The 135,720-nt window shown below is 57.4% G+C and overlaps 6 protein-coding genes and 9 gene segments (V, D, J or C); 9 read left to right on the forward strand and 6 right to left on the reverse strand.

Moving 5' to 3' along the window:
- Nucleotides 1-7,784: 7,784 nt before the first annotated feature.
- Nucleotides 7,785-9,093, forward strand: LOC141476518 (immunoglobulin heavy variable 3-23-like). The segment is given in 4 exon segments: nucleotides 7,785-7,802; nucleotides 8,293-8,350; nucleotides 8,468-8,806; nucleotides 9,068-9,093. Coding segments are annotated over 4 exon segments (441 nt in total).
- Nucleotides 9,094-9,220: 127 nt separating this feature from the next.
- LOC141476519 (uncharacterized) lies at nucleotides 9,221-22,545 on the reverse strand. Its single transcript, XM_074165209.1, has 6 exons — nucleotides 22,459-22,545; nucleotides 20,418-20,475; nucleotides 19,941-20,300; nucleotides 18,855-18,923; nucleotides 9,862-10,173; nucleotides 9,221-9,327 (listed from the first exon to the last, which is right to left on the reverse strand). The coding sequence occupies exons 1-6, from the start codon at nucleotides 22,543-22,545 to the stop codon at nucleotides 9,221-9,223; spliced, it is 993 nt and encodes a 330-aa protein (XP_074021310.1).
- On the forward strand, nucleotides 10,594-18,553 carry LOC141476534 (uncharacterized). Its single transcript, XM_074165215.1, has 7 exons — nucleotides 10,594-10,683; nucleotides 12,280-12,424; nucleotides 13,222-13,290; nucleotides 13,408-13,719; nucleotides 14,911-14,952; nucleotides 15,069-15,471; nucleotides 18,490-18,553. The coding sequence occupies exons 1-7, from the start codon at nucleotides 10,594-10,596 to the stop codon at nucleotides 18,551-18,553; spliced, it is 1,125 nt and encodes a 374-aa protein (XP_074021316.1).
- Nucleotides 22,546-25,075: 2,530 nt separating the features above from the next.
- LOC141476521 (immunoglobulin heavy variable 3-23-like) lies at nucleotides 25,076-31,422 on the forward strand. The segment is given in 4 exon segments: nucleotides 25,076-25,158; nucleotides 29,975-30,027; nucleotides 30,145-30,453; nucleotides 31,412-31,422. Coding segments are annotated over 4 exon segments (456 nt in total).
- Nucleotides 31,423-32,071: 649 nt separating this feature from the next.
- LOC141476522 (uncharacterized) lies at nucleotides 32,072-36,852 on the reverse strand. The gene is made up of 7 exons (XM_074165210.1): nucleotides 36,818-36,852; nucleotides 36,666-36,724; nucleotides 36,227-36,544; nucleotides 34,356-34,565; nucleotides 32,984-33,064; nucleotides 32,558-32,866; nucleotides 32,072-32,172 (listed from the first exon to the last, which is right to left on the reverse strand). The coding sequence occupies exons 1-7, from the start codon at nucleotides 36,850-36,852 to the stop codon at nucleotides 32,072-32,074; spliced, it is 1,113 nt and encodes a 370-aa protein (XP_074021311.1).
- A 403-nt stretch (nucleotides 36,853-37,255) lies between these two features.
- Nucleotides 37,256-47,585, forward strand: LOC141476523 (uncharacterized). The gene is made up of 6 exons (XM_074165211.1): nucleotides 37,256-37,341; nucleotides 38,116-38,174; nucleotides 40,823-41,131; nucleotides 42,577-42,630; nucleotides 46,769-47,074; nucleotides 47,425-47,585. Exons 1-6 carry the CDS (start codon nucleotides 37,256-37,258, stop codon nucleotides 47,583-47,585), a joined length of 975 nt encoding a protein of 324 aa, XP_074021312.1.
- LOC141476517 (immunoglobulin heavy variable 3-23-like) lies at nucleotides 45,364-46,475 on the reverse strand. The segment is given in 4 exon segments: nucleotides 45,364-45,419; nucleotides 45,859-46,170; nucleotides 46,288-46,346; nucleotides 46,441-46,475. Coding segments are annotated over 4 exon segments (462 nt in total).
- Nucleotides 47,586-48,947: 1,362 nt separating the features above from the next.
- On the forward strand, nucleotides 48,948-51,153 carry LOC141476524 (immunoglobulin heavy variable 3-23-like). The segment is given in 4 exon segments: nucleotides 48,948-49,037; nucleotides 50,564-50,621; nucleotides 50,739-51,105; nucleotides 51,150-51,153. Coding segments are annotated over 4 exon segments (519 nt in total).
- A 103-nt stretch (nucleotides 51,154-51,256) lies between these two features.
- LOC141476525 (immunoglobulin heavy variable 3-23-like) lies at nucleotides 51,257-56,450 on the reverse strand. The segment is given in 3 exon segments: nucleotides 51,257-51,330; nucleotides 51,520-51,831; nucleotides 56,282-56,450. Coding segments are annotated over 3 exon segments (555 nt in total).
- A 409-nt stretch (nucleotides 56,451-56,859) lies between these two features.
- LOC141476526 (uncharacterized) lies at nucleotides 56,860-67,089 on the forward strand. The gene is made up of 6 exons (XM_074165213.1): nucleotides 56,860-56,919; nucleotides 57,395-57,479; nucleotides 63,120-63,530; nucleotides 64,598-64,708; nucleotides 66,428-66,508; nucleotides 66,626-67,089. Exons 1-6 carry the CDS (start codon nucleotides 56,860-56,862, stop codon nucleotides 67,087-67,089), a joined length of 1,212 nt encoding a protein of 403 aa, XP_074021314.1.
- Nucleotides 67,090-68,673: 1,584 nt separating this feature from the next.
- Nucleotides 68,674-71,998, forward strand: LOC141476527 (immunoglobulin heavy variable 3-21-like). The segment is given in 3 exon segments: nucleotides 68,674-68,698; nucleotides 69,267-69,347; nucleotides 71,598-71,998. Coding segments are annotated over 3 exon segments (507 nt in total).
- Nucleotides 71,999-72,169: 171 nt separating this feature from the next.
- LOC141476528 (Ig heavy chain V region 914-like) lies at nucleotides 72,170-73,766 on the reverse strand. The segment is given in 4 exon segments: nucleotides 72,170-72,270; nucleotides 72,656-72,964; nucleotides 73,082-73,143; nucleotides 73,699-73,766. Coding segments are annotated over 4 exon segments (540 nt in total).
- Nucleotides 73,767-78,179: 4,413 nt separating this feature from the next.
- Nucleotides 78,180-83,445, reverse strand: LOC141476529 (immunoglobulin heavy variable 3-23-like). The segment is given in 3 exon segments: nucleotides 78,180-78,643; nucleotides 80,761-80,807; nucleotides 83,369-83,445. Coding segments are annotated over 3 exon segments (588 nt in total).
- Nucleotides 83,446-85,737: 2,292 nt separating this feature from the next.
- LOC141476530 (uncharacterized) lies at nucleotides 85,738-92,804 on the forward strand. Its single transcript, XM_074165214.1, has 6 exons — nucleotides 85,738-85,865; nucleotides 86,634-86,692; nucleotides 86,810-87,212; nucleotides 92,080-92,126; nucleotides 92,244-92,558; nucleotides 92,791-92,804. Exons 1-6 carry the CDS (start codon nucleotides 85,738-85,740, stop codon nucleotides 92,802-92,804), a joined length of 966 nt encoding a protein of 321 aa, XP_074021315.1.
- Nucleotides 92,805-94,187: 1,383 nt separating this feature from the next.
- Nucleotides 94,188-135,720, forward strand: part of LOC141476533 (Ig mu chain C region-like) — a gene marked incomplete at its 3' end in the record, with an annotated part of 63,027 nt that continues 21,494 nt past the window's right edge. The window contains 4 exon segments of the C gene segment in view: nucleotides 94,188-94,270; nucleotides 99,052-99,116; nucleotides 101,919-101,945; nucleotides 102,063-102,375. Of these exon segments, the coding sequence occupies nucleotides 94,188-94,270; nucleotides 99,052-99,116; nucleotides 101,919-101,945; nucleotides 102,063-102,375 (488 nt within the window).

Below are 135,720 nucleotides of genomic sequence, written 5' to 3' on the forward strand. Positions count from 1 at the left end.
ATCTTACCCCCCTTCTTCTTTCCTCTGCCTGACACTGTTTTTTTTTGGGCCAAAATCAGGCGGTTTCGGTGAAGCGCAGCTGCCACAGCCCCCGCAGGCAAATGAGGCTTTTTTTGGGGCGAAAACAAGTGGTTTTGGTTCAAAATAGCGCTGAAAATCCCATGCAGGTGGCAGCTGCGTTTCGGGTCGATTTCCTTCATTTGAATTAAATCCGGGCAAAATAAAGGGGGGGGGGAGGGGGGAGAAAAACAAGGGGTTTCACAACCTCCAAAATGGGGGATTTTGGTAAATAAAGGGGATCGAAACCTGATATTTTTAATCGGAATTAATTTTATTGATTTGGGTTGGGTTTAATCTGGAGTTTTATTGACTTTATTTTGATTTTATTTTTAATTAATTGATTAATATGCGTGCGATCAATCTATTTAATTTGCTTTTATTTAATTTCTCTTTATTTCATGAATTTATTTTCTTTCTTTTATTTCATTTTCTCTCTATCTTCCGTAATTTATTTTTAGACATTTATTTCCTGATTTGGTTCCATTTATTTCATTTATTTTTAGATCTTTCCTTCCTTTTTATTCTTTTTATTTCACTTATTTCTCTTTCTTTTATTTCATTTATTTTTAGACACTTATTTCCTTGATTTTATTCCATTTATTCACTTGATTTTTAATTATTTTCTTTCCTTTAATTTTATTTCTTTAACTTATTTCTCTACCTTTGATTTAATTTTTTTTTTAATGCATTTATTTAATTTATTTTTTGGCATTTTTTTCATTTATTTTGATGCATTTAATTTATTTTTATTTCTTTTATTTCTTCTGTTTATTTTTGTCATTTTTCTGTCTTTGGTTCTTTTATTTCTTTTATTTCCTTTATTTCTTTTATTTCCTTTAATTCAGCTCAGCCATTTATTTTTCTTTATTTCAGTTATTTTAACATATTTTTATTGTTACTTTATTTCTATTTAATTAACTTATTTTTACGTATTTTTATTTCATTCTTTCATTGATTTCGCGTATTTTTACCTATTTTTATGTTTATTTCCATTTCTTTATTTCTCCTTTTTCCATTTTTTTTATTCCATTTAATTTCTTTTATGCCTTTTATTCAATTTATTTTAATGCCATTTATTCCCTTTATTTTTTAAATTCCTTTGAATTTCATCGACACCTTTTATTCAATTGATTTTCTTTATTCTATTTATTTATTCCTTTTATTTTCTTTTATACCCTTTGTTTTCTTTAGTTCCATTTATTTATTTCCTTTTATTTTGTTCCATTTATTTCCTTTTATTTTGTTCCATTTATTTTAATTCCATTTATTTTCTTTTTCTTCCCCTTATTCATTTTCTTTGATTCCATTTATTTATTCCCTTTATTTTCTTTAATTCCCTTTATTTTCTTTAATTCCCTTTATTTTCTTTAATTCCCTTTATTTTCTTTAATTCCCTTTATTTTCTTTAATTCCCTTTATTTTCTTTAATTCCCTTTATTTTCTTTAATTCCCTTTATTTTCTTTTACTCTCTTGATTTTCTTTTTATTCCCTTTATTTTCTTTTACTCTCTTGATTTTCTTTTTATTCCCTTTATTTTCTTTTACTCTCTTGATTTTCTTTTTATTCCCTTTATTTTCTTTTACTCTCTTGATTTTCTTTTTATTCCCTTTATTTTCTTTTACTCTCTTGATTTTCTTTTTATTCCCTTTATTCCATTTATTTATTCCATTTATCTTCTTTTATTTTCTTTTATTTTCATTTATTCCCTTGATTTTCTTTATTCCGCTGCTCTGCAACACCGAGAAAAGAAATAACAATTAATAAAATAAAGATGAAAATAAAGAAAATCATCGTGCGTCTTTCTACTAAAAAATAAAAATAATAATAATAAAAAGAAAATAGCCTATGTTTTCACTAATAATAAAAAGAAATTTGGGCATTTAGAATAATAAATACGGATAATCAGGAAAAAATATAATAATTTAATTGTGTGATTAAATCACAATATAAATTATTTGTCTACAAATAAAGTAAGAAAAATAAAAATTAAAAATATAATAAGTATAGTTAATATTAATACCAATAATAATAAATATCATATCACATGTATTTCTACTAAAAATACTAATAAAACCCATTTTGGGGCTCAAAAATTACAATTATTTCTAATAAAATCATGCCGGGAATAGGAATAAAAATGCTGCGAGGATTTCTGCTGGGAGTAATAAAAATCAAGTAGTAATAATAATAATAAATAATAATAAAGCACGTGATTCTACTAAAATAAAAATTAAAGCATTTCTAATAATAATAAATAAAGTAGCTCATATTTCTGCAAAGTAATAATAATAATATAGCAAGTTCTATTAATAATAATAAAAAACAAAGTAGGCATGTTTTTAATAAAAATAATAAAAATTAGAAGAATAATAAAAGTAATAAAAATAAGAATAATAATAAAAATTAAAAAATAAAGTCAAACTATTCCTGCGAGGAATAATAACAATATTAATAAATAAAGTAGCGCATATTCCTGCGAATAAAGAATAAAAAACTCTATTATTAACAATAATATTAAAAAATAAAGTAGAAGTTATTGGTGCAAATAGTATTAGTTAATTAAAATAAAATAGCGTGGTTTTCTGCTAATAAAAATAAAGATAGAAAATAAAGTAGAAGCTTTTAGGGCTAATAATGAGAAGAAAAGAAAATAAAGGATACATGGTTGATAATAATAATAATTGATTATATTGGTTGATTATAATAATAATTATAATAAAAAATTAAAGTAGCACGTAATAATAATACTGTAAATATTCATATTATTAATAATAATATTATTTTTTACGAAGGTAGTAATAATAAGAATAAAATAGCAAGAGTTTCCCATAAGATAATAATAAAAATTAAATAGAAAATTAAATAAGAACAAGAATAATAGAAAATAATGCACTTTAAAAATTAATAAAATTCACGAAATTACTGAAACCTACCAAATTAAGACCCGACTTTACCGAGAAATCTCTGTATTTTGGGGTCGGCAGCTGCTGGCGCCGGGGGCAGCCCCTTTTTCTCTGCTAAACCCGCCCGGTTTGGGACTTTCCCACGCAGCTGCTGCTGCCAAAAATAGCCATTAATGGACCTGAAACCTTAAAAAGGGCCTTTTTCCCCCTCCCCTAGATTTAGTCCCTTTTCTCGTTTTCGGCGTTTTAATTACAGCTGCTGCTCTCGGCACCTGAATTTCGGGGTGTAATTAAATTTATCCCACAGCTCCCTCCCCGTTAGGGCTAAAAAGGTCTATTAGGGCTAATAACTAAGTCTGTTCAGGCTAATAATTCAGTTTATTTGGCCTTACAATTAAATTTATCCCCCCACCCCCATAAATTAGGGCTTATAATTAAATCTATTAGGCCTTATAATTAAATATATTCCCCAGCCGCCCTAAACTACGGCTAATAATTAAGTCTATTTGGGCTAATAATTGAATTTATTCCCCATCCCTCCTAAATTATGGCTAATTTGGTCATTATGGCTAATAATTAGGGGTATTAGGGCTAATAATTAAGTTTATCCCCCATCCCCTTCTAATTAAGGCTAATAATTAAGTCCGTTAGGGCCAGGGTATGATACCCAGCAGGGATCCAGGCTCGGGGCATTGGGAGTGTGCTGGGAACGGTCGTGGTTTGGGGCAAAAGATTGAGATTTGGGACAAAATAGGCCGAGGTTTGGGCCCCAAAAAAGGCCGAGGTTTTGGGGCCCGGAAAACTGGCCAAGGTTTTGGGCCCCAAAAAAGGCCGAGGGTTTGGGCCAAAAAAGGCCGAGGTTTGGGCCGAAAAACTGGCCGAGGTTTGGGGCCCCAAAAAAGGCCGAGGTTTTGGGCCCCAAAAAAGGCTGAGGTTTGGGCCAAAAGAGGCTGAGGTTTTGGCCGAAAAACTGGCCGAGGTTTTGGGCCCCAAAAAAGGCCGAGGTTTGGGCCAAAAAAGGACGAGGTTTGGGCCGAAAAACTGGCCGAGGTTTTGGGCCCCAAAAAAGGCCGAGGTTTGGGCCAAAAAAGGCCGAGGGTTTGGGCCAAAAAAGGCCGAGGTTTGGGCCGAAAAACTGGCCGAGGGTTTGGGCCCCAAAAAAGGCCGAGGTTTGGGCCGAAAAACTGGCCGAGGTTTTGGGCCCCGAAAAATCGGCCGAGGTTTTGGGCCCCGAAAAATCGGCCGAGGTTTTGGGCCCCGAAAAATCGGCCGAGGTTTTGGGCCCCGAAAAATCGGCCGAGGTTTTGGGTCCCAAAAACTGGCCGAGGTTTTGGGCCCCAAAAAAGGCCAAGGTTTGGGCCAAAAGAGGCTGAGGTTTTGGCCGAAAAACTGGCCGAGGTTTGGGCCAAAAAAGGCCGAGGTTTGGGCCGAAAAACTGGCCGAGGTTTTGGGCCCCAAAAGAGGCTGAGGTTTTGGGGCCAAAAAACTGGCCGAGGTTTTGGGTCCCAAAAACTGGCCGAGGTTTTGGGCCCCAAAAAAGGCCGAGGTTTTGGGCCCCAAAAAAGGCCGAGGGTTTGGGCCCCAAAAAAGGCCGAGGTTTGGGGCCGAAAAAAGGCCGAGGTTTGGGCCGAAAAACTGGCCAAGGTTTTGGGCCTCAAAAAAGGCCGAGGGTTTGGGCCAAAAAAGGCCGAGGTTTGGGCCCCGGAAAATCAGGCCGAGGTTTTGGGCCGAAAACTGGCCGAGGTTTGGGCCAAAAAAGGCCGAGGTTTGGGCCCCGGAAAATCAGGCCGAGGTTTTGGGCCCCGAAAAATCGGCCGAGGTTTTGGGCCCCGAAAAATCGGCCGAGGTTTTGGGCCCCAAAAAAGGCCGAGGTTTTGGCCAAAAAAGGCCGAGGTATGGGCTGAAAAACTGGCCGAGGTTTTGGGCCCCAAAAAAGGCCGAGGTTTGGGCCAAAAAAGGCCGAGGTTTGGGCCGAAAAACTGGCCGAGGGTTTGGGCCCCAAAAAAGGCCGAGGGTTTGGGCCCCAAAAAAGGCCGAGGGTTTGGGGCCCGAAAAATCGGCCGAGGTTTGGGCCGAAAAACTGGCCGAGGTTTTGGGCCCCAAAAAAGGCTGAGATTTGGGCCAAAAAAGGCCGAGGTTTGGGCCGAAAAACTGGCTGAGGTTTTGGGCCCCAAAAAAGGCCGAGGGTTTGGGCCCCGAAAAATCGGCCGAGGGTTTGGGCCCCGAAAAATCGGCTGAGGTTTTGGGCCCCGAAAAATCGGCCGAGGTTTTGGGCCCCGAAAAATCGGCCGAGGTTTTGGGCCCCGAAAAATCGGCCGAGGTTTTGGGCCCCGAAAACTGGCCGAGGTTTTGGGCCCCGAAAACTGGCCGAGGTTTTGGGCCCCAAAAACTGGCCGAGGTTTTGGGCCCCAAAAAAGGCCAAGGTTTGGGCCAAAAGAGGCTGAGGTTTTGGCCGAAAAACTGGCCGAGGTTTGGGCCGAAAAACTGGCCGAGGTTTTGGGCCCCAAAAGAGGCTGAGGTTTTGGGTCCCAAAAACTGGCCGAGGTTTTGGGTCCCAAAAACTGGCCGAGGTTTTGGGCCCCAAAAAAGGCCGAGGGTTTGGGCCCCAAAAAAGGCCGAGGGTTTGGGCCCCAAAAAAGGCCGAGGGTTTGGGCCCCAAAAAAGGCCGAGGTTTGGGGCCGAAAAAAGGCCGAGGTTTGGGCCGAAAAACTGGCCAAGGTTTTGGGCCTCAAAAAAGGCCGAGGTTTGGGCCAAAAAAGGCCGAGGTTTGGGCCCCGGAAAATCAGGCCGAGGTTTTGGGCCCCGAAAAATCGGCCGAGGTTTTGGGCCCCGAAAAATCGGCCGAGGTTTTGGGCCCCAAAAAAGGCCGAGGTTTTGGGCAAAAAAGGCCGAGGTATGGGCTGAAAAACTGGCCGAGGTTTTGACCGAAAAACTGGCCGAGGTTTTGACCGAAAAACTGGCCGAGGTTTTGGGCCCCAAAAACTGGCCGAGGTTTTGGGCCCCAAAAAAGGCCGAGGTTTGGGCCAAAAAAGGCCGAGGTTTTGGGCCCCAAAAAAGGCCGAGGTTTGGGGCCGAAAAAAGGCCGAGGTTTGGGCCGAAAAACTGGCCGAGGTTTGGGCCCAGAAAAATCGGCCGAGGTTTTGGGCCGGAAAATCAGCCGAGGGTTTGGGCCAAAAAAGGCCGAGGTTTGGGCCCCGGAAAATCAGGCCGAGGTTAGGGCCTGGAAAATCGGCCGAGGTTTTGGGCCCAGAAAAATCGGCCGAGGTTTTGGGCCGAAAAATCAGCCGAGGGTTTGGGCCAAAAAAGGCCGAGGTTTGGGCCCCGGAAAATCAGGCCGAGGTTTGGGGCCTGGAAAATCGGCCGAGGTTTGGGGCCTGGAAAATCGGCCGAGGTTTTGGGCCAAAAAAGGCTGAGGTTTTGGCCAAAAAAGGCTGAGGTTTTGGCCAAAAAAGGCTGAGGTTTGGGCCAAAAAAGGCTGAGGTTTGGGCCAAAAAAGGCTGAGGTTTGGGCCGAAAAACTGGCCGAGGTTTTGGGCCCCAAAAAAGGCTGAGGGTTTGGGCCCCGGAAAATCAGGCCGAGGTTTTGGGCCCCAAAAACTGGCCGAGGTTTTGGGCCCCAAAAACTGGCCGAGGTTTGGGGCCGAAAAAAGGCCGAGGTTTGGGGCCCCAAAAAAGGCCGAGGGTTTGGGGCCTGAAAAACTGGCCGAGGTTTGGGGCCCCAAAATCGGCTGAGGTTTGGGCCGAAAATCGGCCGAGGTTTTGGGGCCCGGAAAATCAGCCGAGGTTTGGGGCCCCAAAAAAAGGCCAAGGTTTGGGTCCCAAAAAAGGCCGAGGTTTTGGGGCCCCAAAAAAAGGCCGAGGTTTTGGGGCCCCAAAAAAAGGCCGAGGTTTTGGGCCCCAAAAAAGGCCGAGGTTTTGGGCCCCAAAAAAGGCCGAGGTTTTGGGCCCCAAAAACTGGCCGAGGTTTTGGGCCGAAAAAAGGCCGAGGTTTTGGGCCAAAAAAGGCCGAGGTATGGGCCGAAAAACTGGCCGAGGTTTTGGGCCCCAAAAAAGGCCGAGGGTTTGGGGCCTGAAAAACTGGCCGAGGTTTGGGGCCCCAAAAAAGGCCGAGGTTTGGGGCCCCAAAATCGGCTGAGGTTTGGGCCGAAAATCGGCCGAGGTTTTGGGGCCCGGAAAATCAGCCGAGGTTTGGGGCCCCAAAAAAAGGCCGAGGTTTGGGGCCCCAAAAAAAGGCCGAGGTTTGGGGCCCCAAAAAAAGGCCGAGGTTTGGGGCCCCAAAAAAGGCCGAGGTTTGGGCCGAAAACTGGCCGAGGGTTTTGGGGCTCAAAAACTGGCCGAGGGTTTTGGGCCCCAAAAAAGGCCGAGGGTTTTGGGCCTGGAAAAACCGGCCGAGGTTTCAGTCAAATGTTGAGATTTTGGACAGAAATGGTTGAATTTGGAGCAAATGGTAGAGACTTGAGGCAAAACCAAGTAGTAGAGGTTGGGGGCAAAGGGTCGAAGCTCATGGCGAGGACCTGGGTTGGGCGAAGGGTTTGATGAAGATGTGGGGACCCAGCGCAGGGATGTGGGGACACGGGGCCGGGGTCGGGGCCACCACCATCATAAGCAGCACCATCACCATTAGCACGTTTGGCGCAGTAGTAGGTGGCCGTGTCCTCGGCCTTGAGGCTGTTCATCTGCAGCGTGAGCGTGCTCTGGGAGTTGTCCCTGGAGATGGTGAAGCGCCCCTTGACCGACGGCGCGTATTCTGTGTAACTACCACTGTAGCTAATAGCTGCGACGTATTCGAGCCCCTTCCCGGGCGCCTGTCGGGCCCAAACCATGCCGTTGCTGCTGAAGGTGAATCCGGAGGCCTTGCAGCGGAGGGTGAGGGACCCCCCGGGTGTCTGGAGGCCCCCTCCGGACTCCACCAGCTCCACGGCCGCCCGCAGCCCTGGGGAGGGAGAAAGGAAGGAGAGAATTGAGTCACCCCCAAGGTCCCGCCATCGCTCGCTCCCCCATCTCCGTCTCTGAGATCTTTATCCACGAGCTGGAGGAGGGGACCGAGGGCTCCCTCCGTGAGTCCCACCCAAGTCGGTGGGATGTGGATCTGCTGGAGGTGGGAAGGCTCCACAGAGGGCTCTGGACAGGCCGCATCCATGGGTCCAGCCAACGGTGGGAGGTTCAACAAGGGCCAGGGCCGGGTCCTGCCCTTGGCTCACCCCAAGCCCATGGACGCTCCAGGCTGGGGGAAGAGTGGCTGGAAAAGGACCTGGGGGTGTTGGGCGACAGGGGCTGAACGTGAGCCAGCAGCGACCCCCCTGCAGGACCCCCATGTGCCCCCCCAAAGGACCCATCCCGTCTCAGCCCCTCCACCCTCCTTCTCCTCCTCTTGGCCACCCTCCCAGGTAGGACCCCAACTCCTTGCCATTGACACCCCCCTCCCCGGGCGAGGAGATGGGGGAGCGAGCGATGGCGGGACCTTGGGGGTGACTCAATTCTCTCCTTCCTTTCTCCCTCCCCAGGGCTGCGGGCGGCCGTGGAGCTGGTGGAGTCCGGAGGGGGCCTCCAGACACCCGGGGGGTCCCTCACCCTCCGCTGCAAGGCCTCCGGATTCACCTTCAGCAGCTACGGCATGAACTGGGTGCGACAGGCGCCCGGGAAGGGGCTGGAGTTTGTCGCGGGTATTACCAGCAGTGGTAGTAGCACAGGCTACGCATCGTCGGTCAAGGGGCGCTTCACCATCTCCAGGGACAACTCCCAGAGCACGGTCACGCTGCAGATGAACAGCCTCAGGGCCGAGGACACGGCCACCTACTACTGCGCCAAAGCTGATGGTAGCGGCAGTGCTGGTGATGCTTATGGTGGTTGTGGCACCAGCCTTGGCACCGTGTCCCCACACTCTGCTCCACAAGGGCACGTTTCTGGCTCTGGAGGTGACCCCGGGTGTTGGGGTTCTGCACCGGGCAGGGGTTGGGGCACCATTGGGGTGTCCAGGCTTTGGGGTTCCTCACTGGGTGGGAGAAGAATGGTCTTGGGGACAATGGCCGAGGCTCAGGACAAGGACCTGGGTTGGGTGCAGGGGTCTGGGCTGGGGGAAGGGTCCAGGCTGGGGTTTTCGGGAGGTGCTGAGAATTGGGGGAAGAGCTGAGGGATGTTGGGGCTCAGTGACGTTGTGGCTGACGTGTCCTTTCTTCCTGTCCTTCCTGGGCTGAGGACTCCAGAGCTGGACGAAGGGCTCCAGGTGGGCTCTCCCCAGAGCAGAGCAGAGAGTTGGGTCACGGTGCCGGGGTCGGGGCCACCACCACAACCACTATCAGCACTTTTGGCGCAGTAGTTGGTGGCCGTGTCATCAAATGACGGTGTGGGGCCGTGACCCCAAATCCTGCACGGGGCCAAAATCCCCGGTCCTCACCCCAAACGCTGCACCCAGCCTTTCTGCATGGTTCCTGGGTCCCAGCCCCGTGCCCGAGTCCCTGCCCCAACCTCTCCCAACTCCCCGAGCCCCGATCCTGCCCCGATCCCAAACGTCCCCGCTCTGCCTTCCAGCAGCTCAGCATCTCGCTGAAACCATTTGGCTTGAGTCTGCACATCCCTCAGCTGTTCCCCAATTCCCAGCATCTTCCCCAAAAGCCCCAGCCCCCCGGCCTGGACCCTTCCCCCCAGCGCAGACCCCTGCACCCAACCCAGGTCCTTGCCTTGAGCCTCGGCCATTGTCCCCAAGACCATTCTTCTCCCACCCAGTGAGGACCCCCAAAGCCTGGACGCCCCACGGTGCCCCAACCCCTGCCCGGTGCAGAACCCCAACACCCGGGGTCACCTCCAGAGCCAGAAACGTGCCCTTGTGGAGCAGAGTGTGGGGACACGGTGCCGGGGCAGGTGCCACAATAACCATAAGCATCACCAGCACTGCCGCTACCAGCATTTTTGGCGCAGTAGTAGGTGGCCGTGTCCTCGGCCCTGAGGCTGTTCATCTGCAGCGTGAGCGTGCTCTGGGAGTTGTCCCTGGAGATGGTGAAGCGCCCCTTGACCGACGGCGCGTAGCTTGTGTAACTACCACTGCTGGTAATACCCGCAACGTATTCGAGCCCCTTCCCGGGCGCCTGTCGCACCCATCCCATTTGGAAGCTGCTGAAGGTGAATCCGGAGGCCTTGCAGCGGAGGGTGAGGGACCCCCCGGGTGTCTGGAGGCCCCCTCCGGACTCCACCAGCTCCACGGCCGCCCGCAGCCCTGGGGAGGGAGAAAGGAAGGAGAGAATTGAGTCACCCCCCAGGTCCCGCCATCGCTCGCTCCCCCATCTCCGCTCCCATTCCCCAACATCCCTGGGCTGTGTCCCCACATCTCAGCATCTTCCCAAAACCCTTCCCCTGAGCCTGGACCTTTTCATCAAGCCCAGACCCCTCACCTCAGCCCACACGTCCCCTCGCTGGGTCCCAGCATCTCCCCAAAATCCCTGCCCCGTGATCCCAGACCCCATCCCTGCCCCCTGCCCGCTCCATCCCAGGGACCCCAAACCCCTGCCTGGTGCCAAACACACTCGCCCTGAGCCTCAACTCCCCTGAAACCAGCCCAAAATCCTGCTGGCTGCCCAAATTCCTGCCCGGAGCCGTGTCCTGCCCAGGGTCCACCTTCACCTTCAGCAGCTTCGCCATGCTCTGGGTGCGACAGGCGCCCGGGAAGGGGCTGGAATACGACGCGCATATTAGCTACGATGGTAGTGACACAAGCTACGCGCCGTCGGTCAAGGGGCGCTTCACCATCTCCAGGGACAACTCCCAGAGCACGCTCACGCTGCAGATGAACAGCCTCAGGGCCGAGGACACGGCCACCTACTACTGCGCCAAAAATGCTGGTAGTGGTAGTGCTGGTGATGCTTATGGTGGTTGTGGCCCCAACCCCGGCACCGTGTCCCCACACTCTGCTCCACAAGGGCACGTTTCTGGCTCTGGAGGTGACCCCGGGTGTTGGGGTTCTGCACCGGGCAGGGGTTGGGGCACCGTGGGGCATCCAGGCTTTGGGGGTCCTCACTGGGTGGGAGAAGAATGGTCTTGGGGACAATGGCCGAGGCTCAGGACAAGGACCTGGGTTGGGTGCAGGGGTCTGGGCTGGGGGGAAGGGTCCAGGTCGGGGGCTGGGGTTTTCGGGAAGATGCTGGGAATTGGGGACCCAGTGCAGGGATGTTGGGGACACGGTGCTGGGGTCGGTGCCGCCACCATCACCGTAATCTTTGGCGCAGTGTCACTGAATCACAGAATCCTCATGGTTGGAAGGGACCTTTGAGATCACCGAGTCCAACCACAAAAAAAAAAGAAAAAAGAAAAAGAAACCCACACAAACAAACCACAAAGAGACACAACCCAACAGTCTCGGGCACTAGAGCATGCCCTGAAGTGCCACCTCTACACGGTCCTTAAATCCCTCCAGGGATGGTGACTCCACCACCTCCCCGGGCAGGCTGTTCCAGGGCCTGACCACCCTCTCAGGAAAGGAATTCTTCCTCATATCTGATCCAAACCTCCCCTGCCCCAACTTCAGACCATTCCCTCTGCTCCTGTACTTATTCCCTTGGGAGAAGAGGCCAACACCCACCTCTCTACACCCTCCTTTCAGGGAGTTGCAGAGGGCAATGAGGTCCCCCCTCAGCCTCCTCTTCTCCAAACTAACCATGCCCAGTTCCCTCAGCCTCTCCTCGTGTGACTTGTTCTCCAGACCCCTCACCAGCTTGGTGGCTCTCCTCTGGACACGCTCCAGCAGCTCAATGTCCTTCCTGGAGTGAGGGGCCCAGAACGGAACGGGTAGTTGGCCGTGTCGTATCCTGTGGTACCACCACTTTCAATATCCGCAATGAACTCCAGCCCCTTCCCGGGCGCCTGTCGCACCCATTCCATGGCGTAGCTGCTGAAGGTGAATCCGGAGGCCTTGCAGCGGAGGGTGAGGGACCCCCCGGGTGTCTGGAGGCCCCCTCCGGACTCCACCAGCTCCACGGCCGCCCGCAGCCCTGGGGAGGGAGAAAGGAAGGAGAGAATTGAGTCACCCCCAAGGTCCCGCCATCGCTCGCTCCCCCATCTCCGCTCCCGTTCCCCAACATCCCTGGGCTGTGTCCCCACATCTCAGCATCTTCCCAAAACCCTTCCCCTCAGCCTGGACCTTTTCATCAAGCCCAGACCCCTCACCTCAGCCCACACGTCCCCTCGCTGGGTCCCAGCTTCTCCCCAAAATCCCTGCCCCGTGATCCCAGACCCCATCCCTGCCCCCTGCCCGCTCCATCCCAGGGACCCCAAACCCCTGCCTGGTGCCAAACACACTCGCCCTGAGCCTCAACTCCCCTGAAACCAGCCCAAAATCCTGCTGGCTGCCAAATTCATGCACGGAGCCGTGTCCTGCCCGGGCTCCACCTTCACCTTCAGCAGCTACGACATGCACTGGGTGCGACAGGCGCCCGGGAAGGGGCTGGAGTTCGTTGCGAGTATTAACAATGATGGTAGTACCACAAATTACGCACCGTCGGTCAAGGGGCGCTTCACCATCTCCAGGGACAACTCCCAGAGCACGCTCACGCTGCAGATGAACAGCCTCAGGGCCGAGGACACGGCCACCTACTACTGCGCCAAAGCTGCTGATGGTGATGGTGCTGCTTATGATGGTGGTGGCCCCGACCCCGTCACCGTGTCCCCACATCCCTGCACGGGGTCCCCACATCTTCCTCAAACCCTTCACCCAACCCAAGTCTTTGCTCTGAGCTTGAACCCTTTGCCCCCAACCTTGTCTCATTTGGCCCTAAATCCCAGTGATTCGTACCAAATCTCAACCATTTGTGCCGCGACTCGACCAGTTTTTCCCCATTCTTGACTCTTTGCTCTGTGTCAACCATTTGCCCCAAATTCAACCATTTTTGTACCAAATCTCAACCATTTGCCCCAATCCTCAACCCATTTCAGCCCAAATCTTGACTGTTCACCCTCCCCCTTGACCATCTTTGGCCCAAATCTCCACTCATTGCAGCCAGTCTGAAATGCTTTTCTTCCCAAACCCCCTTTGCTGTGAGTCCCGGACCCCGACACAGAGCCCAGACCCTTCCTGTGCCCCGACTTACACCTTCCTGACCCCTTTGCCCCAACGCTGGACCCTGTCCTGAACCCCAACCCTTTGCCCCCACCCCGGATCCCCGCTCCCAGCCCCGTCTCTCACCCCCAGCCCTGCACCCTGGCACCTTCCTTTGGTTCCACCATCCCCCCGACCAGCTCCAGCCCCACGGGGCAGACAGGACCGCCCCATAAGGTCCCATCAGGACCCATCCCAGCTCAGCCCCCTCCACCCTTCTCCTCCTCCTCCTGGCCGCCCTCCCAGGTAGGACCCCAACTCCCCGCCATTGACACCCCCCTTCCCGGGCGCGGAGATGGGGGAGCGAGCGATGGCGGGACCTTGGGGGTGACTCAATTCTCTCCTTCCTTTCTCCCTCCCCAGGGCTGCGGGCGGCCGTGGAGCTGGTGGAGTCCGGAGGGGGCCTCCAGACACCCGGGGGGTCCCTCACCCTCCGCTGCAAGGCCTCCGGATTCACCTTCAGCAGCAACGCCATGGGATGGATGCGACAGGCGCCCGGGAAGGGGCTGGAGTTCGTCGCGAGTATTGGCAGCAGTGGTAGTAGCACCTACTACGCGTCGTCGGTCAAGGGGCGCTTCACCATCTCCAGGGACAACTCCCAGAGCACGCTCACGCTGCAGATGAACAGCCTCAGGGCCGAGGACACGGCCACCTACTACTGCGCCAAAAGTGCTGGTAGTGGTTGTGGTGGTGGCCCCGACCCCGGCACCGTGACCCAACTCTCTGCTCTGCTCTGGGGAGAGCCCACCTGGAGCCCTTCGTCCAGCTCTGGAGTCCTCAGCCCAGGAAGGACAGGAAGAAAGGACACGTCAGCCACAACGTCACTGAGCCCCAACATCCCTCAGCTCTTCCCCCAATTCTCAGCACCTCCCGAAAACCCCAGCCTGGACCCTTCCCCCAGCCCAGAGCCCTGCACCCAACCCAGGTCCTTGTCCTGAGCCTCGACCATTGTCCCCAAGACCATTCTTCTCCCAGCCAGTGAGGACCTCCAAAGCCTGGACACCCCAATGGTGCCCCAACCCCTGCCCGGTGCAGAACCCCAACACCCGGGGTCACCTCCAGAGCCAGAAACGTGCCCTTGTGGAGTAGAGTGTGGGGACACAGCATGGGTCCAGGGCCACCAGCTGCACCACCATCACCATTAGCATCTTTGGCGCAGTAGTAGGTGGCCGTGTCCTCGGCCTTGAGGCTGTTCATCTGCAGCGTGACCGTGCTCTGGGAGTTGTCCCTGGAGAGGGTGAAGCGCCCCTTGACCGACGGCGCGTAGCCTGTCCAACTACCGTCAGGGTTAATAGCTGCGACGTATTCCAGCCCCTTCCCGCCTTCCCATTTGGACGCTGCTGAAGGTGAATCCGGAGGCCTTGCAGCGGAGGGTGAGGGACCCCCCGGGTGTCTGGAGGCCCCCTCCGGACTCCACCAGCTCCACAGCCGCCCGCAGCCCTGGGGAGGGAGAAAGGAAGGAGACAAGCCAAAGCATCCTCACTCCAAGTCTCAGCACCTCTGTCCTGGGCCCCGACGTCCCTGCCCCGCATCCCAAAATCCCAGCATCTTCCCCCAAATCCCACTACCTTCCCCAGTCCTTGGCCTGAGCATCCCCCGCGCCGTGATATTGCAGCATCTTCCCCAATCCCTGCATTTTCCCCAACATCCCAGAATCTTCCCCCAAATCCTTGCCCCCACCCCGGACCCCCACTCCCAGCCCCGTCTCTCACCCCCAGCCCGGACCCTGCACGATGATCAGACCTTTTGCCCCCAACCCTGGACCCTGGCACCCCCCTTTGGTTCCACCATCCCCCGACCAGCTCCAGCCCCACGGGGCAGACAGGACCGCCCCATAAGGTCCCATCAGAACCCATCCCAGCTCAGACCCCTCCACTCTTCTCCTCCTCCTACTGACCGCCCTCCCAGGTAGGACCCCAACTCCCCGCCATTGACACCCCCCTCCCCCGCGCGGAGATGGGGGAGCGAGCGATGGCGGGACCTTGGGGGTGACTCAATTCTCTCCTTCCTTTCTCCCTCCCCAGGGCTGCGGGCGGCCGTGGAGCTGGTGGAGTCCGGAGGGGGCCTCCAGACACCCGGGGGGTCCCTCACCCTCCGCTGCAAGGCCTCCGGATTCACCTTCAGCAGCTTCCCCATGGGATGGATGCGACAGGCGCCTGGGAAGGGGCTGGAGTGGGTCGCGACTATTAGCAGCAGTGGTAGTTACATCTACTACGCGCCGTCGGTCAAGGGGCGCTTCACCATCTCCAGGGACAACTCCCAGAGCACGGTCACGCTGCAGATGAACAGCCTCAGGGCCGAGGACACGGCCACCTACTACTGCGCCAAAGCTGCTGATGGTTATGGTGGTGAGGGCACCGACCCCATCACCGTGTCCCCACATCCCTGCGATGGTTCCCCAGTTCCCAGCACCTCCCAAAAACTCCTGTACCCATCACGGCTCCTTCTCCCAAACATGGACCCTCTGGATTCAGCCTTTGCTCTAAGACTCTCTCCCACCAACGACTCTGGACCCTTCCTGTGCCCAGACCCCCAGGACCCACCCTGGGCCCCTTCCCTGAACCCTTGGCCACAGCCTGGACCATTTCCCCAACCCGGGACCCTTTGCCAGGAGCGCAGACCCCTGCCCGGTGCCCAAAACCCTGGATCTTGTGCCCAAATTCCCCCCCTGACCCGCCCCTGCCCGGGCTCCGGTGTCACCTCCAGCAGCTTCCAAATGGACTGGGGGCAACAGACACCCGGGATCTTCCCAAAATCCTCACTCCAAGTCTCAGCACCCCTGTCCTGGGCCCCAACGACCCTGCCCCGCATCCCAAAATCCCAGCATCTTCCCCAAAACCTTTGTTCCCAGCCTTGACTTCTGGCTCAGGGGTCTGGGGTGGGCTCGGGGCCAATGGTGAAGACTCAGGACAAGGACCCGGGTTGGGATCAGGGCCCATGTTTAGTGGAAGGGGCCAGGCTGGGTGTGGAGTGGGGGGAAGGTCAGAGATGTGGGGACCCAGAGCAGGGATGTGGGGACACGGTGACGCTTTGGTGCCACCAACAGCACCACCATAACCATAACCACCAAATCTCGACCATTTTCCCAATCCACAACACATTTTGGCCCAAATCTTGACTGTTTGCCCCCGCCCTTGACCAGCTTTGGCCCAAATCTCGCCTCCTTGCAGCCAGTCTGAAATGCTTTTCTTCCCAAACCCCCTTTGCTGTGAGTCCCGGACCCCGACACAGAGCCCAGACCCTTCCTGTGCCCCGACTTACACCTTCCTGACCCCTTTGCCCCAACGCTGGACCCTGTCCTGAACCGCAACCCTTTGCCCCCACCCCGGATCCCCGCTCCCAGCCCCGTCTCTCACCCCCAGAACAGAGCCTGCACGATGCTCAGACCTTTTGCCCCCAGCCCTGGACCCTGGCACCCTCCTTTGGTTCCACCATCCCCCCGACCAGCTCCAGCCCCACGGGGCAGACAGGACCTCCCGTATCATCCACGGGACCCAGCTCAGGGATGTGGGGACACGGAGCCAGGGTCGGGGCCACCAGCAACATAAGGAGCACCACCACCATCACCATTAGCACCTCTGGCGCAGTAGTAGGCGGCCGTGTCCTCGGCCCTGAGGCTGTTCATCTGCAGCGTGACTGTGCTCTGGGAGTTGTCCCTGGAGATGGTGAAGCGCCCCTTGACCGACGACGCGTAGGCTGTGCCACTACCACTGCTGCTAATTAGTGCGACGAACTCCAGCCCCTTCCCGGGCGCCTGTCGGGCCCAAACCATGGCGTAGCTGCTGAAGGTGAATCCGGAGGCCTTGCAGCGGAGGGTGAGGGACCCCCCGGGTGTCTGGAGGCCCCCTCCGGACTCCACCAGCTCCACGGCCGCCCGCAGCCCTGGGGAGGGAGAAAGGAAGGAGAGAATTGAGTCACCCCCAAGGTCCCGCCATCGCTCGCTCCCCCATCTCCGCTCCTGTTCCCCAACATCCCTGGGCTGTGTCCCCACATCTCAGCATCTTCCCAAAACCCTTCCCCTGAGCCTGGAGCTTTTCATCAAGCCCAGACCCTTCACCTCAGCCCACACGTCCCCTCGCTGGGTCCCAGCATCTCCCCAAAATCCCTGCCCCGTCATCCCAGACCCCATCCCTGCCCCCTGCCCGCTCCATCCCAGGGACCCCAAACCCCTGCCTGGTGCCAAACACACTCGCCCTGAGCCTCAACTCCCCTGAAACCAGCCCAAAATCCTGCTGGCTGCCCAAATTCCTGCCCGGAGCTGTGTCCTGCCCGGGCTCCACCTTCACCTTGAGCAGCTACGACATGCAATGGGTGCGACAGGCGCCCGGGAAGGGGCTCGAATACGTCGCAGCTATTAACCCCAGTGGTAGTACCACAAATTACGCGCCGTCGGTCAAGGGGCGCTTCACCATCTCCAGGGACAACTCCCAGAGCACGCTCACGCTGCAGATGAACAGCCTCAGGGCTGAGGACACGGCCACCTACTACTGCGCCAAAGAAGCTGATTGTGGTAGTGCTGGTGATGCTTATGTTGGTGGCACCGTGTCCCCACATCCCTGCGCTGGGTCCCCACATCTTCCTCAAACCCTTCACCCAACCCAGGTCCTTGCCTCAAGCCTCAACCCTTTGCCCCCAGCCTTGACTGTTTTTGCCCCAAGTCTCCACTCTTTCCTCCAAATTCAACCATTTTTTCCAAAGTCTCAACATTTTGATGGAAACCTCGACCGTTTTAGTTCCCAAACCTTGACTGTTTTTACCCCAAACCTCAATTGTCCCCCTGTACTGGGCACTGGTGAGTCCCCACCTCGAGTGCTGGGTCCAGTTTTGGAGGAGGTCCATCTCCTGCCAAGAGGAAAGACCTGGAGGGGCTGGAGCGGGTCCAGGGAAGGGCAACGGAGCTGGTGAGGGGTCTGGAGCACAAGTCTTGTGAGGAGCGGCTGGGGGTGTTCATCCTGGAGAGAAGGAGGCTGAGGACAGACCTTCTCGCTCTCTACCACCCCCTGAAAGGAGGGTGTAGCCAGGGGGGGGGTCGGTCTCTTCTCCCAAGGAACAGGCGATGGGAGAAGAGGAAAGGGCCTCAAGTTGCCCCAGGGGAGGTTCAGGATGGAAATGGGGGGAAATTTCTTCACGGAAAGGGAGGTCCAACCTTGGAAGAGGCTGCCCAGGGACGTGGTGGAGTCGCCATCCCTGGGGGTATCCAAAAGGCGGGCAGACGTGGTGCTGGGTCAGTGGTGGGTTTGGTCAGAGTTGGGTCGATGGTGGGACTGGCTGAGCTTAAAGGTCCCTTAAAGCTGGACGGTTCTGATTCGGTGACCCAGGGCAGGGATGTGGGGACACGGTGCCGCGGTCGGTGCCACCATCACCACAAGCACCACCACCACTATCAGCATGTTTGGTGCAGTAGTAGGTGGCCGTGTCCTCGGCCCTGAGGCTGTTCATCTGCAGCGTGACCGTGCTCCGGGAGTCGTCCCTGGAGATGGTGAAGCGCCCCTTGACCGACGGCGCGTAGTAGGTGCTACCATCACTTTGAATACCCGCGACCCACTCCAGCCCCTTCCCGGGCGCCTGTCGCACCCAGAACATGTAGAAGCTGCTGAAGGTGAATCCGGAGGCCTTGCAGCGGAGGGTGAGGGACCCCCCGGGTGTCTGGAGGCCCCCTCCGGACTCCACCAGCTCCACGGCCGCCCGCAGCCCTGGGGAGGGAGAAAGGAAGGAGAGAATTGAGTCACCCCCGAGGTCCCGCCATCGCTCGCTCCCCCATCTCCGCGCCCGGGGAGGGGGGTGTCAATGGCGGGGATTTGGGGTCCTACCTGGGAGGGCGGCCAGGAGGAGGAGGAGGAGGGTGGAAGGGGCTGAGCTGGGATGGGCCCTGATGGGACCTTATGGGGCGGTCCTGTCTGTTCCGTTGGGCTGGAGCTGGTCAGGGGGGTGCCAGGGTCCAGGGTTGGGGGCAAAAGGTCTGATCATCGTGCAGGGTCCGGGCTGGGGGCAAGAGACGGGGCTGGGAGTGGGGGTCCGGGGTGGGGGCAAGGATGTGGGGGAAGATGCTGGGATGTTGGGATGCGGGGCAGGGACATCGGGGCCCAGGACAGGGGTGCTGAGACTTGGAGTGAGGATGCTTTGGCTTGTCTCCTTCCTTTCTCCCTCCCTAGGGCTGCGGGCGGCCGTGGAGCTGGTGGAGTCCGGAGGGGGCCTCCAGACACCCGGGGGGTCCCTCACCCTCCGCTGCAAGGCCTGCGGATTCACCTTCAGCAGCTACGCCATGGTTTGGGCCCGACAGGCGCCCGGGAAGGGGCTGGAGTTCGTCGCGAGTATTTACAATGATGGTAGTACCACAAGATACGCGCCGTCGGTCAAGGGGCGCTTCACCCTCTCCAGGGACAACTCCCAGAGCACGGTCACGCTGCAGATGAACAGCCTCAGGGCCGAGGACACGGCCACCTACTACTGCGCCAAAAGTGCTGATAGTGGTTGTGGTGGTGGCCCCGACCCCGGCACCGTGACCCAACTCTCTGCTCTGCTCTGGGGAGAGCCCACCTGGAGCCCTTCGTCCAGCTCTGGAGTCCTCAGCCCAGGAAGGACAGGAAGAAAGGACACGTCAGCCACAACGTCACTGAGCCCCAACATCCCTCAGCTCTTCCCCCAATTCTCAGCACCTCCCGAAAACCCCAGCCTGGACCCTTCCCCCAGCCCAGACCCCTGCACCCAACCCAGGTCCTTGTCCTGAGCCTCGGCCATTGTCCCCAAGACCATTCTTCTCCCACCCAGTGAGGACCCCCAAAGCCTCGACACCCCAACGGTGCCCCAACCCCTGCCCGGTGCAGAACCCCAACACCCGGGGTCACCTCCAGAGCCAGAAACGTGCCCTTGTGGAGCAGAGTGTGGGGACACAGTGCCTGGATCAGTGCCACAACCACCATAAGCATCACCAGCACTGCCACTACCATAAGCTTTGGCGCAGTAGTAGGTGGCCGTGTCCTCGGCCCTGAGGCTGTTCATCTGCAGCGTGACCGTGCTCTGGGAGTTGTCCCTGGAGATGGTGAAGCGCCCCTTGACCGACGATGCGTAGCCTGTGCTACTACCACTGCTGGTAATACCCGCGACAAACTCCAGCCCCTTCCCGGGCGCCTGTCGCACCCAGTTCATGCCGTAGCTGCTGAAGGTGAATCCGGAGGCCTTGCAGCAGAGGGTGAGGGACCCCCCGGGTGTCTGGAGGCCCCCTCCGGACTCCACCAGCTCCACGGCCGCCCGCAGCCCTGGGGAGGGAGAAAGGAAGGAGAGAATTGAGTCACCCCCGAGGTCCCGCCATCGCTCGCTCCCCCATCTCCGCACCCGGGGAGGGGGGTGTCAATGGCGGGGAGTTGGGGTCCTACCTGGGAGGGCGGCCAGGAGGAGGAGGAGGAGGGTGGAGGGGCTTAGACGGGATGGGTCCTTTGGGGGGGCACATGGGGGTCCTGCAGGGGGGTCGCTGCTGGGTCACATTCAGCCCCTGTCGCCCAACACCCCCAGGTCCTTTTCCAGCCACTCTTCCCCCAGCCTGGAGCGTCCATGGGCTTGGGGTGAGCCAAGGGCAGGACCCGGCCCTGGCCCTTGTTGAACCTCCCACCGTTGGCTGGACCCATGGATGCGGCCTGTCCAGAGCCCTCTGTGGAGCCTTCCCACCTCCAGCAGATCCACATCCCACCGACTTGGGTGGGACTCACCGAGGGAGCCCTCGGTCCCCTCCTCCAGCTCATGGATAAAGATCTCCGAGACGGAGATGGGGGAGCGAGCGATGGCGGGACCTTGGGGGTGACTCAATTCTCTCCTTCCTTTCTCCCTCCCCAGGGCTGCGGGCGGCCGTGGAGCTGGTGGAGTCCGGAGGGGGCCTCCAGACACCCGGGGGGTCCCTCACCCTCCGCTGCAAGGCCTCCGGATTCGATTTCAGCAACACCGGCATGGGATGGATGCGACAGGTGCCCGGGAAGGGGCTGGAATACGTCGCAGCTATTAGAAGCGATGGTAGTAGCACCTACTACGCGCCGTCGGTCAAGGGGCGCTTCACCATCTCCAGGGACAACTCCCAGAGCACGGTCACGCTGCAGATGAACAGCCTCAAGGCCGAGGACACGGCCACCTACTACTGCGCCAAAGCTACTGGTGGTGGTAGTCCTGGTGCTGATGGTGGCCCCAACCCTGGCTCCGTGTCCCCACATCCCTGAGCTGGGTCCCATGGATGATACGGGAGGTCCTGTCTGCCCCGTGGGGCTGGAGCTGGACGGGGGGATGGTGGAACCAAAGGAGGGTGCCAGGGTCCAGGGCTGGGGGTGAGAGACGGGGCTGGAAGCGGGGATCCGGGGTGGGGGCAAAGGGTTGGGGTTCAGGACAGGGTCCAGCGTTGGGGCAAAGGGGTCAGGAAGGTGTAAGTCGGGGCACAGGAAGGGTCTGGGCTCTGTGTCGGGGTCCGGGACTCACAGCAAAGGGGGTTTGCGAACAAAAGCATTTCAGACTGGCTGCAAAGAGTGGAGATTTGGGCCAAAGCTGGTCAAGGGTGGGGGCAAACAGTCAACATTTGGGCCAAAATGTGTTGTGGATTGGGAAAATGGTCGAGATTTGGTGGTTATGGTTATGGTGGTGCTGTTGGTGGCACCAAAGCCTCACCGTGTCCCCACATCCCTGCTCTGGGTCCCCACATCTCTGACCTTCCCCCCACTCCACACCCAGCCTGGCCCCTTCCATTAAACATGGGCCCTGATCCCAACCCGGGTCCTTGTCCTGAGTCTTCACCATTGGCCCCGTACCCACCCCAGAACCCTGAGCCAGAAGTCAAGGCTGGGAACAAAGGTTTTGGGGAAGATGCTGGGATTTTGGGATGCGGGGCAGGGATGTTGGGGCCCAGGACAGGGGTGCTGAGACTTGGAGTGAGGATTTTGGGAAGATCCCGGGTGTCTGTTGCCCCCACTCCATATAGAAGCTGCTGGAGGTGATGCCGGAGCCCCGGCAGGGGAGGGTCAGGGCGGGAATTTGGGCACAGGACCCAGGGATCTGGGCACGAGGGAAAGGTCCAGGCGCATGTAAAGGGTCCAGGCTTGGGGCAGAATGTGGGGAGATGCTGGGAAGAGGGGGAACACGGCCAGGATGTTGGGGCTCAGGACGAGGGTGGGGGTTCAGGGTGAAGGACGCCGGTGGCTGCAAGAGCCTGGGCTTGGGCAGGGTCTGGGCTGGGAGCAAGGATTTTGGGGAAGATGGTGGGATGTGGGAACATGAGTCAGGAGTGACGGAGTCAGGGCCACCACCAACATAAGCAGCACCACCACCACCAGCGTCACGTTTGGCGCAGTAGTAGGTGGCCGTGTCCTCGGCCTTGAGGCTGTTCATCTGCAGCGTGAGCGTGCTCTGGGAGTTGTCCCTGGAGAGGGTGAAGCGCCCCTTGACCGACGGCGCATAGTAGGTGCTACCATCGCTGTCAATACTCACGACCCACTCCAGCCCCTTCCCGGGCGCCTGTCGCACCCAGTGCATGTCGTAGCTGCTGAAGGTGAAGGTGGAGCCCGGGCAGGACACGGCTCTGGGCATGAATTTGGGCAGCCAGCAGGATTTTGGGCTGGTTTCAGGGGAGTTGAGGCTCAGGGCGAGTGTGTTTTGGCACCAGGCAGGAGTTTGGGGTCCCTGGGGTGGAGCAGTGTGTGAGGAAGGGATGGGGTCTGGGATCACGGGGCAGGGATTTTGGGGAGATGCTGGGACCCAGCCAGGGGACGTGTGGGCTGAGGTGAGGGGTCTGGGCTTGATGAAAAGGTCCAGGCTGAGGGGAAGGGTTTTGGGAAGATGCTGAGATGTGGGGACACAGCCCAGGGATGTTGGGGAACGGGAGCGGAGATGGGGGAGCGAGCGATGGCGGGACCTTGGGGGTGACTCAATTCTCTCCTTCCTTTCTCCCTCCCCAGGGCTGCGGGCGGCCGTGGAGCTGGTGGAGTCCGGAGGGGGCCTCCAGACACCCGGGGGGTCCCTCACCCTCTGCTGCAAGGGCTCTGGATTCACCTTCAGCAGCTACGCCATGCAATGGGTGCGACAGGCGCCTGGGAAGGGGCTGGAGTTTGTTGCGAGTATTTGGAGCGATGGTAGCACCTGGTACGCGCCGTCGGTCAAGGGGCGCTTCACCATCTCCAGGGACAACTCCCAGAGCACGGTCACGCTGCAGATGAACAGCCTCAAGGCCGAGGACACGGCCACCTACTACTGCGCCAAAAGTGCTGGTATCACAGTGCTGGTGATGCTTATGGTTATTGTGGCTCTGATCCAGGCACCGTGTCCCCACACTCTGCATCACAAGGGCACGTTTCTGGCTCTGGAGGTGACCCCGGGTGTTGGGGTTCTGCACCGGGCAGGGGTTGGGGCATCGTGGGGTGTCCAGGCTTTGGGGGTCCTCACTGGGTGGGAGAAGAATGGTCTTGGGAACAATGGCCAAGGCTCAGGACAAGGACCTGGGTTGGGTGCAGGGGTCTGCGCTGGGGGGAAGGGTCCAGGCTGGGGGGCTGGGGCTTTTGGGGAAGATGCTGGGAATTGGGGAACAGCTGAGGGATGTGCAGACTCAGGCCAAATGGTTTCAGCGAGATGCTGAGCTGCCGGAAGGCAGAGCGGGGACGTTTGGGATCGGGGCAGGATCGGGGCTCGGGGAGTTGGGAGAGGTTGGGGCAGGGACTCGGGCACGGGGCTGGGACCCAGGAACCATGCAGAAAGGCTGGGTGCAGCGTTTGGGGTGAGGACCGGGGATTTTGGCCCCGTGCAGGATTTGGGGTCACGGCCCCACACCGTCATTTGATGACACGGCCACCAACTACTGCGCCAAAAGTGCTGATAGTGGTTGTGGTGGTGGCCCCGACCCCGGCACCGTGACCCAACTCTCTGCTCTGCTCTGGGGAGAGCCCACCTGGAGCCCTTCGTCCAGCTCTGGAGTCCTCAGCCCAGGAAGGACAGGAAGAAAGGACACGTCAGCCACAACGTCACTGAGCCCCAACATCCCTCAGCTCTTCCCCCAATTCTCAGCACCTCCCGAAAACCCCAGCCTGGACCCTTCCCCCAGCCCAGAGCCCTGCACCCAACCCAGGTCCTTGTCCTGAGCCTCGGCCATTGTCCCCAAGTGAGGGGAGTGAGGACCCCCGAAGCCTGGACACCCCAATGGTGCCCCAACCCCTGCCCGGTGCAGAACCCCAACACCCGGGGTCACCTCCAGAGCCAGAAACGTGCCCTTGTGATGCAGAGTGTGGGGACACGGTGCCTGGATCAGAGCCACCACCACAATAAGCATCACCAGCACTGCCACTACCATAAGCTTTGGCGCAGTAGTAGGTGGCTGTGTCCTCGGCCTTGAGGCTGTTCATCTGCAGCGTGACCGTGCTCTGGGAGTTGTCCCTGGAGATGGTGAAGCGCCCCTTGACCGACGGCGCGTAGCTTGTGCTACCATCGCTCCAAATACTCGCAACAAACTCCAGCCCCTTCCCGGGCGCCTGTCGCATCCATCCCATGCCGAAGCTGCTGAAGGTGAATCCGGAGGCCTTGCAGCGGAGGGTGAGGGACCCCCCGGGTGTCTGGAGGCCCCCTCCGGACTCCACCAGCTCCACGGCCGCCCGCAGCCCTGGGGAGGGAGAAAGGAAGGAGAGAATTGAGTCACCCCCAAGGTCCCGCCATCGCTCGCTCCCCCATCTCTGCTCCCGTTCCCCAACATCCCTGGGCTGTGTCCCCACATCTCAGCATCTTCCCAAAACCCTTCCCCTCAGCCTGGACCTTTTCATCAAGCCCAGACCCCTCACCTCAGCCCACACGTCCCCTGGCTGGGTCCCAGCATCTCCCCAAAATCCCTGCCCCGTGATCCCAGACCCCATCCCTGCCCCCTGCCCGCTCCATCCCAGGGACCCCAAACCCCTGCCTGGTGCCAAACACACTCGCCCTGAGCCTCAACTCCCCTGAAACCAGCCCAAAATCCTGCTGGCTGCCCAAATTCATGCCCAGAGCCGTGTCCTGCCCGGGCTCCACCTTCACCTTCAGCAGCTACGACATGCTCTGGGTGCGACAGGCGCCCGGGAAGGGGCTGGAGTGGGTCGTGAGTATTGACAGCGATGGTAGCACCTACTATGCGCCGTCGGTCAAGGGGCGCTTCACCCTCTCCAGGGACAACTCCCAGAGCACGCTCACGCTGCAGATGAACAGCCTCAAGGCCGAGGACACGGCCACCTACTACTGCGCCAAACGTGACGCTGGTGGTGGTGGTGCTGCTTATGTTGGTGGTGGCCCTGACTCCGTCACTCCTGACTCATGTTCCCACATCCCACCATCTTCCCCAAAATCCTTGCTCCCAGCCCAGACCCTGCCCCAACCCCGGGCTCGTGCAGCCACCGGCGTCCTTTACCCTGAACCCCCACCCTCGTCTTGAGCCCCAACATCCTGGTGCTGTTCCCCCACTTCCCAGCATCTCCCCACATCCTGCCCCAAGCCTGGACCCTTTACATGAGTCTGGACCCCTTGCAAAGACCCTGGAGCTTTCCCTCGTCCCCAAATCCCTGGGTCTTGTGCCCAAATTCCACCCCTGACCCTCCCCTGCCTGGGCTCCGCCAGCACCTCCAGCAGCTTCCAAATAGAGTGGTGGCAACGGACACCCGGGATCTTCCCAAAATGCTTGCTCCAAGCCCAGGGCCCTTTCCCGAGCCCAGTCATCCCTACCCCACGTCCCAAAACCCCAGTATCTTTCCCCAAATCCATGTCTTCACTCCAGATCCCCAATCCCAGCCCCATCTCTCACCCCCAGCCCGGACCCTGCACGATGCTCAGACCTTTTCCCCCCAGCCCTGGACCCTGGCACCCTCCTTTGGTTCCACCATCCCCCCGACCAGCTCCAGCCCCACGGGGCAGACAGGACCTCCTGTATCATCCACGGGACCCAGCGCAGGGATGTGGGGACACGGAGCCAGGGTCGGGGCCACCATCAGCACCAGGACTACCACCACCAGTAGCTTTGGCGCAGTAGTAGGTGGCCGTGTCCTCGGCCTTGAGGCTGTTCATCTGCAGCGTGAGCGTGCTCTGGGAGTTGTCCCTGGAGATGGTGAAGCGCCCCTTGACCGACGGTACGTACCAGGTGTAACCACCATTGAAGTTAATCCCCGCAACGGCCTCGAGCCCCTTCCCGGGCGCCTGTCGCATCCATCCCATGCCGGTGTTGCTGAAATCGAATCCGGAGGCCTTGCAGCGGAGGGTGAGGGACCCCCCGGGTGTCTGGAGGCCCCCTCCGGACTCCACCAGCTCCACGGCCGCCCGCAGCCCTGGGGAGGGAGAAAGGAAGGAGAGAATTGAGTCACCCCCAATGTCCCGCCATCGCTCGCTCCCCCATCTCCGCTCCCGTTCCCCAACATCCCTGGGCTGTGTCCCCACATCTCAGCATCTTCCCAAAACCCTTCCCCTCAGCCTGGACCTTTTCATCAAGCCCAGACCCCTCACCTCAGCCCACACGTCCCCTCGCTGGGTCCCAGCATCTCCCCAAAATCCCTGCCCCGTGATCCCAGACCCCATCCCTGCCCCCTGCCCGCTCCATCCCAGGGACCCCAAACCCCTGCCTGGTGCCAAACACACTTGCCCTGAGCCTCAACTCCCCTGAAACCAGCCCAAAATCCTGCTGGCTGCCCAAATTCCTGCCCAGAGCCGTGTCCTGCCCGGGCTCCACCTTCACCTTCAGCAGCTCCTGCATGACTTGGGTGCGACAGGCTCCCGGGAAGGGGCTGGAATACGTCGCGCATATTAGCTACGATGGTAGTGACACAAGCTACGCGTCGTCGGTCAAGGGGCGCTTCACCATCTCCAGGGACAACTCCCAGAGCACGCTCACGCTGCAGATGAACAGCCTCAGGGCCGAGGACACGGCCACCTACTACTGCGCCAAAGATGGTTGGGCTGGTGCTGCTGGAGGCACCGACCCCGTCACTGTGTCCCACATCCCTGCGCTGGGTCCCCACATCTGAGCACCTTCCCCCCACCCAACACCAACCTGGCCCCTTCCACCAAACGTGGACCATTCTCCCAACTTGGGTCCTTGTCCTGAGTCTTCACCATTGGCCCCCAGCCCACCCCAGACCCCTCTCCTGAACCCTGAGCCAGAAGTCAAGACTGGGAACAAAGGTTTTGGGGAAGATGCTGGGATTTTGGGATGCGGGGCAGGGACGTTGGGGCTCAGGACAGGGTGCTGAGACTTGGAGTGAGGATTTTGGGAAGATCCCGGGTGTCTGTTGCCCCCAGTCCATTTGGAAGCTGCTGGAGGTGACACCGGAGCCCGGGCAGGGGAGGGTCAGTGGGGGAATTTGGGCACAAGATCCAGGGTTTTGGGCACCGGGCAGGGGTCTGTGCACCTGGCAAAGGGTCCCGGGTTGGGGAAATGGTCCAGGCTGTGGCCAAGGGTTCAGGGAAGGGGCCCAGGGTGGGTCCTGGGGGTCTGGGCACAGGAAGGGTCCAGAGTCGTTGGTGGGAGAGAGTCTTAGAGCAAAGGCTGAATCCAGAGGGTCCATGTTTGGGAGAAGGAGCCGTGATGGGTACAGGAGTTTTTGGGAGGTGCTGGGAACTGGGGAACCATCGCAGGGATGCGGGGACACGGTGATGGTGTCAGTGCCCTCACCACCATCACCACCAGCATGTTTGGCACAGTAGTAGGTGGCCGTGTCCTCGGCCTTGAGGCTGTTCATCTGCAGCGTGAGCGTGCTCTGGGAGTTGTCCCTGGAGATGGTGAAGCGCCCCTTGACCGACGGCGCGTAGCTTGTGCTACTACCAGTAGGGCTGATACCCTCCAGCAGATCCACATCCCACCGACGTGGGTGGGACTCACCGAGGGAGCCCTCGGTCCCCTCCTCCAGCTCATGGATAAAGATCTCAGAGACGGAGATGGGGGAGCGAGCGATGGCGGGACCTTGGGGGTGACTCAATTCTCTCCTTCCTTTCTCCCTCCCCAGGGCTGCGGGCGGCCGTGGAGCTGGTGGAGTCCGGAGGGGGCCTCCAGACACCCGGGGGGTCCCTCACCCTCCGCTGCAAGGCCTCCGGATTCACCTTCAGCAGCAACGCCATGCAATGGGTGCGACAGGCGCCCGGGAAGGGGCTCGAATACATCGCGGGTATTAGCAGTGATGGTAGCACAGGATACCATCCGTCGGTCTGGGGGCGCTTCACCATCTCCAGGGACAACTCCCAGAGCACGGTCACGCTGCAGATGAACAGCCTCAGGGCCGAGGACACGGCCACCTACTACTGCGCCAAAAGTGCTGGTATCACAGTGCTGGTGATGCTTATGGTTATTGTGGCACCGACCCCGGCACCGTGTCCCCACACTCTGCTCCACAAGGGCACGTTTCTGGCTCTGGAGGTGACCCTGGGTGTTGGGGTTCTGCACCGGGCAGGGGTTGGGGCCCCATGGGGGCGTCCAGGCTTTGGGGGTTCCTCACTGGGTGGGAGAAGAATGGTCTTGGGGACAATGGCCGAGGCTCAAGGCAAGGACCTGGGTTGGGTGCAGGGGTCTGCGCTGGGGGGAAGGGTCCAGGCCGGGGGGCTGGGGCTTTTGGGGCAGATGCTGGGAATTGGGGAACAGGTGAGGGATGTGCAGACTCAGGCCAAATGGTTTCAGCGAGATGCTGAGCTGCTGGAAGGCAGAGTGGGGACGTTTGGGATCGGGGCAGGATCAGGGAGTTGGGAGAGGTTGGGGCAGGGACTCGGGCACGGGGCTGGGACCCAGGAACCATGCAGAAAGGCTGGGTGCAGCGTTTGGGGTGAGGACCGGGGATTTTGGCCCCGTGCAGGATTTGGGGTCCCTGGGATGGGGCAGGGATGGGGGGTCTGGGGACACAGTGGAAAGGCTGGGCAGGCGGTGCAGGGACTGGGCAGGGGTTTGGGGTTGGTTCAAGGGTGTGGGCACCCTGCGTGGGTCTGTGCTGGGTGCAGGGGTGTGGGGAAGGAGCTGGGGTGTTGGGGTGCAGGGCAGGGGGTGCGAGGCTTGGGGCAGAGAGTTTGACCCAGGTACTGGAAGACCCTGGCACAGGGTCTGAATCCAGAGGGTCCAGGTTTGGGGGAAGGGGAAGGCTGGGTTCAGGGGTTTTGGGGAGGTGCTGGGAACTTTGGGGAGCCAGCGCAGGGATGTGGGGACACGGTGACGGGGTCGGGGCCACCGACGGCATAAGCAGCACCATAACCACCACTGTAAGCACGTTTGGCGCAGTAGTAGGTGGCCGTGTCCTCGGCCCTGAGGCTGTTCATCTGCAGCGTGAGCGTGCTCTGGGAGTTGTCCCTGGAGATGGTGAAGCGCCCCTTGACCGACGGTACGTACCAGGTGTAACCACCATTGAAGTTAATCCCCGCAACGGCCTCGAGCCCCTTCCCGGGCGCCTGTCGCATCCATCCCATGCCGGTGTTGCTGAAATCGAAGCCGGAGCCCTTGCAGCGGAGGGTGAGGGACCCCCCGGGTGTCTGGAGGCCCCCTCCGGACTCCACCAGCTCCACGGCCGCCCGCAGCCCTGGGGAGGGAGAAAGGAAGGAGACAAGCCAAAGCATCCTCACTCCAAGTCTCAGCACCCCTGTCCTGGGCCCCGACGTCCCTGCCCCGCATCCCAAAATCCCAGCATCTTCACCCAAATCCCACTACCTTCCCCAGTCCTTGGCCTGAGCATCCCCCACGCCGTGATATCACAGCATCTTCCCCAATCCCTGCATTTTCCCCAACATCCCAGCACCTTCCCTCAAATCCTTGCCCCCACCCTGGACCTCCACTCCCAGCCCCGTCTCTCGCCCCCAGCCCGGACCCTGCACGATGATCAGACCTTTTGCCCCCAACCCTGGACCCTGGCACCCTCCTTTGGTTCCACCATCCCCCCGACCAGCTCCAGCCCCACAGGGCAGACAGGACCGCCCCATAAGGTCCCATCAGGGCCCATCCCAGCTCAGCCCCTTCCACCTTCCTCCTCCTCCTCCTCCTCCTGGCCGCCCTCCCAGGTAGGACCCCAACTCCCCGCCATTGACACCCCCCTCCCCGGGCGCGGAGATGGGGGAGCGAGCGATGGCGGGACCTTGGGGGTGACTCAATTCTCTCCTTCCTTTCTCCCTCCCCAGGGCTGCGGGCGGCCGAGGAGCTGGTGGAGTCCGGAGGGGGCCTCCAGACACCCGGGGGGTCCCTCACCCTCCGCTGCAAGGCCTCCGGATTCACCTTCAGCAGCTACGGCATGAACTGGGTGCGACAGGCACCCGGGAAGGGGCTGGAGTGGGTCACGGGTATTACCAGCAGTGGTAGTAGCACAGGCTACGCACCGTCGGTCAAGGGGCGCTTCACCATCTCCAGGGACAACTCCCAGAGCACGGTCACGCTGCAGATGAACAGCCTCAGGGCCGAGGACACGGCCACCTACTACTGCGCCAAAGATGGTTGGGCTGGTGCTACTGGAGGCACCGACACCGGCACCCTGTCCCCACATCCCTGCGCTGGGTCCCCACATCTCAGCACCTTCCCCCCACCCAACACCAACCTGACCCCTTCCACCAAACGTGGACCATTCTCCCAACTTGGGTCCTTGTCCTGAGTCTTCACCATTGGCCCCGAGCCAACCCCAGACCCCTCTCCTGAACCCCAATCCAGGGGCCAGCACTGGGAACAAAGGTTTTGGGGAAGATGCTGGGATTTTGGGATGCGGGGCAGGGACGTTGGGGCTCAGGACAGGGGTGCTGAGACTTGGAGTGAGGATTTTGGGAAGATCCCGGGTGTCTGTTGCCCCCAGTCCATTTGGAAGCTGCTGGAGGTGACGCCGGAGCCCGGGCAGGGGCGGGTCAGGGGGGGAATTTGGGCACAAGATCCAGGGTTTTGGGCACCGGGCAGGGGTCTGCGCTCCTGGCAAAGGGTCCCGGGTTGGGGAAATGGTCCAGGCTGTGGCCAAGGGTTCAGGGAAGGGGCCCAGGGTGGGTCCTGGGGGTCTGGGCACAGGAAGGGTCCAGAGTCGTTGGTGGGAGAGAGTCTTAGAGCAAAGGCTGAATCCAGAGGGTGCATGTTTGGGGAAAGGAGCCACAATGGGTTCAGGGGTTTTGGGGAGGAGCTGGGAACTGGGGACCCAGCGCAGGGACGTGGGGACACGGTGATGGGGTCAGTGCCCTCACCATCATCACCACCATCACGTTTGGCGCAGTAGTAGGTGGCCGTGTCCTCGGCCTTGAGGCTGTTCATCTGCAGCGTGAGCGTGCTCTGGGAGTTGTCCCTGGAGATGGTGAAGCGCCCCTTGACCGACGGCGCGTAGCTTGTGCTACTACCAGTAGGGCTGATACCCTCCAGCAGATCCACATCCCACCGACTTGGGTGGGACTCACTGAGGGAGCCCTCGGTCCCCTCCTCCAGCTCGTGGATAAAGATCTCAGAGATGGAGATGGGGGAGTGAGCGATGGCGGGACCTTGGGGGTGACTCAATTCTCTCCTTCCTTTCTCCCTCCCCAGGGCTGCGGGCGGCCGTGGAGCTGGTGGAGTCCGGAGGGGGCCTCCAGACACCCGGGGGGTCCCTCACCCTCCGCTGCAAGGCCTCCGGATTCGATTTCAGCAACACCGGCATGGGATGGATGCAACAGGCGCCCGGGAAGGGGCTCGAGGCCGTTGCGGGGATTAACTTCAATGGTGGTTACACCTGGTACGTACCGTCGGTCAAGGGGCGCTTCACCATCTCCAGGGACAACTCCCAGAGCACGGTCACGCTGCAGATGAACAGCCTCAAGGCTGAGGACACGGCCACCTACTACTGCGCCAAAGCTACTGGTGGTGGTAGTCCTGGTGCTGGTGGTGGCCCCGACCCTGGCTCCGTGTCCCCACATCCCTGAGCTGGGTCCCATGGATGATACGGGAGGTCCTGTCTGCCCCGTGGGGCTGGAGCTGGACGGGGGGATGGTGGAACCAAAGGAGGGTGCCAGGGTCCAGGGCTGAGGGTGAGAGACGGGGCTGGGAGCGGGGATCCGGGGTGGGGGCAAAGGGTTGGGGTTCAGGACAGGGTCCAGCGTTGGGGCAAAGGGGTCAGGAAGGTGTAAGTCGGGGCACAGGAAGGGTCTGGGCTCTGTGTCGGGGTCCGGGACTCACAGCAAAGGGGGTTTGGGAAGAAAAGCATTTCCGACTGGCTGCAAAGAGTGGAGATTTGGGCCAAAGCTGGTCAAGGGTGGGGGCAAACAGTCAAGATTTGGGCTGAAATGGGTTGAGGATTGGGGTAAATGGTTGAGATTTGGTACAAAAATGGTTGAATTTGGGGCAAGTGGTTGACACTTGGGGCAAAAAGTCAAGCCTGGGGAAAAACTGGTCGAGTCGTGGCAGAAACAGTTGAGATTTGGTACGAATCACTGGGATTTAGGGCAAACAAGGTTGGGGGCAAAGGGTCGAAGCTCAGGGCAAGGACTTGGGTTGGGTGAAGGGTTTGAGGAAGATGTGGGGACCCTGCGCAGGGATGTGGGGACACGGGGCCGGGGTTGGGGCCACCACCAACATAAGCATCACCACTACAACCACTACCATCAGCTTTGGCGCAGTAGTAGGTGGCCGTGTCCTCGGCCTTGAGGCTGTTCATCTGCAGCGTGACCGTGCTCTGGGAGTTGTCCCTGGAGATGGTGAAGCGCCCCTTGACCGACGGATGGTATCCTGTGCTACCATCACTGCTAATACCCGCGATGTATTCGAGCCCCTTCCCGGGCGCCTGTCGCACCCAGTTCATGCTGAAGCTGCTGAAGGTGAATCCGGAGGCCTTGCAGCGGAGGGTGAGGGACCCCCCAGGTGTCTGGAGGCCCCCTCCGGACTCCACCAGCTCCTCGGCCGCCCGCAGCCCTGGGGAGGGAGAAAGGAAGGAGAGAATTGAGTCATCCCCGAGGTCCCACCATCGCTCGCTCCCCCATCTCCGCGCCCGGGGAGGGGGGTGTCAATGGCGGGGAGTTGGGGTCCTACCTGGGAGGGCGGCCAGGAGGAGGAGGAGGAGGGTGGAGGGGCTGAGCAGGGATGGGTCCTTTGGGGGGGCACATGGGGGTCCTGCAGGGGGGTCGCTGCTGGCTCACGTTCAGCCCCTCTCGCCCAACACCCCCAGGTCCTTTTCCAGCCACTCTTCCCCCAGCCTGGAGCGTCCATGGGCTTGGGGTGAGCCAAGGGCAGGACCCGGCCCTGGCCCTTGTTGAACCTCCCACCGTTGGCTGGACCCATGGATGCGGCCTGTCCAGAGCCCTCTGTGGAGCCTTCCCACCTCCAGCAGATCCACATCCCACCGACTTGGGTGGGACTCACCAAGGGAGCCCTCGGTCCCCTCCTCCAGCTCGTGGATAAAGATCTCAGAGATGGAGATGGGGGAGCGAGCGATGGCGGGACCTTGGGGGTGACTCAATTCTCTCCTTCCTTTCTCCCTCCCCAGGGCTGCGGGCGGCCGTGGAGCTGGTGGAGTCCGGAGGGGGCCTCCAGACACCCGGGAGGTCCCTCACCCTCCGCTGCAAGGCCTCCGGATTCACCTTCAGCAGCTACGACATGCAATGGGTGCGACAGGCGCCCGGGAAGGGGCTGGAGTTCGTCGTGAGTATTCACAGCAGTGGTAGTGGCACAGCCTACGCGCCGTCGGTCAAGGGGCGCTTCACCATCTCCAGGGACAACTCCCAGAGCACGGTCACGCTGCAGATGAACAGCCTCAGGGCCGAGGACACAGCCACCTACTACTGCGCCAAACGTGCTGATAGTGGTTGTGGTGGTGGCCCCGACCCCGGCACCGTGACCCAACTCTCTGCTCTGCTCTGGGGAGAGCCCACCTGGAGCCCTTCGTCCAGCTCTGGAGTCCTCAGCCCAGGAAGGACAGGAAGAAAGGACACGTCAGCCACAACGTCACTGAGCCCCAACATCCCTCAGCTCTTCCCCCAATTCTCGGCACCTCCCGAAAACCCCAGCCTGGACCCTTCCCCCAGCCCAGAGCCCTGCACCCAACCCAGGTCCTTGTCCTGAGCCTCGGCCATTGTCCCCAATTGAGGGGAGTGAGGACCCCCGAAGCCTGGACGCACCAACGGTGCCCCAACCCCTGCAGGGTGCAGAACCCCAACACCCGGGGTCACCTCCAGAGCCAGAAACGTGCCCTTGTGGAGCAGAGGGTGGGGACACGGTGCCGGGGCCGGTGCCACAATAACCTTAAGCATCACCAGCACTGTGATACCAGCACTTTTGGCGCAGTAGTAGGTGGCCGTGTCCTCGGCCCTGAGGCTGTTCATCTGCAGCGTGACCGTGCTCTGGGAGTTGTCCCTGGAGATGGTGAAGCGCCCCTTGACCGACGGTGCGTAGCTTGTGTCACTACCATCGTAGCTAATATGCGCGACGTATTCCAGCCCCTTCCCGGGCGCCTGTCGCACCCAGAGCATGTCGTAGCTGCTGAAGGTGAAGGTGGAGCCTGGGCAGGACACGGCTCCGGGGATGAATTTGGGCAGCCAGCAGGATTTTGGGCTGGTTTCAGGGGAGTTGAGGCTCAGGGCGAGTGTGTTTGGCACCAGGCAGGGGCTTGGGGGCCCTGGGATGGAGCGGGCAGGGGGCAGGGATGGGGTCTGGGATCACGGGGCAGGGATTTTGGGGAGATGCTGGGACCCAGCGAGGGGACGTGTGGGCTGAGGTGAGGGGTCTGGGCTTGATGAAAAGGTCCAGGCTGAGGGGAAGGGTTTTGGGAAGATGCTGAGATGTGGGGACACAGCCCAGGGATGTTGGGGAACGGGAGCGGAGATGGGGGAGCGAGCGATGGCGGGACCTTGGGGGAGACTCAATTCTCTCCTTCCTTTCTCCCTCCCCAGGGCTGCGGGCGGCCGTGGAGCTGGTGGAGTCTGGAGGGGGCCTCCAGACACCCGGGGGGTCCCTCACCCTCCGCTGCAAGGCCTCCGGATTCACCTTCAGCAGCTTCGGCATGGGATGGATGCGACAGGCGCCCGGGAAGGGGCTGGAGTTTGTTGCGAGTATTTGGAGCGATGGTAGCAGCACAAGCTACGCGCCGTCGGTCAAGGGGCGCTTCACCATCTCCAGGGACAACTCCCAGAGCACGCTCACGCTGCAGATGAACAGCCTCAAGGCCGAGGACACGGCCACCTACTACTGCGCCAAAGCTTATGGTAGTGGTAGTGCTGGTGATGCTTATTGTGGTGGTGGCTCTGATCCAGGCACCGTGTCCCCACACTCTGCATCACAAGGGCACGTTTCTGGCTCTGGAGGTGACCCCGGGTGTTGGGGTTCTGCACCGGGCAGGGGTTGGGGCATCGTGGGGTGTCCAGGCTTTGGGGGTCCTCACTGGGTGGGAGAAGAATGGTCTTGGGAACAATGGCCAAGGCTCAGGACAAGGACCTGGGTTGGGTGCAGGGGTCTGGGCTGGGGGGAAGGGTCCAGGCCGGGGGGCTGGGGCTTTTGGGGAAGATGCTGGGAATTGGGGAACAGCTGAGGGATGTGCAGACTCAGGCCAAATGGTTTCAGCGAGATGCTGAGCTGCTGGAAGGCAGAGCGGGGACGTTCGGGATCGGGGCAGGATCGGGGCTCGGGGAGTTGGGAGAGGTTGGGGCAGGGACTCGGGCACGGGGCTGGGACCCAGGAACCATGCAGAAAGGCTGGGTGCAGCGTTTGGGGTGAGGACAGGGGATTTTGGCCCCGTGCAGGATTTGGCGTCACGGCCCCACACCGTCATTTGATGACACGGCCACCTACTACTGCGCCAAAAGTGCTGATAGTGGTTGTGGTGGTGGCCCCGACCCCGGCACCGTGACCCAACTCTCTGCTCTGCTCTGGGGAGAGCCCACCTGGAGCCCTTCGTCCAGCTCTGGAGTCCTCAGCCCAGGAAGGACAGGAAGAAAGGACACGTCAGCCACAACGTCACTGAGCCCCAACATCCCTCAGCTCTTCCCCCAATTCTCAGCACCTCCCGAAAACCCCAGCCTGGACCCTTCCCCCAGCCCAGAGCCCTGCACCCAACCCAGGTCCTTGTCCTGAGCCTCGGCCATTGTCCCCAAGACCATTCTTCTCCCACCCAGTGAGGACCCCCAAAGCGTGGACGCCCCACGGTGCCCCAACCCCTGCCCGGTGCAGAACCCCAACACCCGGGGTCACCTCCAGAGCCAGAAACGTGCCCTTGAGGAGCAGAGTGTGGGGACACGGTGCCGGGGTCGGTGCCACAACCACCATAAGCATCACAAGCATTACCACTAGCATAAGCTTTGGCGCAGTAGTAGGTGGCCGTGTCCTCGGCCCTGAGGCTGTTCATCTGCAGCGTGAGCGTGCTCTGGGAGTTGTCCCTGGAGATGGTGAAGTGCCCCTTGACCGACGACGCGTAGCCTGTGCTACTACCATCGCTGTAAATACCCGCGACGAACTCCAGCCCCTTCCCGGGCGCCTGTCGGGCACAAACCATGGCGTAGCTGCTGAAGGTGAATCCGGAGGCCTTGCAGCGGAGGGTGAGGGACCCCCCGGGTGTCTGGAGGCCCCCTCCGGACTCCACCAGCTCCTCGGCCGCCCGCAGCCCTGGGGAGGGAGAAAGGAAGGAGAGAATTGAGTCACCCCCGAGGTCCCGCCATCGCTCGCTCCCCCATCTCCGCGCCCGGGGAGGGGGGGGGGTGTCAATGGCGGGGAGTTGGGGTCCTACCTGGGAGGGCGGCCAGGAGGAGGAGGAGGAGGAGGAGGAGGAGGGTGGAAGGGGCTGAGCTGGGATGGGCCCTGATGGGACCTTATGGGGCGGTCCTGTCTGCCCCGTGGGGCTGGAGCTGGTCGGGGGATGGTGGAACCAAAGGAGGGTGCCAGGGTCCAGGGTTGGGGGCAAAAGGTCTGATCATCGTGCAGGGTCCGGGCTGGGGGCGAGAGACGGGGCTGGGAGTGGGGGTCCGGGGTGGGGGCAAGGATTTGGGGGAAGATTCTGGGATGTTGGGGAAAATGCAGGGATTGGGGAAGATGCTGCGATATCACGGCGCGGGGGATGCTCAGGCCAAGGACTGGGGAAGGTAGTGGGATTTGGGGGAAGATGCTGGGATTTTGGGATGCGGGGCAGGGACGTCGGGGCCCAGGACAGAGGTGCTGAGACTTGGAGTGAGGATGCTTTGGCTTGTCTCCTTCCTTTCTCCCTCCCCAGGGCTGCGGGCGGCCGTGGAGCTGGTGGAGTCCGGAGGGGGCCTCCAGACACCCGGGGGGTCCCTCACCCTCCGCTGCAAGGCCTCCGGATTCACCTTCAGCAGCTTCACAATGTTCTGGGTGCGACAGGCGCCCGGGAAGGGGCTTGAATACATCGCGGATATCACCAGCAGTGGTAGTAGCACAGCCTACGCGCCGTCGGTCAAGGGGCGCTTCACCATCTCCAGGGACAACTCCCAGAGCACGGTCACGCTGCAGATGAACAGCCTCAGGGCCGAGGACACAGCCACCTACTACTGCGCCAAAAGTGCTGATAGTGGTTGTGGTGGTGGCCCCGACCCCGGCCCCGTGTCCCCACATCCCTGCGCTGGGTCCCCACATCTTCCTCAAACCCTTCGCCCAACCCAGGTCCTTGCCCTGAGCTTCGACCCTTTGCCCCCAACCTTGGCTCATTTTGCCCTAAATCCCAACCATTCGTACCAAATCTCAACTGTTTCTGCCATGACTTGACCAGTTTTTCCCCAGGCTTGACTTTTTGCCCCAAGTGTCAACCACTTGCCCCAAATTCAACCATTTTTGTACCAAATCTCAACCACTTGCCCCAATCCTCAACCCCTTTTGGCCCAAATGTTTACTGTTTGCCCCACCCTTGACCAGCTTTGGCCCAAATCTCCACTCTTTGCAGCCAGTCTGAAATGTTTTTGTTCCCAAACCCCCTTTGCTGTGAGTCCCGGACCCCGACACAGAGCCCAGACCCTTCCTGTGCCCCGACTTACACCTTCCTGACCCCTTTGCCCCAACGCTGGACCCTGTCCTGAACCGCAACCCTTTGCCCCCACCCCGGATCCCCGCTCCCAGCCCCGTCTCTCACCCCCAGCCCTGGACCCTGGCACCCTCCTTTGGTTCCACCATCCCCCCGACCAGCTCCAGCCCCACGGGGCAGACAGGACCGCCCCATAAGGTCCCATCAGGACCCATCCCAGCTCAGACCCCTCCACTCTTCTCCTCCTCCTACTGACCGCCCTCCCAGGTAGGACCCCAATTCCCCGCCATTGACACCCCCCTCCCCGGGCGCGGAGATGGGGGAGCGAGCGATGGCGGGACCTTGGGGGTGACTCAATTCTCTCCTTCCTTTCTCCCTCCCCAGGGCTGCGGGCGGCCGTGGAGCTGGTGGAGTCCGGAGGGGGCCTCCAGACACCCGGGGGGTCCCTCACCCTCCGCTGCAAGGGCTCCGGCTTCACCTTCAGCAGCTTCCCCATGGGATGGATGCGACAGGCGCCTGGGAAGGGGCTGGAGTGGGTCGTGACTATTAGCAGCAGTGGTAGTTACATCTACTACGCGCCGTCGGTCAAGGGGCGCTTCACCATCTCCAAGGACAACTCCCAGAGCACGGTCACGCTGCAGATGAACAGCCTCAGGGCCGAGGACACGGCCACCTACTACTGCGCCAAAGCTGCTGATGGTTATGGTGGTGAGGGCACCGACCCCATCACCGTGTCCCCACATCCCTGCGATGGTTCCCCAGTTCCCAGCACCTCCCAAAAACTCCTGTACCCATCACGGCTCCTTCTCCCAAACATGGACCCTCTGGATTCAGCCTTTGCTCTAAGACTCTCTCCCACCAACGACTCTGGACCCTTCCTGTGCCCAGACCCCCAGGACCCACCCTGGGCCCCTTCCCTGAACCCTTGGCCACAGCCTGGACCATTTCCCCAACCCGGGACCCTTTGCCAGGAGCGCAGACCCCTGCCCGGTGCCCAAAACCCTGGATCTTGTGCCCAAATTCCCCCCCTGACCCGCCCCTGCCCGGGCTCCGGTGTCACCTCCAGCAGCTTCTATATGGAGTGGGGGCAACAGACACCCGGGATCTTCCCAAAATCCTCACTCCAAGTCTCAGCACCCCTGTCCTGGGCCCCAACGTCCCTGCCCCGCATCCCAAAATCCCAGCATCTTCCCCAAAACCTTTGTTCCCAGCCTTGACTTCTGGCTCAGGGGTCTGGGGTGGGCTCGGGGCCAATGGTGAAGACTCAGGACAAGGACCCGGGTTGGGATCAGGGCCCATGTTTAGTGGAAGGGGCCAGGCTGGGTGTGGAGTGGGGGGAAGGTCAGAGATGTGGGGACCCAGAGCAGGGATGTGGGGACACGGTGACGCTTTGGTGCCACCAACAGCACCACCATAACCATAACCACCAAATCTTGACCATTTATCCAATCCACAAGACATTTTGGCCCAAATCTTGACTGTTTGCCCCCACCCTTGACCAGCTTTGGCCCAAATCTCCACTCTTTGCAGCCAGTCTGAAATGCTTTTCTTCCCAAACCCCCTTTGCTGTGAGTCCCGGACCCCGACACAGAGCCCAGACCCTTCCTGTGCCCCGACTTACACCTTCCTGACCCCTTTGCCCCAACGCTGGACCCTGTCCTGAACCCCGACCCTTTGCCCCCACCCCGGATCCCCGCTCCCAGCCCCGTCTCTCACCCCCAGCCCTGGACCCTGGCACCCTCCTTTGGTTCCACCATCCCCCCGACCAGCTCCAGCCCCACGGGGCAGACAGGACCTCCTGTATCATCCATGGGACCCAGCTCAGGGATGTGGGGACACGGAGCCAGGGTCGGGGCCACCATCAGCACCAGGACTACCACCACCAGTAGCTTTGGCGCAGTAGTAGGTGGCCGTGTCCTCGGCCTTGAGGCTGTTCATCTGCAGCGTGAGCGTGCTCTGGGAGTTGTCCCTGGAGATGGTGAAGCGCCCCTTGACCGACGGTACGTACCAGGTGTAACCACCATTGAAGTTAATCCCCGCAACGGCCTCGAGCCCCTTCCCGGGCGCCTGTCGCATCCATCCCATGCCGGTGTTGCTGAAATCGAAGCCGGAGGCCTTGCAGCGGAGGGTGAGGGACCCCCCGGGTGTCTGGAGGCCCCCTCCGGACTCCACCAGCTCCACGGCCGCCCGCAGCCCTGGGGAGGGAGAAAGGAAGGAGAGAATTGAGTCACCCCCAAGGTCCCGCCATCGCTCGCTCCCCCATCTCCGCTCCCGCTCCCCAACATCCCTGGGCTGTGTCCCCACATCTCAGCATCTTCCCAAAACCCTTCCCCTGAGCCTGGAGCTTTTCATCAAGCCCAGACCCCTCACCTCAGCCCACACGTCCCCTGGCTGTCTCCCAGCATCTCCCCAAAATCCCTGCCCCGTGATCCCAGACCCCATCCCTGCCCCCTGCCCGCTCCATCCCAGGGACCCCAAACCCCTGCCTGGTGCCAAACACACTCGCCCTGAGCCTCAACTCCCCTGAAACCAGCCCAAAATCCTGCTGGCTGCCCAAATTCATGCCCAGAGCCGTGTCCTTCCCCAGCTCCAGATTCGCCTTCATCCCCAAATCTTTACTCCTTCCCCCAACTCTCAATTGCCTGGCCCAAAGTCAACCAATTTTGTCCCAAATCCTGACTCTTTGCCCCATCCCTCAACTCTTTTGGCCCCAAACCCTCGAGCGTTTCTGGCAAATCTCAACCGGTTTTGCCCCCAAAAGCCCTTTCCTCTGGGACCTGGAACCCAACACAGAGCCCAGACCCTTCCTGTGTCCCAGACCCCCCAGGAGCCCACATTTGCTCCCCTGAGGCTGGTCGCAGTCTGGAGCAAGAACCAGGGGGAGCTGGGGTCCTCCCCTTCTGCCCCTTCCTCAGGGCTGCGGGCGGCCGTGGAGCTGGTGGAGTCCGGAGGGGGCCTCCAGACACCCGGGGGGTCCCTCACCCTCCACTGCAAGGCCTCCGGATTCACCTTCAGCTACAACGGCATGGGATGGATCCGACAGGCGCCTGGGAAGGGGCTGGAATTCGTCGCGAGTATTACCAGCAGTGGTAGTTACACAGACTACGCGCCGTCGGTCAAGGGGCGCTTCACCATCTCCAGGGACAACTCCCAGAGCACGGTCACGCTGCAGATGAACAGCCTCAGGGACGACGACACGGCCACCTACTACTGCGCCAAAGATGGTTGGGCTGGTGCTGCTGGAGGCACCGACCCCGGCCCCGTGTCCCCACATCCCTGCGCTGGGTCCCCACATCTCAGCACCTTCCCCCCACCCAACACCAACCTGGCCCCTTCCACCAAACGTGGACCATTCTCCCAACTTGGGTCCTTTCCCTGAGTCTTCACCATTGGCCCCGAGCCCACCCCAGACCCCTCTCCTGAACCCGGAGCCAGATTCAAGGCTGGGGAAGAAGGTTTTGGGGAAGATGCTGGGATTTTGGGATGCGGGGCAGGGACGTTGGGGCTCAGGACAGGGGTGCTGAGACTTGGAGTGAGGATTTTGGGAAGATCCCGGGTGTCTGTTGCCCCCACTCCATTTGGAAGCTGCTGGAGGTGACACCGGAGCCCCGGCAGGGGAGGGTCAGGGCGGGAATTTGGGCACAGGACCCAGGGATCTGGGCACGAGGGAAAGGTCCAGGCGCGTGTAAAGGGTCCAGGCTTGGGGCAGAATGTGGGGAGATGCTGGGAAGAGGGGGAACACCGCCAGGATGTTGGGGCTCAGGACGAGGGTGGGGGTTCAGGGTGAAGGACGCCGGTGGCTGCAAGAGCCCAGGCTTGGGGCAGGGTCTGGGCTGGGAGCAAGGATTTTGGGGAAGATGGTGGGATGTGGGAACATGAGTCAGGAGTGACGGAGTCAGGGCCACCACCAACATAAGCAGCAGCACCACCACCAGCGTCACGTTTGGCGCAGTAGTAGGTGGCCGTGTCCTCGGCCCTGAGGCTGTTCATCTGCAGCGTGAGCGTGCTCTGGGAGTTGTCCCTGGAGATGGTGAAGCGCCCCTTGACCGACGGCGCGTAGTCTGTGCTACTACCACCGCTGCTAATACCCGCGACGTATTCAAGCCCCTTCCCAGGCGCCTGTCGCATCCATCCCATGGCGTTGCTGCTGAAGGTGAATCCAGAGGCCTTGCAGCGGAGGGTGAGGGACCCCCCGGGTGTCTGGAGGCCCCCTCCGGACTCCACCAGCTCCACGGCCGCCCGCAGCCCTGGGGAGGGAGAAAGGAAGGAGACAAGCCAAAGCATCCTCACTCCAAGTCTCAGCACCCCTGTCCTGGGCCCCGACGTCCCTGCCCCGCATCCCAGAATCCCAGCATCTTCCCCCAAATCCCACTACCTTCCCCAGTCCTTGGCCTGAGCATCCCCTGCGCCGTGATATCGCAGCATCTTCCCCAATCCCTGCATTTTCCCCAACATCCCAGCATCTTCCCCCAAATCCTTGCCCCCACCCCGGACCCCCACTCCCAGCCCCGTCTCTCGCCCCCAGCCCGGACCCTGCACGATGATCAGACCTTTTGCCCCCAACCCTGGACCCTGGCACCCTCCCCCTGGCATCCCCCTGAGCAGCTCCAGCCCCACGGGGCAGACAGGACCGCCCCATAAGGTCCCATCAGGGCCCATCCCAGCTCAGCCCCTTCCACCTTCCTTCTCCTCCTCCTCCTCCTCCTCCTGGCCGCCCTCCCAGGTAGGACCCCAACTCCCCGCCATTGACACCCCCTCCCCGGGCGCGGAGATGGAGGAGCGAGCGATGGCGGGACCTCGGGGGTGACTCAATTCTCTCCTTCCTTTCTCCCTCCCCAGGGCTGCGGGCGGCCGTGGAGCTGGTGGAGTCCGGAGGGGGCCTCCAGACACCCGGGGGGTCCCTCACCCTCCGCTGCAAGGGCTCCGGATTCACCTTCAGCAGCTTCCAAATGGGATGGGTGCGACAGGCGCCTGGGAAGGGGCTGGAGTTCATTGCGGATATTGAAAGTGGTGGTACCACAGGATACGACACGGCCAACTACCCGTTCGGTTCTGGGCCCCTCACTCCAGGAAGGACATTGAGCTGCTGGAGCGTGTCCAGAGGAGAGCCACCAAGCTGGTGAGGGGTCTGGAGAACAAGTCACACGAGGAGAGGCTGAGGGAACTGGGCATGGTTAGTTTGGAGAAGAGGAGGCTGAGGGGGGACCTCATTGCCCTCTACAACTCCCTGAAAGGAAGGTGTAGAGAGGTGGGTGTTGGCCTCTTCTCCCAAGGGAATAAGGACAGGAGCAGAGGAAATGGTCTGAAGTTGGGGCAGGGGAGGTTTGGATCAGATATGAGGAAGAATTCCTTTCCTGAGAGGGTGGTCAGGCCCTGGAACAGCCTGCCCGGGGAGGTGGTGGAGTCGCCATCCCTGGAGGGATTTAAGGACCGTGTAGAGGTGGCACTTCAGGGCATGCTCTAGTGCCCGAGACTGTTGGGTTGTGTCTCTTTGTGGTTTGTTTGTGTGGGTTTCTTTTTCTTTTTTCTTTTTTTTTGTGGTTGGACTCGGTGATCTCAAAGGTCCCTTCCAACCATGAGGATTCTGTGATTCAGTGACACTGCGCCAAAGATTACGGTGATGGTGGCGGCACCGACCCCAGCACCGTGTCCCCAACATCCCTGCACTGGGTCCCCAATTCCCAGCATCTTCCCGAAAACCCCAGCCCCCGGCCTGGACCCTTCCCCCCAGCCCAGAGCCCTGCACCCAACCCAGGTCCTTGTCCTGAGCCTCGGCCATTGTCCCCAAGACCATTCTTCTCCCACCCAGTGAGGAACCCCAAAGCCTGGACGCCCCACGGTGCCCCAACCCCTGCCCGGTGCAGAACCCCAACACCCGGGGTCACCTCCAGAGCCAGAAACGTGCCCTTGTGGAGCAGAGTGTGGGGACATGGTGCCGGGGTTGGGGCCACAACCACCATAAGCATCACCAGCACTGCCGCTACCATCAGCTTTGGCGCAGTAGTAGGTGGCCGTGTCCTCGGCCCTGAGGCTGTTCATCTGCAGCGTGACCGTGCTCTGGGAGTTGTCCCTGGAGATGGTGAAGCGCCCCTTGACCGACGGCGCGTAGTTTGTGTAACTACCATCGTAGCTAATACCCGCGACGTATTCCAGCCCCTTCCCGGGAGCCTGTCGGGCCCAAACCATGGCGTAGCTGCTGAAGGTGAATCCGGAGGCCTTGCAGCGGAGGGTGAGGGACCCCCCGGGTGTCTGGAGGCCCCCTCCGGACTCCACCAGCTCCACGGCCGCCCGTAGCCCTGGGGAGGGAGAAAGGAAGGAGAGAATTGAGTCACCCCCAAGGTCCCGCCATCGCTCGCTCCCCCATCTCCGCTCCTGTTCCCCAACATCCCTGGGCTGTGTCCCCACATCTCAGCATCTTCCCAAAACCCTTCCCCTGAGCCTGGAGCTTTTCATCAAGCCCAGACCCCTCACCTCAGCCCACACGTCCCCTCGCTGGCTCCCAGCATCTCCCCAAAATCCCTGCCCCGTGATCCCAGACCCCATCCCTGTCCCCTGCCCGCTCCATCCCAGGGACCCCAAACCCCTGCCTGGTGCCAAACACACTCGCCCTGAGCCTCAACTCCCCTGAAACCAGCCCAAAATCCTGCTGGCTGCCCAAATTCCTGCCCGGAGCTGTGTCCTGCCCAGGCTCCGGCTTTACGTTCAGCAGCTACGACATGCAGTGGGTGCGACAGGCGCCCAGGAAGGGGCTGGAGTTCGTTGCGAGTATTAACAATGATGGTAGTACCACAAATTACGCGCCGTCGGTCAAGGGGCGCTTCACCCTCTCCAGGGACAACTCCCAGAGCACGGTCACGCTGCAGATGAACAGCCTCAGGGCCGAGGACACGGCCACCTACTACTGCGCCAAACGTGACGCTGCTGGTGGTGGTGCTGATGGTGGCCCCGACCCTGGCCCCGTGTCCCCACATCCCTGCGCTGGGTCCCCACATCTTCCTCAAACCCTTCACCCAACCGAGGTCCTTGCCTCAAGCCTCAACCCTTTGCCCCCAGCCTTGACTGTTTTTGCCCCAAGTCTCCACTCTTCCCTCCAAATTCAACCATTTTTTCCAAAGTCAGAATTTTGATGGAAACCTCAACCGTTTTAGTTCCCAAACCTTGACTGTTTTTACCCCAAACCTCAATCGTCCCCCTGTACTGGGCACTGGTGAGTCCCCACCTCAAGTGCTGGGTCCAGTTTTGGAGGAGGTCTATCTCCTGCCAAGAGGAAAGACCTGGAGGGGCTGGAGCGGGTCCAGGGAAGGGCAACGGAGCTGGTGTGCCAAAACTGCTTATGGTGGTTATGGTGATGCTGGTGGCACCGACCCCCGCCCCGTGTCCCCACATCCCAACACGTCTGGGGCAGAGCCGGGCAGGGGGCGCAGGGATGGGGCAGGGAGTTGGGCACAGGAAGGGGTCAGCACTTGGGGCAGGGATTTGGGTTCAGTTCAGCGATTTTTGGGAGAATTTTGGCTATGGGGACAGAAAGGGTTGATGTTGGGGCCCGGTGCTGGGCTGGGCTCAGGGCAGGGGTCCGGGGTGGGGGCAGTGGGGCAGGGTGTGTGGGGAGGAGAACGGGGGCTGGGTCTCTGCAGGGCCCGGGGGTCTCTGCAGGGTTTGGGAGGGGGCCCGGGGAAGGGATTTGGGTCCCAGAGAGAGATTTCAGCCGCCAGAGGGACAAGGCGAGAGGAACGGGTGCGGGGCTGGAGCGAAGGTCCAGCGTGGGTGCAGGGGAGTGTGCGGAGAAGGTGGGATTGGGGGACACAGCGCAGGGATGTTGGGGCTGGGGCCAGAGAGACCTGGCTGGGGTCTGGGGTTTTGGGGAGATGGTGGGATGTGAGGACCCAAAACAGGGATGAGAGGGACACGGTGCTGGGGTCGGGGCAACCACCAGCATAACCACAACCACCACCAGCTTCTTTGGCGCAGTAGTAGGTGGCCGTGTCCTCGGCCCTGAGGCTGTTCATCTGCAGCGTGACCGTGCTCTGGGAGTTGTCCCTGGAGATGGTGAAGCGCCCCTTGACCGACGGCGCGTATTTTGTGGTACTGCCATCATCGTAAATACTCTCAACGAACTCCAGCCCCTTCCCGGGCGCCTGTCGCACCCAGAGCATGGCTTTGCTGCTGAAATCGAATCCGGAGGCCTTGCAGCGGAGGGTGAGGGACCCCCCGGGTGTCTGGAGGCCCCCTCCGGACTCCACCAGCTCCACGGCCGCCCGCAGCCCTGGGGAGGGAGAAAGGAAGGAGAGAATTGAGTCACCCCCGAGGTCCCGCCATCGCTCGCTCCCCCATCTCCGCGCCCGGGGAGGGGGGTTTCAATGGCGGGGAGTTGGGGTCCTACCTGGGAGGGCGGCCAGGAGGAGGAGGAGGAGGAGGAGGAGGAGGGTGGAAGGGGCTGAGCTGGGATGGGCCCTGATGGGACCTTATGGGGCGGTCCTGTCTGCCCCGTGGGGCTGGAGCTGGTCGGGGGGATGGTGGAACCAAAGGAGGGTGCCAGGGTCCAGGGTTGGGGGCAAAAGGTCTGATCATCGTGCAGGGTCCGGGCTGGGGGCGAGAGACGGGGCTGGGAGTGGGGGTCCGGGGTGGGGGCAAGGATTTGGGGGAAGATGCTGGGATGTTGGGGAAAATGCAGGGATTGGGGAAGATGCTGCGATATCACGGCGCAGGGGATGCTCAGGCCAAGGATTGGGGAAGGTAGTGGGATTTGGGGGAAGATGCTGGGATTCTGGGATGCGGGGCAGGGACGTCGGGGCCCAGGACAGGGGTGCTGAGACTTGGAGTGAGGATGCTTTGGCTTGTCTCCTTCCTTTCTCCCTCCCCAGGGCTGCGGGCGGCCGTGGAGCTGGTGGAGTCCGGAGGGGGCCTCCAGACACCCGGGGGGTCCCTCACCCTCCGCTGCAAGGCCTCCGGATTCACCTTCAGCAGCTTCACAATGTTCTGGGTGCGACAGGCGCCCGGGAAGGGGCTTGAATACATCGCGGATATCACCAGCAGTGGTAGTAGCACAGCCTACGCGCCGTCGGTCAAGGGGCGCTTCACCATCTCCAGGGACAACTCCCAGAGCACGGTCACGCTGCAGATGAACAGCCTCAGGGCCGAGGACACGGCCACCTACTACTGCGCCAAAAGTGCTGATAGTGGTTGTGGTGGTGGCCCCGACCCCGGCCCCGTGTCCCCACATCCCTGCGCTGGGTCCCCACATCTTCATCAAACCCTTCGCCCAACCCAGCTCCTTGCCCTGAGCTTCGACCCTTTGCCCCCAACCTTGGCTCATTTTGCCCTAAATCCCAACCATTCGTACCAAATCTCAACTGTTTCTGCCACGACTTGGCCAGTTTTTCCCCAGGCTTGACTTTTTGCCCCAAGTGTCAACCACTTGCCCCAAATTCAACCATTTTTGTACCAAATCTCAACACTTGCCACAATCCTCAACCCATTTCAGCCCAAATCTTGACTGTTCACCCTCCCCCTTGACCAGCTTTGGCCCAAATCTCCACTCTTTGCAGCCAGTCGGAAATGCTTTTCTTCCCAAACCCCCTTTGCTGTGAGTCCCGGACCCCGACACAGAGCCCAGACCCTTCCTGTGCCCCGACTTACACCTTCCTGACCCCTTTGCCCCAACGCTGGACCCTGTCCTGAACCCCAACCCTTTGCCCCCACCCCGGATCCCCGCTCCCAGCCCCGTCTCTCACCCCCAGCCCTGGACCCTGGCACCTTCCTTTGGTTCCACCATCCCCGCGACCAGCTCCAGCCCCACGGGGCAGACAGGACCTCCCGTATCATCCATGGGACCCAGCGCAGGGATGTGGGGACACGGAGCCAGGGTCGGGGCCACCACCAGCACCAGGACTACCACCACCAGTAGCTTTGGCGCAGTAGTAGGTGGCCGTGTCCTCGGCCTTGAGGCTGTTCATCTGCAGCGTGAGCGTGCTCTGGGAGTTGTCCCTGGAGATGGTGAAGCGCCCCTTGACCGACGGTACGTACCAGGTGTAACCACCATTGAAGTTAATCCCCGCAACGGCCTCGAGCCCCTTCCCGGGCGCCTGTCGCATCCATCCCATGCCGGTGTTGCTGAAATCGAATCCGGAGGCCTTGCAGCGGAGGGTGAGGGACCCCCCGGGTGTCTGGAGGCCCCCTCCGGACTCCACCAGCTCCACGGCCGCCCGCAGCCCTGGGGAGGGAGAAAGGAAGGAGAGAATTGAGTCACCCCCAAGGTCCCGCCATCGCTCGCTCCCCCATCTCCGCTCCCGTTCCCCAACATCCCTGGGCTGTGTCCCCACATCTCAGCATCTTCCCAAAACCCTTCCCCTGAGCCTGGAGCTTTTCATCAAGCCCAGACCCCTCACCTCAGCCCACACGTCCCCTGGCTGGCTCCCAGCATCTCCCCAAAATCCCTGCCCCGTGATCCCAGACCCCATCCCTGCCCCCTGCCCGCTCCATCCCAGGGACCCCAAACCCCTGCCTGGTGCCAAACACACTCGCCCTGAGCCTCAACTCCCCTGAAACCAGCCCAAAATCCTGCTGGCTGCCCAAATTCATGCCCAGAGCCGTGTCCTTCCCCAGCTCCAGATTCGCCTTCATCCCCAAATCTTTACTCCTTCCCCCAACTCTCAATTGCCTGGCCCAAAGTCAACCAATTTTGTCCCAAATCCTGACTCTTTGCCCCATCCCTCAACTCTTTTGGCCCCAAACCCTCGAGCGTTTCTGGCAAATCTCAACCGGTTTTGCCCCCAAAAGCCCTTTCCTCTGGGACCTGGAACCCAACACAGAGCCCAGACCCTTCCTGTGTCCCAGACCCCCCAGGAGCCCACATTTGCTCCCCTGAGGCTGGTCGCAGTCTGGAGCAAGAACCAGGGGGAGCTGGGGTCCTCCCCTTCTGCCCCTTCCTCAGGGCTGCGGGCGGCCGTGGAGCTGGTGGAGTCCGGAGGGGGCCTCCAGACACCCGGGGGGTCCCTCACCCTCCGCTGCAAGGCCTCCGGATTCACCTTCAGCTACAACGGCATGGGATGGATCCGACAGGCGCCCGGGAAGGGGCTGGAATTCGTCGCGAGTATTACCAGCAGTGGTAGTTACACAGACTACGCGCCGTCGGTCAAGGGGCGCTTCACCATCTCCAGGGACAACTCCCAGAGCACGGTCACGCTGCAGATGAACAGCCTCAGGGACGACGACACGGCCACCTACTACTGCGCCAAAGATGGTTGGGCTGGTGCTGCTGGAGGCACCGACCCCGGCCCCGTGTCCCCACATCCCTGCGCTGGGTCCCCACATCTCAGCACCTTCCCCCCACCCAACACCAACCTGGCCCCTTCCACCAAACGTGGACCATTCTCCCAACTTGGGTCCTTTCCCTGAGTCTTCACCATTGGCCCCGAGCCCACCCCAGACCCCTCTCCTGAACCCCAATCCAGGGACCAGCGCTGGTATCAAAGGTTTTGGGGAAGATGCTGGGATTTTGGGATGCGGGGCAGGGACGTTGGGGCTCAGGACAGGGGTGCTGAGACTTGGAGTGAGGATTTTGGGAAGATCCCGGGTGTCTGTTGCCCCCACTCCATTTGGAAGCTGCTGGAGGTGACGCCGGAGCCCTGGCAGGGGAGGGTCAGGGTGGGAATTTGGGCACAGGACCCAGGGATTTGGGCACGAGGGAAAGGTCCAGGCGCATGTAAAGGGTCCAGGCTTGGGGCAGAATGTGGGGAGATGCTGGGAAGAGGGGGAACACCGCCAGGATGTTGGGGCTCAGGACGAGGGTGGGGGTTCAGGGTGAAGGACGCCGGTGGCTGCAAGAGCCCGGGCTTGGGGCAGGGTCTGGGCTGGGAGCAAGGATTTTGGGGAAGATGGTGGGATGTGGGAATATGAGTCAGGAGTGACGGAGTCAGGGCCACCACCAACATAAGCAGCAGCACCACCACCAGCGTCACGTTTGGCGCAGTAGTAGGTGGCCGTGTCCTCGGCCCTGAGGCTGTTCATCTGCAGCGTGAGCGTGCTCTGGGAGTTGTCCCTGGAGATGGTGAAGCGCCCCTTGACCGACGGATCGTAGACTGTGGTACCATCGCTCCAAATACTCACGACGTATTCGAGCCCCTTCCCGGGCACCTGTCGCACCCAGAGCATGGCTTTGCTGCTGAAGGTGAATCCGGAGGCCTTGCAGCGGAGGGTGAGGGACCCCCCGGGTGTCTGGAGGCCCCCTCCGGACTCCACCAGCTCCACGGCCGCCCGCAGCCCTGGGGAAGGAGAAAGGAAGGAGAGAATTGAGTCACCCCCAAGGTCCCGCCATCGCTCGCTCCCCCATCTCCGTCTCTGAGATCTTTATCCACGAGCTGGAGGAGGGGACCGAGGGCTCCCTCGGTGAGTCCCACCCAAGTCGGTGGGATGTGGATCTGCTGGAGGTGGGAAGGCTCCACAGAGGGCTCTGGACAGGCCGCATCCATGGGTCCAGCCAACGGTGGGAGGTTCAACAAGGGCCAGGGCCGGGTCCTGCCCTTGGCTCACCCCAAGCCCATGGACGCTCCAGGCTGGGGGAAGAGTGGCTGGAAAAGGACCTGGGGGTGTTGGGCGACAGGGGCTGAACGTGAGCCAGCAGCGACCCCCCTTCAAGACCCCCATGTGCCCCCCCAAAGGACCCATCCCTGCTCAGCCCCTCCACCCTCCTCCTCCTCCTCCTGGCCGCCCTCCCAGGTAGGACCCCAACTCCCCGCCATTGACCCCCCCCTCCCCGGGCGCGGAGATGGGGGAGCGAGCGATGGTGGGACCTTGGGGGTGACTCAATTCTCTCCTTCCTTTCTCCCTCCCCAGGGCTGCGGGCGGCCGTGGAGCTGGTGGAGTCCGGAGGGGGCCTCCAGACACCCGGGGGGTCCCTCACCCTCCGCTGCAAGGCCTCCGGATTCACCTTCAGCAACAACGGCATGGGATGGATGCGACAGGCGCCCGGGAAGGGGCTGGAGTTCGTTGCGGGTATTTACAGCGATGGTAGTAGCACAGCCTACGCGCCGTCGGTCAAGGGGCACTTCACCATCTCCAGGGACAACTCCCAGAGCACGGTCACGCTGCAGATGAACAGCCTCAGGGCCGAGGACACGGCCACCTACTACTGCGCCAAAAATGCTGGTAGCGGCAGTGCTGGTGATGCTTATGGTTATTGTGGCACTGATCCAGGCACCGTGTCCCCACACTCTGCCCCACAAGGGCACGTTTCTGGCTCTGGAGGTGACCCCGGGTGTTGGGGTTCTGCACCGGGCAGGGGTTGGGGCACCGTTGGGGTGTCCAGGCTTGGGGGGTCCTCACTCCCCTCACTTGGAGACAATGGCCGAGGCTCAGGACAAGGACCTGGGTTGGGTGCAGGGCTCTGGGCTGGGGGAAGGGTCCAGGCTGGGGTTTTCGGGAGGTGCTGAGAATTGGGGGAAGAGCTGAGGGATGTTGGGGCTCAGTGACGTTGTGGCTGACGTGTCCTTTCTTCCTGTCCTTCCTGGGCTGAGGACTCCAGAGCTGGACGAAGGGCTCCAGGTGGGCTCTCCCCAGAGCAGAGCAGAGAGTTGGGTCACGGTGTTGGGGTCGGGGCCACCACCACCACCACTACCAGCACTTTTGGCGCAGTAGTAGGTGGCCGTGTCCTCGGCCCTGAGGCTGTTCATCTGCAGCGTGAGCGTGCTCTGGGAGTTGTCCCTGGAGATGGTGAAGCGCCCCTTGACCGACGACGCGTAGTAGGTGCTACTACCACTGCTGCTAATACTCGCGACGAACTCCAGCCCCTTCCCGGGCGCCTGTCGCACCCATTGCATGGCTTTGCTGCTGAAGGTGAATCCGGAGGCCTTGCAGCGGAGGGTGAGGGACCCCCCGGGTGTCTGGAGGCCCCCTCCGGACTCCACCAGCTCCACGGCCGCCCGCAGCCCTGGGGAAGGAGAAAGGAAGGAGAGAATTGAGTCACCCCCAAGGTCCCGCCATCGCTCGCTCCCCCATCTCCGTCTCTGAGATCTTTATCCACGAGCTGGAGGAGGGGACCGAGGGACCCAGCACTCGAGGTGGGGACTCACCAGTGCCCAGTACAGGGGGACGATTGAGGTTTCGTGTAAAAACGGTCAACATTTGGGACCTAAAACAGTCGAGGTTTCCATCAAAATGTTGAGACTTTGGAAAAAATGGTTGAATTTGGAGGAAAGAGTGGAGACTTGGGGCAAAAACAGTCAAGGCTGGGGGCAAAGGGTTGAGGCTTGAGGCAAGGACCTGGGTTGGGTGAACGGTTTGAGGAAGATGTGGGGACCCAGCTCAGGGATGTGGGGACACGGTGCCACCAACATAAGCATCACCAGCACTACCACAATCAGCTTCTTTGGCGCAGTAGTAGGTGGCCGTGTCCTCGGCCCTGAGGCTGTTCATCTGCAGCGTGACCGTGCTCTGGGAGTTGTCCCTGGAGATGGTGAAGCGCCCCTTGACCGACGGCGCGTAATTTGTGGTACTACCATCATTGTTAATACTCGCAACGAACTCCAGCCCCTTCCCGGGCGCCTGTCGCACCCACTGCATGTCGTAGCTGCTGAACGTAAAGCCAGAGCCTGGGCAGGACACAGCTCCGGGCAGGAATTTGGGCAGCCAGCAGGATTTTGGGCTGGTTTCAGGGGAGTTGAGGCTCAGGGCGAGTGTGTTTGGCACCAGGCAGGGGTTTGGGGTCCCTGGGATGGAGCGGGCAGGGGGCAGGGATGGGGTCTGGGATCACGGGGCAGGGATTTTGGGGAGATGCTGGGAGCCAGCGAGGGGACGTGTGGGCTGAGGTGAGGGGTCTGGGCTTGATGAAAAGGTCCAGGCTGAGGGGAAGGGTTTTGGGAAGATGCTGAGATGTGGGGACACAGCCCAGGGATGTTGGGGAACGGGAGCGGAGATGGGGGAGCGAGCGATGGCGGGACCTTGGGGGTGACTCAATTCTCTCCTTCCTTTCTCCCTCCCCAGGGCTGCGGGCGGCCGAGGAGCTGGTGGAGTCCGGAGGGGGCCTCCAGACACCCGGGGGGTCCCTCACCCTCCGCTGCAAGGCCTCCGGATTCACCTTCAGCAGCTACAACATGTTCTGGGTGTGACAGGCCCCCGGGAAGGGGCTGGAGTTCATTGCGGATATTGAAAGTGGTGGTACCACAGGATACGACACGGCCAACTACCCGTTCAGTTCTGGGCCACTCACTCCAGGAAGGACATTGAGCTGCTGGAGCGTGTCCAGAGGAGAGCCACCAAGCTGGTGAGGGGTCTGGAGAACAAGTCATACGAGGAGAGGCTGAGGGAACTGGGCATGTTTAGTTTGGAGAAGAGGAGGCTGAGGGGAGACCTCATTGCCCTCTGCAACTCCCTGAAAGGAGGGTGTAGAGAGGTGGGTGTTGGCCTCTTCTCCCAAGGGAATAAGGACAGGAGCAGAGGGAATGGTCTGAAGTTGGGGCAGGGGAGGTTTGGATCAGATATGAGGAAGAATTCCTTTCCTGAGAGGGTGGTCAGGCCCTGGAACAGCCTGCCCGGGGAGGTGGTGGAGTCGCCATCCCTGGAGGGATTTAAGGACCGTGTAGAGGTGGCACTTCAGGGCATGCTCTAGTGCCCGAGACTGTTGGGTTGTGTCTCTTTGTGGTTTGTTTGTGTGGGTTTCTTTTTCTTTTTTCTTTTTTTTTTGTGGTTGGACTCGGTGATCTCAAAGGTCCCTTCCAACCATGAGGATTCTGTGATTCAGTGACACTGCGCCAAAGATTACGGTGATGGTGGCGGCACCGACCCCAGCACCGTGTCCCCAACATCCCTGCACTGGGTCCCCAATTCCCAGCATCTTCCCGAAAACCCCAGCCCCCAGCCTGGACCCTTCCCCCCAGCCTGGACCCTTCCCCCAGCCCAGACCCCTGCACCCAACCCAGGTCCTTGTCCTGAGCCTCGGCCATTGTCCCCAAGACCATTCTTCTCCCACCCAGTGAGAGAAGGTCCAAAGCCTGGACGCCCCCATGGGGCCCCAACCCCTGCCCGGTGCAGAACCCCAACACCCGGGGTCACCTCCAGAGCCAGAAACGTGCCCTTGTGGGGCAGAGTGTGGGGACACGGTGCCTGGATCAGTGCCACCACCACCATAAGCATCACCAGCACTGCCGCAACCAGCATTTTTGGCGCAGTAGTAGGTGGCCGTGTCCTCGGCCTTGAGGCTGTTCATCTGCAGCGTGACCGTGCTCTGGGAGTTGTCCCTGGAGATGGTGAAGCGCCCCTTGACCGACGGCGCGTAGTAGGTGCTACCACTGCTGCCAATACTCGCAACGAACTCCAGCCCCTTCCTGGGCGCCTGTCGCACCCATTCCATTTGGAAGCTGCTGAAGGTGAATCCGGAGGCCTTGCAGCGGAGGGTGAGGGACCCCCCGGGTGTCTGGAGGCCCCCTCCGGACTCCACCAGCTCCACGGCCGCCCGCAGCCCTGGGGAGGGAGAAAGGAAGGAGAGAATTGAGTCACCCCCAAGGTCCCGCCATCGCTCGCTCCCCCATCTCCGCTCCCGCTCCCCAACATCCCTGGGCTGTGTCCCCACATCTCAGCATCTTCCCAAAACCCTTCCCCTGAGCCTGGACTTTTTCATCAAGCCCAGACCCCTCACCTCAGCCCACACGTCCCCTGGCTGGCTCCCAGCATCTCCCCAAAATCCCTGCCCCGTGATCCCAGACCCCATCCCTGCCCCCTGCCCGCTCCATCCCAGGGACCCCAAACCCCTGCCTGGTGCCAAACACACTCGCCCTGAGCCTCAACTCCCCTGAAACCAGCCCAAAATCCTGCTGGCTGCCCAAATTCCTGCCCAGAGTTATGTCCTGCCCCACCTCTTCATCCCCAAATCTTTACTCCTTCCCCCAACTCTCAATTGCCTGGCCCAAAGTCAACCAGTTTTGTCTCAAATCCTGACTCTTTGCCCCATCCCTCAACTCTTTTGGCCCCAAACCCTCGAGCGTTTCTGGCAAATCTCAACCGGTTTTGCCCCCAAAAGGCCTTTCCTCTGGGACCTGGAACCCAACACAGAGCCCAGACCCTTCCTGTGTCCCAGACCCCCCAGGAGCCCACATTTGCTCCCCTGAGGCTGGTCCCAGTCTGGAGCAAGGAACCAGGGGGAGCTGGAGGTCTCCCCTTCTGCCCCTTCCTCAGGGCTGCGGGCGGCCGTGGAGCTGGTGGAGTCCGGAGGGGGCCTCCAGACACCCGGGGGGTCCCTCACCCTCCGCTGCAAGGGCTCCGGATTCACCTTCAGCAGCTACAACATGGGATGGATGCGACAGGCGCCCGGGAAGGGGCTGGAATACGTCGCAGCTATTAGCTACAGTGGTAGTTACACAAGCTACGCGCCGTCGGTCAAGGGGCGCTTCACCATCTCCAGGGACAACTCCCAGAGCACGCTCACGCTGCAGATGAACAGCCTCAGGGCCGAGGACACGGCCACCTACTACTGCGCCAAAAGTGCTGATGGTGGTTGTGGTGGTGGGCCCGACCCCGGCACCGTGACCCAACTCTCTGCTCTGCTCTGGGGAGAGCCCACCTGGAGCCCTTCGTCCAGCTCTGGAGTCCTCAGCCCAGGAAGGACAGGAAGAAAGGACACGTCAGCCACAACGTCACTGAGCCCCAACATCCCTCAGCTCTTCCCCCAATTCTCAGCACCTCCCGAAAACCCCAGCTTGGACCCTTCCCCCAGCCCAGAGCCCTGCACCCAACCCAGGTCCTTGTCCTGAGCCTCGGCCATTGTCCCCAAGTGAGGGGAGTGAGGACCCCGGAAGCCTGGACACCCCAACGGTGCCCCAACCCCTGCCCGGTGCAGAACCCCAACACCCGGGGTCACCTCCAGAGCCAGAAACGTGCCCTTGTGGAGCAGAGTGTGGGGACACGGTGCCAAGGCCGGTGCCACAATAACCATAAGCATCACCAGCACTGCCGCTACCAGCACGTTTGGCGCAGTAGTAGGTGGCCGTGTCCTCGGCCTTGAGGCTGTTCATCTGCAGCGTGACCGTGCTCTGGGAGTTGTCCCTGGAGATGGTGAAGCGCCCCTTGACCGACGGCGCGTAGTTTGTGTAACTACCATCGTAGCTAATACCCGCAACGTATTCGAGCCCCTTCCCGGGCGCCTGTCGCACCCAAACCATGTTGTAGCTGCTGAAGGTGAATCCGGAGGCCTTGCAGCGGAGGGTGAGGGACCCCCCGGGTGTCTGGAGGCCCCCTCCGGACTCCACCAGCTCCTCGGCCGCCTGCAGCCCTGGGGAGGGAGAAAGGAAGGAGAGAATTGAGTCACCCCCAAGGTCCCGCCATTGCTCGCTCCCCCACCTCTGCGCCTGGGAAGGGGGGGTGTCAATGGTGGGGAGTTCGGGTCCTACCTGGCAGGGCATCCAGGAGGAGGAGGAGGAGGAGGGTGGAGGGGGCTGAGCTGTGATGGGTCCTGATCAGGGGGTCCTGTCTGCCCCGTGGGGCTGGAGCTGGTCGGGGGGATGATGGAACCAAAGGAAGGTGCCAGGGTCCAGTGCTGGGGGCAAAAGGTCTGATCATCGTGCAGGGTCCGGGCTGGGGGCAGAATGTGGGGAGATGCTGGGAAGAGGGGGAACACCGCCAGGATGTTGGGGCTCAGGACGAGGGTGGGGGTTCAGGGTGAAGGACGCCGGTGGCTGCAAGAGCCCGGGCTTGGGGCAGGATGTGGGCTGGGAGCAAGGATTTTGGGGAAGATGGTGGGATGTGGGAACATGAGTCAGGAGTGACGGAGTCAGGGCCACCACCAACATAAGCAGCAGCACCACCACCAGCGTCACGTTTGGCGCAGTAGTAGGTGGCCGTGTCCTCGGCCCTGAGGCTGTTCATCTGCAGCGTGAGCGTGCTCTGGGAGTTGTCCCTGGAGATGGTGAAGCGCCCCTTGACCGACGGCGCGTAGCCTGTCCAACTACCACTGCTGGTAATACCCGCGATGTATTCGAGCCCCTTCCCGGGCGCCTGTCGCACCCAGAACATTGTGAAGCTGCTGAAGGTGAATCCGGAGGCCTTGCAGCGGAGGGTGAGGGACCCCCCGGGTGTCTGGAGGCCCCCTCCGGACTCCACCAGCTCCACGGCCGCCCGCAGCCCTGGGGAGGGAGAAAGGAAGGAGACAAGCCAAAGCATCCTCACTCCAAGTCTCAGCACCCCTGTCCTGGGCCCCGACGTCCCTGCCCCGCAACCCAAAATCCCAGCATCTTCCCCCAAATCCCACTACCTTCCCCAGTCCTTGGCCTGAGCATCCCCTGCGCCGTGATATCGCAGCATCTTCCCCAATCCCTGCATTTTCCCCAACATCCCAGCATCTTCCCCCAAATCCTTGCCCCCACCCCGGACCCCCACTCCCAGCCCCGTCTCTCACCCCCAGCCCGGACCCTGCACGATGATCAGACCTTTTGCCCCCAACCCTGGACCCTGGCACCCTCCCCCTGGCATCCCCCTGACCAGCTCCAGCCCCACGGGGCAGACAGGGCCGCCCCATAAGGGCCCATCCCAGCTCAGCCCCTTCCACCCTCCTCCTCCTCCTCCTCCTCCTCCTCCTGGCCGCCCTCCCAGGTAGGACCCCAACTCCCCGCCATTGACACCCCCCTCCCCGGGCGCAGAGATGGGGGAGCGAGCGATGGCGGGGCCTCGGGGGTGACTCAATTCTCTCCTTCCTTTCTCCCTCCCCAGGGCTGCGGGCGGCCGTGGAGCTGGTGGAGTCTGGAGGGGGCCTCCAGACACCCGGGGGGTCCCTCACCCTCCGCTGCAAGGCCTCCGGATTCACCTTCAGCAGCTTCGGCATGTTCTGGGTGCGACAGGCCCCCGGGAAGGGGCTGGAGTTCGTCGCGAGTATTTACAGCTATGGTAGCACCTACTACGCGCCGTCGGTCAAGGGGCGCTTCACCATCTCCAGGGACAACTCCCAGAGCACGCTCACGCTGCAGATGAACAGCCTCAGGGCCGAGGACACGGCCACCTACTACTGCGCCAAAGATGCTAATGGTGATGGTGGTGCAGCTGGTGGCCCCGGACCCACGCTGTGTCCCCACACTCTGCTCCAAAGGGCACGTTTCTGGCTCTGGAGGTGACCCCGGGTGTTGGGGTTCTGCACCGGGCAGGGGTTGGGGCCCCATGGGGCGTCCAGGCTTTGGACCTTCTCTCACTGGGTGGGAGAAGAATGGTCTTGGGGACAATGGCCGAGGCTCAGGACAAGGACCTGGGTTGGGTGCAGGGGTCTGGGCTGGGGGGAAGGGTCCAGGCTGGGGGCTGGGGTTTTCGGGAAGATGCTGGGAATTGGGGACCCAGTGCAGGGATGTTGGGGACACGGTGCTGGGGTCGGTGCCGCCACCATCACCGTAATCTTTGGCGCAGTGTCACTGAATCACAGAATCCTCATGGTTGGAAGGGACATTTGAGATCACCGAGTCCAACCACAAAAAAAAAGAAAAAAGAAAAAGAAACCCACACAAACAAACCACAAAGAGACACAACCCAACAGTCTCGGGCACTAGGGCATGCCCTGAAGTGCCACCTCTACACGGTCCTTAAATCCCTCCAGGGATGGCGACTCCACCACCTCCCCGGGCAGGCTGTTCCAGGGCCTGACCACCCTCTCAGGAAAGGAATTCTTCCTCATATCTGATCCAAACCTCCCCTGCCCCAACTTCAGACCATTTCCTCTGCTCCTGTCATTATTCCCTTGGGAGAAGAGGCCAACACCCACCTCTCTACACCCTCCTTTCAGGGAGTTGCAGAGGGCAATGAGGTCCCCCCTCAGCCTCCTCTTCTCCAAACTAAACATGCCCAGTTCCCTCAGCCTCTCCTCCTCTGACTTGTTCTCCAGACCCCTCACCAGCTTGGTGGCTCTCCTCTGGACACGCTCCAGCAGCTCAATGTCCTTCCTGGAGTGAGGGGCCCAGAACTGAATGGGTAGTTGGCCATGTCGTATCCTGTGGTACCACATGGATGCAGCCTGTCCAGAGCCCTCTGTGGAGCCTTCCCACCTCCAGCAGATCCACATCCCACCGACTTGGGTGGGACTCACCGAGGGAGCCCTCGGTCCCCTCCTCCAGCTCGTGGATAAAGATCTCAGAGACGGAGATGGGGGAGCGAGCGATGGCGGGACCTCGGGGGTGACTCAATTCTCTCCTTCCTTTCTCCCTCCCCAGGGCTGCGGGCGGCCGTGGAGCTGGTGGAGTCCGGAGGGGGCCTCCAGACACCCGGGGGGTCCCTCACCCTCCGCTGCAAGGCCTCCGGATTCACCTTCAGCAGCAAAGCCATGCAATGGGTGCGACAGGCGCCCGGGAAGGGGCTGGAGCTCGTCGCGGGTATTTACAGTGGTGATGGTAGCACAGGATACCATCCGTCGGTCAAGGGGCGCTTCACCATCTCCAGGGACAACTCCCAGAGCACGGTCACGCTGCAGATGAACAGCCTCAGGGCCGAGGACACGGCCACCTACTACTGCGCCAAACGTGACGCTGGTGGTGGTGCTGCTGCTTATGTTGGTGGTGGCCCTGACTCCGTCACTCCTGACTCATGTTCCCACATCCCACCATCTTCCCCAAAATCCTTGCTCCCAGCCCAGACCCTGCCCCAAGCCCGGGCTCTTGCAGCCACCGGCGTCCTTCACCCTGAACCCCCACCCTCGTCCTGAGCCCCAACATCCTGGCGGTGTTCCCCCTCTTCCCAGCATCTCCCCACATTCTGCCCCAAGCCTGGACCCTTTACATGCGCCTGGACCTTTCCCTCGTGCCCAGATCCCTGGGTCCTGTGCCCAAATTCCCACCCTGACCCTCCCCTGCCGGGGCTCCGGCATCACCTCCAGCAGCTTCCAAATGGACTGGGGGCAACAGACACCCGGGATCTTCCCAAAATCCTCACTCCAAGTCTCAGCACCCCTGTCCTGAACCACCACGTTTCTGCCCCACATCCCAAAATCCCAGCATCTTCCCCAAAACCTTTGTTCCCAGCCTTGACTTCTGGCTCAGGGGTCTGGGGTGGGCTCGGGGCCAATGGTGAAGACTCAGGACAAGGACCCGGGTTGGGATCAGGGCCCATGTTTAGTGGAAGGGGCCAGGCTGGGTGTGGAGTGGGGGGAAGGTCAGAGATGTGGGGACCCAGAGCAGGGATGTGGGGACACGGTGACGCTTTGGTGCCACCAACAGCACCACCATAACCATAACCACCAAATCTCGACCATTTTCCCAATCCACAACACATTTTGGCCCAAATCTTGACTGTTTGCACCCGCCCTTGACCAGCTTTGGCCCAAATCTCGCCTCTTTGCAGCCAGTCTGAAATGCTTTTGTTCCCAAACCCCCTTTGCTGTGAGTCCCGGACCCCGACACAGAGCCCAGACCCTTCCTGTGCCCCGACTTACACCTTCCTGACCCCTTTGCCCCAACGCTGGACCCTGTCCTGAACCCCGACCCTTTGCCCCCACCCCAGACCCCCGCTCCCAGCCCCGTCTCTCACCCCCAGCCCTGGACCCTGGCACCCTCCTTTGGTTCCACCATCCCCCTGACCAGCTCCAGCCCCACGGGGCAGACAGGACCTCCCGTATCATCCATGGGACCCAGCTCAGGGATGTGGGGACACGGAGCCAGGGTCGGGGCCACCACCAGCAGCAGCATCAGCATAACCGTTACCACCTCTGGCGCAGTAGTAGGTGGCCGTGTCCTCGGCCTTGAGGCTGTTCATCTGTAGCGTGACCGTGCTCTGGGAGTTGTCCTTGGAGATGGTGAAGCGCCCCTTGACCGACGGCGCGTATCTTGTGGTACTACCATCACTGTTAATACCCGCAACGAACTCCAGCCCCTTCCCGGGCGCCTGTCGCACCCATCCCATTTGGAAGCTGCTGAAGGTGAATCCGGAGGCCTTGCAGCGGAGGGTGAGGGACCCCCCGGGTGTCTGGAGGCCCCCTCCGGACTCCACCAGCTCCTCGGCCGCCCGCAGCCCTGGGGAGGGAGAAAGGAAGGAGAGAATTGAGTCACCCCCAAGGTCCCGCCATCGCTCGCTCCCCCATCTCCGTCTCTGAGATCTTTATCCACGAGCTGGAGGAGGGGACCGAGGGTTTCCTCGGTGAGTCCCACCCAAGTCGGTGGGATGTGGATCTGCTGGAGGTGGGAAGGCTCCACAGAGGGCTCTGGACAGGCCGCATCCATGGGTCCAGCCCATGGTGGGAGGTTCAACAAGGGCCAGGGCCGGGTCCTGCCCTTGGCTCACCCCAAGCCCATGGACGCTCCAGGCTGGGGGAAGAGTGGCTGGAAAAGGACCTGGGGGTGTTGGGCGACAGGGGCTGAACGTGAGCCAGCAGCAACCCCCCTGCAGGACCCCCATGTGCCCCCTCAAAGGACCCATCCCGTCTCAGCCCCTCCACCCTCCTCCTCCTCCTCTTGGCCGTCCTCCCCAACTCCCCGCCATTGACACCTCCCTCCCCGGGCGCGGAGATGGGGGAGCGAGGGATGGCGGGACCTTGGGGGTGACTCAATTCTCTCCTTCCTTTCTCCCTCCCCAGGGCTGCGGGCGGCCGTGGAGCTGGTGCGCCAAAACTGCTTATGGTGGTTATGGTGATGCTGGTGGCACCGACCCCCGCCCCGTGTCCCCACATCCCAACACGTCTGGGGCAGAGCCGGGCAGGGGGCGCAGGGATGGGGCAGGGAGTTGGGCACAGGAAGGGGTCAGCACTTGGGGCAGGGATTTGGGTTCAGTTCAGCGATTTTTGGGAGAATTTTGGCTATGGGGACAGAAAGGGTTGATGTTGGGGCCCGGTGCTGGGCTGGGCTCAGGGCAGGGGTCCGGGGTGGGGGCAGTGGGGCAGGGTGTGTGGGGAGGAGAACGGGGGCTGGGTCTCTGCAGGGCCCGGGGGTCTCTGCAGGGTTTGGGAGGGGGCCCGGGGATGGGATTTGGGTCCCAGAGAGAGATTTCAGCCGCCAGAGGGACAAGGCGAGAGGAACGGGTGCGGGGCTGGAGCGAAGGTCCAGCGCGGGTGCAGGGGAGTGTGCGGAGAAGGTGGGATTGGGGGACACAGCGCAGGGATGTTGGGGCTGGGGCCAGAGAGACCTGGCTGGGGTCTGGGGTTTTGGGGAGATGGTGGGATGTGAGGACCCAAAACAGGGATGAGAGGGACACGGTGCTGGGGTTGGGGCAACCACCAGCATAACCACAACCACCACTATCAGCACTTTTGGCGCAGTAGTAGGTGGCCGTGTCCTCGGCCCTGAGGCTGTTCATCTGCAGCGTGAGCGTGCTCTGGGAGTTGTCCCTGGAGATGGTGAAGCGCCCCTTGACCGATGGCGCGTAGTAGGTGCTACTACCAGTGTTGCTAATACCCGCGACGAACTCCAGCCCCTTCCCGGGCGCCTGTCGCACCCAGAACATGTTGTAGCTGCTGAAGGTGAATCCGGAGCCCTTGCAGCGGAGGGTGAGGGACCCCCCGGGTGTCTGGAGGCCCCCTCCGGACTCCACCAGCTCCATAACTGCCCACAGCCCTGAGGAAGGGGCAGAAGGGGAGGACCCCAGCTCCCCCTGGTTCCTTGCTCCAGACTGGGACCAGCCTCAGGGGAGCAAATGTGGGCTCCTGGGGGGTCTGGGACACAGGAAGGGTCTGGGCTCTGTGTTGGGTTCCAGGTCCCAGAGGAAAGGCCTTTTGGGGGCAAAACGGGTTGAGATTTGCCAGAAACGCTCGAGGGTTTGGGGCCAAAAGAGTTGAGGGATGGGGCAAAGAGTCAGGATTTGGGACAAAATTGGTTGACTTTGGGCCAGGCAATTGAGAGTTGGGGGAAGGAGTAAAGATTTGGGGATGAAGGTGAATCTGGAGCTGGGGAAGGACACGGCTCTGGGCATGAATTTGGGCAGCCAGCAGGATTTTGGGCTGGTTTCAGGGGAGTTGAGGCTCAGGGCGAGTGTGTTTGGCACCAGGCAGGGGTTTGGGGTCCCTGGGATGGAGTGGGCAGGGGGCAGGGAGGGGGTCTGGGATCACAGAGCAGGGATTTTGGGGAGATGCTGGGACCCAGCGAGGGGACGTGTGGGCTGAGGTGAGGGGTCTGGGCTTGATGAAAAGGTCCAGGCTGAGGGGAAGGGTTTTGGGAAGATGCTGAGATGTGGGGACACAGCCCAGGGATGTTGGGGAGCTGGCACGGAAATGGGGGAGCGAGCGATGGCGGGACCTTGGGGGTGACTCAATTCTCTCCTTCCTTTCTCCCTCCCCAGGGCTGCGGGCGGCCGAGGAGCTGGTGGAGTCCGGAGGGGGCCTCCAGACACCCGGGGGGTCCCTCACCCTCCGCTGCAAGGGCTCCGGATTCACCTTCAGCAGCTTCGGCATGAACTGGGTGCGACAGGCGCCTGGGAAGGGGCTGGAATACGTCGCGGTTATTACCAGCAGTGGTAGTAGCACAGGCTACGCGCCGTCGGTCAAGGGGCGCTTCACCATCTCCAGGGACAACTCCCAGAGCACGGTCACGCTGCAGATGAACAGCCTCAGGGCCGAGGACACGGCCACCTACTACTGCGCCAAAGCTTATGGTAGCGGCAGTGCTGGTGATGCTTATGGTGGTGGTGGCACCGACCCCGGCACCGTGTCCCCACCCTCTGCTCCACAAGGGCACGTTTCTGGCTCTGGAGGTGACCCCGGGTGTTGGGGTTCTGCACCGGGCAGGGGTTGGGGCACCGTTGGGGTGTCCAGGCTTCGGGGGTCCTCACTGGGTGGGAGAAGAATGGTCTTGGGGACAATGGCTGAGGCTCAGGACAAGGACCTGGGTTGGGTGCAGGGCTCTGGGCTGGGGGAAGGGTCCAGGCTGGGGTTTTCGGGAGGTGCTGAGAATTGGGGGAAGAGCTGAGGGATGTTGGGGCTCAGTGACGTTGTGGCTGACGTGTCCTTTCTTCCTGTCCTTCCTGGGCTGAGGACTCCAGAGCTGGACGAAGGGCTCCAGGTGGGCTCTCCCCAGAGCAGAGCAGAGAGTTGGGTCACGGTGCCGGGGTCGGGGCCACCACCACAACCACTATCAGCACTTTTGGCGCAGTAGTAGGTGGCCGTGTCCTCGGCCCTGAGGCTGTTCATCTGCAGCGTGAGCGTGTTCTGGGAGTTGTCCCTGGAGATGGTGAAGCGCCCCTTGACCGACGGCGCGTAGTAGGTGCCACTACCACTGCTGCCAATACTCGCGACGAACTCCAGCCCCTTCCCGGGCGCCTGTCGCACCCATCCCATGGCGTTGCTGCTGAAGGTGAATCCGGAGGCCTTGCAGCGGAGGGTGAGGGACCCCCCGGGTTTCTGGAGACCCCCTCCGGACTCCACCAGCTCCACGGCCGCCCGCAGCCCTGGGGAGGGAGAAAGGAAGGAGAGAATTGAGTCACCCCCAAGATCCCGCCATCGCTCGCTCCCCCATCTCCGCTCCCGTTCCCCAACATCCCTGGGCTGTGTCCCCACATCTCAGCATCTTCCCAAAACCCTTCCCCTCAGCCTGGACCTTTTCATCAAGCCCAGACCCCTCACCTCAGCCCACACGTCCCCTCGCTGGGTCCCAGCATCTCCCCAAAATCCCTGCTCTGTGATCCCAGACCCCATCCCTGCCCCCTGCCCGCTCCATCCCAGGGACCCCAAACCCCTGCCTGGTGCCAAACACACTCGCCCTGAGCCTCAACTCCCCTGAAACCAGCCCAAAATCCTGCTGGCTGCCCAAATTCCTGCCCAGAGCTGATTCCATTCCCGGGCTCCGGCTTCACCTTGAGCAGCTACGACATGCACTGGGTGCGACAGGCGCCCGGGAAGGGGCTCGAATACGTCGCAGCTATTAACCCCAGTGGTAGTACCACAAATTACGCTCCGTCGGTCAAGGGGCGCTTCACCATCTCCAGGGACAACTCCCAGAGCACGCTCACGCTGCAGATGAACAGCCTCAGGGCTGAGGACACGGCCACCTACTACTGCGCCAAAGAAGCTGATTGTGGTAGTGCTGGTGATGCTTATGTTGGTGGCACCGTGTCCCCACATCCCTGCGCTGGGTCCCCACATCTTCCTCAAACCCTTCACCCAACCCAGGTCCTTGCCTCAAGCCTCAACCCTTTGCCCCCAGCCTTGACTGTTTTTGCCCCAAGTCTCCACTCTTTCCTCCAAATTCAACCATTTTTTCCAAAGTCTCAACATTTTGATGGAAACCTCGACTGTTTTAGTTCCCAAACCTTGACTGTTTTTACCCCAAACCTCAATCGTCCCCCTGTACTGGGCACTGGTGAGTCCCCACCTCAAGTGCTGGGTCCAGTTTTGGAGGAGGTCCATCTCCTGCCAAGAGGAAAGACCTGGAGGGGCTGGAGCGGGTCCAGGGAAGGGCAACGGAGCTGGTGAGGGGTCTGGAGCACAAGTCTTGTGAGGAGCGGCTGAGGGAGCTGGGGGTGTTCAGCCTGGAGAGAAGGAGGCTGAGGGGAGACCTTCTCGCTCTCTACCACCCCCTGAAAGGAGGGTGTAGCCGGGGGGGGGTGTCGGTCTCTTCTCCCAAGGAACAGGCGATGGGAGAAGAGGAAAGGGCCTCAAGTTGCCCCAGGGGAGGTTCAGGATGGAAATGGGGGGAAATTTCTTCACGGAAAGGGAGGTCCAACCTTGGAAGAGGCTGCCCAGGGACGTGGTGGAGTCGCCATCCCTGGGGGTATCCAAAAGGCGGGCAGACGTGGTGCTGAGGGACATGGGTCAGTGGTGGGTTTGGTCAGAGTTGGGTCGATGGTGGGACTGGCTGAGCTTAAAGGTCCCTTAAAGCTGGACGGTTCTGATTCGGTGACCCAGGGCAGGGATGTGGGGACACGGTGCCGCGGTCGGTGCCACCATCACCACAAGCACCACCACCACTATCAGCATGTTTGGCGCAGTAGTAGGTGGCCGTGTCCTCGGCCCTGAGGCTGTTCATCTGCAGCGTGAGCGTGCTCTGGGAGTTGTCCCTGGAGATGGTGAAGCGCCCCTTGACCGACGGCGCGTAGAAGGTGCTACCATCACTTTGAATACCCGCGAGCCACTCCAGCCCCTTCCCGGGCACCTGTCGCACCCAGTACATGTAGAAGCTGCTGAAGGTGAATCCGGAGGCCTTGCAGCGGAGGGTGAGGGACCCCCCGGGTGTCTGGAGGCACCCTCCGGACTCCACCAGCTCCACGGCCGCCCGCAGCCCTGGGGAGGGAGAAAGGAAGGAGAGAATTGAGTCACCCCCAAGGTCCCGCCATCGCTCGCTCCCCCATCTCCGTCTCTGAGATCTTTATCCACGAGCTGGAAGAGGGGACCGAGGGCTCCCTCGGTGAGTCCCACCCAAGTCGGTGGGATGTGGATCTGCTGGAGGTGGGAAGGCTCCACAGAGGGCTCTGGACAGGCCGCATCCATGGGTCCAGCCAACGGTGGGAGGTTCAACAAGGGCCAGGGCCGGGTCCTGCCCTTGGCTCACCCCAAGCCCATGGACGCTCCAGGCTGGGGGAAGAGTGGCTGGAAAAGGACCTGGGGGTGTTGGGCGACAGGGGCTGAACGTGAGCCAGCAGCGACCCCCCTGCAGGACCCCCATGTGCCCCCCCAAAGGACCCATCCCTGCTCAGCCCCTCCACCCTCCTCCTCCTCCTCCTGGCCGCCCTCCCAGGTAGGACCCCAACTCCCCGCCATTGACACCCCCCTCCCCGGGCGCGGAGATGGGGGAGCGAGCGATGGCGGGACCTTGGGGGTGACTCAATTCTCTCCTTCCTTTCTCCCTCCCCAGGGCTGCGGGCGGCCGTGGAGCTGGTGGAGTCCGGAGGGGGCCTCCAGACACCCGGGGGGTCCCTCACCCTCCGCTGCAAGGCCTCCGGATTCACCTTCAGCAGCTACGCCATGGGATGGATGCGACAGGCGCCCGGGAAGGGGCTAGAATACATCGCGGGTATTAGCAGCGATGGTAGTGACACAAGCTACGCGCCGTCGGTCAAGGGGCGCTTCACCATCTCCAGGGACGACTCCCAGAGCACGGTCACGCTGCAGATGAACAGCCTCAGGGCCGACGACACGGCCACCTACTACTGCGCCAAAGATGGTTGGGCTGGTGCTACTGGAGGCACCGACACCGGCACCCTGTCCCCACATCCCTGCGCTGGGTCCCCACATCTCAGCACCTTCCCCCCACCCAACACCAACCTGGCCCCTTCCACCAAACGTGGACCATTCTCCCAACTTGGGTCCTTGTCCTGAGTCTTCACCATTGGCCCCCAGCCCACCCCAGACCCCTCTCCTGAACCCTGAGCCAGAAGTCAAGGCTGGGAACAAAGCTTTTGGGGAAGATGCTGGGATTTTGGGATGCGGGGCAGGGACGTTGGGGCTCAGGACAGGGGTGCTGAGACTTGGAGTGAGGATTTTGGGAAGATCCCGGGTGTCTGTTGCCCCCACTCCATTTGGAAGCTGCTGGAGGTGACGACGGAGCCCGGGCAGGGGCGGGTCAGTGGGGGAATTTGGGCACAAGATCCAGGGTTTTGGGCACCGGGCAGGGGTCTGCGCTCCTGGCAAAGGGTCCCGGGTTGGGGAAATGGTCCAGGCTGTGGCCAAGGGTTCAGGGAAGGGGCCCAGGGTGGGTCCTGGGGGTCTGGGCGCAGGAAGGGTCCAGAGTCGTTGGTGTGAGGGAGTCTTAGAGCAAAGGCTGAATCCAGAGGGTGCATGTTTGGGAGAAGGGGCCGTGATGGGTACAGGAGTTTTTGGGAGGTGCTGGGAACTGGGGATATATCGCAGGGATGCGGGGACACGGTGATGGGGTCAGTGCCCTCACCGCCATCACCATCAGCAGCTTTGGCGGAGTAGTTGGTGGCCGTGTCCTCGGCCCTGAGGCTGTTCATCTGCAGCGTGACCGTGCTCTGGGAGTTGTCCCTGGAGATGGTGAAGCGCCCCTTGACCGACGACGCGTATTCTGTGTAACTACCACTGTAGCTAATACCCGCAACGAACTCCAGCCCCTTCCCGGGCGCCTGTCGCACCCATTGCATGCCGGTGTTGCTGAAGGTGAATCCGGAGGCCTTGCAGCGGAGGGTGAGGGACCCCCCAGGTGTCCCTCACCCAACCCAAGTCTTTGCTCTGAGCTTGAACCCTTTGCCCCCAACCTTGGCTCATTTGGTCCTAAATCCCAGTGATTCGTACCAAATCTCAACAATTTGTGCCACGACTTGACCAGTTTTTCCCCAGGCTTGACTTTTTGCCCCAAGTGTCAACCACTTGCCCCAAATTCATCCATTTTTGTACCAAATCTCAACCATTTGCCCCAATCCTCAACCCATTTCAGCCCAAATCTTGACTGTTTGCCCCCACCCTTGACCAGCTTTGGCCCAAATCTCGACTCTTTGCAGCCAGTCTGAAATGCTTTTGTTCCCAAACCCCCTTTGCTGTGAGTCCCGGACCCCGACACAGAGCCCAGACCCTTCCTGTGCCCCGACTTACACCTTCCTGACCCCTTTGCCCCAACGCTGGACCCTGTCCTGAACCCCAACCCTTTGCCCCCACCCCGGATCCCCGCTCCCAGCCCCGTCTCTCACCCCCAGCCCTGGACCCTGGCACCCTCCTTTGGTTCCACCATCCCCCCGACCAGCTCCAGCCCCACGGGGCAGACAGGACCTCCCGTATCATCCATGGGACCCAGCTCAGGGATGTGGGGACATGGAGCCAGGGTCGGGGCCACCACCAGCACCAGGACTACCACCACCAGTAGCTTTGGCGCAGTAGTAGGTGGCCGTGTCCTCGGCCCTGAGGCTGTTCATCTGCAGCGTGAGCGTGCTCTGGGAGTTGTCCCTGGAGATGGTGAAGCGCCCCTTGACCGACGGTACGTACCAGGTGTAACCACCATTGAAGTTAATCCCCGCAACGGCCTCGAGCCCCTTCCCGGGCGCCTGTCGCATCCATCCCATGCCGGTGTTGCTGAAATCGAATCCGGAGGCCTTGCAGCGGAGGGTGAGGGACCCCCCGGGTGTCTGGAGGCCCCCTCCGGACTCCACCAGCTCCTCGGCCGCCCGCAGCCCTGGGGAGGGAGAAAGGAAGGAGAGAATTGAGTCACCCCCAAGGTCCCGCCATCGCTCACTCCCCCATCTCCGTCTCTGAGATCTTTATCCACGAGCTGGAGGAGGGGACCGAGGGTTTCCTCGGTGAGTCCCACCCAAGTCGGTGGGATGTGGATCTGCTGGAGGTGGGAAGGCTCCACAGAGGGCTCTGGACAGGCCGCATCCATGGGTCCAGCCAACGGTGGGAGGTTCAACAAGGGCCAGGGCCGGGTCCTGCCCTTGGCTCACCCCAAGCCCATGGACGCTCCAGGCTGGGGGAAGAGTGGCTGGAAAAGGACCTGGGGGTGTTGGGCGACAGGGGCTGAACGTGAGCCAGCAGCGACCCCCCTGCAGGACCCCCATGTGCCCCCCCAAAGGACCCATCCCGTCTCAGTCCCTCCACCCTCCTTCTCCTCCTCCTGGCCGCCCTCCCAGGTAGGACCCCAACTCCCCGCCATTGACACCCCCTCCCCGGGCGCGGAGATGGGGGAGCGAGCGATGGCGGGACCTTGGGGGTGACTCAATTCTCTCCTTCCTTTCTCCCTCCCCAGGGCTGCGGGCGGCCGAGGAGCTGGTGGAGTCCGGAGGGGGCCTCCAGACACCCGGGGGGTCCCTCACCCTCCGCTGCAAGGCCTCCGGATTCACCTTCAGCAGCTACGCCATGGTTTGGGCCCGACAGGCGCCCAGGAAGGGGCTCGAATACGTTGCGGGTATTGACAGTGGTGATGGTAGCACAGGATACCATCCGTCGGTCAAGGGGCGCTTCACCATCTCCAGGGACAACTCCCAGAGCACGCTCACGCTGCAGATGAACAGCCTCAGGGCCGAGGACACGGCCACCTACTACTGCGCCAAAGCTGATGGTAGTGGTTGTAGTGGTGCTGCTTATGATGGTGGTGGCCCCGACCCCGGCCCCGTGTCCCCACATCCCTGCACAGGGTCCCCACATCTTCATCAAACCCTTCACCCAACCCAGGTCCTTGCCCTGAGCTTCGACCCTTTGCCCCCAACCTTGTCTCATTTTGCCCTAAATCCCAGTGATTCGTACCAAATCTCAACTGTTTCTGCCACAACTTGGCCAGTTTTTCCCCAGACTTGGCTTTTTGCCCCAAGTGTCAACCACTTGCCCCATATTCAACCATTTTTGTACCAAATCTCAACCACTTGCCACAATCCTCAACCTCTTTTGGCCCAAATGTTGACTGTTTGCCCCACCCTTGACCAGCTTTGGCCCAAATCTCCACTCTTTGCAGCCAGTCTGAAATGCTTTTGTTCCCAAACCCCCTTTGCTGTGAGTCCCGGACCCCGACACAGAGCCCAGACCCTTCCTGTGCCCCGACTTACACCTTCCTGACCCCTTTGCCCCAACGCTGGACCCTGTCCTGAACCCCAACCCTTTGCCCCCACCCCGGATCCCCGCTTCCAGCCCCGTCTCTCACCGCCACCCCGGACCCTGCACGATGCTCAGACCCTTTGCCCCCAGCCCTGGACCCTGGCACCTTCCTTTGGTTCCACCATCCCCGCGACCAGCTCCAGCCCCACGGGGCAGACAGGACCTCCCGTATCATCCATGGGACCCAGCTCAGGGATGTGGGGACACGGAGCCAGGGTCGGGGCCACCAGCAACATAAGGAGCACCACCACCATCACCATTAGCACCTCTGGCGCAGTAGTAGGTGGCCGTGTCCTCGGCCCTGAGGCTGTTCATCTGCAGCGTGACTGTGCTCTGGGAGTTGTCCCTGGAGATGGTGAAGCGCCCCTTGACCGACGACGCGTAGGCTGTGCCACTACCACTGCTGCTAATTAGTGCGACGAACTCCAGCCCCTTCCCGGGCGCCTGTCGGGCCCAAACCATGCCGTAGCTGCTGAAGGTGAATCCGGAGGCCTTGCAGCGGAGGGTGAGGGACCCCCCGGGTGTCTGGAGGCCCCCTCCGGACTCCACCAGCTCCACGGCCGCCCGCAGCCCTGGGGAGGGAGAAAGGAAGGAGAGAATTGAGTCACCCCCAAGGTCCCGCCATCGCTCGCTCCCCCATCTCCGCTCCCGTTCCCCAACATCCCTGGGCTGTGTCCCCACATCTCAGCATCTTCCCAAAACCCTTCCCCTCAGCCTGGACCTTTTCATCAAGCCCAGACCCCTCACCTCAGCCCACACGTCCCCTCGCTGGGTCCCCGCATCTCCCCAAAATCCCTGCCCTGTGATCCCAGACCCCATCCCTGCCCCCTGCCCGCTCCATCCCAGGGACCCCAAACCCCTGCCTGGTGCCAAACACACTCGCCCTGAGCCTCAACTCCCCTGAAACCAGCCCAAAATCCTGCTGGCTGCCCAAATTCCTGCCCAGAGCCGTGTCCTTCCCCAGCTCCAGATTCACCTTCATCCCCAAATCTTTACTCCTTCCCCCAACTCTCAATTGCCTGGCCCAAAGTCAACCAATTTTGTCCCAAATCCTGACTCTTTGCCCCATCCCTCATCTCTTTTGGCCCCAAACCTTCGAGCGTTTCCGGCAAATCTCAACCAGTTTTGCCCCCAAAAGCCCTTTACTCTGAGACCTGGAACCCAACACAGAGCCCAGACCCTTCCTGTGTCCCAGACCCCCCAGGAGCCCACATTTGCTCCCCTGAGGCTGGTCGCAGTCTGGAGCAAGAACCAGGGGGAGCTGGGGTCCTCCCCTTCTGCCCCTTCCTCAGGGCTGCGGGCGGCCGTGGAGCTGGTGGAGTCCGGAGGGGGCCTCCAGACCCCCGGGGGATCCCTCACCCTCCGCTGCAAGGCCTCCGGATTCACCTTCAGCTACAACGGCATGGGATGGATCCGACAGGCGCCTGGGAAGGGGCTGGAATTCGTCGCGAGTATTACCAGCAGTGGTAGTTACACAGAATACGCGCCGTCGGTCAAGGGGCGCTTCACCATCTCCAGGGACAACTCCCAGAGCACGGTCACGCTGCAGATGAACAGCCTCAAGGCCGAGGACACGGCCACCTACTACTGCGCCAGAGGTGCTAATGGTGATGGTGGTGGTGCTGCTTATGTTGCTGGTGGCCCCGACCCTGGCTCCGTGTCCCCACATCCCTGCGCTGGGTCCCATGGATGATACGGGAGGTCCTGTCTGCCCCGTGGGGCTGGAGCTGGTCGGGGGGATGGTGGAACCAAAGGAGGGTGCCAGGGTCCGGGCTGGGGGTGAGAGATGGGGCTGGGAGCGGGGATCCGGGGTGGGGGCAAAGGGTTGGGGTTCAGGACAGGGTCCAGCGTTGGGGCAAAGGGGTCAGGAAGGTGTAAGTCGGGGCACAGGAAGGGTCTGGGCTCTGTGTCGGGGTCCGGGACTCACAGCAAAGGGGGTTTGGGAAGAAAAGCATTTCCGACTGGCTGCAAAGAGTGGAGATTTGGGCCAAAGCTGGTCAAGGGTGGGGGCAAACAGTCAAGATTTGGGCTGAAATGGGTTGAGGATTGGGGTAAATGGTTGAGATTTGGTACAAAAATGGTTGAATTTGGGGCAAGTGGTTGACACTTGGGGCAAAAAGTCAAGCCTGGGGAAAAACTGGTCGAGTCGTGGCAGAAACAGTTGAGATTTGGTACGAATCACTGGGATTTAGGGCAAACAAGGTTGGGGGCAAAGGGTCGAAGCTCAGGGCAAGGACTTGGGTTGGGTGAAGGGTTTGAGGAAGATGTGGGGACCCTGCGCAGGGATGTGGGGACACGGGGCCGGGGTTGGGGCCACCACCAACATAAGCATCACCACTACAACCACTACCATCAGCTTTGGCGCAGTAGTAGGTGGCCGTGTCCTCGGCCTTGAGGCTGTTCATCTGCAGCGTGACCGTGCTCTGGGAGTTGTCCCTGGAGATGGTGAAGCGCCCCTTGACCGACGGATGGTATCCTGTGCTACCATCACTGCTAATACCCGCGATGTATTCGAGCCCCTTCCCGGGCGCCTGTCGCACCCAGTTCATGCTGAAGCTGCTGAAGGTGAATCCGGAGGCCTTGCAGCGGAGGGTGAGGGACCCCCCAGGTGTCTGGAGGCCCCCTCCGGACTCCACCAGCTCCACGGCCGCCCGCAGCCCTGGGGAGGGAGAAAGGAAGGAGAGAATTGAGTCATCCCCGAGGTCCCACCATCGCTCGCTCCCCCATCTCCGTGCCCGGGGAGGGGGGTGTCAATGGCGGGGAGTTGGGGTCCTACCTGGGAGGGCGGCCAGGAGGAGGAGGAGGAGGAGGAGGAGAAGGAAGGTGGAAGGGGCTGAGCTGGGATGGGCCCTGATGGGACCTCATGGGGCGGTCCTGTCTGCCCCGTGGGGCTGGAGCTGGTCAGGGGGGTGCCAGGAGGAGGGTGCCAGGGTCCAGGGTTGGGGGCAAAAGGTCTGATCATCGTGCAGGGTCCGGGCTGGGGGCGAGAGACGGGGCTGGGAGTGGGGGTCCGGGGTGGGGGCAAGGATTTGGGGGAAGATGCTGGGATGTTGGGGAAAATGCAGGGATTGGGGAAGATGCTGCGATATCACGTCGCAGGGGATGCTCAGGCCAAGGACTGGGGAAGGTAGTGGGATTTGGGGGAAGATGCTGGGATTTTGGGATGCGGGGCAGGGACGTCGGGGCCCAGGACAGGGGTGCTGAGACTTGGAGTGAGGATGCTTTGGCTTGTCTCCTTCCTTTCTCCCTCCCCAGGGCTGCGGGCGGCCGTGGAGCTGGTGGAGTCTGGAGGGGGCCTCCAGACACCCGGGGGGTCCCTCACCCTCCGCTGCAAGGCCTCCGGATTCACCTTCAGCAGCTTCCAAATGGGAAGGTGGGAAGGGGCTGGAATACGTCGCAGCTATTAACCCTGATGGTAGTAGCACCTGGTACGCACCGTCGGTCAAGGGGCGCTTCACCATCTCCAGGGACAACTCCCAGAGCACGCTCACGCTGCAGATGAACAGCCTCAGGGCCGAGGACACGGCCACCTACTACTGCGCCAAACGTGACGCTGGTGGTGGTGGTGCTGCTTATGTTGGTGGTGGCCCTGACTCCGTCACTCCTGACTCATGTTCCCACATCCCACCATCTTCCCCAAAATCCTTGCTCCCAGCCCAGACCCTGCCCCAAGCCCGGGCTCTTGCAGCCACCGGCGTCCTTCACCCTGAACCCCCACCCTCGTCTTGAGCCCCAACATCCTGGCAGTGTTCCCCCTCTTCCCAGCATCTCCCCACATTCTGCCCCAAGCCTGGACCCTTTACATGCGCCTGGACCTTTCCCTCGTGCCCAGATCCCTGGGTCCTGTGCCCAAATTCCCGCCCTGACCCGCCCCTGCCCGGGCTCCGGCGTCACCTCCAGCAGCTTCCAAATGGAGTGGGGGCAACAGACACCCGGGATCTTCCCAAAATCCTCACTCCAAGTCTCAGCACCCCTGTCCTGAGCCCCAACGACCCTGCCCCGCATCCCAAAATCCCAGCATCTTCCCCAAAACCTTTGTTCCCAGCCTTGACTTCTGGCTCAGGGGTCTGGGGTGCGCTCGGGGCCAATGGTGAAGACTCAGGACAAGGACCCGGGTTGGGATCAGGGCCCATGTTTAGTGGAAGGGGCCAGGCTGGGTGTGGAGTGGGGGGAAGGTCAGAGATGTGGGGACACGGTGACGCTTTGGTGCCACCAACAGCACCACCATAACCATAACCACCAAATCTCGACCATTTACCCAATCCACAACCCCTTTTGGCCCAAATCTTGACTGTTTGCCCCACCCTTGACCAGCTTTGGCCCAAATCTCGCCTCTTTGCAGCCAGTCTGAAATGCTTTTCTTCCCAAACCCCCTTTGCTGTGAGTCCCGGACCCCGACACAGAGCCCAGACCCTTCCTGTGCCCCGACTTACACCTTCCTGACCCCTTTGCCCCAACGCTGGACCCTGTCCTGAACCCCAACCCTTTGCCCCACCCCGGATCCCCGCTCCCAGCCCCGTCTCTCACCCCCAGCCCTGGACCCTGGCACCCTCCTTTGGTTCCACCATCCCCCCGACCAGCTCCAGCCCCACGGGGCAGACAGGACCTCCCGTATCATCCACGGGACCCAGCTCAGGGATGTGGGGACACGGAGCCAGGGTCGGGGCCACCATCAGCACCAGGACTACCACCACCAGTAGCTTTGGCGCAGTAGTAGGTGGCTGTGTCCTCGGCCTTGAGGCTGTTCATCTGCAGCGTGAGCGTGCTCTGGGAGTTGTCCCTGGAGATGGTGAAGCGCCCCTTGACCGACGGCGCGTATTCTGTGTAACTACCACTGTAGCTAATAGCTGCGACGTATTCCAGCCCCTTCCCGGGCGCCTGTCGGATCCATCCCGTGCCTTTGCTGCTGAAATCGAATCCGGAGGCCTTGCAGCGGAGGGTGAGGGACCCCCCGGGTGTCTGGAGGCCCCCTCCGGACTCCACCAGCTCCACGGCCGCCCGCAGCCCTGGGGAGGGAGAAAGGAAGGAGAGAATTGAGTCACCCCCAAGGTCCCGCCATCGCTCGCTCCCCCATCTCCGCTCCCGTTCCCCAACATCCCTGGGCTGTGTCCCCACATCTCAGCATCTTCCCAAAACCCTTCCCCTCAGCCTGGACCTTTTCATCAAGCCCAGACCCCTCACCTCAGCCCACACGTCCCCTCGCTGGCTCCCAGCATCTCCCCAAAATCCCTGCCCTGTGATCCCAGACCCCATCCCTGCCCCCTGCCCGCTCCATCCCAGGGCCCCCAAACCCCTGCCTGGTGCCAAACACACTCGCCCTGAGCCTCAACTCCCCTGAAACCAGCCCAAAATCCTGCTGGCTGCCCAAATTCCTGCCCGGAGCCGTGTCCTGCCCGGGCTCCACCTTCACCTTCAGCAGCTCCTGCATGACTTGGGTGCGACAGGCTCCCGGGAAGGGGCTGGAATACGTCGCGCATATTAGCTACGATGGTAGTGACACAGGCTACGCGTCGTCGGTCAAGGGGCGCTTCACCATCTCCAGGGACAACTCCCAGAGCACGCTCACGCTGCAGATGAACAGCCTCAGGGCCGAGGACACGGCCACCTACTACTGCGCCAAAGATGGTTGGGCTGGTGCTGCTGGAGGCACCGACCCCGGCCCCGTGTCCCCACATCCCTGCGCTGGGTCCCCACATCTCAGCACCTTCCCCCCACCCAACACCAACCTGGCCCCTTCCACCAAACGTGGACCATTCTCCCAACTTGGGTCCTTGTCCTGAGTCTTCACCATTGGCCCCCAGCCCACCCCAGACCCCTCTCCTGAACCCTGAGCCAGAAGTCAAGACTGGGAACAAAGGTTTTGGGGAAGATGCTGGGATTTTGGGATGCGGGGCAGGGACGTTGGGGCTCAGGACAGGGGTGCTGAGACTTGGAGTGAGGATTTTGGGAAGATCCCGGGTGTCTGTTGCCCCCAGTCCATTTGGAAGCTGCTGGAGGTGACACCAGAGCCCGGGCAGGGGAGGGTCAGTGGGGGAATTTGGGCACAAGATCCAGGGTTTTGGGCACCGGGCAGGGGTCTGTGCACCTGGCAAAGGGTCCCGGGTTGGGGAAATGGTCCAGGCTGTGGCCAAGGGTTCAGGGAAGGGGCCCAGGGTGGGTCCTGGGGGTCTGGGCACAGAAAGGGTCCAGAGTCGTTGGTGGGAGAGAGTCTTAGAGCAAAGGCTGAATCCAGAGGGTCCATGTTTGGGAGAAGGAGCCGTGATGGGTACAGGAGTTTTTGGGAGGTGCTGGGAACTGGGGACATATCGCAGGGATGCGGGGACACGGTGATGGTGTCAGTGCCCTCACCACCATCACCACCAGCATGTTTGGCACAGTAGTAGGTGGCCGTGTCCTCGGCCTTGAGGCTGTTCATCTGCAGCGTGAGCGTGCTCTGGGAGTTGTCCCTGGAGATGGTGAAGCGCCCCTTGACCGACGGCGCGTAGTAGGTGCTACTACCACTGCTGGTGATACCCGCGACCCACTCCAGCCCCTTCCCGGGCGCCTGTCGCACCCAGAACATGTAGAAGCTGCTGAAGGTGAATCCGGAGGCCTTGCAGCGGAGGGTGAGGGACCCCCCGGGTGTCTGGAGGCCCCCTCCGGACTCCACCAGCTCCACGGCCGCCCGCAGCCCTGGGGAGGGAGAAAGGAAGGAGAGAATTGAGTCACCCCCAAGGTCCTGCCATCGCTTGTTCCCCCATCTCCGCTCCCGTTCCCCAACATCCCTGGGCTGTGTCCCCACATCTCAGCATCTTCCCAAAACCCTTCCCCTGAGCCTGGAGCTTTTCATCAAGCCCAGACCCCTCACCTCAGCCCACACGTCCCCTCGCTGGGTCCCAGCATCTCCCCAAAATCCCTGCCCTGTGATCCCAGACCCCATCCCTGCCCCCTGCCCGCTCCATCCCAGGGCCCCCAAACCCCTGCCTGGTGCCAAACACACTCGCCCTGAGCCTCAACTCCCCTGAAACCAGCCCAAAATCCTGCTGGCTGCCCAAATTCCTGCCCGGAGCCGTGTCCTGCCCGGGCTCCACCTTCACCTTCAGCAGCTCCTGCATGACTTGGGTGCGACAGGCTCCCGGGAAGGGGCTGGAATACGTCGCGCATATTAGCTACGATGGTAGTGACACAGGCTACGCGTCGTCGGTCAAGGGGCGCTTCACCATCTCCAGGGACAACTCCCAGAGCACGCTCACGCTGCAGATGAACAGCCTCAGGGCCGAGGACACGGCCACCTACTACTGCGCCAAAGATGGTTGGGCTGGTGCTGCTGGAGGCACCGACCCCGGCCCCGTGTCCCCACATCCCTGCGCTGGGTCCCCACATCTCAGCACCTTCCCCCCACCCAACACCAACCTGGCCCCTTCCACCAAACGTGGACCATTCTCCCAACTTGGGTCCTTGTCCTGAGTCTTCACCATTGGCCCCCAGCCCACCCCAGACCCCTCTCCTGAACCCTGAGCCAGAAGTCAAGACTGGGAACAAAGGTTTTGGGGAAGATGCTGGGATTTTGGGATGCGGGGCAGGGACGTTGGGGCTCAGGACAGGGGTGCTGAGACTTGGAGTGAGGATTTTGGGAAGATCCCGGGTGTCTGTTGCCCCCAGTCCATTTGGAAGCTGCTGGAGGTGACACCAGAGCCCGGGCAGGGGAGGGTCAGTGGGGGAATTTGGGCACAAGATCCAGGGTTTTGGGCACCGGGCAGGGGTCTGTGCACCTGGCAAAGGGTCCCGGGTTGGGGAAATGGTCCAGGCTGTGGCCAAGGGTTCAGGGAAGGGGCCCAGGGTGGGTCCTGGGGGTCTGGGCACAGAAAGGGTCCAGAGTCGTTGGTGGGAGAGAGTCATAGAGCAAAGGCTGAATCCAGAGGGTCCATGTTTGGGAGAAGGAGCCGTGATGGGTACAGGAGTTTTTGGGAGGTGCTGGGAACTGGGGACATATCGCAGGGATGCGGGGACACGGTGATGGTGTCAGTGCCCTCACCACCATCACCACCAGCATGTTTGGCACAGTAGTAGGTGGCCGTGTCCTCGGCCTTGAGGCTGTTCATCTGCAGCGTGAGCGTGCTCTGGGAGTTGTCCCTGGAGATGGTGAAGCGCCCCTTGACCGACGGCGCGTAGTAGGTGCTACTACCACTGCTGGTGATACCCGCGACCCACTCCAGCCCCTTCCCGGGCGCCTGTCGCACCCAGAACATGTAGAAGCTGCTGAAGGTGAATCCGGAGGCCTTGCAGCGGAGGGTGAGGGACCCCCCGGGTGTCTGGAGGCCCCCTCCGGACTCCACCAGCTCCACGGCCGCCCGCAGCCCTGGGGAGGGAGAAAGGAAGGAGAGAATTGAGTCACCCCCAAGGTCCTGCCATCGCTTGTTCCCCCATCTCCGCTCCCGTTCCCCAACATCCCTGGGCTGTGTCCCCACATCTCAGCATCTTCCCAAAACCCTTCCCCTGAGCCTGGAGCTTTTCATCAAGCCCAGACCCCTCACCTCAGCCCACACGTCCCCTCGCTGGGTCCCAGCATCTCCCCAAAATCCCTGCCCCGTGATCCCAGACCCCATCCCTGCCCCCTGCCCGCTCCATCCCAGGGACCCCAAACCCCTGCCTGGTGCCAAACACACTCGCCCTGAGCCTCAACTCCCCTGAAACCAGCCCAAAATCCTGCTGAGTGCCCAAATTCCTGCCCAGGCTTCACCTTCAGCATCTTCACAATGTTCTGGGTGCGACAGGCCCCCGGGAAGGGGCTGGAATACATCGCGCGTATTAACAGTGGTGGTAGTTACACAGGCTATGCGTCGTCAGTCAAGGGGCGCTTCACCATCTCCAGAGACAACTCCCAGAGCACGGTCACGCTGCAGATGAACAGCCTCAGGGCCGAGGACACGGCCACCTACTACTGCGCCAAAAGTGCTGGTATCACAGTGCTGGTGATGCTTATGGTTATTGTGGCACCGACCCCGGCACCGTGTCCCCACACTCTGCTCCACAAGGGCACGTTTCTGGCTCTGGAGGTGACCCCGGGTGTTGGGGTTCTGCACCGGGCAGGGGTTGGGGCACCGTTGGGGTGTCCAGGCTTTGGGGGTCCTCACTGGGTGGGAGAAGAATGGTCTTGGGGACAATGGCCGAGGCTCAGGACAAGGACCTGGGTTGGGTGCAGGGGTCTGGGCTGGGGGAAGGGTCCAGGCTGGGGTTTTCGGGAGGTGCTGAGAATTGGGGGAAGAGCTGAGGGATGTTGGGGCTCAGTGACGTTGTGGCTGACGTGTCCTTTCTTCCTGTCCTTCCTGGGCTGAGGACTCCAGAGCTGGACGAAGGGCTCCAGGTGGGCTCTCCCCAGAGCAGAGCAGAGAGTTGGGTCACGGTGCCGGGGTCGGGGCCACCACCACAACCACTACCAGCACTTTTGGCGCAGTAGTAGGTGGCCGTGTCGTCAAATGGTGGTGTGGGGCCGTGACCCCAAATCCTGCACAGGGCCAAAATCCCCTGTCCTCACCCCAAACGCTGCACCCAGCCTTTCTGCATGGTTCCTGGGTCCCAGCCCCGTGCCCGAGTCCCTTCCCCAACCTCTCCCAACTCCCCGAGCCCCGATCCTGCCCCGATCCCAAACATCCCCGCTCTGCCTTCCAGCAGCTCAGCATCTCGCTGAAACCATTTGGCCTGAGTCTGCACATCCCTCAGCTGTTCCCCAATTCCCAGCATCTTCCCCAAAAGCCCCAGCCCCCCAGCCTGGACCCTTTCCCCCAGCCCAGACCCCTGCACCCAACCCAGGTCCTTGCCTTGAGCCTCGGCCATTGTCCCCAAGACCATTCTTCTCCCAGCCAGTGAGGACCCCCAAAGCCTGGATGCCCCCATGGGGCCCCAACCCCTGCCCGGTGCAGAACCCCAACACCCGGGGTCACCTCCAGAGCCAGAAACGTGCCCTTGTGGAGCAGAGTCGTTGGTGGGTACGGTGCCGGGGTCGGTGCCACAATAACCATAAGCATCACCAGCACTGTGATACCAGCACTTTTGGTGCAGTAGTAGGTGGCCGTGTCCTCGGCCCTGAGGCTGTTCATCTGCAGCGTGACCGTGCTCTGGGAGTTGCCTCTGGAGATGGTGAAGCGCCCCTTGACTGACGGCGCGTATCTTGTGGTACTACCATCATTGTTAATACTCGCGACGTATTCGAGCCCCTTCCCGGGCGCCTGTCGCATCCATCCCATGTTGTAGCTGCTGAAGGTGAATCCGGAGCCCTTGCAGCGGAGGGTGAGGGACCCCCCGGGTGTCTGGAGGCCCCCTCCGGACTCCACCAGCTCCTCGGCCGCCCGCAGCCCTGGGGAGGGAGAAAGGAAGGAGAGAATTGAGTCACCCCCGAGGTCCCGCCATCGCTCGCTCCCCCATCTCCGCGCCCGGGGAGGGGAGGGGGGTGTCAATGGCGGGGATTTGGGGTCCTACCTGGGAGGGCGGCCAGGAGGAGGAGGAGGAGGGTGGAAGGGGCTGAGCTGGGATGGGCCCTGATGGGACCTTATGGGGCGGTCCTGTCTGCTCCGTTGGGCTGGAGCTGGTCAGGGGGGTGCCAGGGTCCAGGGTTGGGGGCAAAAGGTCTGATCATCGTGCAGGGTCCGGGCTGGGGGCAAGAGACGGGGCTGGGAGTGGGGGTCCGGGGTGGGGGCAAGGATGTGGGGGAAGATGCTGGGATGTTGGGATGCGGGGCAGGGACATCGGGGCCCAGGACAGGGGTGCTGAGACTTGGAGTGAGGATGCTTTGGCTTGTCTCCTTCCTTTCTCCCTCCCTAGGGCTGCGGGCGGCCGTGGAGCTGGTGGAGTCCGGAGGGGGCCTCCAGACACCCGGGGGGTCCCTCACCCTCCGCTGCAAGGCCTCCGGATTCACCTTCAGCAGCAACGCCATGGTTTGGGCCCGACAGGCGCCCGGGAAGGGGCTGGAGTTCGTCGCGAGTATTTACAATGATGGTAGTACCACAAGATACGCGCCGTCGGTCAAGGGGCGCTTCACCCTCTCCAGGGACAACTCCCAGAGCACGGTCACGCTGCAGATGAACAGCCTCAGGGCCGAGGACACGGCCACCTACTACTGCGCCAAAAGTGCTGATAGTGGTTGTGGTGGTGGCCCCGACCCCGGCACCGTGACCCAACTCTCTGCTCTGCTCTGGGGAGAGCCCACCTGGAGCCCTTCGTCCAGCTCTGGAGTCCTCAGCCCAGGAAGGACAGGAAGAAAGGACACGTCAGCCACAACGTCACTGAGCCCCAACATCCCTCAGCTCTTCCCCCAATTCTCAGCACCTCCCGAAAACCCCAGCCTGGACCCTTCCCCCAGCCCAGACCCCTGCACCCAACCCAGGTCCTTGTCCTGAGCCTCGGCCATTGTCCCCAAGACCATTCTTCTCCCACCCAGTGAGGACCCCCAAAGCCTGGACGCCCCACGGTGCCCCAACCCCTGCCCGGTGCAGAACCCCAACACCCGGGGTCACCTCCAGAGCCAGAAACGTGCCCTTGTGGAACAGAGTGTGGGGACACGGTGCCGGGGTCGGTGCCACAACCACCATAAGCATCACCAGCACTGCCGCTACCAGCATTTTTGGCGCAGTAGTAGGTGGCCGTGTCCTCGGCCCTGAGGCTGTTCATCTGCAGCGTGAGCGTGCTCTGGGAGTTGTCCCTGGAGATGGTGAAGCGCCCCTTGACCGACGGCGCGTAGCTTGTGTAACTACCACTGTAGCTAATACCCGCGACGTATTCCAGCCCCTTCCCGGGCGCCTGTCGCACCCAGTTCATGCCGAAGCTGCTGAAGGTGAATCCGGAGGCCTTGCAGCGGAGGGTGAGGGACCCCCCGGGTGTCTGGAGGCCCCCTCCGGACTCCACCAGCTCCTCGGCCGCCCGCAGCCCTGGGGAGGGAGAAAGGAAGGAGAGAATTGAGTCACCCCCAAGGTCCCGCCATCGCTCGCTCCCCCATCTCCGTCTCTGAGATCTTTATCCACGAGCTGGAGGAGGGGACCGAGGGCTCCCTCGGTGAGTCCCACCCAAGTCGGTGGGATGTGTATCTGCTGGAGGGTATCAGCCCTACTGGTAGTAGCACAAGCTACGCGCCGTCGGTCAAGGGGCGCTTCACCATCTCCAGGGACAACTCCCAGAGCACGCTCACGCTGCAGATGAACAGCCTCAGGGCCGAGGACACGGCCACCTACTACTGCGCCAAAGATGCTTACGATGGTGGTGGCCCCGACCCCGGCTCCGTGTCCCCACATCCCTGCGCAGGGTCCCCACATCTTCCTCAAACCCTTCACCCAACCCAGGTCCTTGCCCTGAGCTTCGACCCTTTGCCCCCAACCTTGGCTCATTTTGCCCTAAATCCCAACCATTCGTACCAAATCTCAACTGTTTGTGCCACGACTTGGCCAGTTTTTCCCCAGGCTTCCCTTTTTGCCCCAAGTGTCAACCACTTGCCCCAAATTCAACCATTTTTGTACCAAATCTCAACCACTTACCACAATCCTCAACCCCTTTTGGCCCAAATCTTGACTGTTCACCCTCCCCCTTGACCAGCTTTGGCCCAAATCTCCACTCTTTGCAGCCAGTCTGAAATGCTTTTCTTCCCAAACCCCCTTTGCTGTGAGTCCCGGACCCCGACACAGAGCCCAGACCCTTCCTGTGCCCCGACTTACACCTTCCTGACCCCTTTGCCCCAACGCTGGACCCTGTCCTGAACCCCAACCCTTTGCCCCCACCCCGGATCCGCGCTCCCAGCCCCGTCTCTCACCCCCAGCCCGGACCCTGGCACCCTCCTTTGGTTCCACCATCCCCCCGACCAGCTCCAGCCCCACGGGGCAGACAGGACCTCCCGTATCATCCATGGGACCCAGCGCAGGGATGTGGGGACACGGAGGCAGGGTCGGGGCCACCATCAGCACCAGGACTACCACCACCAGTAGCTTTGGCGCAGTAGTAGGTGGCCGTGTCCTCGGCCTTGAGGCTGTTCATCTGCAGCGTGACCGTGCTCTGGGAGTTGTCCCTGGAGATGGTGAAGCGCCCCTTGACCGACGGTACGTACCAGGTGTAACCACCATTGAAGTTAATCCCCGCAACGGCCTCGAGCCCCTTCCCGGGCGCCTGTCGCATCCATCCCATGCCGGTGTTGCTGAAATCGAATCCGGAGGCCTTGCAGCGGAGGGTGAGGGACCCCCCGGGTGTCTGGAGGCCCCCTCCGGACTCCACCAGCTCCACGGCCGCCCGCAGCCCTGGGGAGGGAGAAAGGAAGGAGAGAATTGAGTCACCCCCAATGTCCCGCCATCGCTCGGTCCCCCATCTCCGCTCCCGTTCCCCAACATCCCTGGGCTGTGTCCCCACATCTCAGCATCTTCCCAAAACCCTTCCCCTGAGCCTGGACATTTTCATCAAGCCCAGACCCCTCACCTCAGCCCACACGTCCCCTCGCTGGCTCCCAGCATCTCCCCAAAATCCCTGCCCCATGATCCCAGACCCCATCCCTGCCCCCTGCCCGCTCCATCCCAGGGACCCCAAACCCCTGCCTGGTGCCAAACACACTCGCCCTGAGCCTCAACTCCCCTGAAACCAGCCCAAAATCCTGCTGGCTGCCCAAATTCCTGCCCGGAGCTGTGTCCTGCCCAGGCTCCGGCTTTACGTTCAGCAGCTACGACATGCAGTGGGTGCGACAGGCGCCTGGGAAGGGGCTGGAGTTCGTTGCGAGTATTAACAATGATGGTAGTACCACAAATTACGCGCCGTCGGTCAAGGGGCGCTTCACCATCTCCAGGGACAACTCCCAGAGCACGCTCACGCTGCAGATGAACAGCCTCAGGGCTGAGGACACGGCCACCTACTACTGCGCCAAAGAAGCTGATTGTGGTAGTGCTGGTGATGCTTATGTTGGTGGCACCGTGTCCCCACATCCCTGAGCTGGGTCCCCACATCTTCCTCAAACCCTTCACCCAACCCAGGTCCTTGCCTCAAGCCTCAACCCTTTGCCCCCAGCCTTGACTGTTTTTGCCCCGAGTCTCCACTCTTTCCTCCAAATTCAACCATTTTTTCCAAAGTCAGAATTTTGATGGAAACCTCAACCGTTTTAGTTCCCAAACCTTGACTGTTTTTACCCCAAACCTCAATCGTCCCCCTGTACTGCGCACTGGTGAGTCCCCACCTCAAGTGCTGGGTCCAGTTTTGGAGGAGGTCTATCTCCTGCCAAGAGGAAAGACCTGGAGGGGCTGGAGCGGGTCCAGGGAAGGGCAACGGAGCTGGTGAGGGGTCTGGAGCACAAGTCTTGTGAGGAGCGGCTGAGGGAGCTGGGGGTGTTCATCCTGGAGAGAAGGAGGCTGAGGACAGACCTTCTCGCTCTCTACCACCCCCTGAAAGGAGGGTGTAGCCGGGGGGGGGGGGGTCGGTCTCTTCTCCCAAGGAACAGGCGATGGGAGAAGAGGAAAGGGCCTCAAGTTGCCCCAGGGGAGGTTCAGGATGGAAATGGGGAGAAATTTCTTCACGGAAAGGGCGGTCCAACCTTGGAAGAGGCTGCCCAGGGACGTGGTGGAGTCGCCATCCCTGGGGGTATCCAAAAGGTGGGCAGACGTGGTGCTGAGGGACATGGGTCAGTGGTGGGTTTGGTCAGAGTTGGGTCGATGGTGGGACTGGCTGAGCTTAAAGGTTCCTTAAAGCTGGACGGTTCTGATTCGGTGACCCAGGGCAGGGATGTGGGGACACGGTGCCGCGGTCGGTGCCACCATCACCACAAGCACCACCACCACTATCAGCATGTTTGGTGCAGTAGTAGGTGGCCGTGTCCTCGACCCTGAGGCTGTTCATCTGCAGCGTGACCGTGCTCCGGGAGTCGTCCCTGGAGATGGTGAAGCGCCCCTTGACCGACGGCGCGTAGAAGGTGCTACCATCACTTTGAATACCCGCGACCCACTCCAGCCCCTTCCCGGGCGCCTGTCGCACCCAGAACATTGTGAAGCTGCTGAAGGTGAATCCGGAGGCCTTGCAGCGGAGGGTGAGGGACCCCCCGGGTGTCTGGAGGCCCCCTCCGGACTCCACCAGCTCCACGGCCGCCCGCAGCCCTGGGGAGGGAGAAAGGAAGGAGAGAATTGAGTCACCCCCAAGGTCCCGCCATTGCTCACTCCCCCATCTCCGCGCCCGTTCCCCAACATCCCTGGGCTGTGTCCCCACATCTCAGCATCTTCCCAAAACCCTTCCCCTGAGCCTGGACCTTTTCATCAAGCCCAGACCCCTCACCTCAGCCCACACGTCCCCTCTCTGGTTCCAGTATTCTCCCCAAAATCCCTGTCCCCTGCCCACTCCATCCCGGGGACGCCAAACCCCTGCCTGGTGCCAAACACACTCACCCTGAGCCTCAACTCCCCTGAAACCAGCCCAAAATCCTGCTGGCTGCCCAAATTCCTGCCCGGAGCCATGGCCTGCCCGGGCTCCACCTTCACCTTCAGCAGCTTCGCCATGTACTGGGTGCGACAGGTGCCCGGGAAGGGGCTCGAACACGTCGCAGCTATTAACCCCAGTGGTAGTACCACAAGCTACGCGTCGTCGGTCAAGGGGCGCTTCACCATCTCCAGGGACAACTCCCAGAGCACGCTCACGCTGCAGATGAACAGCCTCAGGGCCGAGGACACGGCCACCTACTACTGCGCCAAAGATGCTTACGATGGTGGTGGCCCCGACCCCGGCCCCGTGTCCCCACATCCCTGCGCGGGGTCCCCACATCTTCCTCAAACCCTTCACCCAACCCAGGTCCTCGCCCTGAGCTTGAACCCTTTGCCCCCAACCTTGACTGAGTTTGCTTTAAATCCCAACCATTCGTACCAAATCTCAACCATTTGTGCCACAACTCGACCAGTTTTTCCCCAGGCTTGACTTTTTGCCCCAAGTGTCAACCACTTGCCCCAAATTCAACCATTTTTGTACCAAATCTCAACCACTTGCCCCAATCCTCAACCCCTTTTGGCCCAAATGTTGACTGTTTGCCCCACCCTTGACCAGCTTTGGCCCAAATCTCCACTCTTTGCAGCCAGTCTGAAATGCTTTTCTTCCCAAACCCCCTTTGCTGTGAGTCCCGGACCCCGACACAGAGCCCAGACCCTTCCTGTGCCCCGGCTTACACCTTCCTGACCCCTTTGCCCCAACGCTGGACCCTGTCCTGAACCGCAACCCTTTGCCCCCACCCCGGATCCCCGCTCCCAGCCCCGTCTCTCACCCCCAGCCCTGGACCCTGGCACCTTCCTTTGGTTCCACCATCCCCCCGACCAGCTCCAGCCCCACGGGGCAGACAGGACCGCCCCATAAGGTCCCATCAGGACCCATCCCAGCTCAGACCCCTCCACTCTTCTCCTCCTCCTACTGACCGCCCTCCCAGGTAGGACCCCAATTCCCCGCCATTGACACCCCCCTCCCCGGGCGCGGAGATGGGGGAGCGAGCGATGGCGGGACCTCGGGGGTGACTCAATTCTCTCCTTCCTTTCTCCCTCCCCAGGGCTGCGGGCGGCCGTGGAGCTGGTGGAGTCCGGAGGGGGCCTCCAGACACCCGGGGGGTCCCTCACCCTCCGCTGCAAGGGCTCCGGCTTCACCTTCAGCAGCTTCCCCATGGGATGGATGCAACAGGCGCCTGGGAAGGGGCTGGAGTGGGTCGCGACTATTAGCAGCAGTGGTAGTTACATCTACTACGCGCCGTCGGTCAAGGGGCGCTTCACCATCTCCAAGGACAACTCCCAGAGCACGGTCACGCTGCAGATGAACAGCCTCAGGGCCGAGGACACGGCCACCTACTACTGCGCCAAAGCTGCTGATGGTTATGGTGGTGAGGGCACCGACCCCATCACCGTGTCCCCACATCCCTGCGATGGTTCCCCAGTTCCCAGCACCTCCCAAAAACTCCTGTACCCATCACGGCTCCTTCTCCCAAACATGGACCCTCTGGATTCAGCCTTTGCTCTAAGACTCTCTCCCACCAACGACTCTGGACCCTTCCTGTGCCCAGACCCCCAGGACCCACCCTGGGCCCCTTCCCTGAACCCTTGGCCACAGCCTGGACCATTTCCCCAACCCGGGACCCTTTGCCAGGAGCGCAGACCCCTGCCCGGTGCCCAAAACCCTGGATCTTGTGCCCAAATTCCCCCCCTGACCCGCCCCTGCCCGGGCTCCGGTGTCACCTCCAGCAGCTTCCAAATGGACTGGGGGCAACAGACACCCGGGATCTTCCCAAAATCCTCACTCCAAGTCTCAGCACCCCTGTCCTGGGCCCCAACGACCCTGCCCCGCATCCCAAAATCCCAGCATCTTCCCCAAAACCTTTGTTCCCAGCCTTGACTTCTGGCTCAGGGGTCTGGGGTGGGCTCGGGGCCAATGGTGAAGACTCAGGACAAGGACCCGGGTTGGGATCAGGGCCCATGTTTAGTGGAAGGGGCCAGGCTGGGTGTGGAGTGGGGGGAAGGTCAGAGATGTGGGGACCCAGAGCAGGGATGTGGGGACACGGTGACGCTTTGGTGCCACCAACAGCACCACCATAACCATAACCACCAAATCTCGACCATTTTCCCAATCCACAACACATTTTGGCCCAAATCTTGACTGTTTGCCCCCGCCCTTGACCAGCTTTGGCCCAAATCTCGCCTCCTTGCAGCCAGTCTGAAATGCTTTTCTTCCCAAACCCCCTTTGCTGTGAGTCCCGGACCCCGACACAGAGCCCAGACCCTTCCTGTGCCCCGACTTACACCTTCCTGACCCCTTTGCCCCAACGCTGGACCCTGTCCTGAACCCCAACCCTTTGCCCCCACCCCGGATCCCCGCTCCCAGCCCCGTCTCTCACCCCCAGAACAGAGCCTGCACGATGCTCAGACCTTTTGCCCCCAGCCCTGGACCCTGGCACCCTCCTTTGGTTCCACCATCCCCCCGACCAGCTCCAGCCCCACGGGGCAGACAGGACCTCCCGTATCATCCACGGGACCCAGCTCAGGGATGTGGGGACACGGAGCCAGGGTCGGGGCCACCATCAGCACCAGGACTACCACCACCAGTAGCTTTGGCGCAGTAGTAGGTGGCCGTGTCCTCGGCCTTGAGGCTGTTCATCTGCAGCGTGACCGTGCTCTGGGAGTTGTCCCTGGAGATGGTGAAGCGCCCCTTGACCGACGGTACGTACCAGGTGTAACCACCATTGAAGTTAATCCCCGCAACGGCCTCGAGCCCCTTCCCGGGCGCCTGTCGCATCCATCCCATGCCTTTGCTGCTGAAATCGAATCCGGAGGCCTTGCAGCGGAGGGTGAGGGACCCCCCGGGTGTCTGGAGGCCCCCTCCGGACTCCACCAGCTCCACGGCCGCCCGCAGCCCTGGGGAGGGAGAAAGGAAGGAGAGAATTGAGTCACCCCCAAGGTCCCGCCATCGCTCGCTCCCCCGTCTCCGCTCCCGATCCCCAACATCCCTGGGCTGTGTCCCCACATCTCAGCATCTTCCCAAAACCCTTCCCCTCAGCCTGGACCTTTTCATCAAGCCCAGACCCCTCACCTCAGCCCACACGTCCCCTCGCTGGGTCCCAGCATCTCCCCAAAATCCCTGCCCCGTGATCCCAGACCCCATCCCTCCCCCCTGCCCGCTCCATCCCAGGGACCCCAAACCCCTGCCTGGTGCCAAACACACTCGCCCTGAGCCTCAACTCCCCTGAAACCAGCCCAAAATCCTGCTGGCTGCCCAAATTCCTGCCCGGAGCCGTGTCCTGCCCGGGCTCCACCTTCACCTTCAGCAGCTCCTGCATGACTTGGGTACGACAGGCTCCCGGGAAGGGGCTGGAATACGTCGCGCATATTAGCTACGATGGTAGTGACACAAGCTACGCGTCGTCGGTCAAGGGGCGCTTCACCATCTCCAGGGACAACTCCCAGAGCACGGTCACGCTGCAGATGAACAGCCTCAAGGCCGAGGACACGGCCACCTACTACTGCGCCAAACGTGACGCTGGTGGTGGTGGTGCTGCTTATGTTGGTGGTGGCCCTGATCCCAGCACCGTGTCCCCACATCCCACCATCTTCCCCCCCAAATCCTTGCTCCCAGCTCAGACCCTGCCCTCAGCCCACACCCCTGCACCCACCGGCGTCCTTCACCCTGAGCCCCCACCCTCGTGCTGAGCCTCAACATCCTGGTGCTGTTCCCCCACTCCCCAGCATCTCCCCACATCCTGCCCCAAGCCTGGACCCTTTACATGAGTCTGGACCCCTTGCAAAGACCCTGGAGATTTCCCTCGTCCCCAGATCCCTGGGTCTTGTGCCCAAATTCCACCCCTGACCGTCCCCTGCCCAGGCTCCGCCAGCACCTCCAGCAGCTTCCAAATAGAGTGGTGGCAACGGACACCTAGGATCTTCCCAAAATGCTTGCTCCAAGCCCAGGGCCCTTTCCCGAGCCCAGTCATCCCTACCCCACGTCCCAAAATCCCAGTATCTTTCCCCAAATCCATGTCTTCACTCCAGATCCCCACTCCCAGCCCCATCTCTCACCCCCAGCCCGGACCCTGCATGATGCTCAGACCTTTTGCCCCCAACCCTGGACCCTGGCACCCTCCTTTGGTTCCACCATCCCCCCAGCCATCTCCAGCCCCACGGGGCAGACAGGACCTCCCGTATCATCCATGGGACCCAGCTCAGGGATGTGGGGACACGGAGCCAGGGTCGGGGCCACCATCAGCACCAGCATAATCACCATCACGTTTGGCGCAGTAGTAGGTGGCCGTGTCGTCGTCCCTGAGGCTGTTCATCTGCAGCGTGACCGTGCTCTGGGAGTTGTCCCTGGAGATGGTGAAGCGCCCCTTGACCGACGGTGCGTACCAGGTGTAACCACCATTGAAGTTAATCCCCGCAACGGCCTCGAGCCCCTTCCCGGGCGCCTGTCGCATCCATCCCATGCCGGTGTTGCTGAAATCGAATCCGGAGGCCTTGCAGCGGAGGGTGAGGGACCCCCCGGGTGTCTGGAGGCCCCCTCCGGACTCCACCAGCTCCACGGCCGCCCGCAGCCCTGGGGAGGGAGAAAGGAAGGAGAGAATTGAGTCACCCCCAAGGTCCCGCCATCGCTCGCTCCCCCGTCTCCGCTCCCGATCCCCAACATCCCTGGGCTGTGTCCCCACATCTCAGCATCTTCCCAAAACCCTTCCCCTCAGCCTGGACCTTTTCATCAAGCCCAGACCCCTCACCTCAGCCCACACGTCCCCTCGCTGGGTCCCAGCATCTCCCCAAAATCCCTGCCCCGTGATCCCAGACCCCATCCCTCCCCCCTGCCCGCTCCATCCCAGGGCCCCCAAACCCCTGCCTGGTGCCAAACACACTCGCCCTGAGCCTCAACTCCCCTGAAACCAGCCCAAAATCCTGCTGGCTGCCCAAATTCCTGCCCAGACCCGTGTCCTTCCCCAGCTCCAGATTCACCTTCATCCCCAAATCTTTACTCCTTCCCCCAACTCTCAATTGCCTGGCCAACCAATTTTGTCCCAAATCCTGACTCTTTGCCCCATCCCTCAACTCTTTTGGCCCCAAACCCTCAAGCGTTTCTGGCAAATCTCAACCGGTTTTGCCCCCAAAAGTCCTTTACTCTGAGACCTGGAACCCAACACAGAGCCCAGACCCTTCCTGTGTCCCAGACCCCCCAGGAGCCCACATTTGCTCCCCTGAGGCTGGTCCCAGTCTGGAGCAAGAACCAGGGGGAGCTGGGGTCCTCCCCTTCTGCCCCTTCCTCAGGGCTGCGGGCGGCCGTGGAGCTGGTGGAGTCCGGAGGGGGCCTCCAGACACCCGGGGGGTCCCTCACCCTCCACTGCAAGGCCTCCGGATTCACCTTCAGCAGCTTCTGGATGCAATGGGTGCGACAGGCGCCCGGGAAGGGGCTGGAGTTCGTCGCGGGTATTTACAGCGATGGTAGTTACACAGACTACGCGCCGTCGGTCAAGGGGCGCTTCACCATCTCCAGGGACAACTCCCAGAGCACGCTCACGCTGCAGATGAACAGCCTCAGGGCCGAGGACACGGCCACCTACTACTGCGCCAAAAATGCTGGTGCTTATGGTGGTGATGCTTATGATGGTGGTGGCCCCGACCCCGTCACCGTGTCCCCACATCCCTGCGCGGGGTCCCCACATCTTCCATAAACCCTTCACCCAACCCAGGTCCTTGCCCTGAGCTTCGACCCTTTGCCCCCAACCTTGACTGAGTTTGCCCTAAATCCCAGTGATTCGTACCAAATCTCAACTGTTTGTGCCACGACTTGACCAGTTTTTCCCCAGGCTTGACTTTTTGCCCCAAGTGTCAACCACTTGCCCCAGATCCAACCATTTTTGTACCAAATCTCAACCACTTGCCCCAATCCTCAACCCCTTTTGGCCCAAATCTAGATTGTTTGCCCCCACCCTTGACCAGCTTTGGCCCAAATCTCGCCTCTTTGCAGCCAGTCTGAAATGCTTTTGTTCCCAAACCCCCTTTGCTGTGAGTCCCGGACCCCGACACAGAGCCCAGACCCTTCCTGTGCCCCGACTTACACCTTCCTGACCCCTTTGCCCCAACGCTGGACCCTGTCCTGAACCCCAACCCTTTGCCCCCACCCCAGACCCCCGCTCCCAGCCCCGTCTCTCAACCCCAGCCCGGACCCTGCACGATGCTCAGACCCTTTGCCCCCAGCCCTGGACCCTGGCACCCTCCTTTGGTTCCACCATCCCCCCGACCAGCTCCAGCCCCACGGGGCAGACAGGACCGCCCCATAAGTTCCCATCAGGACCCATCCCAGCTCAGCCCCCTTCACCCTTCTCCTCCTCCTCCTGGCCGCCCTCCCAGGTAGGACCCCAACTCCCCACCATTGACACCCCCGTCCCCGGGCGTGGAGATGGGAGAGCGAGTGATGGCGGGACCTCGGGGGTGACTCAATTCTCTCCTTCCTTTCTCCCTCCCCAGGGCTGCGGGCGGCCGTGGAGCTGGTGGAGTCCGGAGGGGGCCTCCAGACACCCGGGGGGTCCCTCACCCTCCGCTGCAAGGCCTCCGGATTCACCTTCAGCAGCTACGGCATGGGATGGATGCGACAGGCGCCTGGGAAGGGGCTGGAGTTCGTCGCGATTATTAGCAGCAGTGGTAGTGGCACAGCCTACGCGCCGTCGGTCAAGGGGCGCTTCACCATCTCCAGGGACAACTCCCAGAGCACGGTCACGCTGCAGATGAACAGCCTCAAGGCCGAGGACACGGCCACCTACTACTGCGCCAAACGTGTTAATGGTTATGCTGATTCTGCTGGTGGTGGCCCTGATCCTGGCCCTGTGTCCCCACGTCCCTGCGCAGGGTCCCCACATCTTCCTCAAACCCTTCACCCAACCCAGGTCCTTGCCTCAAGCCTCAACCCTTTGCCCCCAACCTTGACTGGTTTTGCCCCAAGTCTCCACTCTTTCCTCCAAATTCAACCATTTTTTCCAAAGTCTCAACATTTTGATGGAAACCTCGACTGTTTTAGGTCCCAAATGTTGACCGTTTTTACCCGAAACCTCAATCGTCCCCCTGTACTGGGCACTGGTGAGTTCCCACCTCGAGTGCTGGGTCCGGTTTTGGAGGAGGTCCATCTCCTGCCAAGAGGAAAGACCTGGAGGGGCTGGAGCGGGTCCAGGGAAGGGCAACGGAGCTGGTGAGGGGTCTGGAGCACAAGTCTTGTGAGGAGCGGCTGAGGGAGCTGGGGGTGTTCATCCTGGAGAGAAGGAAGCTGAGGACAGACCTTCTCGCTCTCTACCACCCCCTGAAAGGAGGGTGTAGCCGGGGGGGGGTCGGTCTCTTCTCCCAAGGAACAGGAGATGGGAGAAGAGGAAAGGGCCTCAAGTTGCCCCAGGGGAGGTTCAGGATGGAAATGGGGGGAAATTTCTTCACGGAAAGGGCGGTCCAACCTTGGAAGAGGCTGCCCAGGGACGTGGTGGAGTCGCCATCCCTGGGGGTATCCAAAAGGCGGGCAGACGTGGTGCTGAGGGACATGGGTCAGTGGTGGGTTTGGTCAGAGTTGGGTCGATGGTGGGACTGGCTGAGCTTAAAGGTCCCTTAAAGCTGGACGGCTCTGATTCGGTGACCCAGGGCAGGGATGTGGGGACACGGTGCCGCGGTCGGTGCCACCATCACCACAAGCACCACCACCACTATCAGCATGTTTGGCGCAGTAGTAGGTGGCCGTGTCCTTGGCCCTGAGGCTGTTCATCTGCAGCGTGAGCGTGCTCTGGGAGTCGTCCCTGGAGATGGTGAAGCGCCCCTTGACCGACGGCGCGTAGAAGGTGCTACCATCACTTTGAATACCCGCGACCCACTCCAGCCCCTTCCCGGGCGCCTGTCGCACCCAGAACATTGTGAAGCTGCTGAAGGTGAATCCGGAGGCCTTGCAGCGGAGGGTGAGGGACCCCCCGGGTGTCTGGAGGCCCCCTCCGGACTCCACCAGCTCCACGGCCGCCCGCAGCCCTGGGGAGGGAGAAAGGAAGGAGAGAATTGAGTCACCCCCAAGGTCCCGCCATCGCTCGCTCCCCCATCTCCGTGCCAGCTCCCCAATATCCCTGGGCTGTGTCCCCACATCTCAGCATCTTCCCAAAACCCTTCCCCTCAGCCTGGACCTTTTCATCAAGCCCAGACCCCTCACCTCAGCCCACACGTCCAATGGCTGGGTCCCCGCATCTCCCCAAAATCCCTGCCCTGTGATCCCAGACCCCATCCCTGCCCCCTGCCCGCTCCATCCCAGGGACCCCAAACCCCTGCCTGGTGCCAAACACACTCGCCCTGAGCCTCAACTCCCCTGAAACCAGCCCAAAATCCTGCTTACTGCCCAAATTCATGCCCCGAGCCGTGTCCGGCCCAGGCTCCAGCTTCACATTCAGCAGCTACGACATGCACTGGGTGCGACAGGCGCCCGGGAAGGGGCTGGAGTGGGTCGCGACTATTGACAGCTATGGTAGCACCTACTACGCGTCGTCGGTCAAGGGGCGCTTCACCCTCTCCAGGGACAACTCCCAGAGCACGGTCACGCTGCAGATGAACAGCCTCAAGGCCGAGGACACGGCCACCTACTACTGCGCCAGAGGTGGTAACGCTTATGCTGATGCTGCTCCTGGTGGTGGCCCCGACCCTGGCTCCGTGTCCCCACATCCCTGAGCTGGCTTCCGTAGATGATACGGGAGGTCCTGTTTGCCCCGTGGGGCTGGAGCTGGTCGGGGAGATGGTGGAACCAAAGGAGGGTGCCAGGGTCCAGGGCTGGGGGTGAGAGACGGGGCTGGGAGCGGGGGTCTGGGGTGGGGGCAAAGGGTTGGGGTTCAGGACAGGGTCCAGCGTTGGGGCAAAGGGGTCAGGAAGGTGTAAGTCGGGGCACAGGAAGGGTCTGGGCTCTGTGTTGGGGTCCGGGACTCACAGCAAAGGGGGTTTGGGAACAAAAGCATTTCCGACTGGCTGCAAAGAGTGGAGATTTGGGCCAAAGCTGGTCAAGGGTGGGGCAAACAGTCAACATTTGGGCTGAAATGGGTTGAGGATTGTGGCAAGTGGTCGAGATTTGGTACAAAAATGGTTGAATTTGGGGCAAGTGGTTGACACTTGGGGCAAAAAGTCAAGCCTGGGGAAAAACTGGTCGAGTTGTGGCACAAATGGCTGAGATTTGGTACGAATGGTTGGGATTTAAGGCAAACTCAGTCAAGGTTGGGGGCAAAGGGTCGAAGCTCAGGGCAAGGACCTGGGTTGGGCGAAGGGTTTGAGGAAGATGTGGGGACCCAGCGCAGGGATGTGGGGACACGGGGACGGGGACGGGGCCACCACCATCATAAGCATCACCACCATAAGCACCAGCATCTTTGGCGCAGTAGTAGGTGGCCGTGTCCTCGGCCCTGAGGCTGTTCATCTGCAGCGTGAGCGTGCTCTGGGAGTTGTCCCTGGAGATGGTGAAGCGCCCCTTGACCGACGGTGCGTAGTAGGTGCTACTACCATCGCTTCTAATAGCTGCGACGTATTCCAGCCCCTTCCCGGGCACCTGTCGCACCCATGCCATGTAGGAGTTGCTGAAGGTGAAGGTGGACCCTGGGCAGGATACGGCTCCGGGCAAGAATTTTGGGCAGCCAGCAGGATTTTGGGCTGGTTTCAGGGGAGTTGAGGCTCAGGGCGAGTGTGTTTGGCACCAGGCAGGGGTTTGGGGTCCCTGGGATGGAGCGGGCAGGGGGCAGGGATGGGGTCTGGGATCACGGGGCAGGGATTTTGGGGAGATGCTGGGACCCAGCCAGGGGACGTGTGGGCTGAGGTGAGGGGTCTGGGCTTGATGAAAAGGTCCAGGCTCAGGGGAAGGGTTTTGGGAAGATGTTGAGATGTGGGGACACAGCCCAGGGATGTTGGGGAACGGGAGCGGAGACGGGGGAGCGAGCGATGGCGGGACCTGGGGGGTGACTCAATTCTCTCCTTCCTTTCTCCCTCCCCAGGGCTGCGGGCGGCCGTGGAGCTGGTGGAGTCCGGAGGGGGCCTCCAGACACCCGGGGGGTCCCTCACCCTCCGCTGCAAGGGCTCCGGATTCACCTTCAGCAGTTTCCCCATGGTTTGGGTGCGACAGGCGCCCGGGAAGGGGCTCGAATACGTCGCGGGTATTAGCTACGATGGTAGTTACACAGACTACGCGCCGTCGGTCAAGGGGCGCTTCACCATCTCCAAGGACAACTCCCAGAGCACGGTCACGCTGCAGATGAACAGCCTCAGGGCCGAGGACACGGCCACCTACTACTGCGCCAAAGATTATCGTGATAGCGGTGGCCCCGACCCCGTCACCGTGTCCCCACATCCCACCATCTCCCCCAATCCCTTCCCACAGTGACCCGGGGCTTGTAGCGCCTCTGGACCCTGACACCAAGCACAAAACCCTGTATCCACCCCAAACCCGTGGCTTTTGGCCCAAATTCCTGCCCTGAACCTCCTCTGCCCGAGCTCCTGCTTCACCTCCAGCAGCCCCAGCACGGACCAGGGGCAACAGACACCCGGGATCTTCCCCAAAATCTTTGGTCCAAGCCCAGAGCCCTTTCCCAAGCACCGACGTCCCTTCCCCGCATCCCGAAATCCCAGCATCGTCCCCAAATTCCTTTTCCCGGGCATCAAATACCCAGCATCGTCTGCAAAATCTTTGACCTGAGCAGCACAATCACCACCCCACCCCCCAAATCCCAGGATTTTCACCAAAAATCCCATTATCTTCCCCAAGCATCACAATTACTACCCTGCCCCCCAAAATACCAGGTTTTTCACCAAAATCTTTCCTAAAACCACTGTTTTCACAAAATCCTTACCCTGAGTATCAGCGTCCCTGCCACCCCATACCCAGGATTTTTCCCAAAAATCCCATTATTTTCCCCAAATCCTTGCCCAGAGCACCAGCAGTCATATCCTGCCCCCCAAAATCCCATTTTTCTCACCAAAATCCCAGCATCTTCCCCATAAACCACTATTTTCATAAAATCCTTACCCCGAGCATCAGCATCCCCACCCCTTAAAATCCCAGGATTTGTCCCAAAAATCCCACTATTTTCCCCAAATCCCTGACCAGGGCACCAGCAGTCATATCCTGCCCCCCAAAATCCCATTTTTCTCACCAAAATCCCAGCATCTTCCCCAAACCCCACTATTTTCATAAAATCCCGAGCATCAGCATCCCCACCCCTTAAAATCCCAGGATTTGTCCCAAAAATCCCATTATTTTCCCCAAATCCTTGACCAGAGCACCATCAGTCATATCCCGTCCCCCAAAATCCCATTTTTCTCACCAAAATCCCAGCATCTTCCCCATAAACCACTATTTTCATAAAATCCTTACCCCGAGCATCAGCATCCCCACCCCTTAAAATCCCAGGATTTGTCCCCAAAATCCCACTATTTTCCCCAAATCCCTGACCAGAGCACCAGCAGTGATATCCTGCTCCCCAAAATCCCAGGTTTTCACCAAAATCCCAGCATCTTCTCCATAAACCACTATTTTCACAAAATCCTTACCCTGAGCATCAGCATCCCTGCCACCCCAAATCCAGGATTTTTCCCAGAAATCCCATTATCTTCCCCAAATCCTTGCCCCAAGCATCACAATTACTACCCCGCCCCCCAAAATACCAGGTTTTTCACCAAAATCCCAGCATCTTTCCTAAAACCACTGTTTTCACAAAATCCTTACCCTGAGTATCAGCGTCCCTGCTACCCCATACCCAGGATTTTTCCCAAAAATCCCATTATTTTCCCCAAATCCTTGCCCAGAGCACCAGCAGTCATATCCTGCCCCCCAAAATCCCATTTTTCTCACCGAAATCCCAGCATCTTCCCCAAACCCCACTATTTTTATAAAATCCTTACCCCGAGCATCAGCATCCCCACCCCTTAAAATCCCAGGATTTGTCCCCAAAATCCCACTATTTTCCCCAAATCCCTGACCAGGGCACCAGCAGTGATATCCTGCTCCCCAAAATCCCAGGTTTTTCACCAAAATCCCAGCATCTTCTCCATAAACCACTATTTTCACAAAATCCTTACCCTGAGCATCAGCATCCCTGCCACCCCAAATCCAGGATTTTTCCCAGAAATCCCATTATCTTCCCCAAATCCTTGCCCCAAGCATCACAATTACTACCCCGCCCCCCAAAATACCAGGTTTTTCACCAAAATCCCAGCATCTTTCCTAAAACCACTGTTTTCACAAAATCCTTACCCTGAGTATCAGCGTCCCTGCTACCCCATACCCAGGATTTTTCCCAAAAATCCCATTATTTTCCCCAAATCCTTGCCCAGAGCACCAGCAGTCATATCCTGCCCCCCAAAATCCCATTTTTCTCACCAAAATCCCAGCATCTTCCCCATAAACCACTATTTTCACAAAATCCTTACCCCGAGCATCAGCATCCCCACCCCTTAAAATCCCAGGATTTGTCCCCAAAATCCCACTATTTTCCCCAAATCCCTGACCAGAGCACCAGCAGTGATATCCTGCTCCCCAAAATCCCAGGTTTTTCACCAAAATCCCAGCATCTTCCCCAAACCCCACTATTTTCATAAAATCCTGAGCATCAGCATCCCCACCCCTTAAAATCCCAGGATTTGTCCCAAAAATCCCATTATTTTCCCCAAATCCTTGACCAGAGCACCATCAGTCATATCCCGCCCCCCAAAATCCCATTTTTCTCACCAAAATCCCAGCATCTTCCCCAAACCCCACTATTTTCATAAAATCCTTACCCCGAGCATCAGCATCCCCACCCCTTAAAATCCCAGGATTTGTCCCCAAAATCCCACTATTTTCCCCAAATCCCTGACCAGAGCACCAGCAGTGATATCCTGCTCCCCAAAATCCCAGGTTTTTCACCAAAATCCCAGCATCTTCCCCATAAACCACTATTTTCACAAAATCCTTACCCTGAGCATCAGCATCCCTGCCACCCCAAATCCAGGATTTTTCCCAGAAATCCCATTATCTTCCCCAAATCCTTGCCCCAAGCATCACAATTACTACCCTGCCCCCCAAAATATCAGGTTTTTCACCAAAATCCCAGCATCTTTCCTAAACCCCACTATTTTCACAAAATCCTTAACCTGAGCATCAGCATCCCCACCCCCCAAATTCCCAGGATTTGTCCCCAAAATTCCACTGTTTTCTCTAAATCTTTGTCCCAAGAACCAGCGTCAGCATTCCCACCCCCCCAAATCCCAGGACTTTTTCCCCAAAATCCCATTATTTTCCCCAAATCTTTTCCCCAAGCATCAGCGTCACTACCCTCCTCCCCCAAATCCCAGGATTTTCCCCAAAACCCCATTATTTTTCCCCAAATCCTGAGCCCCGGGGCGAGGGAGGCCATAGAACACTGAGGGGAGGGGGGAGAAGAGCAACCGAAACGCTCATTTCCGGCCTTTTTACCCCAAAACAAGAGCGATGACGTCAGCGCTGAGGCAGCTGCAGGGACCGCAATTAAATCCCCGAGGTAAAGAAACGATCAAGGGAGAGCAATTAAATAATTAAGCCCCAAGAAGCGACGAGGGCACCGCGGAGCTGGCAATTAAGTAATTAAGGCTGAAGAATTAATGAGGGCTGGGAAGAGCCCGCAATTAATTAGTTTGGTTTAAAAACCCACAGAGATAAGGGGGTTCTGCAGTGATTGCAATTAAATTAATTAGTGTATATAATTAATCAGGGCTCGGCAGAGATTTTAATTAAAAAAAACAGGGCAAATAAATGATAAGGGCTCTGCAGTGATTGCAATTAAATTAATTAGGGCAAATAAATGATCAGGGCTCCGGAGAGATTGGAATTAAATTAATCAGGGTTTATAATTAATCAGGGCTCTGCAGAGATTGCAATAAATTAATTAGGGCAAATAAATGATCAGGGCTCCGGAGAGATTGGAATTAAATTAATCAGGGTTTGTAATTAATCAGGGCTCTGCAGAGATTGCAATAAATTAATTAGGGTAAATAAAGCATCAGGGCTCAACAGAGGTTGGAAATAAATTAATCAGGGTTTGTAATTAATCAGGGCTCTGCAGAGATTTTAATTAAAGAAATCAGGGCAAATAAATGATAAGGGCTCTGCAGTGATTGCAATTAAATTAATTAGAGCAAATAAATGATCAGGGCTCCAGAGAGATTGGAATTAAATTAATCAGGGTTTATAATTAATCAGGGCTCTGCAGAGATTGCAATTAAAGAAATCAGGGCCAATTAGTGATCAGGGTTCTACAGAGCTTGCAGTTAAATTAATCAGGGTATATAATTAATCAGGGGTCTGCAGAGATTGCAATTAAAGAAATCAGTGTAAAAAAATTATAAGGGCTCTATAGGGATTGGAATTAAATTAATCAGGGTATATAATTAATCAGGGCTCGGCAGAGATTGCAATTAAAGAAATCAGGGCAAATAAATGATAAGGGCTCTGCAGTGATTGCAATTAAATTAATTAGAGCAAATAAATGATCAGGGCTCCAGAGAGATTGGAATTAAATTAATCAGGGTTTGTAATTAATCAGGGCTCTGCAGAGATTGCAATAAATTAATTAGGGTAAATAAAGCATCAGGGCTCAACAGAGGTTGGAAATAAATTAATCAGGGTTTATAATTAATCAGGGCTTATAATTAATCAGGGCTCTGCAGAGATTGCAATTAATTAATTACTGTGTAAATAAAGTATCAGGGCACTGCAGAGCTTGCAATTAAAGAAATCAGTGCAAATAAATGATCAGGGCACTGCAGTGATTGCAATTAAATTAATCAGGGTAAATTAGTTATCAGGGCACTGCAGAGACTACAATTAATTAATTCAGTGTAAATAAATTATCAGGACACTGTAGAGATTGTAATTAAATTAATTAGGGTAAATAAGTCCTCAGGGCGCTGCAGAGATTGCAATTAAATTAATTAGAGTATATAATTAATCAGGGCCCTGCAGAGATTTTAATTAAAGAAATCAGTGCAATTAAATGATAAGGGCTCTGCAGAGATTGCAATTAAATTAATTAGGGCAAATAATTCATCAGGGTGCTGCAGGGATTTAGTTGCAATTAATCAGGGTAAATAAATGATCAGGGCTCTGCAGAGCTTACAATTAAATAATTCCGTCTAACGAAGATATAAGGGCTCACTGCAGTGATTGCAATTAAATTGATCAGTATAAAGCTGATAAAGATTGCAACTAATTAATTCAAAGTACAGAATTGATGAGGGCACGGCAGAGATTGCAATTAAGTAATTCGGCGAAGATAAGTGATCAGGGCCCGGCAGTGACTGTAATTAATTAATTCACCATAAATGAGCGATCAGGGCCCTGCAGCCACTGCAATTAAATAATTCAGAGACCTTGTAATTAAACAACCCCGCGTTCATCTGCGATTAATTCCCTGGAGACACCCCAATTAAAAAAAAAAAATAATCAGGGCATATCAGCCATAAACTCCCTCGAGACCCTTTAATTAATTAATTCTCTGCGCAGCTGCGATTAATTCCCTGGAGATGCCGTGATTAAACAACTCGCCTCACACCTGCAATTAATTCCCTAGAGAAAGGGCAATTAATTAATTTGGCGCGCACCTGCCGTTAATTCCCTGGAGTAAATGTAATTAATTAATTTGACATACACCCGCCATTAATTCCCTGGGGAAAGGGTAATTAATAAATTGGGTGCCCACCTGCAATTAAATTCCCTGGGGACATTGTAATTAAGCAACTCGGCTTACACATGCAATTAGTTCCCTGGGGTAAAGGTAATTAATTAATTTGACATACACCCGCCATTAATTCCCTGGGGAAAGGGGGTAATTAATTAATTCACTGCCCACCTGCGATTAATTCCCCTGAGATTCCCCCCACAATTAAACAACTGGGCGCAAACAAGTGATGGCAATTAAGGAATTGGGTTTGACGAGCAGAGATTTGCAATTAAAACACCCCGCCGGGGGCTGGGAGGAGGAGATGGTGGGGGAGGGGGTGGGATTTGCATGGGAGGGGTCCCGCCCCCCACCCCGGGGCCTTTAAAAACCCCCGGGTCCCACCATGGAGGCACCATCCCCGGCGTCCTCTTCCCCCCTTCAAACCCTTCCTCTTCTCTTCCCACCATGGGCGCCCACTTGGCCACCACCTTCCTCCTCCTCCTGGCCGCCCTCCCAGGTAGGACCCCAACTCCCCGCCATTGACACCCCCCTCCCCGGGCGCGGAGATGGGGGAGCGAGCGATGGCAGGACCTCGGGGGTGACTCAATTCTCTCCTTCCTTTCTCCCTCCCCAGGGCTGCGGGCGGCCGTGGAGCTGGTGGAGTCCGGAGGGGGCCTCCAGACACCCGGGGGGTCCCTCACCCTCCGCTGCAAGGGCTCCGGATTCACCTTCAGCAGCAACAGCATGGAATGGGTGCGACAGGCGCCCGGGAAGGGGCTGGAGTGGGTCGCGGGTATTACCAGCAGTGGTAGTAGCACCTACTACGCGTCGTCGGTGAAGGGGCGCTTCACCATCTCCAGGGACAACTCCCAGAGCACGGTCACGCTGCAGATGAACAGCCTCAAGGCCGAGGACACGGCCACCTACTACTGCGCCAAAGCTGCTGCTCACGGTGGCCCCGGCCCCGCTCCTGGCTGGCCAAAAACCGATGGGGGTATTGAAGGTGGTCACGGTTGATGGCTGCATTCGCCACGCTTGAGCAGGTGCAGATGGTGCCTCAGGGCTTCCCTTGGCGGGTGCGCTCCGTGGGTGGCAGCCAAGAGCCATTCGAGGAGCTCAGACCCATGGAAAGAGCCTTTCGAGGAGCTCAGGCCCCTTTATGTGGTGGCCAAGAGCTTTTCGTGATGGCCAAGAGCCTTTGAGGGAGCCCAGACCCTTTGCAAGAGCCTTTCGAGGAGCTCAGGCCCCTTTTCGTGGTGGCCAAGAGCCTTTGCAAGAGCCTTTCGAGGAGCTCAGGCCCCTTTATGTGGTGGCCAAGAGCTTTTCGTGATGGCCAAGAGCCTTTGAAGGAGCCCAGACCCTTTGCAAGAGCCTTTCGAGGAGCTCAGGCCCTTTTTCGTGGTGGCCAAGAGCTTTTTGTGGTGGCCAAGAGCCTTTGCAAGAGCCTTTCAAGGAGCTCAGGCCCCTTTATGTGGTGGCCAAGAGCTTTTTGTGGTGGCCAAGAGCCTTTGCAAGAGCCTTTCGAGGAGCTCAGGCCCCTTTATGTGGTGGCCAAGAGCTTTTCGTGATGGCCAAGAGCCTTTGAAGGAGCCCAGACCCTTTGCAAGAGCCTTTCGAGGAGCTCAGGCCCCTTTTCGTGGTGGCCAAGAGCTTTTTGTGGTGGCCAAGAGCCTTTGCAAGAGCCTTTCGAGGAGCTCAGGCCCCTTTTTGTGATGGCCAAGAGCCTTTGAAGGAGCCCAGACCCTTTGCAAGAGCCTTTTGAGGAGCTCAGGCCCCTTTTCGTGGTGGCCAAGAGCTTTTTGTGGTGGCCAAGAGCCTTTGCAAGAGCCTTTCGAGGAGCTCAGGCCCCTTTATGTGGTGGCCAAGAGCTTTTCATGATGGCCAAGAGCCTTTGAAGGAGCCCAGACCCTTTGCAAGAGCCTTTCGAGGAGCTCGGGCCCCTTTTCGTGGTGGCCAAGAGCTTTTCGTGATGGCCAAGAGCCTTTGAAGGAGCCCAGACCCTTTGCAAGAGCCTTTTGAGGAGCTCAGGCCCCTTTTCGTGGTGGCCAAGAGCTTTTTGTGGTGGCCAAGAGCCTTTGCAAGAGCCTTTTGAGGAGCTCAGGCCCCTTTGTGTGGTGGCCCAAGAGCCTTTGAAGGAGCCCAGACCCCTTTTCATGGTGGCCAAGAGACTTTGGAGGAGCTCAGAACAACAGTGTTGTGGCCAAGAGCCTTTGGAGGAGCTCAAACCCCTTTGCAAGGCCCCTTGCATGGTGGCCAAGTGCCTTTGAATGACCTCATACCATTTATGTGGTGGCCAAGAGCCTTTGAAGGATCCCAGACCCCTTTTCATGGTGGCCAAGAGCCTTTGAAGGATCCCAGACCCCTTTTCATGGTGGCCAAGAGCCTTTGAAGGAGCCCACACCCTTTGTGTGGTGGCCCAAGACCCTTTGAAGGAGCCCACACCCTTTGCAAGGGCCGTTCAAGGAGCTCAGCCCCCTTTTCATGGTGGCCAAGAGCCTTTGAAGGAGACCAGACCCTTGGCAAGAGTCTTTTGAAGAGCTCAGGCCCCTTTATGCAGTGGCCACGAGCTTTTCGTGGTGGCCAAGAGCTTTTGAAGGAGCCCGGACCCCATTTCATGGTGGCCAAGAGCCTTTGAATGAGCTCAGACCCCATTTCATGGTGGCCAAGAGCCTTTGAAGGAGCCCGGACCCCTTTTCATGGTGGCCTAGAGATTTTGGAGGAGCTCAGACCCCTTTGTTTGGTGGCCAAGAGCTTTTGAAGGAGCCCAGACCCCTTTTCGTGGTGGCCAAGAGCCTTTGAAGGAGCCCACACCCTTTGCAAGAGCCGTTCAAGGAGCTCAGCCCCCTTTTCATGGTGGCCAAGAGCCTTTGAAGGAGACCAGACCCTTGGCAAGAGTCTTTTGAAGAGCTCAGGCCCCTTTATGCAGTGGCCACGAGCTTTTCGTGGTGGCCAAGAGCTTTTGAAGGAGCCCGGACCCCATTTCATGGTGGCCAAGAGCCTTTGAATGAGCTCAGACCCCATTTCATGGTGGCCAAGAGCCTTTGAAGGAGCCCGGACCCCTTTTCATGGTGGCCTAGAGATTTTGGAGGAGCTCAGACCCCTTTGTTTGGTGGCCAAGAGCCTTTGAAGGAGCCCAGACCCCTTTTCATGGTGGCCAAGAGCCTTTGAAGGAGCCCACACCCTTTGCAAGAGCCGTTCAAGGAGCTCAGCCCCCTTTTCATGGTGGCCAAGAGCCTTTGAAGGAGCCCGGACCCCTTTTCATGGTGGCCTAGAGATTTTGGAGGAGCTCAGACCCCTTTGTTTGGTGGCCAAGAGCTTTTGAAGGAGCCCAGACCCCATTTCATAGAATCATAGAATGTTTGGAGTTGGAAGGGACCTTAAAGATCACCGAGTTCCAACCCCCCTGCCCTGGGCAGGGACACCTCCCACTAGAGCAGGTTGCTCAAAGCCCCATCCAGCCTGGCCTTCAACCCCTCCAGGGATGGGGCATCCACAACTTCCCCGGGCAACCTGTTCCAGTGCCTCACCACCCTCACAGCAAAGAATTTCTTTCTGGTATCTCATCTAAATCTCCCCTCTTCCAGTTTAAAACCATTACCCCTTGTCCTGTCACTCCATCTCCTGACAAAGAGTCCCTCTCCGGCTCTCCTGGAGGCTCCCTTCAGATATTGGAAGGCTGCTGTGAGGTCTCCCCGGAGCCTTCTCTTCTCCAGGCTGAACAACCCCAGCTCTCTCAGCCTGTCTTCATTAGGGGAGGTGCTCCATCTCTCTGATCATCTTCGTGGCCCTCTGCCGGACCCGTTCCAACAGGTCCATGTCCTTCCTGTGTCGAGGACTCCAAAGCTGGACACAGTGCTCCAGGTGGGGTCTCACGAGCGCAGAGTAGAGGGGTAGAATCACCTCCCGCGACCTGCTGGCCACGCTTCTCTTGATGCAGCCCAGGATGGGGTTGGCTTTCTGGGCTGCCCAGCGCGCGTTGCCGGCTCATGTTGAGCTTCTCATCCACCAACACCCCCAAGTCCTTCTCCTCAGGGCTGCTCTCCAGTCCATTCTCCGCCCAACCTGTATCTGTGCCTGGGATTGCCACCTCCCAGGTGCAGGACCCTGCACTTGGCCTGGTTGAACTTCACGCGATTTGCACGAGCCCATCTCTCCAGCCTGTCCAGGTCCCTCTGGACGGCATCCCTTCCCTCCAACGTGTCGACCGCGCCACCGAGCTTGGTGTCGTCGGCAAACTTGCTGAGGGTGTCCCACTGTCCGTGTCTCCGACAAAGATGTTGAACAGCACTGGTCCCGGTACCGACCCCTGAGGAACTCCACTCCTCACTGGCCACCAGTTGGACGTTGAACCGTTGACCACAACCCTTTGAGTGCGGCCATTCAGCCAGTTCCTTTTCCACCGAGTGGTCCATCCATCGAACCCGTGACTTTCCAATTTTGAGACCAGGATGTCGTGCGGGACAGTGTCAATCGCTTTGCATAAGTCCAGGTAGATGACGTCTGTTGCTCTGCCCTTGTCCACCAAGCCATGCCTCTTTTCCACAGTTTTACGGATTTAAGGTGATCTAGATCCCTCTTTTTCACAGTTTTATGGATTTAAAGTGAGGAGGGTCCCACTTTTCCACAATTTTATGGATTTAAGGTGATGTGGATCCCTCTTTTCCACAGTTTTATGGTTATAAATTGAGGGGGTTCCCCTCTATTTCCACAGTTTTACGGACTTAAGGTGATCTAGATCCCTCTTTTCCACAGTTTTACAGATTTAAAGTGAGCGGGGACTCCTCTTTTCCACAGTTTTATGGTTATAAATTGAGGGGGACCCCTCTTTTCCACAGTTTTTTTCATGGTGGCCCAAGAGACTTTGGAGGAGCTCAGACCCACAATGTGGTGGCCAAGAGCCTTTGAAGGAGCTCAAACCCCTTTGCAAGATCCCTTGCATGGTGGCCAAGTGCCTTTGAGGGACCTCATACCAAGAGCCTTTGAAGGAGCCCAGACCCCATTTCATGGTGGCCAAGAGCCTTTGAAAGAGCTCAGACCTTTTGCAAGAGCCTTTTGAGGAGCTCAGACCCACAGCGTGGTGGCCAAGAGCCTTTGGAGGAGCTCAAACCCTTTGTAAGACCCATTGTGTGGTGGCCCAAGAGCCTTTGGAGGAGCCCAGACCCCTTGTGTGGTGGCCCAAGAGCCTTTGGAGGAGCTCAGACCATTGGTAAGAGCCTTTCAAGGAGCTCAGGCCCCTTTCTGTTGTGGCCACAAGCTTTTCATGGTGGCCAAGGGCCTTTGAAGGAGCCCAGACCCATACTGTGGTGGCCAAGAGCCTCTGAAGGAACTCAGACCCTTTGCAAGAGCTTTTGGAGGAGCCCAGACGCCTGGCATGGTGGCCAAGAGCCTCTGAAGGACCACAGGCCCTTGACAAGAGCCTTTGGAGGAGCTCAGATCCCTTTATGTGGTGGCCAAAAGCTTTTCGTGGTGGCCAAGAGCCTTTGAAGGAGCCCAGACCTCTTGTGAGGTGGCCCAGAGCCTTTCAGGGAGCACAACAGGCTCTTAGGACCTGTTTTGCCCCAAATCTGGGCCTGTTTTGCCCTTTATGGCCACTCTCGACCCAAATCTGGGCCTGTTTTGCCCTTCATGGCCATTTTTGACCTAGATCTGGGCCTGCTTTGACATTTATGGCCAATTTTGGCCCAAACCGCTCATGTTACACCATTTATGGCCAGTTTTGTCCCAAATCTGGGTGGGTTTGGCTCTGACGGCCTTCTTTGTCCCAAAATTGAGCAGGATCTGGCTCTTCAGGCCTGTTTTGTCCCAAATCCGGGAAGACCTTTCCTTTTATGGCCATTTTTCCCCTGATTGTGGGGACATTTTCCCCCTTTTAGCCGTTTTTTGTTGCCACAAATCTGGGAATGCTTTTCCCTTTACAACAATTTATGCCTTAAATCTGGGAATATTTTTGCCCTTTCTTTCTCGTTCAGCCCTAAATATTGACATTTCCCTGCACTTCCTGGCTGTTTTTTCCCCAAGTTGGAGGATCTTTTTCTCTTTAGGGATAATTTTTCCCCAAAGAGGGACATTCCTCTTCTCTTCATGGCCATTTTTACCCCAAAATAGGGCTGTATTTGCCCTTTGTAGCTCTTTTGGGAAGAACTATTGGGGTGATTTTGCATTTTATGCCCATTTTTATCAGAGATCTGAGGGTGCTTTTGGCATTTAGACCCAGTTTTGCCATAAATCAATGGATTTTTGTCCCTTTTTAGTGGTATTTTGGGTCAGGGAAGAGAGGATCTGGGGCTGTGGGTGCTGGGGCGTGCGGCCCCGCAGAGGAGGGGGCTGCGCCGGGGGATTTTGTCACCCCCTGTGTCACCGTGGGAGATGATAGTGGTTGTTATGCTTATGCTTGTCACGGTGGTTCATGCCGTGACAAAAACATCCCTTTTCCTCTTTCTGCCCAGTTCTGCAGCAAATCTCCCCCTGCTTTTGCCCTTTTTCCACCTTTTTGCCCCCCGATTTGGGGGCGGCTTTTACCTTCCAGGTGGTTTTGCCCCAACGACGTTGACGCTTTTCCATTTGGAGAAGGTTTTGCCCCAAATCCTGTGACTGTTTTTACCCATTTTGTCCCTTTCTAGGCAAAATATGACGAAGTTTTTGCCCTTTCTTTCCAGAATTGCAGAAATACGGGGCTCTTTTACCTTTTAGGGCCACCTTGACCCCAATTGTCGGGTGGATTTTGCTCTTTTAGGGTCATTTCTCCCCCCAGTATTGGCATTTCTCTCCCTCTTATGGCCATTTTTCCCCAAGTCGGAGGATATTTTACCCTTTAGGGATAATTTTGCCCCAAAAGAGGGACATTCCTCTTCTCTTCATGGCCATTTTTACCCCAAAACAGGGCTGTATTTGCCCTTTGCAGCTCTTTTGCGAAGACATATAGGGGTGATTTTGCTTTTTATGCCCATTTTTAAGGGAGATCTGAGGGTGCTTTTGGCATTTAAACGCACTTTTGCAGCAAATCTGGGGGGTTTTGTCCCTTTTTTCAGGGTATTTTGGGTGAGTGGAGGGAGGATGTGGGCGCTGGGGCGTGCGGCCCCGCAGAGGAGGGGGCTGTGTCGGAGGATTTTGTCACCCCCTGTGTCACCGTGGGAGATGGTGCTGGTGGTGGTTGGGCTCCCACAGTGGTGCAGGTGGTGACAAAAACTGCAGGTCTCACGTCCCCACTGAAAATGGGGATAGTTTCCCTTTTCTGCCCATTTCTGTCCCAAAAGTGGGGGTGGTTTTCCCATTCTCGACCATTTCTGCCCTAAAATGGGCGTTATACCTTTTATTTTCAATTTTGTATCAATTCTAGGCATGGTGTTACCTCTTCTGGCCATTCTTGACCCAAATCTGGGGTTTCTTTCCCTTTTTTGGGTCACTTTTACCCCAAATATTGAGTTTCTGACCCTTTGAGGGTCAATTTTGCCCCAAATCTGGGCGTTCTTTCCCATTCAGGGTCATTTTTTCCCCAGTTCTAGGCTTGCTTTGCCTCTTAGGGAAACTTTTGTGGAACATCTGGGGATGTTTTGACCCTTTCTGGTCAGTTTTGCCCCAAATCTGGGTCTGGTTGTTGGGATTCGGGGCCCTATTCCCCTTTTCTGGCCACTTCTGCATCCAATCTGGGGCTCTTTTGCCCTTTATCCCCATTTTTGTCACCAAATCCTCGCATCCTGGTCCATTTAGGACAGTTTTTGCCATAAATATAGCCTTAATTGCTCCCTTATGGCCCCTTTTTTGCCCCAAATCTGTGCTCCTTTTGGACCTCGGAGCCAGTTCTGCGGCCAATGTGGGGACGTTTTGCCCTTTCTGGCCCTTTTTTGCCCCAAATCGGAGGACATTTTGCCCTCTGGGGCCATTTGTGCCCCGCTATGGGGATAGTTTGTCCTCTAGGGCCAGTTTTGCCCCCACTTTCGGGATGTTTTGCCCTTTATGTCAGGTTTTTCCCCAAATATGTGCATTCTTCTTATTTTTACCATCATTTTGGCCCAAATTCAAGGACGTTTTTGGCTTCTGGGGCTCGTTCAGGAGGAATTTTGAGGCTGTTTTTGCATTTTATAGCCTTTTTTGCCCCCGAGACGAGGCTGCTTTTGCCCTTTATCCCCCGTCCTGCCCCATTATATCGATGCTGTGTCCTTCTGTGGGGGTTTTTGCCCTAAATCTGGGGGGTTTTGTCCCTTTTTGGGGGTATTTTGGGTGAGTGGAGGGAGGATGTGGGGCTGTGGGCGCTGGGGCGTGCGGCCCCGCAGAGGAGGGGGCTGCGCCGGGGGATTTTGTCACCCCCTGTGTCACCGTGGGAGATGCTTGTTGGGGTTATGGTTATCCTCGTTCGTATGTTTGTGCCTATCACGGTGGTTCATGCCGTGACAAAAACATCCCTTTTCCTCTTTCTGCCCAGTTCTGCAGCAAATCTCCCCCTGCTTTTGCCCTTTTCCACCCTTTTCCCCCCCAATTTGGGGGCGGCTTTTACTTTCCAGGTGGTTTTGCCCCAACGACGTTGACGCTTTTCCATTTGGAGAAGGTTTTGCCCCAAGTCCTGGGACTGTTTTTACCCTTTTTGTCCATTTTTAGACCAAATATGATGATGTTTTTGCCCTTTCTTTCCAGAATTGCAGAAATACGGGGCTCTTTTACCTTTTAGGGCCACCTTGACCCCAATTGTAGGGTGGATTTTGCTCTTTTAGGGTCATTTCTCCCCCCAGTATTGGCATTTCTCTCCCTCTTATGGCCATTTTTCCCCAAGTCGGAGGATATTTTGCCCTTTAGGGATAATTTTTCCCCAAAGAGGGACATTCCTCTTCTCTTCATGGCCATTTTTACCCCAAAACAGGGCTGTATTTGCCCTTTGCAGCTCTTTTGCGAAGACATATAGGGGTGATTTTGCATTTTATGCCCATTTTTAATGGAGATCTGAGGGTGCTTTTGGCATTTAAACGCACTTTTGCAGCAAATCTGGGGGGTTTTGTCCCATTTTGGGTGTATTTTGGGTGAGTGGAGGGAGGATGTGGGCGCTGGGGCGTGCGGCCCCGCAGAGGAGGGGGCTGTGTCGGAGGATTTTGTCACCCCCTGTGTCACCGTGGGAGATGGTGCTGGTGGTGGTTGGGCTCCCACAGTGGTGCAGGTGGTGACAAAAACTGCAGGTCTCACGTCCCCACTGAAAATGGGGATAGTTTCCCTTTTCTGCCCATTTCTGTCCCAAAAGTGGGGGTGGTTTTCCCATTCTCGACCATTTCTGCCCTAAAATGGGCGTTATACCTTTTATTTTCAATTTTGTATCAATTCTAGGCATGGTGTTACCTCTTCTGGCCATTCTTGACCCAAATCTGGGGTTTCTTTCCCTTTTTTGGGTCACTTTTACCCCAAATATTGAGTTTCTGACCCTTTGAGGGTCAATTTTGCCCCAAATCTGGGCGTTCTTTCCCATTCAGGGTCATTTTTTCCCCAGTTCTAGGCTTGCTTTGCCTCTTAGGGAAACTTTTGTGGAACATCTGGGGATGTTTTGACCCTTTCTGGTCAGTTTTGCCCCAAATCTGGGTCTGGTTGTTGGGATTCGGGGCCCTATTCCCCTTTTCTGGCCACTTCTGCATCCAATCTGGGGCTCTTTTGCCCTTTATCCCCATTTTTGTCACCAAATCCTCGCATCCTGGTCCATTTAGGACAGTTTTTGCCATAAATATAGCATTAATTGCTCCCTCATGGCCCCTTTTTTGCCCCAAATCTGTGCTCCTTTTGGACCTCGGAGCCAGTTCTGCGGCCAATGTGGGGACGTTTTGCCCTTTCTGGCCCTTTTTTGCCCCAAATCGGAGGACATTTTGCCCTCTGGGGCCATTTGTGCCCCGCTATGGGGATAGTTTGTCCTCTAGGGCCAGTTTTGCCCCCACTTTCGGGATGTTTTGCCCTTTATGTCAGGTTTTTCCCCAAATATGTGCATTCTTCTTATTTTTACCATCATTTTGGCCCAAATTCAAGGACGTTTTTGGCTTCTGGGGCTCGTTCAGGAGGAGTTTTGAGGCTGTTTTTGCATTTTATAGCCTTTTTTGCCCCCGAGACGAGGCTGCTTTTGCCCTTTATCCCCCGTCCTGCCCCATTATATCGATGCTGTGTCCTTCTGTGGGGGTTTTTGCCCTAAATCTGGGGGGTTTTGTCCCTTTTTGGGGGTATTTTGGGTGAGTGGAGGGAGGATGTGGGGCTGTGGGCGCTGGGGCGTGCGGCCCCGCAGAGGAGGGGGCTGCGCCGGGGGATTTTGTCACCCCCTGTGTCACCGTGGGAGATGGTAGTGGTTGGGGTTATGATCCTCACGGTGGTTCATGCCGTGACAAAAACATCCCTTTTCCTCTTTCTGCCCAGTTCTGCAGCAAATCTCCCCCTGCTTTTGCCCTTTTTCACTCTTTTTCCCCCGATTTGGGGGCGGCTTTTACCTTCCAGGTGGTTTTGCCCCAACGACGTTGACGCTTTTCCATTTGGAGAAGGATTTTTGCCCCCCAAATCCTGGGATGATTTTGCCCTTTCTGGGCATTTCTGGACCAAAGCTGGGCATGTTTTCCTTTTACCACCCTTTTCTCCCTAAATCTGGCAATTTTTAACCCTTAATTGTTGCTTTTTCAGGAACTCTGGGGATGTTTTGCCCATAGTCTCCAATTTTGCACCAAATCTGGGCGCTTTCCCTCTCTGGTCCCTTTTTGACCCAAGCCTAGGGATGCTTTGCCTCTTTTTGACCACTTTTGACCCAAATCTGGGCCTCCTTTGGCTCTTTGGGCCCATTTTGGCCCAAAAAGTGGCTCCGAGTTTGGCTATTATCCGATTGTTTCACCTAATTTGGGCCAATTTCCCCTTTCTGGCCCCTTTTGCAGTGAATCTGGGGTTGCTTTGAAGCTTTATTTCCATTTTTGCTCCAAATAGTGGCCTCTTCTCTTCTCTTTGGCTATTTTTGCCCCGATACGTAGAGGTTTTGGCCCAAAATGTAGAGGTTTTGCCCCAAGATGCTCGGATTTTGTCCTCCAGGGCCAGTTTTGCCCCAAATCCGAGGACGGTTTTCCTTTTAGAGAATGTTTTGCCTTAAACCTGGGGCTGTTTCACCCCAAGGCGTTGGGATTTTTGGCCCCTTACGGCCATTTTTGCTCCAAATACGGTCCCGCTTTGGCCTTTTGGGTCTCGTTCCACCCCAAACCTGGGGCTGTTTTGCCTTCTGTGGCCGCTTTGGCCCCAGTTTGGGGCCGTTCTGCCATTTAGGGCTGGATTTGTCCAAGAGAAACACACCATTTTTTTCCTTTTTCAATATTTGGGCCCAAATGGGATGGTGGTTTTTTCTTGTGGTTCCAATTCCGCAGGAAATTTGGGGTTGTTTTGTCTTCTAATGCCCTTTTTGCCCCCGAGATGAGGATCCTTTTCCATTTTATCCCCTTTTCTGCCCCAATCTGGGGATGCTTTTTCCTTCTGTGCGGATTTTCACAGCAAATCTGGGTGGGTTTTAACGTTTATGCCCGATTTTTCCCCTAAATCTCGGATTTTTTCCCTTTGTTAAGGGTATTTTGGGTTTTTTTTTGGTTTTGCCCCAAATCCTGGGACTGTTTTTACCCGTTTTGTCTTTTTTCAGGCCAAATACGATGATGTTTTTGCCCTTTCTTTCCAGAATTGCAGAAATACGGGGCTCTTTTACCTTTTAGGGCCACCTTGACCCCAATTGTCGGGTGCATTTTGCTCTTTTAGGGTCATTTCTCCCCCCAGTATTGGCATTTCTCTCCCTCTTATGGCCATTTTTTCCCCAAGTCCGAGGATATTTTGCCCTTTAGGGGTAATTTTGCCCCAAAGAGGGACATTGCTCTTCTCTTCATGGCCATTTTTACCCCAAAACAGGGCTGTGTTTGCCCTTTGCAGCTCTTTTGGGAAGAACTATTGGGGTGATTTTGCATTTTATGCCCATTTTTAACAGAGATCTGAGGGTGCTTTTGGCATTCACTCCCAGTTTTGCAGTAAATCTGGTTTTTTTTCCCCTTTTCAGGGTATTTTGGGTGAGTGGGGGGAGGATCTGGGGCTGTGGGCGCTGGGGCGTGCGGCCCCGCAGAGGAGGGGGCTGCGCCGGGGGATTTTGTCACCCCCTGTGTCACCGTGGGAGATGGTGCTGGTGGTGGTTGGGCTCCCACAGTGGTGCAGGTGGTGACAAAAACTGCAGGTCTCATGTCCCCAGTGAAAATGGGGACTGTTTCCCTTTTCTGCCCATTTCTGTCCCAAAGGTGGGGATGGTTTTCCCATTCTCGACCATTTCTGCCCTAAAACAAGCACCATTTACCTTTTATTTTCAATTTTAAATCAGTTCTAGGCATGGTGTTACCTCTTCTGGCCATTCTTGACCCAAATCTGGGGTTTCTTTCCCTTTTTTGGGTCAGTTTCGCCCCAAATATTGGGGTTTCTGACCCTTTGAGGGTCAATTTTGCCCCAAATCTGGGCATTCTTTCCCTTTTAGGGTCATTTTTTCCCCAGATCTGGGCTTGCTTTGCCTCTTAGGGAAACTTTTGTGGAACATCTGAGGACGGTTTTAACCTTTTAGGGTCAGTTTTGCCTCAAATCTGGGTCTGGTTGTTGGGATTCGGGGCCCTTTTCCCCTTTTCTGGCCACTTCTGCATCCAATCTGGGGCTCTTTTGCCCTTTATCCCCATTTTTGTCACCAAATCCTCGCATCCTGGTCCATTTCGGACATTTTTTGCCATAAATATAGCCTTAATTGCTCCCTTATGGCCCCTTTTTTGCCCCAAATCTGTGCTCCTTTTGGACCTCGGAGCCAGTTCTGCAGCCAATGTGGGGACGTTTTGCCCCTTCTGGCCCTTTTTTGCCCCAAATCGGAGGACATTTTGCCCTCTGGGGCCATTTGTGCCCCGCTATGGGGATAGTTTGTCCTCTAGGGCCAGTTTTGCCCCCAATTTCGGGATGTTTTGCCCTTTATGTTTGTTTTTTCCCCAAATATGTGCATTCTTCTTATTTTTACCATCATTTTGGCCCAAATTCAAGGACGTTTTTGGCGTTTGGGGCTCGTTCAGGAGGAATTTTGAGGCTGTTTTTTGCATTTTACTGCCTTTTTTGCCCCCGAGACGAGGCTGCTTTTGCCCTTTATCCCCCGTCCTGCCCCATTATATCGATGCTGTGTCCTTCTGTGGGGGTTTTTGTCCTAAATCTGGGGGGTTTTGTCCCTTTTTTGGTGGTATTTTGGGTGAGTGGAGGGAGGATCTGGGGCTGTGGGCGCTGGGGCGTGCGGCCCCACAGAGGAGGGGGCTGCGCCGGGGGATTTTGTCACCCCCTGTGTCACCGTGGGAGATGGTACTGGTTGTTGGGGTTATGCTTGTCACGGTGGTTCATGCCGTGACAAAAACATCCCTTTTCCTCTTTCTGCCCAGTTCTGCAGCAAATCTCCCCCTGCTTTTGCCCTTTTTCACTCTTTTTCCCCCCGATTTGGGGGCGGCTTTTACCTTCCAGGTGGTTTTGCCCCAACGACGTTGACGCTTTTCCATTTGGAGAAGGATTTCCCCAAAATCCTGGGACTGTTTTTACCTGTTTTGTCCCTTTTTAGGCCAAATATGACGATGTTTTTGCCCTTTCTTTCCAGAATTGCAGAAATACGGGGCTCTTTTACCTTTTAGGGCCACCTTGACCCCAATTCTAGTGTGGATTTTGCTCTTTAGGGTCATTTCTCCCCCCAGTATTGGCATTTCTCTCCCTCTTATGGCCATTTTTTCCCCAAGTCCGAGGATATTTTGCCCTTTAGGGATAATTTTTCCCCAAAGAGGGACATTGCTCTTCTCTTCATGGCCATTTTTACCCCAAAACAGGGCTGTGTTTGCCCTTTGCAGCTCTTTTGGAAAGAACTATTGGGGTGATTTTGCATTTTATGCCCATTTTTAACAGAGATCTGAGGGTGCTTTTGCCATTTAGACTCAGTTTTGCCATAAATCAATGGATTTTTGTCCCTTTTTTCAGGGTATTTTGGGTGAGTGGAGGGAGGATGTGGGGCTGTGGGCGCTGGGGCGTGCGGCCCCGCAGAGGAGGGGGCTGCGCCGGGGGATTTTGTCACCCCCTGTGTCACAGTGGGAGATGGTACTTGTTATACTGGTGGTTATGCTTGTGCTCCTCACGGTGGTTCATGCCGTGACAAAAACATCCCTTTTCCTCTTTCTGCCCAGTTCTGCAGCAAATCTCCCTCTGCTTTTGCCCTTTTTCACCCTTTTTCCCCCCGATTTGGGGGCGGCTTTTACCTTCCAGGTGGTTTTGCCCCAACGACGTTGACGCTTTTCCATTTGGAGAAGGATTTTTGCCCCCCAAATCCTGGGATGATTTTGCCCTTTCTGGCCATTTCTGGACCAAAGCTGGGCATGGTTTCCTTTTACCACCCTTTTCTCCCTAAATCTGGCAATTTTTAACCCTTAATTGTTGCTTTTTCAGGAACTCTGGGTATGTTTTGCCCCATGTCTCCGATTTTGCACCAACTCCGGGCGCTTTCCCTCTCTGGTCCCTTTTTGACCCAAGCCTAGGGATGCTTTGGCTCTTTTTGACAAGTTCTTGCTTGAATCTGGCCCTGCTTTGACATTTATGGCCAATTTTGCCCCAAACTGCTCAAGTTTCACCATTTATGGCCAGTTTTGTCCCAAACCTGGGTGGGTTTGGCTCTGACAGCCTACTTTGTCCCAAAACTGAGCAGGATCTGGCTCTTCAGGCCTGTTTTGTCCCAAATCCGGGAAGACCTTTCCTTTTATGACCATTTTTCCCCTGACTGTGGGGACATTTTCCCCCTTTTAGCCGTTTTTTGTTGCCCCAAATCTGGGAATGCTTTTCCCTTTACAACAATTTATGCCTTAAATTTGGGAATATTTTTACCCTTTCTTTCTCGTTCGGCCCTAAATATTGACATTTCCCTGCACTTCCTGGCCGTTTTTGACTCAAGTCAGGGGATATTTTTTCGTTTTAGGGATAATTTTTCCCCAAAGAGGGACATTCCTCTTCTCTTCATGGCCATTTTTACCCCAAAACAGGGCTGTGTTTGCCCTTTGCAGCTCGTTTGGGAAGAACTATTGGGGTGATTTTGCATTTGATGCCCATTTTTAAGGGAGATCTGAGGGTGCTTTTGGCATTTAGACCCAGTTTTGCAGTAAATCTGGGGGTTTTTTTCCCCTTTTCAGGGTATTTTGGGTGAGTGGAGGGAGGATGTGGGGCTGTGGGCGCTGGGGCGTGCGGCCCCACAGAGGAGGGGGCTGCGCCGGGGGATTTTGTCACCCCCTGTGTCACCGTGGGAGATGGTTGTGGTGGTGCTAATGCTCCTCACGGTGGTTCGTGGTGTGACAGTAACGTGGTGGGGGCTCAGCTTCCCGGGGGACCAGCCCCCCCGTTCCCTCTTCCCCTTCCCGGCCCCTTCCCCAGGGGGTGGATTTCCTTTTGGGGCCTCTTTTCCCCTCAAGCTACAGATGGTTTTACCATCTATTGCCAGTTTTTCAGCAATTCTGAGCATGGTTTGGCCCTTTTTCTGCCAGTTTTGCCCCAAATCTGGGCCTCCTTTGGTCTCGTGGGCCATTCTGGACCCAAATCTGGGCACGTTTTGCCCCTTTGGGCCAGTTTGAACCCAAATCTGGGGGTGCTTTGGCTCTTCTGGACATTCTTGACCCAAACCAGGGAATACTTTGGCCCTTTGTGGCCACTTTTGCCCAAAATCTGGGCTGGATTTGGCTCTTGGGGTCAGTTTTGACCAATATCTAGCCATGCTTTGGCCCATTTGGGCCCATTTTGACCCAAATCTGGCCATGCTTTGGCCTATTTCGGCCATTTTCTCCCAGAACTGGGAAGGCTTTGGCTCTTTGGGCCGTTCTTGACCCAAATCTTGGGGTCCTTTGCCCTTTCTGGCCAGTTTCACCCCAAACCAGGGCATGCACTGGCTCTTGCGACCACTTTCGACCCAAATCTCCGCCTTCCTTGCCCACTTTTGACCCAAATCTGGGATTTCTTTTCCATTTATGACCATTTCTTCCCTAAACATGGAGATATTTTCCCTCTTTGGGCCAGTTTTTGCCCCAAATCTGGGGATGCTTTTCCCTTTACAACTATTTATGCCCAATATTTGGGAATGGTTTTGCCCTTTCTGCCCCCTTTTAGACCCCAAACTAGAACAGTTTGGCCCGTTCTAGACACTTTTCCACCAGAATATTGGCATTTCTCTGCCTTTTCTGGCTGTTTTTGCCCCAAATCGGGAAAAGTCTTGCCCCTGATGGCTAATTTTGCCCTGGAGAGGAGCATTTCTCTGCCTTTTCTGGCCCTTTTAGCCCCAGAACGGGGCTGTATTTGCCCTTTACAGCTCTTTGAGGAAGAAAGACTGGGGCAGGTTTTGCTCTTCATGGCTGTTTTGCCCCCCCCGATTGGGATTTTTTGGCCGTTTTGGGGTATTTTGGGTGAGTGGAGGGAGGATGTGGGGCTGTGGGCGCTGGGGCGTGTGGCCCCGCAGAGGAGGGGGCTGCGCCGGGGGATTTTGTCACCCCCTGTGTCACCGTGGGAGCTGGTACTTGTTATACTGGTGGTTATGCTTGTGCTCCTCACGGTGGTTCATGCCGTGACAAAAACATCCCTTTTCCTCTTTCTAACCAGTTCTGCAGCAAATCTCCCCCTGCTTTTGCCCTTTTTCACCCTTTTTCCCCCGATTTGGGGGCGGCTTTTACCTTCCAGGTGGTTTTGCCCCAACGACGTTGACGCTTTTCCATGTGGAGAAGGATTTTTGCCCCCCAAATCCTGGGATGATTTTGCCCTTTCTGGCCATTTCTGGACCAAAGCTGGGCATGGTTTCCTTTTACCACCCTTTTCTCCCTGAATCTGGCAATTTTTAACCCTTAATTGTTGCTTTTTCAGGAACTCTGGGTATGTTTTGCCCCATGTCTCCGATTTTGCACCAAATCTGGGCGCTTTCCCTCTCTGGTCCCTTTTTGACCCAAGCCTAGGGATGCTTTGGCTCTTTTTGACAAGTTCTTGCTTGAATCTGGCCCTGCTTTGACATTTATGGCCAATTTTGCCCCAAACTGCTCAAGTTTCACCATTTATGGCCAGTTTTGTCCCAAACCTGGGTGGGTTTGGCTCTGACAGCCTACTTTGTCCCAAAACTGAGCAGGATCTGGCTCTTCAGGCCTGTTTTGTCCGAAATCCAGGAAGACCTTTCCTTTTATGACCATTTTTCCCCTGATTGTGGGGACATTTTCCCCCTTTTAGCCATTTTTTGTTGCCCCAAATCTGGGAATGCTTTTCCCTTTACAACAATTTATGCCTTAAATTTGGGAATATTTTTGCCCTTTCTTGCTCGTTCGGCCCTAAATATTGACATTTCCCTGCACTTCCAGGCCGTTTTTGACTCAAGTCAGGGGATATTTTGCCTTTTAGGGATAATTGTGCCCCAAAGAGGGACATTCTCTTCTCTTCATGGCCATTTTTATCCGAAAACAGGGCTGTATTTGCCCTTTGCAGCTCTTTTGGGAAGAACTTTTGGGGTTATTTTGCACTTTATGCCCATTTTTAACGGAGATCTGAGGGTGCTTTTGAAATTTAGACCCAATTTTGCAGTAAATCTGTTTGTTTTTTTCCCCTTTTCAGGGTATTTTGGGTGAGTGGGGGGAGGATCTGGGGCTGTGGGTGCTGGGGCGTGCGGCCCCGCAGAGGAGGGGGCTGCGCCGGGGGATTTTGTCACCCCCTGTGTCACCGTGGGAGATGGTGCTGGTGGTTGGGCTCCCACAGTGGTGCAGGTGGTGACAAAAACTGCAGGTCTCATGTCCCCAGTGAAAATGGGGACTGTTTCCCTTTTCTGCCCATTTCTGTCCCAAAGGTGGGGATGGTTTTCCCATTCTGGACCATTTCTGCCCTAAAACAAGCACCATTTACCTTTTATTTTCAATTTTAAATCAGTTCTAGGCATGGTGTTACCTCTTCTGGCCATTCTTGACCCAAATCTGGGGTTTCTTTCCCTTTTTTGGGTCAGTTTCGCCCCAAATACTGGGGTTTCTGACCGTTTGAGGGTCAATTTTGCCCCAAATCTGGGCGTTCTTTCCCATTCAGGGTCATTTTTTCCCCAGATCTGGGCTTGCTTTGCCTCTTAGGGAAACTTCTGTGGAACATCTGGGGATGTTTTGACCCTTTCTGGTCAGTTTTGCCCCAAATCTGGGTCTGGTTGTGGGATTCGGGGCCCTTTTCCCCTTTTCTGGCCACTTCTGCATCCAATCTGGGGCTCTTTTGCCCTTTATCCCCATTTTTGTCACCAAATCCTCGCATCCTGGTCCATTTAGGACATTTTTTGCCATAAATATAGCCTTAATTGCTCCCTTATGGCCCCTTTTTTTGCCCCAATTCTGTGCTCCTTTTGGACCTCGGAGCCAGTTCTGCAGCCAATGTGGGGACGTTTTGCCCTTTCTGGCCCTTTTTTGCCCCAAATCGGAGGACATTTTGCCCTCTGGGGCCATTTGTGCCCCGCTATGGGGATAGTTTGTCCTCTAGGGCCAGTTTTGCCCCCACTTTCGGGATGTTTTGCCCTTTATGTCGGGTTTTACCCCAAATATGTGCATTCTTCTTATTTTTACCATCATTTTGGCCCAAATTCAAGGAGGTTTTTGGCTTCTGGGGCTCATTCAGGAGGAATTTTGAGGCTGTTTTTGCATTTTACTGCCTTTTTTGCCCCCGAGACGAGGCTGCTTTTGCCCTTTATCCCCCGTCCTGCCCCATTATATCGATGCTGTGTCCTTCTGTGGGGGTTTTTGTCCTAGATCTGGGGGGTTTTGTCCATTTTTTGGGGTATTTTGGGTGAGTGGAGGGAGGATCTGGGGCTGTGGGCGCTGGGGCGTGCGGCCCCGCAGAGGAGGGGGCTGCACCGGGGGATTTTGTCACCCCCTGTGTCACCGTGGGAGATGGTACTTGTGGTTATGCTTGTGCTTATGCTTGTCACGGTGGTTCATGCCGTGACAAAAACATCCCTTTTCCTCTTTCTGCCCAGTTCTGCAGCAAATCTCCCCCTGCTTTTGTCCTTTTTCACTCTTTTTCCCCCCGATTTGGGGACGGCTTTTACCTTCCAGGTGGTTTTGCCCCAACGACGTTGATGCTTTTCCATTTGGAGAAGGATTTTTGTCCCCCAAAATCCTGGGATGATTTTGCCCTTTCTGGCCATTTCTGGACCAAAGCTGGGCATGGTTTCCTTTTATGACCCTTTTCTCCCTAAATCTGGCAATTTTTAACCCTTAATTGTTGCTTTTTCAGGAACTCTGGGGCTGTTTTGCCCCATGTCTCCGATTTTGCACCAAATCTGGGCGCTTTCCTTCTCTGGTCCCTTTTTGACCCAAGCCTAGGGATGCTTTGGCTCTTTTTGACAAGTTCTTGACTGAATCTGGCCCTGCTTTGACATTTATGGCCAATTTTGCCCCAAACTGCTCATGTTTCACCATTTATGGCCAGTTTTGTCCCAAATGTGGGTGGGTTTGGCTCTGACGGCCTACTTTGTCCCAAAACTGAGCAGGATCTGGCTCTTCAGGCCTCTTTTGTCCCAAATCCTGGAAGACCTTTCCTTTTATGGCCATTTTTCCCCTGACTGTGGGGACATTTTCCCCCTTTTGGCCGTTTTTTGTTGCCACAAATCTGGAATGCTTTTCCCTTTACAACAATTTATGCCTTAAATTCGGGAATATTTTTGCCCTTTCTTTCTCGTTCAGCCCTAAATATTGACATTTCCCTGCACTTCCTGGCCGGTTTTGACTCAAGTCAGGGGATATTTTTCCTTTTAGGGATAATTGTGCCCCAAAGAGGGACATTGCTCTTCTCTTCATGGCCATTTTTACCCCAAAACAGGGCTGTGTTTGCCCTTTGCAGCTCTTTTGGGAAGAAATATTTGGGTTATTTTCCATTTTATGCCCATTTTTAATGGAGATCTGAGGGTGCTTTTAGCATTCAGTCCCAGTTTTGCAGTAAATGTGGTTTTTTTTTTCCCCTTTTCAGGGTATTTTGGGTGAGTGGAGGGAGGATCTGGGGCTGTGGGCGCTGGGGCGTGCGGCCCCGCAGAGGAGGGGGCTGCGCCGGGGGATTTTGTCACCCCCTGTGTCACCGTGGGAGATGGTTGGGGTGGTGCTAATGCTCCTCACGGTGGGTCGTGGTGTGACAAAAACGTGGTGGGGGCTCAGCTTCCCGGGGGACCAGCCCCCCCGTTTCCTCTTCCCCTTCCCGGCCCCTTCCCCAGGGGGTGGATTTCCTTTTGGGGCCTCTTTTCCCCTCAAGCTACAGATGGTTTTACCATCTATTGCCAGTTTTTCAGCAATTCTGAGCATGGTTTGGCCCTTTTTCTGCCAGTTTTGCCCCAAATCTGGGCCTCCTTTCGTCTCGTGGGCCATTCTGGACCCAAATCTGGGCACGTTTTGCCTCTTTGGGCCAGTTTGAACCCAAATCTGGGGGTGCTTTGGCTCTTCTGGACATTCTTGACCCAAACCAGGGAATACTTTGGCCCTTTCTGGCCACTTTTGCCCAAAATCTGGGCTGGATTTGGCTCTTGGGGTCAGTTTTGACCAATATCTAGCCATGCTTTGGCGTATTTGGGCCATTTTTGACCCAAATCCGGCCATGCATTGGCCTATTTTGGCCATTTCCCCCCAGAACTGGGAAGGCTTTGGCTCTTTGGGCCGTTCTTGACCCAAATCTGGGCATGTTTTGCCCTTTCTGGCCAGTTTCACCCCAAACCAGGGCATGCACTGGCTCTTACGACCACTTTCGACCCAAATCTCTGCCTTCCTTGCCCACTTTTGACCCAAATCTGGGATTTCTTTTCCATCTATGACCATTTCTTCCCTAAACATGGAGATATTTTCCCCCTTTGGGCCATTTTTGCCCCAAATCTGGGGATGCTTTTCCCTTTACAACTATTGATGCCCAATATTTGGGAATGGTTTTGCCCTTTCTGCCCCCTTTTAGACCCCAAACTAGAACAGTTTGGCCCGTTCTAGACAGTTTTCCACCAGAATATTGGCATTTCTCTGCCTTTTCTGGCTGTTTTTGCCCCAAATCGGGAAAAGTCTTGCCCCTGATGGCTAATTTTGCCCCGGAGAGGAGCATTTCTCTGCCTTTTCTGGCCCTTTTAGCCCCAGAACGGGGCTGTATTTGCCCTTTACAGCTCTTTGAGGAAGAAAGACTGGGGCAGGTTTTGCTCTTCATGGCTCTTTTGCCCCCCCGACTGGGATTTTTTGGCCGTTTTGGGGTATTTTGGGTGAGTGGAGGGAGGATGTGGGCGCTGGGGCGTGCGGCCCTGCAGAGGAGGGGGCTGCGCCGGGGGATTTTGTCACCCCCTGTGTCACCGTGGGAGATGGTACTGGTTGTTGTTGGGCTCCCACAGTGGTGCAGGTGGTGACAAAAACTGCAGGTCTCACGTCCCCACTGAAAATGGGGATAGTTTCCCTTTTCTGCCCATTTCTGTCCTAAAGGTGGGGATGGTTTTCCCATTCTCGACCATTTCTGCCCTAAAACGAGCACGATCTACCTTTTATTTTCAATTTTAAATCAGTTCTAGGCAGGGTTTTACCTCTTCTGGCCATTCTTGACCCAAATCTGGGGTTTCTTTCCCTTTTTTGAGTCAGTTTTACCCCAAATCTTGGGTTTCTGACCCTTTGAGGGTCAATTTTGCCCCAAATCTGGGCGTTCTTTCCCATTCAGGGTCATTTTTTCCCCAGATCTGGACTTGCTTTGCCTCTTAGGGAAACTTTTGTGGAACATCTGAGGACGGTTTTAACCTTTTAGGGTCAGTTTTGCCCCAAATCTGGGTCTGGTTGGTGGGATTCGGGGCCCTTTTCCCCTTTACTGGCCACTTCTGCATCCAATCTGGGGCTCTTTTGCCCTTTATCCCCATTTTTGTCACCAAATCCTCGGATCCTGGTCCATTTAGGACATTTTTTGCCATAAATATAGCCTTAATTGCTCCCTTATGGCCCCTTTTTTGCCCCAAATCTGTGCTCCTTTTGGACCTCGGAGCCAGTTCTGCAGCCAGCGTGGGGACGTTTTGCCCTTTCTGGCCCTTTTTTGCCCCAAATCGGAGGACATTTTGCCCTCTGGGGCCATTTGTGCCCCGCTATGGGGATAGTTTGTCCTCTAGGGCCAGTTTTGCCCCCAGTTTCGGGATGTTTTGCCCTTTATGTCGGGTTTTACCCCAAATATTTGCATTCTTCTTATTTTTACCATCATTTTGGCCCAAATTCAAGGACGTTTTTGGCTTTTGGGGCTCGTTCAGGAGGAATTTTGAGGCTGTTTTTGCATTTTACTGCCTTTTTTGCCCCCGAGACGAGGCTGCTTTTGCCCTTTATCCCCCGTCCTGCCCCATTATATCGATGCTGTGTCCTTCTGTGGGGGTTTTTGCCCTAAATCTGGGGGGTTTTGTCCCTTTTTGGGGGTATTTTGGGTGAGTGGAGGGAGGATGTGGGGCTGTGGGCGCTGGGGCGTGCGGCCCCGCAGAGGAGGGGGCTGCGCCGGGGGATTTTGTCACCCCCTGTGTCACCGTGGGAGATGGTACTGGTTGTTGTGGTGCTGCTTCTCACGGTGGTTCATGCCGTGACAAAAACATCCCTTTTCCTCTTTCTGCCCAGTTCTGCAGCAAATCTCCCCCTGCTTTTGCCCTTTACCACCCTTTTCCCCCCCGATTTGGGGGCGGCTTTTACCTTCCAGGTGGTTTTGCCCCAACGACGTTGACGCTTTTCCATTTGGAGAAGGATTTTTGCCCCCCCAAATCCTGGGATGATTTTGCCCTTTCTGGCCATTTCTGGACCAAAGCTGGGCATGGTTTCCTTTTATGACCCTTTTCTCCCAAAATCTGGCAATTTTTAACCCTTAATTGTTGCTTTTTCAGGAACTCTGGGGCTGTTTTGCCCCATGTCTCCGATTTTGCACCAACTCTGGGCGCTTTCCCTCTCTGGTCCCTTTTTGACCCAAGCTTAGGGATGCTTTGGCTCTTTTTGACAAGTTCTTGCCTGAATCTGGCCCTGCTTTGACATTTATGGCCAATTTTGCCCCAAACTGCTCATGTTTCACCATTTATGGCCAGTTTTGTCCCAAATCTGGGTGGGTTTGGCTCTGACGGCCTACTTTGTCCCAAAACTGAGCAGGATCTGGCTCTTCAGGCCTGTTTTGTCCCAAATCCGGGAAGACCTTTCCTTTTATGGCCATTTTTCCCCTGACTGTGGGGACATTTTCCCCCTTTTAGCCGTTTTTTGTTGCCACAAATCTGGGAATGCTTTTCCCTTTACAACAATTTATGCCTTAAATTCGGGAATATTTTTGCCCTTTCTTTCTCGTTCGGCCCTAAATGTTGACATTTCCCTGCACTTCCTGGCCGTTTTTGACTCAAGTCAGGGGATATTTTTTCGTTTTAGGGATAATTTTTCCCCAAAGAGGGACATTCCTCTTCTCTTCATGGCCATTTTTACCCCAAAACAGGGCTGTATTTGCCCTTTGCAGCTCTTTTGGGAAGAACTCTTGGGGTGATTTTGCATTTTATACCCATTTTTAACAGAGATCTGAGGGTGCTTTTGCCATTTAGACCCAGTTTTGCAGCAAATCTGGTGGTTTTTTTCCCCTTTTCAGGGTATTTTGGGTGAGTGGAGGGAGGATGTGGGGCTGTGGGCGCTGGGGCGTGCGGCCCCGCAGAGGAGGGGGCTGCGCCGGGGGATTTTGTCACCCCCTGTGTCACCGTGGGAGATGGTGCTGGTGGTTGGATTGCTCCTCACGGTGGTTCGTGGTGTGACAAAAACTGCAGGTCGTCACTTCCCTACTGAAAATGGGGATAGTTTCCCTTTTCTGCCCATTTCTGTCCCAAAAGTGGGGGTGTTTTTACCATTCTCGACCATTTCTGCCCTAAAATGGGCGTGTTATATCTTTTATTTTCAATTTTGTATCAAATCTAGGCATGGTTTTATCTCTTCTGGCCATTCTTGACCCAAATCTGGGGTTTCTTTCCCCTTTTTGGGTCAGTTTCGCCCCAAATACTGGGGTTTCTGACCCTTTGAGGGCCAGTTTTGCCCCAAATCTGGGCGTTCTTTCCCATTCAGGGTCATTTTTTCCCCAGATCTGGGCTTGCTTTGCCTCTTAGGGAAACTTTTGTGGAACATCTGGGGATGTTTTAACCCTTTCTGGTCAGTTTTGCCCCAAATCTGGGTCTGGTTGTGGGATTCGGGGCCCTTTTCCCCTTTTCTGGCCACTTCTGCATCCAGTCTGGGGCTCTTTTGCCCTTTATCCCCATTTTTGTCACCAAATCCTCGCATCCTGTTCCATTTAGGACATTTTTTGCCATAAATATAGCCTTAATTGCTCCCTCATGGCCCCTTTTTTTGCCCCAAATCTGTGCTCCTTTTGGACCTCGAGCCAGTTCTGTGGCCAATGTGTGGACGTTTTGCCCCTTCTGGCCCTTTTTTGCCCCAAATCGGAGGACATTTTGCCCTCTGGGGCCATTTGTGCCCCGCTATGGGGATAGTTTGTCCTCTAGGGCCAGTTTTGCCCCCACTTTCGGGATGTTTTGCCCTTTATGTTTGTTTTTTCCCCAAATAGGTGCATTCTTCTTATTTTTACCATCATTTTGGCCCAAATTCAAGGACGTTTTTGGCTTTTGGGGCTCGTTCAGGAGGAATTTTGAGGCTGTTTTTTGAATTTTACTGCCTTTTTTGCCCCCGAGACGGGGCTGCTTTTGCCCTTTATCCCCCGTCCTGCCCCATTATATCGATGCTGTGTCCTTCTGTGGGGGTTTTTGCCCTAAATCTGGGGGGTTTTGTCCCTTTTTTGGGGGTATTTTGGGTGAGTGGAGGGAGGATGTGGGGCTGTGGGCGCTGGGGCGTGCGGCCCCGCAGAGGAGGGGGCTGCGCCGGGGGATTTTGTCACCCCCTGTGTCACCGTGGGAGCTTATGGTACTGGTTATTGTGGTGCTTATGCTTATGCTTGTCACGGTGGTTCATGCCGTGACAAAAACATCCCTTTTCCTCTTTCTGCCCAGTTCTGCAGCAAATCTCCCCCTGCTTTTGCCCTTTTTCACCTTTTTTCCCCCTGATTTGGGGGCGGCTTTTACCTTCCAGGTGGTTTTGCCCCAACGACGTTGATGCTTTTCCATGTGGACAAGGATTTCCCAAAAATCCTGTGACTGTTTTTACCCATTTTGTCCCTTTCTAGGCAAAATATGACGATGTTTTTGCCCTTTCTTTCCAGAATTGCAGAAATACGGGGCTCTTTTACCTTTTAGGGCCACCTTGACCCCAATTGTCGGGTGGATTTTGCTCTTTAGGGTCATTTCTCCCCCCAGTATTGGCATTTCTCTCCCTCTTATGGCCATTTTTTCCCCAAGTCAGAGGATATTTTGCCCTTTAGGGATAATTTTTCCCCAAAGAGGGACATTGCTCTTCTCTTCATGGCCATTTTTATCCCAAAACAGGGCTGTGTTTGCCCTTTGCAGCTCGTTTGGGAAGAACTATTGGGGTGATTTTGCACTTTATTCCCATTTTTTATGGAGATCTGAGGGTGCTTTTGGCATTTAGACCCAGATTTGCAGTAAATGTGTGGTTTTTTTTCCCCTTTTCAGGGTATTTTGGGTGAGTGGAGGGAGGATCTGGGGCTGTGGGCGCTGGGGCGTGCGGCCCCGCAGAGGAGGGGGCTGTGCCGGGGGATTTTGTCACCCCCTGTGTCACCGTGGGAGATGGTGCTGGTGGTTGGTGGGCTCCCACAGTGGTGCAGGTTGTGACAAAAACTGCAGGTCTCATGTCCCCACTGAAAATGGGGATAGTTTCCCTTTTCTGCCCGTTTCTGTCCCAAAAGTGGGGGTGGTTATACCATTCTCGACCGTTTTTGCCCTAAAATGAGCACGATTTACCTTTTATTTTCAATTTTGTATCAATTCTAGGCAGGGTTTTACCTCTTCTGGCCATTCTTGACCCAAATCTGGGGTTTCTTTCCCTTTTTTGGGTCAGTTTTGCCCCAAATATTGGGGTTTCTGACCCTTTGAGGGTCAATTTTGCCCCAAATCTGGGCGTTCTTTCCCATTCAGGGTCATTTTTTCCCCAGATCTGGGCTTGCTTTGCCTCTTAGGGAAACTTTTGTGGAACATCTGAGGACGGTTTTAACCTTTTAGGTTCAGTTTTGCCCCAAATCTGGGTCTGGTTGTTGGGATTCGGGGCCCTTTTCCCCTTTTCTGGCCACTTCTGCATCCAATCTGGGGCTTTTTTGCCCTTTATCCCCATTTTTGTCACCAAATCCTCGCATCCTGGTCCATTTAAGATATTTTTTGCCATAAATATAGCCTTAATTGCTCCCTTATGGCCCCTTTTTTGCCCCAAATCTGTGCTCCTTTTGGACCTCGGAGCCGGTTCTGCAGCCAATGTGGGGACGTTTTGCCCTTTCTGGCCCTTTTTTGCCCCAAATCGGAGGACATTTTGCCCTCTGGGGCCATTTGTGCCCCGCTATGGGGATAGTTTGTCCTCTAGGGCCAGTTTTGCCCCCACTTTCGGGATGTTTTGCCCTTTATGTCGGGTTTTTCCCCAAATATGTGCATTCTTCTTATTTTTACCATCATTTTGGCCCAAATTCAAGCATGTTTTTGGCTTTTGGGGCTCGTTCAGGAGGAATTTTGAGGCTGTTTTTGCATTTTACTGCCTTTTTTGCCCCCGAGACGAGGCTGCTTTTGCCCTTTATCCCCCGTCCTGCCCCATTATATCGATGCTGTGTCCTTCTGTGGGGGTTTTTGTCCTAGATCTGGGGGGTTTTGTCTGGTTCTTTGGGGTATTTTGGGTGAGTGGAGGGAGGATCTGGGGCTGTGGGCGCTGGGGCGTGCGGCCCCGCAGAGGAGGGGGCTGCGCCGGGGGATTTTGTCACCCCCTGTGTCACCGTGGGAGATGGTACTTGTTATACTGGTGGTTATGCTTGTGCTCCTCACGGTGGTTCATGCCGTGACAAAAACATCCCTTTTCCTCTTTCTGCCCAGTTCTGCAGCAAATCTCCCCCTGCTTTTGCCCTTTTTCACCCTTTTCCCCCCCGATTTGGGGGTGGCTTTTACCTTCCAGGTGGTTTTGCCCCAAAGACGTTGACGCTTTTCCATGTGGAGAAGGTTTTGCCCCAAATCCTGGGACTGTTTTTACCCGTTTTGTCCATTTTTAGGCCAAATATGATGATGGCTTCAAGCTGCAGCAGGGTGGGTTTAGACTGGACATTAGGAGTCGGACACTGGAAGGGGCTGCCCAGGGAGGGGGTTGAGTCACCATCCTGGGATGAGTTTAAGAGTCGCTCAGATGTGGTGTTGGGGGATACGGTGTAGGGGAGAACTTTGTAGGGTGGGGAAGATGGTTGGACTCGATGATCCCAAGGGTCTTTTCCAACCTGGATGATTCTATGACTCTATGATTCTATGTTTTTGCCCTTTCTTTCCAGAATTGCAGAAATACGGGGCTCTTTTACCTTTTAGGGCCACCTTGACCCCAATTGTCGGGTGGATTTTGCTCTTTTAGGGTCATTTCTTCCCCCAGTATTGGCATTTCTCTCCCTCTTATGGCCATTTTTTCCCTAAGTCCGAGGATATTTTGCCCTTTAGGGATAATTTTTCCCCAAAGAGGGACATTGCTCTTCTCTTCGTGGCCATTTTTACCCCAAAACAGGGCTGTGTTTGCCCTTTGCAGCTCTTTTGGGAAGAACTATTGGGGTGATTTTGCATTTTATGCCCATGTTTAACGGAGATCTGAGGGTGCTTTTAGCATTCAGTCCCAGTTTTGCAGTAAATCTGTTTTTTTTTTCCCCTTTACAGGGTATTTTGGGTGAGTGGAGGGAGGATGTGGGGCTGTGGGCGCTGGGGCGTGCGGCCCCGCAGAGGAGGGGGCTGCGCCGGGGGATTTTGTCACCCCCTGTGTCACCGTGGGAGATGGTGCTGGTGGTTGGATTGCTCCTCACGGTGGTTCGTGGTGTGACAAAAACTGCAGGTCGTCACTTCCCTACTGAAAATGGGGATAGTTTCCCTTTTCTGCCCATTTCTGTCCCAAAGGTGGGGATGGTTTTCCCATTCTCGACCATTTCTGCCCTAAAACGAGTACGATTTACCTTTTATTTACAATTTTGTATCAATTCTAGGCATGGCGTTACCTCTTCTGGCCATTCTTGACCCAAATCTGGGGTTTCTTTCCCTTTTTTGGGTCACTTTTACCCCAAATATTGAGTTTCTGACCCTTTGAGGGTCAATTTTGCCCCAAATCTGGGCGTTCTTTCCCATTCAGGGTCATTTTTTCCCCAGATCTGGGCTTGCTTTGCCTCTTAGGGAAACTTTTGTGGAACATCTGAGGATGTTTTGACCCTTTCTGGTCAGTTTTGCCCCAAATCTGGGTCTGGTTGTTGGGATTCGGGGCCCTTTTCCCCTTTTCTGGCCACTTCTGCATCCAATCTGGGGCTCTTTTGCCCTTTATCCCCATTTTTGTCACCAAATCCTCGCATCCTGGTCCATTTAGGACATTTTTTGCCATAAATATACCCTTAATTGCTCCCTTATGGCCCCTTTTTTTGCCCCAAATCTGTGCTCCTTTTGGACCTCGGAGCCAGTTCTGCAGCCAATGTGGGGACGTTTTGCCCTTTCTGGCCCTTTTTTGCCCCAAATTGGAGGACATTTTGCCCTCTGGGGCCATTTGTGCCCCGCTATGGGGATAGTTTGTCCTCTAGGGCCAGTTTTGCCCCCTATTTCAGGATGTTTTGCCCTTTATGTTTGTTTTTTCCCCAAATATGTGCATTCTTCTTAATTTTACCATCATTTTGGCCCAAATTCAAGGACGTTTTTGGCTTTTGGGGCTCGTTCAGGAGGAATTTTGAGGCTGTTTTTTGCATTTTACTGCCTTTTTTGCCCCCGAGACGAGGCTGCTTTTGCCCTTTATCCCCCGTCCTGCCCCATTATATCGATGCTGTGTCCTTCTGTGGGGGTTTTTGTCCTAAATCTGGGGGGTTTTGTCCCTTTTTTGGTGGTATTTTGGGTGAGTGGAGGGAGGATGTGGGGCTGTGGGCGCTGGGGCGTGCGGCCCCGCAGAGGAGGGGGCTGCGCCGGGGGATTTTGTCACCCCCTGTGTCACCGTGGGAGCTGGTACTTGTGGTACTGGTTGTTATGCTTATGCTTGTCACGGTGGTTCATGCCGTGACAAAAACATCCCTTTTCCTCTTTCTGCCCAGTTCTGCAGCAAATCTCCCCCTGCTTTTGCCCTTTTCCACCCTTTTCCCCCCCGATTTGGGGGCGGCTTTTACCTTCCAGGTGGTTTTGCCCCAACGACGTTGACGCTTTTCCATTTGGAGAAGGTTTTGCCCCAAATCCTGGGACTGGTTTTACGCGTTTTGTCCCTTTTTAGGCCAAATATGATGATGTTTTTGCCCTTTCTTTCCAGAATTGCAGAAATACGGGGCTCTTTTACCTTTTAGGGCCACCTTGACCCCAATTGTCGGGTGGATTTTGCTCTTTTAGGGTCATTTCTCCCCCCAGTATTGGCATTTCTCTCCCTCTTATGGCCATTTTTTCCCCAAGTCAGAGGATATTTTGCCCTTTAGGGGTAATTTTGCCCCAAAGAGGGACATTGCTCTTCTCTTCATGGCCATTTTTACCCCAAAATAGGGCTGTGTTTGCTATTTGCAGCTCTTTTGGGAAGAACTATTGGGGTGATTTTGCATTTGATGCCCATTTTTAAGGGAGATCTGAGGGTGCTTTTGGCATTCACTCCCAGTTTTGCAGTAAATCTGGTTTTTTTTCCCCTTTTCAGGGTATTTTGGGTGAGTGGGGGGAGGATGTGGGGCTGTGGGCGCTGGGGCGTGCGGCCCCGCAGAGGAGGGGGCTGCGCCGGGGGATTTTGTCACCCCCTGTGTCACCGTGGGAGATGGTTGGGGTGGTGCTAATGCTCCTCACGGTGGTTCGTGGTGTGACAGTAACGTGGTGGGGGCTCAGCTTCCCGAGGGACCAGCCCCCCCGTTTCCTCTTCCCCTTCCCGGCCCCTTCCCCAGGGGGTGGATTTCCTTTTGGGGCCTCTTTTCCCCTCAATCTACAGATGGTTTTACCATCTATTGCCAGTTTACCATCTATGGCCCTTTTTCTGCCAGTTTTGCCCCAAATCTGGGCCTCCTTTGGTCTCGTGGGCCATTCTGGACCCAAATCTGGGCATTCTTTGCCTCTTTGGGCCACTTTGAACCCAAATCTGGGGGTGCTTTGGCTCTTCTGGACATTCTTGACCCAAACCAGGGAGTACTTTGGCCATTTTGGGTGACTTTTGCCCAAAATCTGGGCTGGATTTGGCTCTTGGGGTCAGTTTTGACCAATATCTAGCCATGTTTTGGCCCATTTGTGCCATTTTTGACCCAAATCTGGGCATGTTTTGCCCTTTCTGGCCAGTTTCACCCCAAACCAGGGCATGCACTGGCTCTTACGACCACTTTCGACCCAAATCTCCGCCTTCCTTGCCCATTTTTGACCCAAATCCGGGATTTCTTTTCCATTTATGACCATTTCTTCCCTAAACGTGGAGATATTTTCCCTCTTTGGGCCATATTTTGCCCCAAATCTGGGGATGCTTTTCCCTTCACAACTATTGATGCCCAATATTTGGGAATGGCTTTGCCCTTTCTGCCCCCTTTTAGACCCCAAACTAGAACAGTTTGGCCCGTTCTAGACAGTTTTCCACCAGAATATTGGCATTTCTCTGCCTTTTCTGGCTGTTTTTGCCCCAAATCGGGAAAAGTCTTGCCCCGATGGCTAATTTTGCCCCAGAGAAGAGTATTTCTCTTCCTTTTCTGGCCCTTTTAGCCCCAGAACGGGGCTGTATTTGCCCTTTACAGCTCTTTGAGGAAGAAAGACTGGGGCAGGTTTTGCTCTTCATGGCTGTTTTGCCCCCCCTGATTGGGATTTTTTGGCTGTTTTAGGGTATTTTCGGTGAGTGGAGGGAGGATGTGGGGCTGTGGGCGCTGGGGCGTGCGGCCCCGCAGAGGAGGGGGCTGCGCCGGGGGATTTTGTCACCCCCTGTGTCACCGTGGGAGATGGTACTGGTTGTTGTTGGGCTCCCACAGTGGTGCAGGTGGTGACAAAAACTGCAGGTCTCACGTCCTCACTGAAAATGGGGATAGTTTCCCTTTTCTGCCCATTTCTGTCCCAAAAGTGGAGGTGTTTTTACCATTCTCGACCATTTCTGCCCTAAAATGGGCGTGTTATATCTTTTATTTTCAATTTTGTATCAAATCTAGGCATGGTTTTATCTGTTCTGGCCATTCTTGACCCAAATCTGGGGTTTCTTTCCCTTTTTTGGGTCAGTTTTGCCCCAAATATTGGGTTTCTGACCCTTTGAGGGTCAATTTTGCCCCACATCTGGGCATTCTTTCCCTTTTAGGGTCATTTTTTCCCCAGATCTGGGCTTGCTTTGCCTCTTAGGGAAACTTTTGTGGAACATCTGAGGACGGTTTTAACCTTTTAGGGTCAGTTTTGCCTCAAATCTGGGTCTGGTTGTTGGGATTCGGGGCCCTTTTCCCCTTTTCTGGCCACTTCTGCATCCAGTCTGGGGCTCTTTTGCCCTTTATCCCCATTTTTGTCACCAAATCCTCGCATCCTGTTCCATTTCGGACATTTTTTGCCATAAATATAGCCTTAATTCCTCCTTTATGGCCCCTTTTTTGCCCCAAATCTGTGCTCCTTTTGGACCTCGGAGCCAGTTCTGCAGCCAATGTGGGGACGTTTTGCCCTTTCTGGCCCTTTTTTGCCCCAAATCGGAGGACATTTTGCCCTCTGGGGCCATTTGTGCCCCGCTATGGGGATAGTTTGTCCTCTAGGGCCAGTCTTGCCCCCAATTTCGGGATGTTTTGCCCTTTATGTGCGGTTTTTCGCCAAATAGGTGCATTCTTCTTATTTTTACCATCATTTTCGCCCAAATCCATGGATGTTTTTGGCTTTTGGGGCTCGTTCAGGAGGAATTTTGAGGCTGTTTTTTGCATTTTACAGCCTTTTTTGCCCCCGAGACGAGGCTGCTTTTGCCCTTTATCCCCCGTCCTGCTCCGTTATATCGATGCTGTGTCCTTCTGTGGGGGTTTTTGTCCTAGATCTGGGGGGTTTTTGTCTGGTTTTGGGGGTATTTTGGGTGAGTGGAGGGAGGATCTGGGGCTGTGGGCGCTGGGGCGTGCGGCCCCGCAGAGGAGGGGGCTGCGCCGGGGGATTTTGTCACCCCCTGTGTCACCGTGGGAGATGGTACTGGTTGTTGTGGTGCTGCTCCTCACGGTGGTTCATGCTGTGACAAAAACATCCCTTTTCCTCTTTCTGCCCAGTTCTGCAGCAAATCTCCCCCTGCTTTTGCCCTTTTTCACCCTTTTTCCCCCCGATTTGGGGGCGGCTTTTACCTTCCAGGTGGTTTTGCCCCAACGACGTTGACGCTTTTCCATTTGGAGAAGGATTTTTGCCCCCCCAAATCCTGGGATGATTTTGCCCTTTCTGGCCATTTCTGGACCAAAGCTGGGCATGGTTTCCTTTTACCACCCTTTTCTCCCTAAATCTGGCAATTTTTAACCCTTAATTGTTGCTTTTTCAGGAACTCTGGGGCTGTTTTGCCCCATGTCTCCGATTTTGCACCAACTCTGGGCGCTTTCCCTCTCTGGTCCCTTTTTGACCCAAGCCTAGGGATGCTTTGGCTCTTTTTGACCACTTCTGACCCAAATCCAGGCCTGCTTTGACATTTATGGCCAATTTTGCCCCAAACTGCTCAAGTTTCACCATTTATGGCCAGTTTTGTCCCAAATCTGGGTGGGTTTGGCTCTGACAGCCTACTTTGTCCCAAAACTGAGCAGGATCTGGCTCTTCAGGCCTGTTTTATCCCAAATCCGGGAAGACCTTTCCTTTTATGGCCATTTTTCCCCTGACTGTGGGGACATTTTCCCCCTTTTAGCCATTTTTTGTTGCCCCAAATCTGGGACATTGACATTTGACATTGACATCTAAATATTGACATTTCCCTGCACTTCCTGGCTGTTTTTGACTCAAGTCAGGGGATATTTTTCCTTTTAGGGATAATTTTTCCCCAAAGAGGGACATTCCTCTTCTCTTCATGGCCATTTTTACCCCAAAATAGGGCTGCGTTTGCCCTTTGCAGCTCTTTTGGGAAGAACTATTGGGGTGATTTTGCCTTTTATGCCCATTTTTAAGGGTGATCTGAGGGTGCTTTTGGCATTCAGTCCCAGTTTTGCAGCAAATGTGTGGTTTTTTTCCCCTTTTCAGGGTATTTTGGGTGAGTGGAGGGAGGATCTGGGGCTGTGGGCGCTGGGGCGTGCGGCCCCGCAGAGGAGGGGGCTGCGCCGGGGGATTTTGTCACCCCCTGTGTCACCGTGGGAGATCGTACTTGTCGTACTGGTCGTTTTGCTTATGCTTGTGCTGATGCTCCTCACGGTGGTTCATGCCGTGACAAAAACATCCCTTTTCCTCTTTCTGCCCAGTTCTGCAGCAAATCTCCCCCTGCTTTTGCCCTTTTTCCACCCTTTTTCCCCCCGATTTGGGGGCGGCTTTTACCTTCCAGGTGGTTTTGCCCCAACGCCGTTGACGCTTTTCCATGTGGAGAAGGTTTTGCCCCAAATCCTGGGACTGTTTTTACCTGTTTTGTCCCTTTTTAGGCCAAATATGATGATGTTTTTGCCCTTTCTTTCCAGAATTGCAGAAATACGGGGCTCTTTTACCTTTTAGGGCCACCTTGACCCCAGTTGTAGGGTGGATTTTGCTCTTTTAGGGTCATTTCTCCCCCCAGTATTGGCATTTCTCTCCCTCTTATGGCCATTTTTTCCCCAAGTCGGAGGATATTTTGCCCTTTAGGGATAATTTTGCCCCAAAGAGTGACATTCCTCTTCTCTTCATGGCCATTTTTACCCCAAAACAGGGCTGTATTTGCCCTTTGCAGCTCTTTTGGGAAGAATTATTGGGGTGATTTTGCATTTTATGCCCATTTTTAATGGAGATCTGAGGGTGCTTTTGCCATTTAGACCCGCTTTTGCCTCAAATTTCGTTTTTTTTTCCCCTTTTCAGAGTATTTTGGGTGAGTGGAGGGAGGATCTGGGGCTGTGGGCGCTGGGGCGTGCGGCCCCGCAGAGGAGGGGGCTGCGCCGGGGGATTTTGTCACCCCCTGTGTCACCGTGGGAGATGGTTGGGGTGGTGCTAATGCTCCTCACGGTGGTTCGTGGTGTGACAAAAACGTGGTGGGGGCTCAGCTTCCCGGGGGACCAGCCCCCCCTGTTTCCTCTTCCCCTTCCCGGCCCCTTCCCCAGGG

The sequence above is a fragment of the Numenius arquata genome, chromosome 38 (genome assembly GCF_964106895.1).
Source record: "Numenius arquata chromosome 38, bNumArq3.hap1.1, whole genome shotgun sequence".
NCBI lineage: Eukaryota > Metazoa > Chordata > Aves > Charadriiformes > Scolopacidae > Numenius > Numenius arquata.

Coding starts and splice junctions, on each gene's coding strand:
- LOC141476534 (XM_074165215.1), top strand. CDS start 10,594: ATGCTCTGGGTGCGACAGGCGCCCGGGAAGGGGCTGGAATACGACGCG. Junction 10,684..12,279: donor ACACAAGCTACGCGCCGTCG/GTCAAGGGGCGC, acceptor CCCTGAAACCAG/CCCAAAATCCTGCTGGCTGC. Junction 13,720..14,910: donor CTACTGCGCCAAAAGTGCTG/GTAGTGGTTGTG, acceptor ATCCCAGCTCAG/ACCCCTCCACTCTTCTCCTC.
- LOC141476519 (XM_074165209.1), bottom strand. CDS start 22,545: ATGCACTGGGTGCGACAGGCGCCCGGGAAGGGGCTGGAGTGGGTCGTG. Junction 20,301..20,417: donor CCTCCTGGCCGCCCTCCCAG/GTAGGACCCCAA, acceptor CTCCCTCCCCAG/GGCTGCGGGCGGCCGTGGAG. Junction 18,924..19,940: donor TGGTTGTGGCACTGATCCAG/GCACTGTGTCCC, acceptor CCGCCCCATAAG/GTCCCATCAGGGCCCATCCC.
- LOC141476522 (XM_074165210.1), bottom strand. CDS start 36,852: ATGATCAGACCTTTTGCCCCCAACCCTGGACCCTG. Junction 36,545..36,665: donor CCTCCTGGCCGCCCTCCCAG/GTAGGACCCCAA, acceptor CTCCCTCCCCAG/GGCTGCGGGCGGCCGAGGAG. Junction 34,566..36,226: donor CGCCAAAGCTTATGCTAGTG/GTAATGCTTGTG, acceptor GCTCCATCCCAG/GGCCCCCAAGCCCCTGCCTG.
- LOC141476523 (XM_074165211.1), top strand. CDS start 37,256: ATGTTCTGGGTGCGACAGGCGCCCGGGAAGGGGCTTGAATACATCGCG. Junction 38,175..40,822: donor CCTACTGACCGCCCTCCCAG/GTAGGACCCCAA, acceptor CCCCTTCCTCAG/GGCTGCGGGCGGCCGTGGAG. Junction 42,631..46,768: donor CCTCCTGGCCGCCCTCCCAG/GTAGGACCCCAA, acceptor CTCCCTCCCCAG/GGCTGCGGGCGGCCGTGGAG.
- LOC141476526 (XM_074165213.1), top strand. CDS start 56,860: ATGTATTCGAGCCCCTTCCCGGGCGCCTGTCGCACCCAGAACATTGTG. Junction 56,920..57,394: donor ACATTGTGAAGCTGCTGAAG/GTGAATCCGGAG, acceptor CGGGGCAGACAG/GGCCGCCCCATAAGGGCCCA. Junction 63,531..64,597: donor GCACGTTTCTGGCTCTGGAG/GTGACCCCGGGT, acceptor ATTCCTGCCCAG/AGCTGATTCCATTCCCGGGC.
- LOC141476530 (XM_074165214.1), top strand. CDS start 85,738: ATGGCCTGCCCGGGCTCCACCTTCACCTTCAGCAGCTTCGCCATGTAC. Junction 87,213..92,079: donor AGCACCTCCCAAAAACTCCT/GTACCCATCACG, acceptor GACCCATCCCAG/CTCAGCCCCCTTCACCCTTC. Junction 92,127..92,243: donor CCTCCTGGCCGCCCTCCCAG/GTAGGACCCCAA, acceptor CTCCCTCCCCAG/GGCTGCGGGCGGCCGTGGAG.